The 141,261-nt window shown below is 39.8% G+C and overlaps 1 protein-coding gene across 1 annotated transcript; it reads left to right on the forward strand.

Annotated features, from left to right (window-relative positions):
• Window positions 1-2,217: 2,217 nt before the first annotated feature.
• Window positions 2,218-113,756, forward strand: SCEL (sciellin). Its single transcript, XM_052650034.1, has 33 exons — window positions 2,218-2,260; window positions 2,913-3,030; window positions 8,300-8,359; window positions 14,023-14,091; window positions 22,968-23,036; window positions 23,636-23,674; window positions 24,938-25,018; window positions 28,063-28,128; window positions 42,339-42,419; window positions 45,016-45,081; window positions 47,272-47,331; window positions 51,195-51,239; window positions 52,915-52,974; window positions 53,275-53,334; window positions 55,686-55,745; window positions 56,380-56,439; window positions 56,814-56,873; window positions 58,553-58,612; window positions 64,873-64,932; window positions 65,609-65,668; window positions 67,297-67,356; window positions 72,176-72,226; window positions 73,136-73,198; window positions 77,637-77,696; window positions 77,832-77,891; window positions 78,036-78,092; window positions 88,031-88,093; window positions 99,045-99,137; window positions 100,316-100,387; window positions 102,393-102,467; window positions 107,114-107,222; window positions 110,447-110,549; window positions 113,671-113,756. The coding sequence occupies exons 1-33, from the start codon at window positions 2,218-2,220 to the stop codon at window positions 113,754-113,756; spliced, it is 2,229 nt and encodes a 742-aa protein (XP_052505994.1).
• Window positions 113,757-141,261: the final 27,505 nt, after the last annotated feature.

A 141,261-nucleotide genomic window follows, 5' to 3' on the forward strand; every position in this document is an offset into this window, starting at 1 on the left:
AGTCCATGGGGTCGCAGAGTCGGACATGACTGAGCGACGTCACTCACTCACTCACTCAAATACATGAGACAGGGTCTGCCCTACACCCCTTGCGTGTCCAGCGCCCAGCGGCCCAGGCTGTGCATCTCCTCCCCACTCCCAACCACACCTCCTCTGTGTCTTTGCTTTACACTTTCTGAGGTGATAGAAGCCTGTGTCATCATCTTGATGGACAAATCTGACCCTCAAAACAACCACAGTTCATCTCATTTTACACAGAAGGGAGCTGAACTATAAATATCATCCCCAAAGGGACACAGTAAATAGTAAACCTTAGATGCAGGTCTTTCTAATTCCCTGGTGGCGAGGTGGTAAAGAATCCATCTGCCAAACAGGAGACGTGAGTTGACCCCTGGGTTGGGAAGAACCCCAGGAAAAAGAAATAGCAATCCACTCCAGTATTCTTGCTTGGAGAATCCCATGGATGGAGGAGCCTGGCAGGCCACAGTCCATGGGGTCACAAAAGAGTTGGACACGAGTTAATGACAACTTTTAAATTTCACTGAGACCTTGAGACTCTCTGCGGAGTGAATAGCTGTCAGTCTTATGCTGGTTGTTAGTCTGAGGTTGGGTCCCCTCGAAGCAGTGACTGAGAGGCCCTTGGGTGCCTGTGATTTATGAAGGGTATGTGTCTGAGAGAAGGAGAAAGGGAAGAGGGGGAGGGTTGGGGAGGCAGGGGAATGAGCTGGGCAATGGTGCGCCCCCTGCTGGCCTAACGTCTGCCATGGCGAGGGCGGAAGCACCAGTCGCCTGCAGACGTGGCTCTGCATTCCAGGGTAGTCAAGTTGCTGGCTGCAGGTGTCATGGATGAGGGTGTATAACTGGCAGTCCCACCAGCCAAGGGCAATTTCCCAGAAGAGATGAAGCTGTGAGCCCTTAGTGCCAAGCACTAGGCTGGTAAAGTCACCAGCAGCTTCCACTTCTCACCCACTCTTGGGGCACTGGTTCTAAATGAAGATCCCAGGGAAACGATGCCTTGATCCAGAAAATATATCTTTACCTTTTCAGGTCCTATAGGCCATTATCGTAGGAGATACATTTGAACCAAAGGGTGGGAGATGGGGGCTTTGTAACCCCCACATTATACCTGTAAACTGCTGTCTGACGATGCAACTCGAAGTCCCAACTCATTTTTAGTTTGACAAGGTGATTTTTGTGTACCTTGTTCAGATGATCATCACACCCTTATGAGGCAGGTAGTGGGTTTCGTTAGACTATTTTACAGGGAGATTAAGTGGTTCAGAACTTTGATGTCATGAAGCTGGACCTAGGACTTGATTCTGACTCAAGATGGAGGGCCCCTCCCACATTCCATACACCATCTGGTGGGATGGACTCTGCAAAAAATATAACACCCCACCTAGGGTGACCAAGTCATCGCTATTGGCCCAGGACTTTTCCAGTTTAAAAACTGCTGCTGCTGCTGCTGCTGCTAAGTCGCTTCAGTTGTGTCCGACTCTGTGCGACCCAATAGACAGCCGCCCACCAGGCTCCCCTGTCCCTGGGATTCTCCAGGCAAGAACACTGAAGTGGGTTGTCATTTCCTTCTCCAATGCATGAAAGTGCAAAGTGAAAGTGAAGTCGCTCAGCCGTGTCTGACTCTTAGTGACTCCATGGACTGCAGCCCACCAGGCTCCTCCATCCGTGGGATTTTCCAGGCAAGAGTACTGGAGTAGGGTGTCACTGCCTTCTCTGGTTTAAAAACTGAAGAGTCCCACATTTGTGGAAATTCAGGGCTGACTTCTCTGTTAAGCAGAAAGGCCACACCTGGGACTCACAGTACCTTTAGGGCCCCAGAACAGACACATGTCATATTATCTTTCTTGCCTCCACCTCCTGGTTCAGTGCCAAGCTCTCAATGCATATTTAGTCATTGAGTAAATGAATTAACAGATGGGCTGATTCAGTCAATTGCTTGTCCTGTAACATAGGGGACACTAAATACTCCTGACTTCAGTATCTTCATCTGTAAAATAAATACATTGGAATAGATGAACTCTCATGTTCTCAGGGGACAGTTTATATCATGTATTTGTTATACCAGGTTATGGGACTGTCCATGTCATTGAAAACTGTGTATCATTAGCAATGAACGAGCCCCTTGTTGATTCTTTGTTAAGTCATTGTTGTGTTTTTCCCCATCCCCATTTTTCTTTTAGGTCCTGACTGGAAGGGAGCATGTCCAATTTCACCTTGAGAAGAACATCTCCCACAGGAAATGGTAATGTAGATGCTATTTCCCTTACTCAGAAAATTTAAAAATCTGGGGAAAACAATCCATAGTTCCTAATTTTTTCATGTAGCTATGAAATGCTTAGAAGCATCAGTCTAATTTAATTAACATGGCCAAAGTTAGGCTTAAGATACAAGTCAGGGTGCTGTAGATTTATCTCATCCAATTGCAATTCAAAGATTTCTTTCAAAAATCAAGTATAGGTGACCTTCTGTATTTCTGAGATCAAAGAATCATGTTATTTATAATCAGAAGCACCAGGACTTATTGAGTATTATAAGTACTTCCAAAACAGTCTCATGTGTCCTTCCAAGGCATATTTCTTTTTGAGCAAAGTGGCAGTATTGATTTAGCTGAGGCCTGTGGTTCTACATTCCCAGGTGCAGGGCAGGGCTTCATAACGTGCACAGGTAGTTTCAGTTGGCACCTGAGCGGTCTTATATGTTATGTTATCTTTGATGATAGGTGTGGGATTTGTTCTTTCTTGCCAGTGCATCCTCCTTTGATATAGTACTGGAGGTTCCAGCCTAGAAGATGGAGGCTGGACCATCAGATGTGCCTCTCAAGATTTCCAAGTTAGCAAACACACACTCAACTCCATGGCACTGTATCTCTTGAGGTTTCATTCTTCTGTTGTTAGATATGAGGACTACCACGCAGGGGACCACACTGAGGCAACAGGGTTTCCAGGAGGTCAACAAAAGAAGGACTTTCTTACAGGATAACAGCTGGATAAAGAAACGTCCTGAAGAAGAAAGGTAAGAGGGCGTGGGGAGGGAGGAAGGGGGAGAAGAAAGAGCTAGTCTCCATTTGGGAAACTAATGGCCAACTGGAAAGTGGATGCTTTTTTTTCCTAAAGCACTGTGTTGCTTGGCCTCATTTTTGGTAAGATTTAGTAAGCATACATTGGTTATATCAGATTTTTAACAGTATCTCTACCATCTTAAATATCCATATACCTAAAAGAATATGAGTTGTGAGTGAGAGAAAGCAGGATTTCATCGTTATGAGTAGCGTAGACATTGATAACCTGAAAAAAAAAAAGACATTCCAGTTTCCAAAAAGGTAATATTTAGTCCACAATGGGGATATTCCTGGTATATATTGATCATGTCTGCTGAAACAAATGGAAGTATGACTCCAAGTTTACAAATTCAATAATAATGTATCTGAAATTTCCTTATGAGCAAGTGAAATAGATAAATTCTTGGCTCGTTTTACTTCCCACTGGCTGTATACCTCTAGATCCAGGTAGGTGCCAAATGCAGTGTCACTTCGTGAGTCAAGACATTTACCACCAAGAAAGTATTGTCTGTTTCAAGCATTACATCTATTAGCTGTATGTTTAAAGGTTTGAAGACTATGTCCCTAAACATATTGCCTCATTGCCAGCACAGGTTTATAATAGGTGTTTGTCCAACCCAGATATATTTATTATAAATTGTGTGTGTGTGTGTGTGTGTGTAGGAGGCCGTCTGTGGGGTCGCACTGAGTCGGACATGCCTGAAGCGGCTTAGCAGCAGCATACACACACATACGTGTGTGTGTCCTTAGTCACTCAGTTGTGTCCGATTCTTCGACTCCATGGACTGTAACCTGCCAGGCTCCTCTGTCCATGGGGACTTGCCAGGCAAGAATACTGGAGAGGGTTGCTATGCCCTCCTGCAAGGGATCTTCCCAACCCAGGGATCAAACCCAGGTCTCTCGCATTGCAGGCAGATTCTTTACTGTCTGCATCACCAGGGAAGCCCAAGAATACTGGAGTGGGTAGCCTAGCTCTTCTCCAGGGGAACTTCCTGACCCAGGATTGAACTGGGGTCTCCTGCACTGCAGACAGATTCTTTACCAGCTGAGCTACCAGGGAAGCCCATGTATATATGTATGTGTGTATCTCTATATATAGATACACATATATGCATATGTTCCTTGATTCCCTCTTACATGTCAAGTTAGATGCTAGATACTTTACATATAAAGCTTCACTAAATCTCACAACTATCATCAGTTCAGTTCAGTTCAGTCACTCAGTCATGTCCGACTCTTTGCAACCCCATGAATCGCAGCACGCCAGGCCTCCCTGTCCATCACCAACTCCCAGAGTTCACTCAAACTCATGTCCATTGAGTCAGTGATGCCATCTAGCCATCTCATCCTCTGTCATCCCCTTCTTCTCTTGCCCCCAATTCCTCCCAGCATCAGGGTCTTTTCCAATGAGTCAACTCTTCGCATGAGGTGGCCAAAGTACTGGAGTTTCAGCTTCAACATCAGTCCTTCCAATGAACACCCAGGACTGATCTCCTTTAGGATGGACTGGTTGGATCTCCTTGCAGTCCAAGGTACTCTCAAGAGTCTTCTCCAACACAACAGTTCAAAAGCATCAATTCTTCAGCGCTCAGCCTTCTTCACAGTCCAACTCTCACATCCATACATGATCACTGGAAAAACCATAGCCTTGACTAGATCGATCTTTGTTCACAAAGTAATATTTCTACTTTTGAATATGCTATCTAGGTTAGTCATAACTTTCCTTCCAAGGAGTAAGTGTCTTTTAATTTCATGGCTGCAATCACCATCTGCAGTGATTTTGGAGCCCCCCAAAATAAAGTCTGACACTGTTTCCACTGTTTCCCCATCTATTTGCCATGAAGTGATGGGCCCAGATGCCAAGATCTTCGTTTTCTGAATGTTGAGCTTTAAGCCAACTTTTTCACTCTCCTCTTTCACTTTCATCAAGAGGCTTTTTAGTTCCTCTTCACTTTCTGCCATTAGGGTGGTGTCATCTGCATACCTGAGGTTGTTGATATTTCTCCCGGCAATCTTGATTCCAGCTTGTGCTTCTTCCAGCCCAGCGTTTCTCATGATGTACTCTGCATATAAGTTAAATAAGCACAGTGACAATATATAGCCTTGTCATACTCCTTTTCCTATTTGGAACCAGTCTGTTGTTCCATGTCCAGTTCTAACTGTTGCTTCCTGACCTGCATACAGGTTTCTCAAGAGGCAGGTCAGCTGGTCTGGTATTCCCATCTCTTTCAGAATTTTCCACAGTTTCTTGTGATTTACACAGTCAAAGGCTTTGCCATAGTCAATAAAGCAGAAATAGATATTTTTCTGGAACTCTCTTGCTTTTTCGATGATCCAGCAGATGTTGGCAATTTGATCTCTGGTTCCTCTGTCTTTTCTAAAACCAGCTTGAACATCTGGAAGTTCATGGTTCACATACTGCTGAAGCCTGGCTTGCAGAATTTTGAGCATTAGTTTGCTAGCATGTGATATGAGTGCAATTGTGCAGTAGTTTGAGCATTCTTTGGCATTGCCTTTCTTTGGGATTGGAATGGAAACTGACCTTTTCCAGTCCTGTGGCCACTGCTGAGTTTTCCAAATTTGCTGGCTTATTGAGTGCAGCACTTTCACAGCATCATCTTTCAGGATTTGAAAGAGCTCAACTGGAATTCCATCACCTCCACTAGCTTTGTTCGTAGTGATGCTTTCTAAGGCCCACTTGACTTCACATTCCAAGATGTCTGGCTCTAGGTGAGTGATCACACCATCGTGATTATCTGGATGGTGAAGATCTTTTTTGTACAGTTCTTCTGTGTTATTCTTGCCACCTCTTCTTAATATCTTCTGCTTCTGTTAGGTCCATAGCATTTCTGTCCTTTATTGAACCCATCTTTGCATGAAATATTCCCTTGGTATGTCTAATTTTCTTGAAGCGATCATACAAGGTAGGTATTACATTCTCATTTTACAGAAAGAGGAGTCTGAGGCTCAGAGAAGTTAGGTAACTTGCCCAAGAGCACACAGCTATTACATAGTAGAGCTGAGAGTAACATGACCCATTGTCTTTCCGTTACACCAGTGGTTCTCAGTCAGGGACAATTTTGCTCCCAGGGGATGTTTGACAAGGTCAGGAGACATTAATAGATGTTAAAACTAGGGGTGGGGTGCTCCTGGCATCTAGTCAGTAGAGACTAGGAATGCCACTAAATAACCTATTAATACAATGCGCAGGACACTCCTCACAACAAATAATGATCAAACCCATAATGTCAAGAGCACTGAAGATGGGAAGCGCTGCATTACAGGATACTTACTCCAAGCTTTCTACTAAACTATCCATGAGTGGTTGTTTGAGGAGCATACTTGTAATTGGTGAACAAAAATGTCTCTTAAAATCTGTTGTTAAATTCTACTGTTTTAAGGAACCATAGGGGTATTTGGAGATAGACTAAGTTTTGGAGATAACACTCTTAGACGACAATCAATTCCACACACTAAGTTTTGGAGTTAACACTCTTGGACTACAGTCATTTCCTTCTATAAAGCAACATTTACTGCTTCTCTTGAAACCTATTATGACATTTCTATTTTTCCAAAGTGACAGAGGGAGATCAAAGGTAAATTTGGCACTGCAAGTATTTGCACAGATGTGGGGAGATAGAGATGTCTGAGACAGTTTACAGTCGGTAGGAGTGATGGTTTTATGCCAGACACACTTCCTTAAAAAGGCCTAGGGAAGCTTGGACGGTGTGACAGCTTCTCAGTGAAGGGGAAATTGGCTCTGATGCCTCCCCCACACTCGCTGGCCCAGTGCTGGGCTCCTCGTTAGAATTTTTCTTTAGGCAAAAACTGCGTCTGTCATCTGCTGCTCTCCCCCAAGTGTAGGGAGGGGATACTGGGAATCTGGAGGGTTCTCTTGGGATCTCTGAGGGTGTATATTTGCTGGAATTGTTTCAGTTTCACTGTTCGTCTTTCTTTTCAATTATCTACTGTAGTTCTTTTATAGCTTTATTGTCAGTGGTTCCAGAGTGTTGAGTAACATTAGTGGAGCAGAACGAGGAGAAATGTGATATTTCAGGTTTGGCTGGGTTCACATTGAAAGGTTCAGATACTTACTCTCTGCCTTGGCTCAAGACCAAAGTCTTTACTACATGTTTTGACATTTCCTAACGTTGCCTGTGGGCTTCCCAGGTGGTAAAGAAGCTGCCTGCCAATGCTGGAGATATAAGAGATGCAGGTTCAGTCCCTGGGTTTAGAAGATCCCCTGGATGAGGGCATGGCAACCCACTCCAGTATTCTTGCCTGGAGAATCCCATGAACAGAGGAACCTGGCGGGCTACAGTCCCTTGGAAGATGGCATGGCAACACATTCCAGTATTCTTTCCTGGAGAATCCTATGGAGAGAGAAACCTGGCGGGCTACAGTCTGTAGGGTTGCAAAGAGTCAGACATGACTGAGGCAACCTAGCACATACACATACAACATTGCCTGTATTTTCAGGTCCACTGTACAAAATAAGAAATATTTAACTTTAGGATTTTATGTATGAAGTCCTATTGCATGATTGACCAGTAGGAAAAGCAAAAGTTTGGAATATAGAGATCTGGGACCTAAACCTACCCTTGTCAATTGCTAATCTTTAGCTTTAGGAAAGCCACAGACTCCTTGAGCAATTTTCTCATCTGTGAATTGGATATGAGTGTCTCCCTTGCCTAATATATAGGGTATTTTAAGGACCAAACAGAGCACACTATATGATCTCATGGGTCAGAAATAGGCTAAATCTGTGAACAATCAACCTTCTTAACTACAAATACTGGTATGTATTTTCCTACACTTTGTCAAGGAAAACTATCAAGGTCATCAACGGGAAAAATTTCAGACATAACAGGCTTAATTAAATTTAAAACATGTTTGAAGAAAAGTTTGCCTTCCTGCAGAAAAGCATGCTTCTAATATATACAAAGTAGTTGGCTGAGCATTCCCACACTCTGATGAAAGAAACCAAAACCAAAAAGCAAACACTGATTCTGTTGTGGAATCACCTGGAAATCTCATGGGATAAATCAGAATAATGGTCGTTTGTACTCCCAAACTTGTTTCTTTTCACCGTGTTCTTTCAAGTGGTGACTGGTTGAATTAACTTTGCCAAGCATTGCGAGCTCTTTCCTGCCTGCCTTATTTAATGCTTACTAAAGACTGTGATAACTTTTCATGTGACTTAATTTTGTTCTTTCTCTGCAGAGATGAAAATTACGGTAGGGCGGTGCTCCACAGACATAATTCCCACGATGCCTTGGACAGGTAGGTGTTTTAGACAAGTTACATCATTAGCAGAAACACAAAGACAGTTGTTTTTGAGAGTAGACTTGTTCAAGGCTGAATATTGGTGCCTAGCCACAGGCTTTCCCTGATGTTCTGGGCACGTGAAGGAGAATCTGACAACATTAGGGATTTTCACAAAGCAAACTATGCTTCTCCAGCTTTCTGCTCCCCAAATACAGTTTGAAGGTATAGAATCATCAATCCACTGCTCACCCTACCACGGTGGCCTTCCTGACGGGAAAGAGCAAGGGCTCCCACAAAAACATGATGAGATAAGATATTTCCAAGCCTTAGAGAAAGGAACTCTAAAACAGAAATAACAGCTGAGTTCACTTGCTTTATGGGACAGTACGTTTCTTTTCTGCGGACGGTGACTGCAGCCATGAAATTAAAAGACACTTGCTACTTGGAAGGAAAGCTGTGACAAACCTACACAGCATATTAAAAAGTAGAGACATCACTTTGCCAACTAGGTCCATAGAGGCAAAGCTGTAATTTTCCAGTAGTCATGCATGGATATGAGAGTTGGACCATAAAGAAGGCTGAGCACCGAAGAATCGATGCTTTTGAATTGTGGTGTTGGAGAAGACCCTTGAGAGTCCCTCGACAGCAAGGAGACCAATCCAGTCAATCCTAAAGGAAATCAACCCTGAATATTCATTGGAAGGACTGATGCTGAAGCTGAAATTCCAATACTCTGGCCACCTGATACGAAGAACTGACTCAAGGGAAAAAATACCTGATGCTGGGAAAGATTGAGGGCAGGAAGAGAAGGAGGCAATAGAGGATGAGTTGGTTGGATGGCATCACCGACTCAATGGACATGAGTCTGAGCAAACTCCAGGAGATAGTGAAGGACAGAGAAGCCCAGTGTGTTGCAGTCTATAGGGTCTCAAAGAGTTGGACACGATTTAGCGACTGAAAACATTTCTTTTCAGAAACTCCTAGGCATGTGGAAAATCGCTAAATGATACTCAGTGGCCAGTGGCCAGACAAATGCAAATTAGTAGGAAAATTTAAGCAAAACTCATAGTCACAATGATGTAAATACTCTAAGACTGATAAAATGAATAGACAATATTCTTACTAAAGCACATTGACACTAACACACAAACAAACAGCCACACCCAGCAGAAGAACCTAGTTATTTCTCAGACAAAAGTTTTATCCAATTCCATGGGCAGAGTCTACAACCAAGACATACTTAGTGAAGGACTATGATTGTTTTTCATGGTGGGGCTTTAAAGAGATAAGTAGACATTGTAAAGTAACTGTTGTTGTTTAGTTGCTAAGTTGGACACAACTATTTTGTGACCCCCATAGACTGTAGTCCACCAGGCTCTTCTGTCCGTGAGATTCTCTGGACTGAGTTGCTATTTCATTCTCCAGCGGATCTTCCTGACCCCCAGGGACCAAACCCATGTCACCTACATTGGCAAGTGGATTCTTTACTACTGAACCACCTGGGAAGCCCTGAAGTAACTATACCCAAATAAAAATTAAAAAAACATTAAGTGGACACTTTGAATATATCTATTTTGGAGTTATTATATGTGGATTTTTCTAAACCATTTAAAAAGTGTTCAGAATTTTGACGTGTTCTAAGGAACTAAAAAGCCCCTTGATGAAAGTGAAAGAGGAGAGTGAAACAGTTGGCTTAAAGCTCAACATTCAGAAAATGAAGATCATGGCATCTGGTCCCATCACTTCATGGGAAATAGATGGGGAAACAGTGGAAACAGTGTCAGATTTTATTTTGGGGGGCTCCAAAATCACTGCAAATGGTGATTGCAGCCATGAAATTAAAAGACACTTACTCCTTGGAAGGAAATTTATGACCAACCTAGATAACATATTAAAAAGCAGAGACATTATTTTGCAAACAAAGGTCCGTCTAGTCAAGGCTATGGTTTTTCCAGTGGTCATGTATGGATGTGAGAGTTGGACTGTGAAGAGAGCTGAGCACCGTAGAATTGATGCTTTTGAACTGTTGTGTTGGAGAAGACTCTTGAGAATCCCTTAGACTGCAAGGAGATCCAACCAGTCCATTCTAAAGGAGATCAGTCCTGGGTGTTCATTGGAAGGACTGATGCTGAAGCTGAAACTCCAATACTTTGGCCACCTCATGTGAAAAGTTGACTCATTGGAAAAGACCCTGATGCTGCGAGGGATTTGGGGGCAGGAGGAGAAGGGGATGACGGAGGATGAGATGGTTAGATGGCATCACCGACTCCATGGACATGAGTTTGAGTGGAATTCGGGAGTTGGTGATGGACAGGGGGGCCTGCCATGCTGCACTTCATGGGGTCACAAAGAGTCGGACATGACTGAGTGACTGAACTGAACTAAACTGAAGGGTCCTGAGTTTACCCCCCTCTACATGACATATCCCATTGGATACCAGCCTTAGTTCTTCTGTTTGACTGTTCTGTGATTTAGCTGACTGTCCTGTGGCTTGTCCTGGGTCTTCATGGTTTTGAAGCTTATGTTCGTGTTCTCTGTTGGCCCTCTCTTACCGAATAAGGGGAACCTGATAACTTGAATCCAGGCACCAGTGGAAAACACACCCTCCATTGTATTTGCCTTTGTCTGGAACTATTAAAGAACATACTTGTTGTGAAGCATGACCAGAAAAACTAAGATTCATGTTCTTAATGTTTCAAGATATGTGTGTGTGCTTAGTTGCTCAGTCATGTCTGACTCTTTGTGACCATGGACAGTAGCCCACCAGGCTCCTCTGTCCATGGGATTCTCCAGGCAAGAATACTGGAGTGGGTTGCCATGCCCTCCTCCAGGGGATCTCCCCAACCCAGGGATCAATCCCAGGTCTCCCACATTACAGGCGGATTCTTTACCATCTGAGCTACCAGGGAAGCCATGTTTCAAGATAATGTAATCGTAATGCCTTCTATGGTAATTTTATGTATTTAAAATTATATCAGTTACCTGAACCCTTCATGTTGCTGGACAGCATTCTGGCTAAAGCAGCACACTGAGCTGTTTTATCTTCACAAATAAAAATCTATACGCCTGAGACATTTCCCCCTGGACTCCTTGGCGAGTATCTCAAGTGACATCTTTATAAAAAGTAGTGTAGGTTACTTTTCTCCTTGCATTTGCACAAACAGACGTCCGTGTGATACTTTTCCATCCTTCTGCAGAGGCTGTGTCCACTTTGGTGTTCACCCAACACCACTTTGGAGCACCTACTGTGTGCTGACACTGTGCCAGGTGCTGGGAATACAAAGATGCATCAGACGCCAGCTGTGATCTTAAGACGCTCTCACATTTCATGGAAAAAGATGGATCCATAGACACAAATACTCAGATTTACCATGCAAAGTGCTTGTAGAAGTGTGGGCCATGCTATGGGAAGAAGCAGAGGGTAACTCTGACTGTAAGAGTGGAAGCCCGCCCTGAGGAAGTGCTCATTGGTGTTGCTGCTTGAAGGATGGAAGCTGTTTCCAAGTAGGAAAGGGTAGCTGGTGAGCAAGGGGCCAGGAAAGAGGCACTTCCAGCAGAAGTGATAACATGCCCAAGAGTTCCACGTGAGCAGAGACTGAAAATAAAGGAGAATAAATAATTGTCTCGTCATGCTAGAAGACAAGCTTCATAGGATGCACAAAAAACAGGACATTTTACTATGTCCTTTCTCTGCGAGATCATTAACACATGTCAAAGGAGGCAGAAAGCACAACAAATAGTACCAGTGGAGATGCCCTTCGGAGCCAGACAATATTTTGCAGTCTGGGAACAAAACGAAACCCTTGCTTCCATAAAACTTCAAGTGATTCAAGTCAAAGTCACTCAGTCATGTCCAACTCTTTGTGACCCCATGGAGTCCATGGAATTCTCCAAACCAGAATACTGGAGTGGGTAGCCTTTCCATTCTCCAGGGAATCTTCCAAACCCAGGGATCAAACCCAGGTCTCCCGCATTGTGGGTGGATTCTTTACAAGCTGAGCCACCAGAGAAATCCAAGAATACTGGAGTGGGTAGCCTATCCCTTCTCCAGTGGATCTTCCTGACCCAGGAATCGAACCAGGGTCTCCTGAATTGCAGGCGGATTCTTTACCGACTGAGCTATCAGGGAAGCTTCCTGGTTAAAGGTAGAGGAGGGAGAGATTGAATGTAAATGAACACAGTATGCTATGTCCCGTGGTGATAAGTACCTGAAAGAATGAAGCAGCTAATGAGACAAAGCAATGGCGTCTATGAGGAGCTATTTCCTGGATGGGGGTCAGTTCCATCTGCACCCATGCATTATACCTGCTAATGAGTCTCACCATAACCTCACTCTTAGTTTCCTTAAAAACACAAGAGATTGCATTAGTTATTTTTTTTATAAACATTATTCTTTCCTTAACAAACACTATTCCCTCTATCTCTGTTCATTCATGTCTGTTTATCCTTCAAGTCCCAGCTCAACTTGTATCTCATCCAGGAAGACTTCTCTGATCCCCACGTCTCCAAACAAGCTTTCTCAGCTTCAAACTCCCTTGTACTTGACCTGAACCTCTTTTCTGATACTGACCGCTTTCTATGCTTGGACATACATGTCTTACTTGTCCCTCTAGCTCTGTGTGTGCAGGGTCTATAGTTAAATCGTAACTCATTCCTCAGCTGATGATATACTGCTGATGATATACTGTCATTAATACAGTATATGGTTTATACCTGCAAATATTTGCTTAATAAAGATACACTACATCAAGTTAAAAATTGCATCTTAAATAGTATACTGTTTTGGTACATTTTCTGATTCAGTGCCTTTGATCTGTTAGCTTCAAATGATGCTTTGAAATGCAAATACAGTCAATCATGATAGAATTCTCCAAAGAGCTTACTTTCCCTGTATCACAGGGTTAAGACGTTGAATAGGCTTTTCTTGCTGATTAATCAGTCTGATCAAGCTATCTCCAGTGCTTTGATGATCATGGTTCCTTCTCTAACTTTCTTGTCTTCTCTCTGCTCCCTCTTTTTCAAATTATCTGTCTCAGCTCTCTGCCACTGTCTCTCCTCCCCTACGTCTCCCAGGCTCCCCTCTCTTCTCTTCTTCCCATCCATCCTTTCTCTCTTCTACCACTTTCCTCTGTTCATTTTCTTCCTGTTTCCTGTTTCTCTCTTTTCTTCTCTCTTGCTCCCTCTTTCTTCCAGCAAGGCCTCTGCTTTCAACCCTGTCCACGGTGCTGAACTCCTAATAGACTGATTTGTATGTAGCCATTGTGCTGGCATAAGGCTCTGATAAAACTGTAAACACAACAGAGCTGATGATAAGGGACTGAGTTCCTATTACATAAAAATCAACAACAACCCTGAAAGCGGTACATATTAGTAATCAACGCTTTTGCATGTTGTGTTGCTTGTTTCACATATCCTTATCCTCAATTTGAATATGTTACATTGTGATTAGATTAATTGGACCTAAAGAAGAATTCTTTTATTAGCATGGGAAATTGGGTTTGCTAGTTTATCCTAGTCAGGTCAAAGCCTGGGACAATTTTGGTACTCCAAATATGTCTTTTCTTGGTAACATATATATCTCCTACCCTAATAGGCCAAGACTTTACTAAATCTGTGGAAGTTGTATAAACTATTTTTTATAATTTATTTGATCTTCCTGTAATTATTTTTTGCTACAGGAAAACAAATGAGAGGGAAGAGCCAAAGGCCACAATCAGTCGGTACAGATCTGATGACACTTTGGACAGGTAAGGTGTTTTGAACCAGCAAGTGGAATGTATAAGATATGTTAAATCCCATTTCTTATAAGGCATGAGGCAGCTAAATGTTTACCAAAGTGAGCTTCAAACTATATTTTATCCCCAGGAACAGAGGGCTATAAAGATGGAATTATCTTCTTCAAAACTCACAAAATCTTGACGTGCTATGCTATTTTCCTAAAATCTTGCTAATAGTACATCAAAAGGAAAAATTCTAAAGGAGCTGGTTTGAGTATAGATGGGATGGGCGCTGCATGTTATCTGCTTAATTTTAAAAGGAGAATATAGTTTTTTTGTGTGCGAGTCACCAATTCTTGTTCTAACTTCTGTTTTTCCATTCCGGAGGCAGAGAAACAGCAGTTTTCATTTTAACTGTCTTATGGAGAGACTATATATTTTAATAACACAGTAATTTTGATTCACTCTAGGATAAAGACATTGGCTCTTTACTCTAGAAAGTAAAACTGCTCTTTCGGCCACGGAGTCACCACATGGCTATACATGAGTCATTGTGTTGTGCCTGTTGTTGGCTCACTCCTAGATGGAAGGAAAGGAAGGGCTCATAAACAGAAAACCAAGGAATATCTATTCAGGTTGAAGTGTAAATGCTACAAGCCACGTTTAAATTTTATATCTGGTAGAGGTGCTTCCCAGGTGGCTCAGTGGTAAAGAATCTGCCTGCCAATATAGGAGACACAGGAGACTTGGGTGCAATGCCCGGGTGGGGAAGATCACCTGCAGGAGGTCATGGCAACCCACGCCAGCATTCTTGCCTAGAGAATTCCGGGGACATGAGACTGGTGGGCTACAGTCTATGGGGTCGCATGGAGTCAGACACAACTTAGCAGCTGAGTACAGAAGTGGTTATTAAGCATAGATAAAGAACAAAGTTCATATCTTCATTTGGAGTCTAGACACGGTGAATGCCCGAGGCCATCAAGAGTCAAAGCCACACCCCATAAGCTAAAGATGTGCTGTCTTTGGAAACAAACGTGCAACCTGCTGCCCTTGCAGCACATACACTGAAACTGATGGCATCTAATAGATTCCATGTTCAGACCAGGCCAACGTCAGTTAAAACAGCAAATGCATGCGCTTCTGCACTCTTTATAGGCTTTTAAGTCAATCTCCCTAATAGTGAACTAAGGAGGTGACATCTCTCTTGTAATTAACAACCTTGACAAGAATAAGTTTGTGAAAGTGTCTACCCAGGATCTCATCTCCACAGCCCTGAGTGAGAGAGGAGTCACAGTGCTTCCATTTGTTCATCCTGGCCTTGCGGGCTGTCCTAGAGCTCTGTTAATTGAAGCAGGAAACCCTACTTCTAGGGATGAATTTACAAGTGAGGTAATTTATCTCTAGAAAGGTAAATACGGGAGACCTAAGCCTTTAACAGGCTGAATGTTTGTGTCTGAGTGTTTATATCAGTCCAGTCAAGATGGAACCTTAGAACATCAGCAGTGAACTAGACCAGACCTCACAGTCAAGCCAGTTAGTCATTCTCAACCTCAGCAGCAGATTAGAATCACCTAGAAAGTGAAGGTGTCCGTCTCTCAGTCTTGTCTCTTTACTACCAGACTCCTCTGTCCCTGGGGTTCTTTAGGCAAGAATATTGGAGTAGGTAGCCATTCCTTTCTCCACGGTATCTTTCCAACCCAGGGATTGAACCCAGGTCTCCAGCACTGCAGGCAGATTCTTTACCATCTGAGCCACCAGGGAAGCCCAAATCACATAGAGAGCTTTTCGACTGCACTGATAATTTGGTTCCAACAGCTCTTATTCCTTAAATCCTAGTCTAATTAGTCTGAGGGGGCCTTGGGCATCTTTTAAAGTTTATGACATGATTCTGATGAGCAGCCAAAATTCCAAACCACCACACCAGCCCAAACCCTTCATTTTAAAAACTAGAAAATGAAGCCAGAGATTTCTTGCTTTATCTACACAGAGGATTAGCAGTGCATATTTGGAAGATGAGCTTCCCCAGGCAGTCCTATCCCCAGCTCACCCCCAACAGTGAACTACATTCATCCCTGTAAGTGTGGGCACAGGTGTGAGGGAGAGAACAGAGAGGTCAAGAAAGGCAAGCCCTGCTAGCAGGAGTCAGACCCCATCATGCAGGGCACTCCAAGTGTAAGACGCGAAGTAATGTTAGAAGGAAGATGGTCAAATATATTAGGAGTGTGCATGCATGTGCCATTTTAGTACTTTGTGTGTAATAAATAAATATGAGAAAAGTACTGAGTTACCTTTAAAGAGTTCCCTTTTAAAATATAAATCTGTTGGTAAAAATGTGAAGTGTTCTAAAGAAACATAGGTAATCAATAGTATACCGTAGCGTTTAATATGGCTCAAATCCTGAAGATTGTTTCATATCTAATTTTGAAAAACCGCGGTTAGGGAGACCTCTAGTGTTCTGTTGTGGAAGTGTAACTTTTCTTTTGGTTCTTTTGATCATGTTGCTGATTATGTTTAAGTATTTCCTGTCTCCAAGACTGACTCCTATTAAAACAATCTATCTCATATCACAAGTTGATAGAAACTTCATAAGGGAAGTACCAAGTTAATCTCCCTAAGAAATGAGAAATTGATGAACACATTGGGATGATGGTTAAATTGACGAATACATTGGAATGATGGTTCTGTCCATTATGATTTATATTATTTATATTTATATAAATTATTATCTACATTATACACAATTATTTATATGTTATTTATAGACTTATCCCCCTAGTGTTGTGAAAGAGATAGTGGAGGTGAAAAATAATAACTGAAGAAAGACATGTTGCTCATCCATGTTGCAACAATTAGACTACAGAACCAGGTGTACGACAGTGGGCCCTACTGGAAAGACTTTGGAGACAGACTGCTTCCTGGTTGTATGGCCAAGAGAAAGCTACTCACTTTTTTTGAGACTCTATTTCTTCATCTATAAAATGAAAATAATTACATTTACCTTCTAGAGATGTTCTGAAGATTGCAAAGTAGTAGGTAGCTATTTTGATTATTCCATGCTATATTGCCCACAAAGACAAACACTGTAGAATTTTGATTAATTTCATTTAATTTTAACATCACAATCCTCCTTTATTTAAACCTTGAAGATGTTTGAAATTAAGGTTCTGTTTTCTTTAGACAGATTGTTATTTTCAGGGTACCAGAGTAGCAATTTCCCAGGATTATTTTTATCTTCTATGAAGATCTCATAGATGGCTCTAAAGTCTGAGTAGTTTGCAAGGAACATTTAAGTTTTACGATTTAGGATTATATGACATCATGTTTGTGATATTCACCATGATTTACTGCAGAGCCCTTTAAATATAAACATATCAGAGCCTCAGTAGCAATTAGTGCAGAGAATATACTTGTAGTCTTTGGTCTAATGAGCACCTGAGTGATCTTCATGAGTTTTTTTTTTTTTTTTCATGTCTGTGCAAATCCTTTCTTAAAGCAACAGCCAAAATACAGGAGGCTCACATTATTATTATTATTTTTTTTGCTTTTTTCACTGCTATATCAACTTAAATACTAATCATTTGTTTATACCTTTAAATTATTTTTTAAAAGTATACATTTATAATTTACAAATCAACAGAGTGACATTTCCATCCAGATACATTTTTCCATCTTATTTCCTGCTCTCAACAAAGGATATCTAGAACCAGAGGGACAGCACATCAAAAGTAAGTGCCAGCACCTTCTGTGAGCAGCAAGCTAGAGTGTCTAAGAGACACACTGAAGGTTTACATTCCTCATTAACTAAAAATAATTTATACCAGAATAGTTCCAAACCTATTTGCTTTCTGTTTTTACATTCTCTATGAGCTTTAATTTCAATGGTGGTATTCTGAGCATTAGACCCCTTACATATGACATCTCTAAAAAAATTTTCAATTACAGATCATTATCACCATCATATAATATTTTCTCATATAACAGACACTCAATCCTTCAGGAAGCTTAACAAGTGATTCTGTTTTATTCCATTTCCCCCACACACACTAATTTCAAACCTTGTTCAGTCAGTCAGTTCAGTCGCTCAGTCGTGTCCGACTCTTTGCAACCCCATGAATCGCAGTACGCCAGGCCTCCCTGTCCATCACCAGCTCCCGGAGTTCACTCAGACTTACGTCCATCGAGTCCATGATGCCATCCAGCCATCTCATCCTTGGTCATCCCCTTTTCCTCCTGCCCTCAATCCCTCCCAGCATCAGAGTCTTTTCCAATGAGTCACCTCTTCGCATGAGGTGGCCAAAGTATTGGAGTTTCAGCTTCAGCATCAGTCCTTCCAAAGAAATCCCAGGGTTGATTTCCTTCAGAATGGACTGGTTAGACCTCCCTGCAGTCCAAGGGACTCTCAAGAGTCTTCTCCAACACCACAGTTCAAAAGCATCAATTCTTTGGCGCTCAGCCTTCTTCACAGTCCAACTCTCACATCCATACATGACCACAGGAAAAACCATAGCTTTGACTAGACGGACCTTTATTGGCAAAGTAATGTCTCTGCTTTTGAATATACTATCTAGGTTGGTCATAACTTTTCTTCCAAGGAGTAAGCGTCTTTTAACTTCATGGCTGCAGTCACCATCTGCAGTGATTTTGGAGCCCCCAAAAATAAAGTCTGACGCTGTTTCCACTGTTTCCCCATCTATTTGCCATGAAGTGATGGGACCGGATGCCATGATCTTTGTTTTCTGAGTGTTGAGCTTTAGGCCAACTTTTTTGCTCTCCTCTTTCACTTTCATCAAGAGGCTTTTTAGCTCCTCTTCACTTTCTGCCATAAGGGTGGTGTCATCTGCATATCTGAGGTGATTGATATTTCTCCCGCCAACCTTGATTCCAGCTTGTGTTTCTTCCAGTCCAGCGTTTCTCATGATGTACTCTGCATAGAAGTTAAATAAAGCAGGGTGACAATATACAGCCTTGACGTACTCCTTTTCCTATTTGGAACCAGTCTGTTGTCCCATGTCCAGTTCTAACTGTTGCTTCCTGACCTGCATACAGATTTCTCAAGAGGCAGGTTAGGTGGTCTGGTATTCCCATCTCTTTCAGAATTTTCCACAGTTGATTGTGATCCACACAGTCAAAGGCTTTGGCATAGTCAATAAAGCAGAAATAGATATTTTTCTGGAATTCTCTTGCTTTTTCTATGATCCAGTGGATGTTGGCAATTTGATCTCTGGTTCCTCTGCCTTTTGTAAAACCAGCTTGAACATCAGGGAGTTCACGGTTCACGTATTGCTGAAGCCTGGCTTGGAGAATTTTGAGCATATCTTTACTAGCGTGTGAGATGAGTGCAATTGTGTGGTAGTCTGAGCATTCTTTTGCATTGCCTTTCTTTGGAATTGGAATGAAAACTGACCTTTTCCAGTCCTGTGGCCACTGCTGAGTTTTCCAAATTTGCTGGCTTATTGAGTGCAGCACTTTCACAGCATCATCTTTCAGGATTTGAAAGAGCTCCACTGGAATTCCATCACCTCCACTAGCTTTGTTCATAGTGATGCTTTCTAAGGCCCACTTGACTTCACATTCCAAGATGTCTGGCTCTAGATTAGTGATCACATCATCAGGATTATCTGGGTCATGAAGATCTTTTTTGTACAGTTCTTCCGTGTATTCTTGCCACCTCTTCTTAATATCTTCTGCTTCTGTTAGGTCCATACCATTTCTCTCCGTTATCAAGCCCATCCTTGCATGAAATGTTCCCTTGGTATCTCTAATTTCCTTGAAGAGATCTCTAGTCTTTCCCATTCTGTTGTTTTCCTCTCTTTCTTTGCATTGATCATTGAAGAAGGCTTTCTTATCTCTTCTTGCTATTCTTTGGAACTCTGCATTCAGACACTTAAATCTTTCCTTTTCTCCTTTGCTTTTCACCTCTCTTCTTTTCACAGCTATTTGTAAGGCCTCCCCAGACAGCCATTTTGCTTTTTTGCATTTCTTTTCCATGGGGATGGTCTTCATCCCTGTCTCCTGTACAATGTCACAAACCTCAGTCCATAGTTCATCAGGCACTCTATCTATTAGATCTAGGCCCTTAAATCTATTTCTCACTTCCACTGTATAATCATGAAAGATTTGATTTAGGTCACACCTGAATGGTCTAGCGGTTTTCCCTACTTTCTTCAATTTGAGTCTGAATTTGGTAATAAGGAGTTCATGATCTGAGCCACAGTCAGCTCCTTGTCTTGTTTTTGTTGACTGTATAGAGCTTCTCCATCTTTGGCTGCATAGAATACCATCAATCTGATTTTGGTGTTGACCTTCTGGTGATGTCCATGTGTAGAGTCTTCTCTTGTGTTGTTGGAAGAGGGTGTTTACTATCACCAGTGCATTTTCTTGGCAAAACTCTATTAGTCTTTGCCCTGCTTCATTCCGCATTCCAAGGCCAAATTTGCCTGTTATTCCAGGTGTTTCTTGACTTCTTACTTTTGCATTCCAGTCCCCTATAATGAAAAGGATATATTTTTTGGGTGTTAGTTCTAAAGTGTCTTGTAGGTCTTCATAAAACCGTTCAACTTCAGCTTCTTCAGCATTACTGGTTGGGGCATAGACTTGGATAACTGTGATATTGAACAAACCTTGTTAATCACTGTAGAAACCCTACAAGTCATTAGGAAGATGAACTTTGTTATCTACTAGAGGATTTTTAAACGAACAAGTGAATGTAAAAGTGATTAATACCTTGAGGATGGTGGTGGTTTAGTTGCTAAGTTGTGTCCGACTCTCTGTAATCCCATGGACTGTAGCCTGCCAGGCTCCTCTGTCCATGGGATTTCCCAGACAAGAATACTGGAGTGGGTTGCCATTTCCTTTTCCACATCATGAGTTTTAAATGTGGATTCATTCTGTACAAGTTAATACCTGGATTGTAAACAGTCAGTTGAGAATATGGAGCTCTGGATGATTCAGTGTTCCTCCCTTTTTGCATGCAAGAGTTACCAGTTTGCGTTCAAGGTATCATCATTATGCACCATAAACAGAAACTGTGTGGGGTTGACTTGGGGAATTTCATGTATTAGAATTATTTATCAAATGTTTTAATTACACATGTCACAATGACATCTAGGAATTGAAATCATTTTAAAGCTGGGACAAATAAGCCATATTTTTCCATCATGAGCTTCTTTTAGAGCAAGGCGAGGTTATCGTCCATCTTCCCAGGAACAGTTTATATAAAGCCCTGTAGTAAAGTGGATGGTGGGACTTCCCTGGTGGTCCAGTGCTTAAGAATCCACCTTGCAGTCTGCGGGTTTGATTTGTGATCAGGGACCTAAGGTCCCATATGTGGGGTCGCAGCCAAGTCTGCTCACGGAAACTACTAAGCCCACCCACTGCAAGGAAAAATCTCGTTTAACACAAGAAAGATCCTGTGTACTGCAACTCAGACCCAATGCAGCCTAAATAAATATATAAATATCTTTAAAAAAGAAACAGATGCTATGTGCTCACTACCATAGCTTATTTTTTTTTAATAACATGAATGATAAAGATAACAGTTTAGAGAAAATTATATTAATAATAGACCCATAGTATGAGATCAGCAGAAGAGTCTTGCTGACCTTTTGTTTTCCAGAACCTAATTTTTCCCCATCCTAGTTTTGTGCAACGTGGGGAAGGGAATGACAACCCACTCCAGTATTCTTGCCTGGGGAATCCCATGTACAGAGGAGCCTGGTGGGCTGCAGTCTATGGGGCTGCAGTTTTGTGCAAACCTGCAGAATCCAGAAGGCAGCCTCACATCTCAGGAAGAGCTTTCCTTTCTGATGTGCTTTTCTAGGGGTTGCAGTTGTGAGATCCCACCACTGGCATGCAGGCTACAGGATTCCTAGTTTGTCTTCTGACCCAAAAGACAGACAAACACACCTTTCCCAGACCTACTCTCCTATGGAGACCCAAGTTTAGAGTGTTTTAAACCTCTGATGGTCCCCAGGACCTATTAACACAATGTGTTAGTCAATGTAAACAAATTTGCCAGGGTAGAGCAATTCTTGTGACGAGTTCTCTCCCCTGCCTCAAATCTCCATGGTTTAGCCCAATAGAAGATTATTGCTTGCTCTGAGCAGAGTTCAAAGTGATATCCTAGAAAATTAGGGGAAATCTCTGCTCCATAAAATGACTCTTTCCATGTTTTAATTCTTCCATCTTCAACCCATGAGCACCAAAGCTGCAGTAGAAGAGGAGAAAAGAGCATGGAGGATCATGCAAGAGGTTTCGTGATGGTTTTGGGAGTCATGAATAATATTTCTGTCCATATTCTTTAGAATTCAATCACATGATCCCAATATACGTGTACTAAAGATTGGGATATGCAGTCTTCCTGTGTGCTCAGAAGGAAAACAAAGAGATTGACAAAAATATAGCATTGTCTATACCATAGCGAACTCTGAGAGTTGGTGATGGACAGGGAGGCCTGGCGTGCTGTGATTCACGCGGTCGCAAAGAGTCAGACATGACTGAATGACTGAACTGAACTGAACTGATACCATAGAACATTTTTTTAAATTGCTTAAGTCTTCCATTGATTCCTTTTAGTGACATAGAAAGTACTGTCATTGGGTCAATTATTAAACAACAATGAAAAGGAAATAGTTAATGAATTAAATGCTCAATGAGTCAGAAAGGCTAGCTAAAAAGCATAAACTTTAAAAGTTACAAACTGTATCAAAATGGCCTAATAAATAGATTTTGTGGTGAGTATAACAGTTTTTTTTAATTGTAAAATTTTATAAAATGTGATACCTGAAAAGCAATTGTTTTCACTAGAGAAACGTTATGTTGTGAAGTGATTCTAGCATGAAAGAGGTCTAAGAGGAGTTTAAAAACCTAAATGTTGATCCAGACTTTTGTCTTATTTCTTTATAAAGGATTTCAAACAGAAATGATGCTGCTAAAACATATAAGGCCAATACCCTGGATAACCGACTAACCAATAGGTACCAGTATCTACTAACTTGGGGAAAGGTTCAAGTACAATATTTTTCTAAGCATTACTTACTTACATACAGTTCTTCAGTCCTACTTATTATCTTTCTGTAAACGCTTATCCTGTATTTTTTAAACAGAAATAATTCTGGCATAAAAACTTGGCTCCTGCTCATGGTTAAAGAGAAATAAACTCTTATTCCTGGCTTCAAAATGAAGAGAATTCATTGCTTCAGGCCATCATTCTACCCCATTTATGTGTCTGTTTAAATTATCCTGGTGGCAACAGGAAGTATTACAAAATACATGTAAATGTAAAGTTTACATTCCTATGGTACAAAAATTATTGAACCCATCAAAGAAAAACACTGGGCTTAAAAGATGAAATCTCTAAAGAAAAACACCTTTATCTGGAATCTAATACACAAAAGGTGAAAAACCATGAGATCAACTTTTCAAATGTATTCAACTACTGATACTTGCTTTTTCTTTCTCACAACTAATGTTAACTTTTAATTGTAATAACTCTAAATTCATGGACAACTGCAAATTGATGTAAGAATTTATTCTTTGCTGCTGCTCAAACTTTGCCTTCTCATTTTCTTACCAGAAATATGTCCACGTTTCAACCACCAGAAGTGACAAAGACGTATGTACTTCTCTAACTGGTCTTACATTTTAAGAATAAAGTGTATTTCTTCCTATATGTCCAAGAAAAAATCAAGATATATTGTCTTCAGGCCAAAGTCTCATTGTAACACAGCCATCCCCTGCCCCCACCCCCAGCTTTGACAGGTTGAATAGTATTGATAGAAATACTGAAGTGGTCAGCAAAACCTAAAGTACTTTCTATGTGGACTTTAACACAAGAAGTTTGCCAACCTCTGCTCTAATCAAACACCAAAGCTTGAGTCATTCTTTATTTCTTTTCTTTTTAAAAGTCTAGATTTTTTACTTTTTTGCCCATAGAACTTTAAAATTTTTTCCTAGTCCTATGGCAACTCTTTCTTCTTGTACATTTCATTTGCCTCCCAAAATACCCATCACATCTACAGCTCAGCTGAGTCTTAAAATCATGGTTTTGCTAACAATCTGTATAGACAAAATGCATTTTCCCTGGAATGTACTAATGGTGGTTATAAACAAGCAAAGTAGATATATTTTTGAAAACTTGGTTGATTTTTAAATTTGTATTTTCAAAAAAAGTAATTTTCACCCTGGACTGCCCTCCAATAGTTGAAACAGGCCTGAGTCACTTCAGTTTTTTGAGGGTCTGCATGTATTAACAAATGCTAAATAGAGATTTGGCTTCCCTAGCGGCTCAGACAGTAAAGAACCTGCCTGCAATGCAGGAGACCTGGGTTTGACCCCTGGGTTAGGAAGATCCCCTGGAGAAGGGAATGACAACCCACTCCAGTAGTCTTGCTTGGAGGATTCCATGGACAGAGAAGCTTAGCGGGCTTCCATAATCAGACACGACTGAGCAACTAACACACACAGAGATTTAAAACAGTGTGATTTTTAAATGTTTTCTTAAACGAGCTAATGTATTTAATAAAAAAAATTGTAATACAATTCTGTGAGTCACAGCATAGACAGGATTTTAAAATATTTGTTGGAATCCTTTGATGTGGAATCAAGCACATCGGAATCAATTGGTCTGGGTTTCAGACACAGAATGTCATATAATGAATGACTTTTCCACTCAACTCCTTCTGTTTTAATTATCTGAGTGAAAGCCAGGTGACTTGTATAATGGGTAAACTAAGGAAGAGCTTTTCCTGTTGTTGTCCTTTCATCCTCAAGTGAAACATTTTGTGGTGGGATTAGGAGCAGATTGCAAGTCCTTTCAAAGGTGAGATAAAATGAAGTGTCAGCAATGTGCTCACTGCTTGTTCTTGTGACAAAACAGGCAACCTGGAGGTTTGTCCGGTGCAAACGCCACCAACACCCCAGCTTCCACCTCCACTACTACTCCTGTGAAGAAAAAGAGGTAGGATGGGCTTGTTGGGAGCCCCTCTTCCTGCTGTTCTCTCACAGACTGATCTTTATTAACGTCTGCACCGAATCATCCAAGGCCCCCGGGCCGCATCTAGAGTTTGCTCTCCGCCCTTCCTCCTCCTTCCCTCCTCCCCTTCCCAGGGATCTGGTGCCTACTGTCTTCACACTTCAGTCCTTTCCTCCCCAATCTCCTTTTCAAAAATGCTATCTTTTCCTCCAATTTTATTGAGAAATAATTAACATATATCGCTGTGTAAGCTTGAGGTGTATAGTGTGATTTACACATATGGTGAGGTGATCACCCAATATGTTCAATTAACATCCATCATATCTTCCCAGGTGGCGCTAGTGGTAAAGATCCCTCCCGCCAATGCAGGAGACATAAGAGACACGGGTTCGATCCCTGGGTGGGGAAGATCCCCTGAAGAAGGGCATGGCAACCCACTCCAGTATCTTGTCTGGAGAATCCCATGGGCAGAGGAGCCTGGCAGGCTGCAGTCCATCGGGTCACCAAGAGTTGGACACGATTGAAGCAACTTAGCATGCACAACATTCATCATCTCACAGATCATCCATTATGTCAATAGAAACATTTCTCCTTTGGATGAGAACTCTTAAGATCTACTCTCTTAACTACTTTTCTATGTATCATGAAATGATATGAAAGTGAAGTCGCTCACTCGTGTCTGACTCTTTGCAACCCCATGGACTATAACCTGGCAGGCTCCTCTGTCCATGGGATTTTCCAGGCAAGAATACTGGAGTGGGTTGCCATTTCCTTCTCCAGGGGATCTTCCTGACCCAGGGATTGAACCCAGGTCTCCCACATTGCAGGCAGACGCTTTACCATCTGACTCTTTACCATCATAGGGACTACTATGTATAATACAATCATGGTAACTGTAGTCATCATGTCATATATTACAACCCTAGAACTTATAACATCTTTGTCTTTTGTTGGATGATATTTCAAATGTTTATAAAATAAGTTGGTCTAAAGGACAAAAAAATGTAAGTTTTTACCTTTTAGCCACTGTCCTCCAATCTCCCTCAATCCCCCTGCCTCTGATAACCACAAATCTGATCTTATTTTCATATGTGCTATCTTAGGGTCTTGAACAGCTGGGTAATGTTTTGATGCAAGAGCTCAGATAGTAAAGCTACTTCAGGTAACGCATGTTAAGAGTCCTACTACAAGGAACTATCCTGCACAACGTCTGCAGTGTAGCCAAGTGTCACTAGACTCCAGAAACCAGTCTGCATCTTGGAGGCCGCCTCTGCTCTGTAGATCAGGCTTCCTCCACGTTCAGGGTCAAGGGTCCTATCTGGAGGCGTCAGTCTCTGTTTGCGTGCTTATTATCTCTTCCTTCAACTTCCCCTGCACGGCCTTCCACTTTCGCCTGTGCTAACTTCCATTTATCTAGTAGGCATGAAGGAAGAGGCAGATCTTCAGTGGTGGCATCTTCTTCATGTGACAGAATGGGATGGTGGAAGTGATTTTTGCATGTTGAAGAGAACATAGTGCCAGTGAATCATGACATGAATGGAAAACAAGCATTCGTGAACCTCAGTGCTTTTCAAATTTTCTTATTTTCTTTGCTTGCTCCTCTGACCATGCTTGGGCTTCCCAGGTGGTGCTAGAGGTAAAGAACCTGCCTGCCAATGCATGAGACGTAAAAGACATGGGCTCCTCTCTGGGTCGGGAAGATCCCCTGGAGAAGGGCATGGCAACCCACTCCAGTATTCTTGCCTGGGACAATCCCCATGGACAGAGGAGTCTGGTGGACTACAGTCTATGTGGTTGCAAAGAGTCAGAAACGACTGAAGCGACTCCGCACGCACACACAGGACGATGCCTGGTGTAGGGCAGGTGTTCAGTGCTTGCTGATGAGCTGGCTGACTGCCGCGCTGCTCCTGCAGTCCTCCTGGAGGGAAATGACTGATTCTATTTTCTCCTACAGATGAAATTTTGATTGTGTCTACAGAGTCTCAGGAAATAAGATTATCCTTCTCTCGGATCCAAATTTCACATTTCCCCTGATCCTTTCTTGTCTGTTAGAAGAAACCGAAAGGGAAATTTAAGGTCCGTTAGTTCAGTCTCCTACCCAGGGCAAGAATCTTTCCTCTGATAGGGTAGGCATCATTCAGGAACATTGCAGCCAGAAGCATGACTCTCTTTTGTGACGTGCCTTGACTAAGCTCTTGGGGGTTGCACTGAGCTGAAATTGGCTTTGCTTTACTCCCATCCCATCTTAGCGCAGTCCTGCAATCTCAGAGAATAGACCAGCTTCGAGAATTTAAATGACTCTCCTGTCCTTATACTTCATCTTCCTTTTCCAGGCTATCTTACTCTCCTCTGAACATCATTTTTGATCTGTAACTTAGTCTTTTTGACAAAGTCCTCAGCTATCTCTACCAACTACAATGATGTCTTAATAATGGGAAGGCATCTTTCTAATTGGATATACATGTGTGTGTATATATATGTACATGTATGTATAAATGTGTGTGCTTAGTTGCTCATATGCAGCTATATAAAATTGAGCTTGGCGTTGCTGTGGCATTCATTTATATTTTCAATATTCTTACTTTCAGCATTTCCTGTCATACAGATTTTTTAAAACCATATTTTGAGTAGAACATAAGAGTGTTGTTATTTTTATTATGAAATGTTTCAGAAACGCAGAAAAACAGAGAGGTGTGTTGATAATGAGCACCCATGAACCTACCATATAGATTTAACATTATTATTTTCCAGATTTCCTGCAGATTTCTTTGTAAAAAAGTGTCTACATTGTTTAGTGTCAAAGGAAATGGGCAAAAGGATTTATTTGGGAGAGCAGATTGCCTGCAATATAGGCCGTTACTTCCTATGGTAGGAACTAAATAGTTTTCATTTTATCTCTAAGACCTTGTACGAAAGTCATCTCATTGCCTTTTTACCTGTCAATTTATTTTCAGCTTTCCCTGGAAGACATGCGGGTGGGGTCAAGTCTTTCGAGCACAATGTTTATAACTGATGTCATTTCTTAACAGACAGTCCTGGTTTCCACCACCCCCTCCAGGTTACAACACCACCCCAAACACAGGAGCAAGCAGAAGGTAAGAGAAAGATGTCAGAGGTAATTGCTATGTAACATGATGGAAGAATGTGTTAGATATTGACAACATATAATTGTGGATGCTTTGGAATAAAGCGGAGGCAATTTTGTGAACTCTGAGCTCTGAATAAGATAGTGCCCAGTGAAAGTGAGGTCAGGGTACAAGTTGTGCCTGGTAGGAAATCTGACATGCTTTGAGAAGTAAATGACTGTATTTTTAGTTTGCTAAGGGTTGCTGTAGCAAAGTACCGTAAAGGTGGGTGGTGTGAGAGAAATGTATTGTCTCACAGTTCCAGAGGCTGGAAGCCCAAGATCAAGGTGTTGACGGGGTTCCTTCTGAGGGTTCTGAGAGGGGATCTATTCCACCCTTTTTCCTGGCTTCCAGTGTTTTCCCACCAATCTCTGGTGTTCCTTAGTTTGTATAAGGGCTTCCCTGGAGGCTCAGATGGTAAAGAATCTGCCCTCAATGCAGGAGACCCAGGTTTGATCCCTTGGTCAGGAAGGTCCCCTTTAGAAGGGAATGGCTACCCACTCCAGTTTTCTTGCCTGGAGAATTCCATGGACAGAGGAGCCTGGCAGGCTACAGTCCATGGGGTCGCACCATTTCAATCTCCACCTTCACCTTTACATGGTGTTTACCCTGTGTGCCTGTCTGTGTCCAAATTTCTCCCTCTTATAACGACACCAGTCCTATTGAATGGGGCTCGTCCAACGCTGGTATGCTCTCACCCCAACTCAGCTACTTATGTCCATGACTCCTGCCTTACCTACTTGTGTCTACTAATGTCCCTATTTCCAAACAAATTTGGAGAGGACGTCATTCGATCCATAAGCGGGGCAGGGGAGAGAACAGGGGCCATCACTAGGTTGGGGCCCCAGTGTGGGCTCTGGTGCACAGTCATTGTTGCTCTGATGACCCCAGATGTCAGGATGGGAACGTGTATGGCAAGTTCTTGGTAAACTTAAAGTGACAGATGAGTAGTGTTTGCTCTTGCTTTTTTGTTGCTGTTGAGAGCAATAATTATCACTAAATTAGAGCCCATGTGGAGAACACCTGGTTCTACAAGTTCCATACTGGGAATGTCAACAACTATTTAACTGAATAAATATTTAATAATAACTGATTACTGTATGCCAGATACTGTTCTAGGATCTTGGGAGATATCAGTGAACAAAACACGGAGCCTACACTCAAGCCTTCAGTGAAACAGACACAGTCTAGGCCTCTCATAATCTATGCTGTCATTAGCACTTGAAGAAAAATAGGTCTCCAAGTTGGTTTTGGTTTTAGGTATCCAAAATTAATTCCATGTCATCAGCCCCTAGAATATCTTCACCCAATATTTCCATGTTTAAATGGGATTCATTTTCCCAATCCAACACTTGGAAAAAGGGTATGAAGCAGTGCCCTTGTTTCATATGGGACTGTTTTATTTCCAAAAGTTTTCAGCTGTTGCACAGGCTTTTAATGTGTCTTCTATTTCCAAATAATAGGTATATTTGGAAGTGTCTTATAATTTAAGTTGAATCTATAAGGACATAAATAACTTTAGTTGACTAATAGACAAAAAGAACTCAAACTGTCTTTCATACCCTTGGCTTCATCTATATGTGTGTGTGTGTGTGTGTACGTATGTATTATATGTGTATAACATATGTATAAAACGATTGGACATGTTGAATAATCACAGCTTGGAATTATACCAACCTTCTCTTAAAATATTTTCTTTTTAAACCTGTTCATCTTTTTAAACCTGTGGGTGGTTTCCAATTATGTGAACTGCCAAATATGGATTATGTCTCTAATTTATAACCTCCTTTCTCCTCAGGCTGTGTTTAGATATTTCTCCACGAGTGGTACCTTTCATGGAACTACCCAAGTTATTATTGTAAGATACCACTGTATATTCCATCCAATTTTGTCTTGATAGACAGTAACTGATACTTAGAAACATTTATTACTAATTTCCCAAATAACTTATTTTTATCTTTTATCTGTTATTCCATTGTTCATGTAAATTACCATCATAATAAGCAACTGTTATATAACTGTGTAAAGATACGGAAGGGCTATTCATGCACTCCCATCATATGAGCTCAGCGCACATTCAGCCATGGATCTCTGAACAGAACTGATACTGCCTGGCTATATGCCCTTACAATTTATGCATAGCTGGATGTGATTTACATGGAAGATAAAATAAGTTACAATGCTGCTATTTCTGATTTCTGGATCAGATGCCTAGCACCAGATTTAAGGCAGAGAGATTATTGGATAAGGTTGATGAATTTAAATATCCACTCCTTTCTTAAAGTCACAGATTATTAATAGAATGGCTAGACCAAAAGACTTTGAGTTCTTTCAGGATCAGAGCTAATGTTATCCAAAGCTTTCAGGGAAAAGAGAGAATAATAGTAATATAGCAATGCCTTTGATTCCTAAGTGCTTTTTGTTGGAACAGCTCGAAGTACTGCTTCTGTTTCTCACCTTTAGTACCAGTGCATTCTCGGGGCTGAGAAGTAGTAGCCTTTTCAGCAGAAGCCGAAAACTAGAAGCAATTATTAAATGATGAAAGGAATCAAAGGTTTCAAAAAGAGATCTTTGTCCCCAGAAGAACAAAAAGAAGATAGGAAATAGGTCAAGAACGATAAAAATGGAGAACTGTGATGTTTAATACTAGCTAATAGCCCATGCTAACTTTATTTCCCTTTGACCTTTACTTATTCACCAGTCTCCATCTCCCTTTCTCCCCTTTCTCCTCTTCTACAAAAGAATTTCCCGTTAATTCCAACATTCACTCTCATTTCTGTTCTTCATTTTGTGAACCTTCATTTTTCCATCACCTAATCTTTCCCAGAGATTTCATTTTCTCCCACACACCCATTCCCAGTTATTACAAGGAGAGATCATTTTCCTGAATGTTTTTTCCCCCAACCAAACTACCACACAATTGCACTCATCTCACATGCTAGTAAAGAAATGCTCAAAATTCTCCAAGCTAGGCTTCAGCAATACGTGAACCGTGAATTCCCTGATGTTCAAGCTGGTTTTACAAAAGGCAGAGGAACCAGAGATCAAATTGCCAACATCCGCTGGATCATGGAAAAAGCAGGAGAGTTCCAGAAAAACATCTATTTCTGCTTTATTGACTATGCCAAAGCCTTTGACTGTGTGGATCACAATCAACTGTGGAAAATTCTGAAAGAGATGGGAATACCAGACCACCTAACCTGCCTCTTGAGAAATCTGTATGCAGGAAGCAACAGTTAGAGTTGGACATGGAACAACAGACTGGTTCCAAATAGGAAAAGGAGTACGTCAAGGCTGTATATTGTCACCCTGCTTATTTAACTTCTATGCAGAGTACATCATGAGAAACGCTGGACTGGAAGAAACACAAGCTGGAATCAAGGTTGCCGGGAGAAATATCAATCACCTCAGATATGCAGATGACACCACCCTTATGGCAGAAAGTGAAGAGGAGCTAAAAAGCCTCTTGATGAAAGTGAAAGAGGAGAGCAAAAAAGTTGGCCTAAAGCTCAACATTCAGAAAACGAAGATCATGGCATCTGGTCCCATCACTTCATGGCAAATAGATGGGGAAACGGTGGAAACAGTGTCAGACTTTATTTTTGGGGGCTCCAAAATCACTGCAGATGGTGACTGCAGCCATGAAATTAAAAGACGCTTACTCCTTGGAAGAAAAGTTATGACCAACCTAGATAGCATATTCAAAAGCAGAGACATTTACTTTGCCGACTAAGGTCCGTCTAGTCAAGGCTATGATTTTTCCTGTGGTCATGTAGGGATGTGAGAGTTGGACTGTGAAGAAGGCTGAGCGCCAAAGAATTGATGCTTTTGAACTATGGTGTTGGAGAAGACTCTTGAGAGTCCCTTGGACTGCAGGGAGATCCAACTAATCCATTCTGAAGGAGATCAGCCCTGGTATTTCTTTGGAAGGAATGATGCTAAAGCTGAAGCTTCAGTACTTTGGCCACCTCATGCGAAGAGGTGACTCATTGGAAAAGACTCTGATGCTGAGAGGGATTGGGGGCAGGAGGAGAAGGGGACGACCAAGGATGAGATGGCTGGATGGCATCACGGACTCGATGGACGTGAGTCTGAGTGAACTCCGGGAGCTGGTGATGGACAGGGAGGCCTGGCGTGCTGCGATTCATGGGGTTGCAAAGAGTCGGACATGACTGAGCGACGGAACTGAACTGAACCTCTCTGTGATCTTTAACCCCATGGACTACCCCATTCCTCAGTTTTCCCTTTCTTGACTTACGTAGTGTGGAAGAACCAAACTTAGTCATGTTTGGATTGACAACTTGTATTGGTGTTGTGTTTGGATTAAAATCTGTTACAGGTATGATGTAAGCTGCACCCAAAGGGTCTTAAGCTTTTTTTTTCAATCAATAGAAGAACCCATGATATCACACTTTTCTCTATATTTATATGTATATCTGTACCTATCACTCTAGTCTATGCTTATGTCTACAGCCATTGATATTTCTATAGCTACATCTAGAAATATATCTACATCTCATTCTGTCTATATAATTAACATGAGGCTGGTGAATTCAGTTCAGTTCAGTCACTCAGTTGTGTCCAGCTCTTTGCAACCCCATGGACTGCAGCACTCCAGGCTTCCCTGTCCATCGCCAACTCCTGGAGCCTACTCAAACTCATGTCTATCACATCGGTGAATTCAACTAGATTTTAAATGAGCAAGTTAAAGTTTCTAATATAACTATATAGTAGAGCTAAAGAAAAAAAGCAATTTCTTAAGACAAGTGTCATTTTATGTATGACACACAGTAGTCTTGCAATGAGAAGGTTAAGATCTGCTGATCAAACAACATTTTGGAATGAATTAAGAGTCAAATATCTCTGAAAGTCTCTTGCCCTCTTTCTGATAAAACAAGTAGAGAAAGAAGCTGTAATTCATGGTAGTAAGACACAGCAGGTAAAGTTCTGAACTTAAATAAAACTCTTTCTAGCTGCTTTCTAATGCAACTCCTTGGTCCTTGGATATAAATGTTCTCTGATCTCTTTCTTCTCTTGTTCAGAAAGGAAAACTCTAGCACAGGGTTTGAGAGACCAACCTGTATGCACTGTGTGTGCCGTGCTTAGTCCCTCAGTCATGTCCAACTCTTTGCAACCCCATGGACGGTAGCCCATCGCTGTCACAGGACAGGCTCCTCTGTCCATGGGGATTCCCCAGGCAAGAATACTGGCTGGAGCAGGTTGCCGAGCTGTCCTCAAGGGGATCTTCCCAATCCAGAGACTGTACCCAGGTCTCTTGCATTCAGACAGATTCTTTACCATTTGATCCACGAGAAGCCATGAATACTGAGTGGATAGCCTATGCCTTCTCCAGGGGATCTTCCCAACCCAGAAATCAAACTGGGGTCTCCTGCACTACGGGTGGACTCTCTACCAGCTGAGCTACCAGGGAAGCCTGTCAACCTGGGTCAACAAGATTATTTCCTCTGAAATCCTCTTTTCAACTGCCGTCAGAACCTATAGTTTCTTTCCATTTTAATCAGGACTGAATCAAATTTTACCTCTACAACTTTTGTTCCTCATTGCAGTGATCTGTCTCTCCTTCCTCTGTGATCACGGGTTCACCCCCTTTCCTGTGTTCAAATCCCTTTCATTATTTCAGAATATTGCTTCTGTTTTAATGTTTTGGTGTAATGTAATTTGAGCTCTATGTATTCAAGATTCTGAAATACATATAAAAGAAATACATGTGTCATCAATATGGAAAATTATTAGAAGGTCAGAGCCAGTGAAAGTTTTTCCTTTTCCACTTGTTTCATTTAAAGATTTATCAGAAAGCATGACGCAAAGCAATTTGTCAGCAATCACTTGTGTCTATCTTACTTTCTAAGCTCTTAAACTTTTTCTTTTCTTTGAGTCTTTAAAAGAGTGATAACATATGCCAGGACTTGAGCCAATGGTGTGGATAATAGGTGCCATTCGTGAGAAGTGCTCAGTCAAATCGCAATAAAATACAGATGCAGCATTTCTAGGAAGTTAATATTAAAGTTGCTTCTGATTTTAGAACCCACCTTTAACTCTTGGTATTCTGTTTACGGTAAATTTAAGTACATATGCCTTTGTATTTAGGTGATGCAGAGATACAGTGCTTTGATGGCATATGAAGCTCATTTAAGAAACTCGTGGAAGCCAGATTTAGGTAGCAGTTGCTTAAACAATATGAATGTTTACAGTGTTACCCATTGTAGTGATTCTGGAGAAACAATGAAGCAAACCACCAGCACCATCAAAAAAAAAAAAAAAAAAAAAACCAATGTGTTTTTTTCTGCAATCATTTCCAAAGTCAGAAAATAAATTGTATAATATCTGGTAAAATTAAAGTAGTGGAAACACATGCAGGAAATCACCATATTGTGAAATGCTTGTTACGTACTTTCATAATTTCTCGTCCATATTTGTTTCAATCTCTTCTCTTTCAGTGGTTTCCACTTCCACTTAGCTGATTGGTAGATATGGAGGAGAAAAAAAATTCTGATTGAGAAGTGGGTTGCTATGGCAACTTTGCACTACAGTTATATTTTCCCATCTGTAACTATAAATGGTAAAATGTAGCTTTTCTAATTATGCTGCAACATTTTTAACTCTATTGGTACCAAGCCTTCTACGAAGTTTGCTGTCACCCTAAATTAAATCAGTATATTTAATTTTTATCACAACAAACATCTTCTTGTATTAACTAGAAGCCATTTTGCAAAAACTAAGTCTAAAATGCTCAGTAAAATGTCAAAGTATAGTGATTTTAAAATTGTATCTGAATGCCTAGAATACCAATTATATTTATTCAAAATAATTAAAACATAAACCTGAGTCAGGATATGTTATTTTTTTGAAGTATTTTAATAGAATGAGGAGAAAGTTAATTCAGAATGTGCTGCTATGAATTCAGCAATACTTGAAAATTTCTATCCCTCTGTGTCTATTAGAAGCTAAAGTTTATTTGTGTTCTTATATTAAATTATGCCATTTAAATTTTATTAACCACAACTGAATAGTCATACATTTAGAAAGTACAGTATATGAATATTCAGGGTACTTAGTGCATAGCAAGTAGTATTCACGACTACTGTGGAATTGAAGATTCCTTGCAATATTCTGCCTTCTCATGATCATGTCGTGGTTTGCCAGCCACAGATCTGAGCCAATCTCATCCTTTTATAAATGAAGAAGCAGATTCTTCAGAAAGGGTCAGTGTTCTTTCCATGATCAAACTGGAAGTCAGTGGCAAAACTAGTCTAAAACCTAGGTCTCTGAAATTTTTGTTCAATGCATGCTCTTTGTTGTGGTGTGGTTCATTGAAATGGCCCCTGGCCACTGAAAGTAAGACACTGTTAGAGCAATCATGCTTTTGAACAAATAATCGAAAGATTATTTTCTGGAATCTTTAGAATGCCTTGCATTCTGCAAGCTCTTTGAGACCATGGACCACATCACACCTTTCCTAGTCTTGAATGCCCAACTTTGCTTGTTATATGTCCTAACATAATAACTAGGGCAGTTGTGGAATAAGTGCTTTTGAACTGACACCTTTGGGCAAGCAAATAATGCAGGATCTCTTATTGTTATTAGATTTTCATTGGAAATACCTAGAAGAATAATGATTTAATACAGTACAATAGAGCGCAGCAGTCCCCAACATTTTTGCACCAGGTTTTGTGGAAGATAATCTTTCCGTGGACTAGGGAGGGGGGAAGGTTTCAGGATGATTCAAGTGCATTAAGTCTATTATGTCTCTGCTGATCTGACAGGAGGTGAAGCTCAGGCAGTAACGCGAGTGGTGGGGAGCAGCTGTAAATACAGATGAAGCTTCAGTCACTAGCCCACCACTCACCTCCTGCTCTGCAGCCCAGTTCCTAACAGGCCACAGACCAAGGGGATGCCTGGTATAGAGGAGAAAGCATGGAATTAGACACGAGTAAGACTGGGTTAGAACCTTGGCTGAGTCACTTACTACCAGTGTGACCCAGGGCAAATTGCTTACCTTTTTTGAGACTCAGTGAAAAAAATAAATTGTATATATAATGTATGTATATAAATACACACACACACACACACACACACACATACACACATTCCACAGGACAGATATAGACTAAATAAAAAAAAGTATGTGAGAAGTATCTCAACTTGGACAAGTTGACATGTTACTGAAGCTCAAAAAAATGTTAAGTTCCATTTCCTTCGCCATTGTTGGAATAAGAATTCTACTGGCAGACTACAACAGCTAAGCATGCTGCTAAGCTGCTAAGTCACTTCATGAAGTAAAACAAAACTCACCATCAGTTTTTAAGAGTCAATATTCTTTCAACCCTGACCTGTGTTGAGTCATAGAAAGGTTCTTCACAAAGTCATTCTGGAACACGAGTCACAGAGCCAAGCATGTTTTCCAAAAAGCCATAATACAAAGAGGTGACCTTTGCAGGAGCTTATGGAAATGAGGGAACATAAACAGGTTGACAGTGTTATTTCTATTAGCTCTGGCCTTCGGGCTACAATCTGCAGGTTTTCAAATGTTGCCCAGGAAAGCTGCCTTTTGATCCCTGGAAGTTATTTTTTTACAATTATAGCAGCTAGTGTGGCGTCATCAACCCCGCGGAAGGTCTTATAGGCTGGAGGGAAAGACAGGGGAGAACCAGGGTCAACTGATCCAAGCTTAAACGCGCATCTCACAGTGGTATTCAGACAAGATCATTTCACAGGAATGTTTCTTGTTTTTGTCTCTTCGAAACATTCCAGGCCACAGCTTCCTGTCTCGCTCTCACATTCTAAAGCCCCTGCTTGGCGTGGCCTCAAGCTCCTGGCTCAGCTTGAATGACGCCTCTCATTGCCCCCAGGGCCGGGGTTCTGTCATCTGTGACTGTCACTGCGGAGATGCAAAAAGCTCCTCTGAGAAGGACTGAAGTCAGCGTGACCTTGCCCTGGCCCAGCCCAGTAGGGGTGTAAATGCATTACTCTCGCGTCTCTGCTTTTCTTGGCCTTCACAAATGCACACCTGACTTTTATTTCCCCAAACCATCTCCTTCCTGTACACCCAGATCTTCTTCTCTACTCATCTCTGCCCCTCAGACACACCCAGGCAATCTTTTCTGGCCTATTTGAGGGCTTAGTGGCTTCCCAGGTGGGGCTAGTGGTAAAGAGCTCACCTGTCAATGCAGGAGACATGAGAGACAAGGGTACGATCTCTGGTTTGGGAAGATCCCCTGGGGGGGAAAATGGCAACCCACTCCAGTATTCTAGCCTGGAGAATCCCATGGACAGAGGAGCCTGGTGGGCTACAGTCCAGGGGTTATAAAAGTGTCAGACACGACTGAAGTAACTCAGCACCACTTTACATGGAAGAAACTTAGCTTTGTATCACTGTGATTCTGGCATAAGCAAAGTTGGGCACCATCCCTTGTCTCCCTTTTTGTAAGCCTCCTTTCCATCTTGTTACTACTTTCCTGCCTGTTTTTAGATATCCAGTGCTCTGTGTAGACTCATTAATATCTGGGGCCAACCAACTTCTTATCCTTTCCTCTGTCCCTGGAAGAGATACATATAACCAGCTCATCCACACAGATGCATGAAAGACACATTATCATTTGAGTGACATTACACTGTTGCAACACAGGGATATGTTTTGAGAAGAGAAGATGATGACAATCAATACAAATAAAAGAACATCTAATTGTAAGATCTAACATTAGGTCAGAAGGGGGAGAGTGTTTTCCTGTAAATTACTTTTTGCAGGCATATCATATTACACAATAACTCATCTGAGCACCCAGTGCTCACCAGATACTCAGTGAAAGTGAAAGTCACTCAGTTGTGTCTGATTCTTTGCGACCCTGTTGACTATACAGTCCAGTTCTTCAGGTCAGAATATTGGAGTGGGTAGCCTTTCACTTCTCCCGGGGATCTTCCCAACCCAGGGGTCAAACCCAGGTGTCCCGCATTGCAGGCAGGTTCTTTTACCAGCTGAGCCACAAGGAAAGCCCAAGAATAGTGGAATGGGTAGCCTATCCCTTCTCCAGCGGATTTTCCCGACCCAGAGATTGAACCCAGGTCTCCCGCATTGCAGGCAGATTCTTTACCAGCTGAGCTACCAGGTACTTGGTAGTGGAGTCAACAATGGACAATGGACTTCTATGGGACAGGTAACCTTGAACAGATTTTCAAAGCTTTAGACTCCTGTTCAGTACCCATTTTTCTTCTTACCAAATAAAAATTCAGCCAATCACTCCCCTTTCCAACACATCTTTATCGGGCAACAACATCGTGTACAATCCTAGTACTTCGTAGTGTATAACTATCCTTTTAGGGACTTTGGGTCCAGCCAGGGTGGAGACAGAAAATTATGTGCAATTCAGACCAGCACGGTATGTGTTGTGAAGAAGGTGCGCTACTCTGGGAGACATAGAAGAGTGTTCACCAGAGCACTGGGTACCACTCCACCCAGTAACCCCCTCAACCAGAGGCTGAAGGGCAAGGAGGGCTCTCCAGGTGGAAGGTAGCAGGAGGTCCGCCCCAGAGGAGAGAGACCGTGGTGTGGGGTGGGATGGGGTTAGGAAGTGCTGGTGGTTTGGTTCCGTTACAGCACTGGGATCACTTGGCATGAAAACAACAGCAGCCACAACCCTTACACTAAGCCAGGCGGTGCTCTAAAGCCTTGCATTGCCCTCTTGCTGGCTTCAAAGCCACCATCAACACAAGGACCAGAAGACCCACTGTGCTCTGTGTCCACTCCTCCACTGTCTCTCACCCAAGGACTCACTGCCACACTCGGCCAGAAAAGCTTCCGGACTAATTCTGTCATGTCCCCCACCCCTGTGGCCATGGATCCCTATGGGAACCCCAGTCAGATCACTTCTTATCACCTGGACCATCCTTGCAGAGCTCTGTGCATCACTGAACCTGACCCAGCCCTGCTGCTCCTGCTGCTAAGTCGCTTCAGTGTCCGACTCTGTGCGACCCCATAGATGGCAGCCCACCAGGCTCCCCCATCCCTGGGATTCTCCAGGCAAGAACCCTGGAGTGGGTTGCCATTTCCTTCTCCAGTGCATGAAAGGGAAAAGTGAAAGTGAAGTCGCTCAGTCATGTCCGATTCTTAGCGACCCCATGGACTGCCGCCTACCAGGCTCCTCCGTCCATGAGATTTTCCAGGCAAGAGTACTGGAGGATTCTTTACCAGCTGAGCCACAAGGGAAGCCCAAGAATACTGGAGTGGGTAGCCTATCCCTTCTCCAGTGGATCTTCCTGACCCAGGAACCAAACTGGCATCTCCTGCATTGCAGGTGGATTCTTTACCAACTGAGCTATCAGGGAAGCCCTCATAATGCCTGGTGATTCCCAAATTTGTGTAATGGATCCTTCCCATCCTGGACTTTCACTTTCTTGATCTCCTCTCCAATGATCTTGTCCATTGCCCTACTCCAGCCACCCACAGATTTTTCCCTTGTAAGAAACCATATACACTACAAAACTTCAAAGCTTTCCCTCTTCTGGCTTCCATTTTCCATCTACCCACCTTCTGTCTACACTTTCTGGTTCAATCCCTCCAGTCCTCTGATGCCAGAAGTTTCCCAGTCCCACAACCCCCAGTCCATTGATTCTACCATCTTTCCACAGCCCTTCTGCCCTCACATCCTCGCTTCCCTCCATGTCCATCTCAGCTCCCACAGCCCTTCACTGTAATCACCTCCTCACACATCCCCTTCTCCTCCCTGTCATCAGTCTTTATTGCACTCTCTTGGCTGAATTAGAAGCTTCCTTAAATCCACTCTCTGTTCAATCTGTTCCTGCCCCTGAAGAACTGAGTATGGCAAAAGAAATCAATGGGTATTGGCCTTATTGTAGTTCCATGAGCATTGACTTCAGTGGAGCCATTGGTGTTGCTCAAAGAATCCTTATGAGAGACAGCATCATGGGGGATGCTTTATGGAGCCAGACTTCTTGGTTTGGGTTTTGCACTCTGCCCCTTACCAGCTGTATCATCACAGGCTATTTATTTTCACTTTCTGTGCCTGCATCTTTTCATCTATAAAGTAGGAAGAAGTACAATACTTATCTCTGGGACTGAAGAGAGGATTCAATGAGCTCGCTCTCTGTGCTTCCAAGACCAGCCATCCTGCATGTGTTCTCAGTCTTCTTGCTTCCCATGTCTAAGCATTTTCTGCTCACTCTCCTGAACCATCAAATTTGCCATCTTCCCTGGATCATTCCATTGGCATATCTGCATACTCTTGTACCTTTCATTGACCTACCAATCTTCAGGTAGCTTCCCAATTTTCTCTTCCCTCTTCACTGCAAATTGCCTCAAAAGATATCTCTACATCTATCCCTCTGCCTCCCATTTTCTTTGAGATCCACTCCTAGAAGATTTTTTTTTTCACTACTGCTCCATCAAAACTGCCTTCATCAGGTTTATCAATGACCCCTATATTGCCAACAATATTATTATATTACCACAGTAACTCTTCACTCCAGTTTTATCTGATCTGTCAAATGTCTTGCATTTGGCAAGGCTAGTTACTCCTTCCGGAAACACTTGTCTCCCTTGACTTCCTGGCACCACACCCCTGTATTTCTCTTCTTTTCTCTTTGTCTGCTTCTCTTCAGATCCCTTTGCTGTTTCCTCCCCATATTCTTGATGTCTAAATGTTGCTGGGATCTGGGGTTCCAGCCTTGGCCCTCTTCCTTCTCTGCCTAGGCTGACTTCCTGGGCGGTCTCATCCAGTTGCAAGTGTCAGATGCCATCGCAAAGCTGATGATGCTCTTTCTCCGAAATCCTCCTGGCTCAGTTGATCACTTCCTGCAGGTCCTGGCTTATGTTTCACCTCACACACAGGTGTTCCCACACCATCACCATATTCTCTCACTGCTTTATTGTCTTCTTAGTACTTTTCTTCATCTGCCATTTATTTATTTGTGTATTGAAAACCTTCTGGAAACAGGGAAATTATCTACTTTGTAGAGTGCCTCATGCATAGAAAGCTACCAATAAATGTGTTAAATAAAAGCATGATTTCATTCAGTCCCGACAGCACCCCCACAGTGCTGTTGGAAGGGTTACTACAAATGAGGAAATGGAATAATTTAGGCCCTTATCACACAGCTGGCAATTCAGGCAGCCCAACTCCAGAGCCTACATGCTCCCTAGTGCAACGCAGAAGCCAGAGAGGTACAGAGTCGAGATCACAGGGTATTTCTATGGAATGTACTCGAGGATTATGGGGCACTACTGGGGTGGGAGTTCGGGGGTAGGGAAGTGACATGCCCTAGGTAAAGTGCTATGTGTGTGCATGATAAATCACCTCAGTTGTGTCTGACTCTTTGTGACCCTATGGACTGCAGTCTGCCAGGCTCCTCTGTGGGACATGGGATTCTCCAGGCAAGAATACGGGAGTGGATAACCATGCCCTCTTCCAAGGGATTTTCCCAACCCAGGGGTCAAACCCATGTCTCCTGCATCTCCTGCACTATACGTGGATTCTTTACCACTGAGCCACCAGGGAAACCCGGATAAAGAGCTGACTCTACCCCAAATATGCCCATAATCACCTGTTTCAGTTCCTGGGTGATTAAATCTTGCCATTTCAGAGGCTGTCTTGGTGCTTTGTTGGAAAGTTTAGGCTGACAGTGTTTATAAGCTCTGCCAGCATCAAACTGGCCTGTGCTGTCAATGTTTAAGGTGGATTTAGTTAAGAGCTTCAAATCGACTTCTTCTTAAGGTCTATGGAATTGAAAACCTTTCTTGCTGTTTCCATAGCAGCTTGATAGGTGACATAATTCCTAAAGAAGCTTATATGTTAATTTAGTCCAGGAACCATTTACTCTGTTCATGTGCTGCTGACCCAAAATATCACAACTTGAGTGAGATATTCTAGTAAATTACTAAGCTGTTTAAAGTACATATAATGTTTCAAGCTATAGCCGGGGAGGACAGGGTTTCCAAAAATCTGATTAAATGAATTCTCCTGTAATTTACAGATTTGACTTCTTTAAAGTTCAGGACTCCAAACGTCCTGGCCTTTCCAATAGCTCATGCACGGGGGTTGTAAGACGCATGAGATATTTCCACATAGACAATAAACGCATTTGGTGAATAGAAGCCAAAATTTACCTGGTTTCCATGGTGAAATAAACTGCTGTTTTCTGTTCTAAAGGGAACCAACTGTTCACCCTCCGATACCTCCAAAGCCCAGTTCCGCTGTTTCATCTCCTAACCAGCTGAAGCAGGATAATAGGTAAGATCTAGCATTCCAGAATTTCTTGCAAAATGAAGTTTAAAGGAAATGACACCATATGAATTGTGACTTGTGCAAAGCATGGGTATGTTTTTTGTGCAGATTCACTGCAGAACCCGGGTCTCCCACACTGCAGGCAGACACTTTACCCTCTGAGCCACCCTGTGTCGGGAAGATCCCCTGGAGAAGGAAATGGCAACCCACTCCAGTACTCTTGCCTGGAAAATTGCATGGACAGAGGAGCCTGGTAGGATATAGTCCATGGGGTCGCGAAGAGTCGGACACAATTGAGCAACTTCACTTTCACTGCAGAAGCACTTGGAAAGCTGCTCGAATTCCATTTGCCCACACAAACGTGTATTTATGTTTGTCCCTGGAGACTTATGGCCGGTAGCTGTCTTATGGAAACAGACTTTCAAGATAGAAACTGAGCAATAGCCAGCCCAGGAGATGTTCATACTCAGGTTTCCTCTCCTTTATGTATTGGGAACCAATATGTAAGGAACCCCTCTCTCCCTGTATATAAATATATATGTATACATGTGTGGCAGTGGTGATAGTCACTCAGTTGTGTCCAACTCTCTGTGACCCCAAGGCTAGTAACCCGCCAGTCTCCTCTGTCCATGGGATTTCCCAGGCAAGAAAACTGTGCAGGTTGCCATTTCCTTCCCCAGAGGATCTTTCTGACCCAGGGATCAAATCCATGTCTCCTGCATTGAAGGTGGATTCTTTATCACTAAGCCACCAATGAAGCCCGTTTATTGATATGCATATATATTGCTTATATATTGATATGTATATATATTGCAAAGAGTTGGATATGACTTAACTACTGAACAACAGCAACAAAAACAAATATGTGTGTGTGTATATATATTTATACACAAACACACACACATATATATATCTTAACTAGTTAAGATTCCCATTAAGAGCTACATTTTCTAACAAAAGATATTCTTAAAACTTTGTGTTATTATTCAAACCCTCCCTTATGTTGGAAAATACCTTTGGGTAGTTCTTTAGTCTTATTGAGACATTCATAACTTATTTAAAAGCTATAACAAATTTTGAAAAATATTATAATTACCTTGCCTCCAAATCAACAAAAAAAAAAGACAGACTTGCTTTTCCATTTTGAAACTCCAGTGCTCTCTAATTAATACTTAGAAACAAATACTTAGAGACTAATTTGGAGATCTGAGCACCTCCTCATGTGTTGCTGTTAAACAGTTTACTAATCTCAAGCTATTTTCCAAAATCTACATAGCACATTTCCATTATTGTTGAGAGATTTTTTAAATGGTGTCTCAATGAAGACTGAATGCATTAGATTTGCTTGATGGCCTGCCTTTGATTCTTTTGTATTTTAACTTTTTGATGGTGATTTTTTTGACAACATGTAGGGCTATTGGAAAACTATTCTTCATTAAGGGGATAACTTTGACAAGAAAATGCTAATTGCGTGACAGGGCTATGTAACTTTAGGCATTCAACCTAATGTGTTAAAAACTCAGGTCTGAATTTCTATTCACTGAAATGTCACAGGATCTTTGAAATTTTGTCCTTAGGAGGACAGGATAATTTTTTTTTAATGTTAAAAAAATTCTTCTTCCTTAAATTAATGAAAAATATAGGCCAGATTTATGACTTCTAATCTGCGCAATGGTTATACACTTGAAAATAACTTTTCAGGCTTTTTATCTTATATTATTTTTCCTTTTACTTTGACAGTATTGAGCAATTTAATATTAATGTGAATAGGATTTTTTAGAGGGCTAAAAAAAGTTGGTGTTAGTACGTCCTGAATTCAAAACATTAGATTTTAGAGCGGTGAATTGAACAGATTCAAAAGAAGCTAAATTTCATCAGAACTGGTCTAATCTGTTTTTACTACTCTAATTTATTTCTTCCACAAATGATCTTAAATATAAAAGGAGGACAACTTGCATGTTTTAAACCCTGATTACTTTAATCACAGCAAGATGATTTTAATGAAAGAATATGAAAGGGAAGTGTTTCCTATGTAATTAACATATGTCCTCAGGAGTACAAAAAATAGTCGAATTTAGTTTCTTGAGAACAAGCAAGAATGTGTAAGTAGGTCAATTAGATACTTAGAAAAAAAGCCGAGAAAAGCCTTATACCACAAATTGTTACAGAACCTAACATTGTAAAATTTAATTCTAACAGCTCAGTGTGGTCATTCCCAATGTAGTGGGTGTGCTGGAAAAATGAAAGTGTTTACCATATTATCTGAGCAAACATATTTTTGGATAGTATTCAAATGGGATGAGTCTTTGAGAAAAAGATGTTCCTCTGACACCTAACAAAACATGATTTTTACTATTTAAAAACATTTTATCATTATCTAATTGAGAGAAGTGTTTTTATCTAATAAAGATAATTGCTTTATTGATGACTGAAAACTAAAATAAATGAACATGAACATATTTAGAAGTTCATTTCCATAGAGCTATTATTCCAGCAAGCACACTTTCATCTCTTTGAATGTAAATGTTTTCACATAAATTTAAATTTAACAGAGAAGTGTTTTCTTACCTAACAGACATTATCTTTAATTTGAAAAATATAGGCAGATATATCCAGCTAAACCAAGTGTATATACAGAAGCCAACAGATCTGCTGAAAGAAGTATAAGGTACAATGATCTCTCCTGATATCTCTATATTTATATTTATTTGATTGTATAAATGATAAAGTATGCTTTATTAGAACACTGAAACATACATGAAATTAATAAAACGGACAAAATCAGTTTTCCAGCTGACTTCAATAGTGGGTAATAAATAATTGTATATGTACTTAGAGAATTTTATTCCTTTTATTGCTATTTCTCAGTATTAAATTAAGAACAACCAAAATTCCCTGAATATGATAACAGAATAAGATCAAACCCCTTAAGACAGGAAAATCTCTCTTTATTCCTAACACTTGTCCCAGAGTCTATGACATAGCTGGTGTTGATGTGTAAGGGAATAGGTGGAAATACAGTCATCTGATTGAACGTCTACAAAACCTTTGCTTGGAATTGGCTGTATGATAAGGTCACTGAGCTTCTCCTGCACCATCAGTAAAAGGCTTACAAATTGTACTGATGCTTTTGAGTAAGATTTCCCCATGACAGTCCTGATTTACACCTATTGTCTTAAACATCCCATCTAGTTTAGTATTTGCTTTAGATGTATCTTTATTTATTTATTTGAAAAAATACTATTTTTGAGATTAGTTTTTGAACAATGTTATTTTATAACTCAACCAATATGATAAACCAGTTTTTTTCTTTATGGTAAAAAACACAGCAGTAATTTACCATCTTGTGCATGTGGGATAAGTTGCTTCAGTTGTGTCTGACTGTTTGCGACCCCATGGACTGTAGCCCTCCAGGTTCCTCTGTCCATGGGTTTCTCCAGGCAAGAATACTGGAGTGGGTTGCCATTCCCTTCTCCAGGGGATGTTCCCAATTCAGGAATCAAACCCGTGTCTCTTATGTCTAGCTGCATTGGCAGGCAAGTTCTTTACCACTAGAGCCACCTGGGAAGCCCAGCTTAATTTACCATCTTAACCATTATAATAAATCTTTATTTTAAACAATTTTTAAAATTGAAAACATTTTTCAAAGTGCAAAGCTTTATGTATTTTTTTTTCTTTATTATCCCCCATGACGCTTAGACTTATGTCACGCAGATACCTTACCTTTGGGGGGAATGCCTTGTACCTACTGGCTTAAGGTACAGCATGTTCTACAGTATGTCCCATGTGCCGCAAGATATCAATGAATGTTCTGGGAAAGAGACGCTTAAAGGACAACACATTTAGGAAACAGAGGAGAATAGGGTTCTCCATCATGAATTTCCAGAGCCTTCAGTGTGCGTGTATGTGCAGTCCAAATCTCTAAAAGTCAGTTATGTTTCCTCAGTTTACTTGACTACAAAATTCTTTCTTCATGGAACTCTGTTAACTTTCTATACAGTATTGATTATGAAACATAGGTCTCAATTCAGGTAAACCTAAAATTATTCCTTTTCATGACCTGGCGATTTAAGTCCATTACATGTCAGGTGATTCCACATACCCTACAGTATTAAATGTGCTTTCTTTCCCTTTGGAAGCCTAAGAAGACAGATACTTTCACTTCATATAAGGGGTTGATTGATCTTCTGAATATGTTGCTCAATGTTCCTTGAAAACTGAAACTGTTAGTCGCTCAGTCGTGTCCAGCTCTTTGTGCCCCCATGAGTGGTAGTCTGCCACGCTCTTCTGTGCATGGGATTCTCCAGGCAAGAATACTGGAGCGGGTTGCCATTCCCTTCTCCAGGGGATCTTCCCGACCCAGGGATTGAATCCAGGTCTCCCATATTGGCATGTGGATTCTTTACCATCTAAGCCACCAGGGAAGCCCAAGGATGTATACTCAGTGTCATTATAATGTTATGTATAACGTATGCTCAATGACATTATAATGTTCTATGGTTGATAGAAAAACTTCTGAACATACTTTGTGTTTACTTGTGCAGTTAATTCAATTTTTCCCCTGTATCCTTTTTAAGTATGTAACTTGCACATAGCCGATACACGTCTTTAGGAGAAACTGTAATTGTTTCAGTGAGCACTAGGTGGCAGAGGCAATGCCTGGGTGGAGTGACCAGCGTGCACGTGTGCGCGTGTGTGAGTGCTGTGAGCTGATGGGATAGGCTGTTGTTATTCAGATAAAGTCAGTAATTTCTGATAACTTATGGACTTCTGCTTTCTTCACTGAACACAGATACTTTAGTTCCTTTAAGCATAGCTCAGTTGTCATTGACATGAGTTTATTTTTCATTGTTTGAAGGAGTCAGGATCTGGAGAACATTGTCAAAGTGGCCACTTCGCTTCAGAAAACTAACAAGGGGTGAGTGCTCAAGAGGTTTTGAACTTGCATTTTTCTTCTCTCTCTGTTTCAAAAATGCTTAGCCAGTACCTTTAAATCTTCCAAATATGAACGAAATCCTGATGCTGCTTATTATATATAATTTGAAGGAAGAAAGAGTCAGTCTCTAGATTAGAGTTCCTGAGAAATGGGTAATACTGACACTGATGGACACTCTTCTCTCTCCGCTTTCTCTTCTGTGGAGTGATGCTTATGGTGGTGACCTTGCTCCAAACCCCCATCCTGTATTTATATTCTGACCCAGATCTGTGCTTACCCATCTCCCAAGCACCCCCATATAGAATGCCCTAGGTTATTGTCAACTTCCTCCCCAAATGTGGTATTTCCTATCTTCTCTGCGTTCTTTCATTCAGGCAAGCTCACCTTTCTGGAATCATTTTTGATTCTTCCATCTTGACCCCTCTATGTAGTATCAGGCATGTATGGATTAAATGTCTAAAGTGCCCTGCACACCCCCCATGGTCTCACCCAGTTCAAACCCTCATTGGTTCCATCACAGGTTATCAGAGTAGCTATTCAGATTGACTGACACTCCTCCAGTCTCTTTTTCCACTAGACCATTACTACCCATCACTGCTGGAGTTTTCTTTCTATGATTCTGCTTGAAAAATCACTCCACTTGGCTTCCCACGGCCTAGTCAATTGCATATAACTTCATGCAATGCCCTTGTTAACCTGGCTCTGACCTAACATTCCTTAGCAATTTCGGACTTCACCAGTTCCATTTATCCTACGTTCAATACCAAATTAAACCGCTTCCTTTCTGAAGTTTCCAGAGCCTCTGCCTTTTTTTATACCATTCTATTCATGAGGGCTTTTCCAGCCTCAAGGCCACCATATCAATACATTCAAGTTCTACCCATTTTTCAAGATCCAGATCAGATACCAACACCTCTGTGAGGTCTTTTCCAAATGAGTGACCCAGTGAGATGTGACTTTTGCCTCCTTAAGTGATTAGAATCCTATTATTCATGTTACATAGCAGCTAATCATATTTAGTATTGTTTTATGGTATTTATGTAAATGTCTCATCTTCTTTGTTATCTCTTTAATCTCCTAGAGCAGATATTTTGTCTTTCTCACCATCTGTCATCTACAAAGGCTAACACAATGCTTTGTGCAAAGCAGAAGTGTTTATATAGTGGATAATGGTAAGACAATGGTGAGCAGTGAGAAAACCTTGGGTATAAACATTCCGTGGTTTAATCCTGTGCCTACAGAATTTTTTCCTTGTTCAGTGGAAGTTAGCAGTGCTAAGAGGGTTGTTAGGATTGACAGCTCAAAGACCTGAAGAGAAGTCACAGAAGTGACGGTGAGCTCTTCTCTGCAACTCATGGACACAGTCTAAATTTGGAAAGAGACAGTGGAAAGTATCCTAAATTTTTCATTTTCATTTCTTCCGTTGTCTAAGTATCTAGATTTCCCATTTTATTTATTTATTTTTGTTTGAGGTAATATTTTTATGGGGATTGAACAGTTTTTTGGACTGGATAATTTTTTGACAGCTGTTTAAGGGAGAGATAGGTGAGTGATGCCGAAGGGCAATTACGGTTTGGCACCAGTCAAACAAAAACAGTGAGAGCTTCAGTTGGATTAGCTTTCCTGTCCCTTCTTCCTCACCAGGATATACAAATTCCATAGCCAGACACGTTCTTTACAGGGAGAAGCTGCTACTTTGATGGGAACCAGGGGAAATGTCTGATGCTCTGGGCTATATGTAGGGACTCAATATAGCTTTTATTTTTATCTGAGTTGCTTTGTAATACTCCTTTGGGAAATGGACTATTACTCCTATCTGACTAAGAGCATTTAATTTATTGCAAATGCAGTGGTGAAACTTAATATCCAAGCTTTCATCAACTGGATGCCATTTTTAAAGCTCAGCTTCTTCATTCACAATGCAGTCCCCATTTTACTTAATTTCCCACAGAGTGTCTTTTCATGATCTATGCTGATTTTCTTGTGGAACCTCAAATTCTGATAATCTCATCATTGTGACTCACCAGTCAGAAAAGTTTGGAGCGGAAATGTATAGAGCTTGCTCTTTCCCTAGGGGACGTAGAACAGATTTGTAGCCTCAGAGCTGGAAGGTAGAATTTCAAATAGGAGATGACAATATAGCGTTGCGTTAGGGTCTCGGTAACATTTGTCCCATGCAAGGATAGAGCATTAATCCATTTTTTGTCAGGATCAGCAACTTTCACATTTCTATATTTATTCTCAGCCTTTGACTCTACCATTGAATATGCAATATTACTTGAAAGGATTCATCTCTGTGATGGCCGTTGATTGAATAAGTTTTTCAGGCCCCTGAGAGGACCATTCCAGTAACTATTCTGGTGATCTGCTGTACCAGGCATCTCCAAGCACATTAGTCACTCAGTGACTATACCTCTCTAGAGCTGAGCCAAAGTCTTGGTGCCTCTAAATTCAGTTTAAAAAATAAATATAGTGAGCATTTTAAAAGTGAAAACATTAATATTGACTGGGAACTGTTTACTATAATTGCCAAAATTAATTGAGAGTTTATGACATGCTAGGTATCACGCTAATCACTTTCTATTCATTAACTTATTGGTTCTTTTCTGAGGTGGGGACAATTAGTATTCTTACTTTGTAACTGAAAAATTGAGGGAGCAAGAGGTTAGACAACTCACCCAGAGTCACCAAGTAATAAGCAGTAAAGCCTGGATTGGAAGCCAAGTATCCCTGACTTGGGAACCTGAATGTCTAACTACCTACTTACTTGGCCTCCCGGTCTACACCAGTGATGACTGAAGAAGAAAGAGGAACATTGAGGAAGTGTGGAAAATGTGTGATTCTAGAGCAGGAAGAAGAGAGAACCAAGATTTATGAACTGGAAAACTGGATGAGGAAGGCAAGAGAAATGAGGATAAAACAGGTGGATAGAAGGGATGAGGGGAGGAGGTTCTGTGAGGAGTAAATAGGAAGGAAAAACCACTCCGGCCGTCTTCTTGGGGGAGAGGGCTGAGCTAAGGAATATTCCAGAACCCAGGGGTTTGGCTTAAACAGGTAGCTCCTGAAGAAGCAGCCAATAGACTTCACAGTTCTCAAATACAAAAACAGGAGTGCAAATCTAGCTGATCTGGAATGAGGGAGAGTAGAATTCAAGACAGAGACCAGACTTACTGATAAACAAGTGTTTTCCAAAATTTTCTCTGTGTAAGCACATTATGCAAAGATAGAATCTATAATAAGTCAACATATCTGTATTTTTTGATGCAATTTGACCTTGTATTAAGCATCTACTGTGTGAAAAACTCCAGATTAAACACTGAAGAGGATCCAATATAAAACTGATCTAAATTTTAAGTGGTGTGGGAATGTGTGTAGAGTCTGTGTTTCTCTCTATGTACACTCACACTCATATATGTAGAAGCAAGGATTCAATTGTGTGATTATTATTGGGTTGGGCAAAACAAAAAGTTTGGTTAGTAAATATGTTATTCAATAAAATTCTTGGTGAATCTGAAAAACACGTCTTATTTTTACTTAAAATTAAGCAAACTTTTTGGCCAATCTAATACATTACAAAGTACAGCAAGGTAAGTACCATAAGGAGATATAAAAACCCCAAACACTGCAAGGCTTCCAAAAATGTAGTGATCTCTATTCACTTAAAGGACTGGGAAAGATTTGTTGCAGAAAGGTCTGTCTGAGGAGAGCTTTGGCAGGTAGACATGTTTTTCATGGATGATGAAGGTGGGATGTTTGTTGAACTTCAGAAAACTCAGAAATAGTTGTTTTAAGCTGAATCTGTCCCTGACTTTTACTGATGGGAGATATTCTTTCTTTTCCCAAAGTGAAGAATTGGATAATCTCATCAAAATGAACAAAAGTTTGAATAGGTAAGTACTGAATTTACTTTTCAGTAGTTTTGAGCACGAGGACCCATATACTGGGCTAGTCAAAAGTGTCCTACAAATCTTGAACAAAAAGCTTGCGGAAATCTTCATTTCATCATTGTTACAAATGGTTATTACAATTTAAAGGTACTAATATTAAAGTGTCATTGATTTTCATACACCATTGTTTAGTAAAGCAGTTATAAAAATAAACACATTTATCTTCCTGAAATTCTATTATATTAGTATGTAAATAGTTTCGTTTGGTCACTGAATGCTTTTAGTTTAATTATTACAAAACCCACTTTTCTTAGTTAATATTACCTGCTTATTTTGAATCATTTGTAACTGCATAATTTAAAGATCTTATTAATTGAAGCTTGAAGTGCAATTTTAGTTCTCTCTCTGTTACTTGGCCCACTAACGCACGAAATAAGTAGGTACCAGAGTGAAGGAGAAACAAAGCAAGTGTCAAATGAGTTCACAGATCTGATGATAAAGAGATGTGATTTTTCATGCCCTGTGTTGACAAAAATGATCTATTAATAAATGACTACCAACGACTCCCTTGGAAAGAAAGTTATGACCAACCTAGACAGCATATTAAAAAGCAGAGACATTACTTTGTCAACAAAGGTCTGTCTAGTCAGGCTATGGTTTTTCTAATGGTCATGTATGGATGTGAGAGTTGGACTATAAAGAAAGCTGAGCGCTGAAGAATTGATGCTTTTGAACTGTGGTGTTGGAGAAGACTCTTGAGAGTCCCTTGGACTGCAAGGAGATCCAACCAGTCCATCCTAAAGGAGATCAGTCCTGGGTGTTCATCGGAAGGACTGATATTGAAGCTGAAACTCCAATACTTTGGACACATGATGCGAAGAGCTGACTCATTGGAAAAGACCTTGATGCTGGGAAAGATTGGGGGCAGGAGGAGAAGGGGACGACAGAAGATGAGATGGTTGGATGGCATCACCGACTCGATGGACATGGGTTTGGGTGGACTCCGGGAGTTGGTGATGGACAGGGAGGCCTGGCGTGCTGTGGTTCATGGGGTTGCAAAGAGTCAGACACGACTGAGCGACGGAAATGAACTGAACCAACGACTCACTACGATTTGCTGCTTTTCAGTTTTTTTTTTAAATTTTAATTTACAGAGGAAGTATTAGATCAGGAATCAGACTCCACAGTCTGATGAGGCCAGGTGAGTAGAGATGCATGAAGGGAGCTGGCTGTGAAACATGGAGGGAGTGCTGGTCCCGGCTGCCTGGCTGTTTCTCAGCTACAGTTGCAATGTGAGAATTTGAGCCCAGAGTTGCAGGACACTTTCAGGAGATCCTGAAACTCCAGGCATCCACGTGTCATGGCCAGCTTTGTAAATATTGGCTCATATTAAAAAAGAATAACACTTCTTGAATGCAAACAATGCAAACAATGGACTTATTACATCTTGAGGCTCCCCAGTATGTATCTTCTTTTCTTCTCTCCAAGGTCCACTGCAATTTAATATTTGAGTCTAGGAAAAAAAAATCTATTTGGAATAAAGTGATTTCAGGAATCGTGGCTCATCTTTTCCCAAACAACTTCTATTTCCTGTCTCAGCTATAAACTGATCTTTGCTTAGATGAGTTAAGTATCCATCATTAATAGTGACAAGGTTTTTTACTCAATTCTTTTAAAGAAATCAAGGTCTCGATGGTCTCTTCAGAGCAAATCTTAAGTCAGAATTAACGGAGAAAAGGTAAGTGCATCTGTCTCTAACCTGAAAATATTATCTCCCAGATTGCTTGTTTTATTCTTTCAGACATTAGCTGGAAGGGAGTTATCTTCCCTGGCATAAAAATGTGCTAACAGATGGGGCGGTGCACTCAGTATTGTACATTTAGTTCAGACATAATTGCCCAGAAGGATTTCTGCTGCTCTATTCAGTAAGAGTAAATGAGCAATTCATGAAAATTTTATACCGTATCTGACCTTTCAAGATAACACATAATTTTTTTCAATATGCAGTCTCTTATTTTAATTTCTTTGTATTTTTTAGAGCCAAAAGCCTTGAAAATCTCATGTTTGTGAATACCCGGACAGATAAAGATGGCAAAGGGTAAGATCTGATTGAGACTCTTACAGCCTTTTTTGATTGATTTGTGAACTGTGTGCCATTTCCTGGGGGAGACCTTCTGCTCAAGACAAGAGTCAGACAGGCTGGTGGAACAGACCCTTGATCGGGGTCAGGAGACGGAGGGGAGAGTGTCTTGGTGCTACTCTGTCACTAGGATCAACCAGGCTGACCCTGGACCAGTGGCCTCTGTTTCCTCAGTCCATAAAATGAAGGGTGTGATCTAAATAGATGGTCTCCAAGTTCCCTTTTACATCTAAAAGTGAAAGAAGTCAAACAGATCACTAGAAGCAGTGGACAATAGGCTAGTTTATGGACCAAACATATTCACTATAAGACATTTTGATGCCAGTAGTATAGCCCCTCACCCCTGAAGTCTTTACCAGGGACTAAAGCATTTTTCAGTTGGAATGTTCATTTGTCTATCACTCAGATGCACTTGTAAACATCTCAAAGTCAAAAGCCATGCTTTTATTGACTTTGTATCATAAAAAGTGTTAATTAATGGTCAGTAACTGAACATTTAAAGAAGTTGACTTACAGTTCTAGACTGACACTGATATACGAGGAAATAAATTACTACTGATATTATTTTTCATATTGAAAAATATCAAACTTCTGACAGTTTCATTAAAGAAAATTCCCAGAACAATCAAGAATTGCATAAGGCTAAAGGTATATGAGGTCTCCACTGCTTTTTCTCCAGATTGGCTATTTTTACCTTGTGTTCGGTTAGTCATTAGATTTGCCTTTCTAACATGACGATTTCTATTGTCCTGGTTATCTTTAAAAACCATTCATCTGTGCCACTCTGTGCACAGGCAGATATTCTAGCTTTCCTGGTCAAGCTTGGCAGTATGCCTTCTTAACCCTCTCTAATGTAGAACACTTAACAAAGTCTATATAGTAAAAAGTGTTGATAATCACCACCTTCATTCAGACATCAAATACTTATTAACAACTTATTAGTATAGTATGAGGAGAAGGCAATGGCACCCCACTCCAGTACTCTTGCCTGGAAATTCCCATGGGAGGAGCCTGGTAGGCTGCAGTCTACAGGATCGCTAAGAGTCGGACACGACTGAACGGCTTCACTTTCACTTTTCACTTTCATGCACTGGAGAAAGAAATGACAACCCACTCCAGTGTTCTAGTCTGGAGAATCCCAGGGATGAGGGAGCCTGGTGGGCTGCCGTCTATGGGATCGCACAGTCAGACACGACTGAAGTGACTTAGCAGAGTATAGTATGGATGTGCACTCTAATGTGCATGGGGCTTCTAATGTGATGGGGCTCCCTTTTTTCATGTTAGCTTTTTACACCTCATTAGAAATCGAGTGTTATGGTTTCCTCTGTCACAGATGAGGAATGTGTGCATACTCTATTTCATTTTTTTTCAAATAGAGAACAGATGAAGTAAGAAAGCAGTCAATTCTCTATAAGCGGTTATATGAGTTTTAGAGGAGAAGATGAGATTTCAGATTTTTTAAGAAATGAAATTTGGAAAGTTCCAGTAAAGTGGTGGAAATCAGGAAACAGAAGATGAGTATCACAAGTCAATCATTGTATGGGCTAGGGAAGAGGAAAAAAGGGAATGATTTATGATCTGGGATAACTTGATGGTGACTGGGCTTTGATGCAGAAAAGACAGCTCTCAATGGTGTAGTAGGGGGCAGGCATAGTTCCTTTTTCTTCTTCCCTCCTTCTTCTTTATACAGAAAGAAAACCTCGGATGTCAACAGTCCTATCACAGTGAAAGACAGAGACAGATGAAAATAACATTGAACAATCGGGGGATTTAGAGAGATTAGCTTTCATTTTCCCTGTTTTAAGCTATCAGCCTGTGAAAGTTTTATTGGTTGTGACCAACTTATATAAAGTACTGAAGTCATCATAGAGTTATTTCTGCTTTTCCAAGGTTTCTTTTTATTAAAGATGACTTTTCTAAATCTTCAAAGTGTTTAGATTCAAAATGTTGATCCTCTGATTTCCACCCTTGATATGAATGATTTTAAGGCAGACAGTATCTCAACACACGTATTAAAGTTAGCTTCCCACCAACCCACCTTCGAAGGATAAAGAAAGCAAAAGTTGAAATGTGGAAAGAACTTTTAAATTGAGTTAATCATGACTGAGTCATGGTTAGGTCCTCACTATAGGATAGTTAGCATATCAGCATTTGGCATGAGAAGAGCCGCTTGAATTAAATATTTCTAAAGACTTCTGATGTTTTAGGTACTGATAATATCTTACTCCTATTGTGAGAAATCTGCTGTTGAATTTCTCTCTTTCTCTCTCCACTGCTCCACTCTCTCCACCCCCTCCAATGTTGTAAAGAAACCAAGGCCTTGGAAGTCTTATTAAAGTTAATCAAAGGGCTGACAAAATCGAGAAAGGGTAAGTAAAGCTTCTAATGTGATGGGGCTCCCTTTTTCCATGTTAGCTTTTTACACCTCATTAAAAATGGAGTGTTATGGTTTCCTCTGTCACAGATGAGCTGTTGTACTTTGGGGTCTGTCAGAGAGAGGAAGTAAGGAATATGATGAATCCTGTTTCCATAAGACCACATGCTTGAGTTGCACTAATGTGCAGAAAAGCCTGTTATTCTATATTTTCTTAAATAACTTAAAAATGAGACAGATTTTCTATTTAAGTTGAGAAATATAAAGGACAAAAAAGCAAAGTGAGAAATGTATTGGTAAAGTTTTTTTTTTTTTTTTTTAATTTATTTGGTTGTCTTGGGTCTTAGCTGCGGCATGAGAGATCTAGTTCCTAGACCAGGGATTGAACCTGGGTCTCCTGCATTAGGAGTGCAGAATCTTAACCACCGGACCACCAGGGACGTCCTGGTGAAGATTTTTAAACTGTGGAAATTAATAAAGATAAGCTAAGGAAAAATTACATTGCAATTTCTCCAGTCAGTTGGCCCTGGAAACATCTGACACCCTTTCAGGGATGTTCTTGTTTATACGGTTTTCAGGGAAAACTGAATGCAACCTAACTGATACAGGTTTTCATGTTTTTCCCAAAGAAGCCAAGATCTCAAAGAGGTTATTAAAGCAAATGCCACGACAGATCAGACAAGCAGAGGGTGAGATCAGCTTTTATGTTTCTGAATCTTGGTTATTTTCTCCTGGGTTAGCTGTGTGATTTTCTCAGCCCGTTGAAGGGGGACATAGCTTTGAGTCTGGCTCCTCTCCTCTGTGTCTGAACCCTACTGCGCCAAGCTTTACCTTGGAGAGTCTCTAGTACGTTCTATCTTAATTTAAATTTATGTAGCCCTATAGAATCCTAGAGATTAAGTTAACTTTTTATTGATAGGTAAGTTTTGTAACAAAAATGAATTTAATACTAGTATAATAATTTTCTCCAAAAGCTTGAATTAATCATCAATAATGTGGAGTGTGTATATTAAAAAATACTATGGGAATACTTTGAAACTGATCTAATTTTCTTTTTTTTAAGAAGTAAAGACCTTGATAGCATTATCAAAGTGAATCCCAAAGAAAGTGCAAACACCACTGGGTAAGACATACTAGTGTCTTTAAATCTGATTTCTGTAAGTGACAATAAGATAAAATGAGTTGGCATTTTAATTTCAGAAACGTGTTTTACTAACATGGAATTGGATAATAATGAGGGGCTACATGACCTTTCACTGTCTGACTCTTTGTGACCCCATGGACTGTAGCCTGCCAGGCTCCTCTGTCCATGGGATTCTCCAGGGAAGAATACTGGAGTGGGTTGCCATTTCCTTCTCCAGGGGATCTTCCCAACTCAGAGAGTGAACCTGGGTCTCCTGCACTGCAGGAAGATTCTTTACCATCTGAGCCACAGGGAAGCACAAAGATAAAATGATTTAGCACTTAAATTTCAGAAACATGTTTTACTAGCATGGAATTGGGTAAGAATGATGGGTCACATGACCTTTCCTCCTTGCTCCCCATAAAATTGCTTATTTTTGAAGAATTGTCCCAATGTTTGATAGGAAATTGCCTTTTCTCCCAGATTTTGGTTTGGCTTTAGAGGTGAATTATTGAATTGAATTCCTTTGTGTCTAAAGAAAATACAATCTTGACATTTTAAAAGTGAGTTTTTAAAATGGCAAAGGTAACCAAGAGTGAGGCTTGACTAAAACTCATGACATCAACTTCTCTAAGGATGGTGTCTCAGAAGGCAGTCTAAGGGAGGCGCTGGGCAGGTGCACACACTGTGAGTAAGAGCCTTTCATCCTGGCCTTGCTCAGAGCTGGGTCCACAAGGCAGCAGGACCCAGTCACAGTACTTCTGCCATCTCCTACTGCCTCCTTTGAATTCGGGCTATGCCCTTTCTGATATTTCTCAGTGCCTTTTAATGGAGGAAACATGCATCTCCCCAAGAAGTGAGTCATTTATTTTCCTACCATGTTAAGGCCTTTTCTTGCTCTTATAATTTACCATAATCTAATTATGGGCTTCCCTGTTGGCTCAGAAGGTAAAGAATCTGCCTGCAATGCAGGAGACTTGGTTTTGATCCCTGGATTTGGAAGATCCCCTGGAAAAGGGAATGGCTACCCACTCCAGTATTCTTGCCTGGAGAATCCCACGGACAGAAGAGTCTGTTGGGCTACAGTCCATGGGGCTACAAAGAGTTGGACGTGGCTGAGCAACCAACACACACACACAATCTAATTATATTCTAAAAGGCTTGATTTGGGGGAGTGGTTGCATTTATATGAAGACATCTATTTTTCTTATTATTTTTAATACTGTAAAACTATTATTTATGTTATTACTGTCATCTAAAAATAGAACAGGCAATTATATCTGATTTATTAGATGGAAATTTACATTATGTCTGGATCCAGTATAGAACTTTATCTATTAATAGCTTACATTACTTTGGTGCCATCCATCTGGGATATTCAAACAAGATGTATCTGAGGGCAAAGTTGATTTTGTTAAATAGCAAGTCATTTAATGTATACACACACATTTTGAGAATAAAACAGAAATATGCTAAGTTTCTTGTTGATAAATTAAGAAATTTAAATGGTTTTTAGCTCAGGATGTGAGAGAAGAGTTTTAATTTGCATTTAGAGCTTTAAAAATTACATTGTTAGAGAATGTGTATATTTTATCACTTCTTAATTTTTCCAATCATTGTTCACTTGATTAGTGTTTTATTTTAATGACATTCATTAAAACTCATTTCCTTACTCAAAGGAAGCAAGACCTCAATGGGCTTATTAAAGTAAATCCTGAAACAAATAAAAATATTAAGAGGTAAGTAATTTAAAGCTTTTCATTTCTCCTTTGACATTTATAAACTCACTGGAATTCTGAGTACTTGTATTCAGGAGAGCAAATTGGAATTCAAACCACACTAAACTATTTTTTCCCAAATACACCATATTAAGCAATTCTATATGACTGATACACAGAAGTGACCTTTTGCAATTTATTCTCAGGTGACATCTGCTATAAGGTAGATTTTGAGAAATTTAATGGGAACTTGACTACCTTTATCTAGTATTTATTTCTTTGTATGTATGTGTGTGTGTGTGTGTGAGCACGTATGTGTATGTACAGTGTAAATAGTAATGTCATGTATACACACTCTATATTTAGAATGGATAATCATCAAGGGCCTACTGTATACCACAGGGAACTCTGCTCCATGTTATGTGGCAGCCTGGATGGGAGAGAAGGTTGAGCAAGAGGGGATACATGTATCTGTATGTCGACTCCTTTTGCTGTCTACCTCAAACTATCACAACACTGTTAATTGGCTATATTCCAATATACAATAAGTCAAAAGTTTTAAAATATATACTTTAAGTGAATTCTATTTATTAAAGATATAAGAAGTGTGTTATGTATAAATGTACGTATGTATATATAAGTGTGTTGATATGTGTATGAGTGTGTATTAATCAGGATTCTCCAAAGAACCAAAACAGTAGAATATACAGTAGAAATACAGTCGGATATACAGGTAGAAAGAGAGACTTATTATAAGGAATTAGCACATACCCCTATGGGTGCTGAGAGTTCCCAAGATCTACTGTTGGCAAGCTGGAGACCCAACCGGTTGTGTAGTTCCAGTTCCAGTTTGAAGGCCTTAGACCAGGAGAGCCCATGTTTAAGCTTCAGTTCAAGGGCAAGAGAAGAGCAACGTTTTAGGTCAAGCACTCAGGCAGGCAAAGTCTCCTCTTACCTCAGCCTTTTTGTTCTATTCAGTCTTTCAACTGAATCGCCATGGCCCACCCATGCTGGGGATGGTCATCTGCTTTACTCAGTCTACAGATTCGGATGTTAAGCTCATCCCCAAACTCCCTCACAGCACACCTGGAATAATACTTGACCAAATATCTGGGCACCCTGTGGCCCGGTCAAGCTGACATGTGAAATTAACCATCACTGTGTGGATATAATAGCCAGGACATGGAAACAACCTAGATGTCCATCAGCAGATGAATGGATAAGAAAGCTGTGGTACATATACACAATGGAGTATTACTCAGCTGTTAAAAAGAATACATTTGAATCAGTTCTGATGAGATGGATAAAACTGGAGCCGATTATACAGAGTGAAGTAAGCCAGAAAGAAAAACACCAATACAGTATACTAACACATATATATGGAATTTAGAAAGATGGCAATGATGACCCTGTATGCAAGACAGCAAAAAAGACACAGATGTGTATAGCGGACTTCTGGACTCAGAGGGAGAGGGAGAGGGTGGGATGATTTGGGAGAATGGCATTGAAACATGTATACTATCATGTAAGAATCAAATCACCAGTCTATGTCCAATGCAGGATACAGCATGCTTGGGGCTGGTGCATGGGGATGACCCAGAGGGATGTTGTTGGGAGGGAGGTGGGAGGGGGGTTCATGTTTGGGATCGCATGTACACCCGTGGTAGATTCATGTCAATGTATGGCAAAACCAATACAGTATTGTAAAGTAAAATAAAGTAAAAATAAAAATATTTAAAAAAAAAAAAAGAAAAGAAAGTGAAAGTGTTAGTTGCTCAGCCATGTGACTCTCTGCAATCCCATGGACTGCGGCCCACCAGATTACTCTGTCCTTGGAATTCTCCAGGCAAGAATACTGGGGTGGATACCATTCCCTTCTCCTGGAGAATCTTCCCAACCTAGGGATCAAACCCAGGTCTCCTGCATTGAAGGCAGATTATTTACCATCTGAACCACCAGGAAAGCCCATCACAATGTGTATATATATATAAATGTATATGTGTGTATATAAGTAGTGTGTGTATATAAGTGTACGTGTATAGCATATATAAATAAGTGTATTCTGTGGGTGTGTAAGTAGTGTGTGTGAATGTGTTTGTGTACAGATTGTGTGTGCATGTATACTATATTTGTGTGCAGTGTGTATATATGTATGTTTTGTAATGTATGTTTAAAGATGAAGAGGTTAACAAAGCGTACTTTGTAAAAGACTTGCCCTACCCATGAATTGCCAAGGAAATCTGGAAAGCTTATGTCCTCTTGCTTTTTTTTTTTTTTTTTAAAGACAGATGGATCATATCTGAAACTGAGCTTGTTGTCATGTTGCTGAGAAGCGTACCAAGTAATTCCATGTGGTTTCTTTTGAACCTCTTTCCATTCCATTCACTCAGTACATGATATTATGAGTTGATTCTAAAATGTGGCACTAATGCCTGCAGGCCCCATCAGAGCCAGGGCCCAGCTGGCTGAAAGCTGGTATGCATCGTCAGGCCGTCCTGTTCTCAGCAATGCTGGTGTGGTTGCAGACCCAGTGACCCGTTGTGTTACAGACATGCAGTTTTTTGCAGCCAATAAACTGAGAAGAAAGCACTGATTTCCCTGGTTACCTAGGTGTTTCTGGGAGGGAGCTTGAGGCAGTGAAAGGGAGCAGGGAGTCTAAAGGATCAGGGTTCAAATTCTGACTGTGTCACTTGCCCCATGCTTCAGTTTAGAGATCATAATACTATCACACTTGGCACATCGGAGATACAAATAATTAAGAGCAATAACAAAGATTCACACGAATTATGTTTTCTTAATGATTTATATGGGGCTTCCCTGGTGGCTCAGCGGTAAAAAATTTGCCTGCCAGTGCAGGAGATGTAGGTTTGATCTCTGGGTCGGAAATATCCACCAGAGAAGGAAATGGCAATCCACTCCAGTTTTCTTGCCTGGAGAATTCCAGGGACAGAGGACTCTGGTAGACTACAGTCCATGGGGTAGCAAAGAGTTGGACATGACTTAGTGACTAAATGACAACAATAATTTAGATACTTTCAAATACTTAATTTACTTTGACTCTACAAGAAAAATTTATGTTTTACCTTTCTAATTTTTATTAAAGAGAGTATTTCAAATCATTACCTATTGTTTTCCATAGGTTGTGGGGTGTGTGTGTGTGTGTATGCCTACGTGTACACATGCACACACACACAAATGTATGCATTCACATGTGTATACTTGTGTGTGCATATGTGTGTGTCTACATGTGTGAATGGATATGAGTGTACTCATGTATGTGCAGACATATGTGTGATTGTATACATCTGCACAAATGCTTGTGTGTGCCTGAATATATGTGTGAGTATATCCATGTGCTTTTGTATGTATATGAATACCTATGTGCACGATTGTGTATGTGTGTGTACTTGTGTGTATGTGTGTAAGAGTGTTGCAGTCTTTTTGTCTATTTGTGTATTTGTATGTGTGTGCTTCCTGGGAGCTTTAGGGGCAGTAGTCTTCTTTTTTCCTTTCACCAAGCATCATTAAACTCTGTGGCTGTCTTAAAGATAAAATAAGATTGTCTCCCTCCCTTATCAAAAAACTTTTAAAGTTCTCTTAATTCAGGTAGAATTAAGTTCTAAACTTGAGCAATGGCCTTTCATATGTTCAGTAAAGTCCAGCCAAACTTACCTCTTTTCTATCCAGCCTCACTCCTGCCTTAACACTTCTGTGACTGCTATTCCCACTTTGGGTAACTCTATTTCCAAATTGTTACCTTCTCAAAGAGACTGTTTCTAACCATTGAATACAATTACATCACCACGCCCTTCTCCAAACCTAGCATCACAGGCACCAGGCACTGATTTTTAATACCATATGTTATTATCTAGAATTGTAGCATTCATTTATAGGTTTGATTGCATATAGCCTGCCTCTCGCCAAGTTAGAATGGAAGCTTCTTTTTAAAATTTATTTATTTTAATTTATGATTTTTGACTGCACTGGGGCTTTGCTGCTGCACGTGAGCTTTCTCTAGCTGCAGTGAGTGGGGACTGCCCTCCAGTTGCAGTGCATGGGTTTCTCTTTGTGGTGGCTTCTCTTGTTGTGGAGCATGGGCTGTAGGGCATGTGGGCTTTAGTTCTTGTGGCTTGTGGGCTCTAGAGTGCCAAACTCTAGTAATTGTGGTGCCCTTAGTTGCCTGTAGCATGTAGGATCTTCCCAGACCAGGGATGGAAATAGAGTCCCCTGCATTGGCAGGTGGATTCTTAACCACTGGACCACCGGGAAGTCCTGGAATGGGCGTTTCTTTAGGGTTAAGCCTGTCTGTATTGGTCACAGCTATCCCAGCACTTGGGGCCATGGTAGGCTTTCTGTAACTGTTTGTGGATTGAAAGACTGCATAAGTATTGAAGAGATATACACTATGAGGCACTGCTTCCCACCCACCCACTGCTTCCCACTAGCACATTCTTCTTTATTGAGTTTATGAACCTTAAAATTTAGACAACCCTCTGTGTGCTTTATTCAAAATAAAGAGATCAAGGTCTCCAACAGAACCAACACAGATACTACAAGGGAGGAGTTGCAATGCTTAATGCTGTGGGATTTCTTCTTGAGTACTCCAATGAGTACTACTGTTTCTAGTACTCAAAGTACTAGAAACAGAATCCTGGGAATATTTTTTTCTCAGCCACTAGCATTCAAATCGGAGAAGGTGATGGCACCCCACTCCAGTACTCTTGCCTGGAAAATCCCATGGATGGAGGAGCCTGGTGGGCTGCAGTCCATGGGGTTGCGAAGAGTCGGACACGACTGAGCGACTTTCCTTTCACTTTTCACCTTCATGCATTGGAGAAGGAAATGGCTTAGCAGCCGCAGCAGCATTCAAATTCCACATATTTTGTTTAGGCAACAAAGGGTTAAAAAAATCAACATAGGATATTCTGGGATAGAATAGTTGTTTTTTTCGGGGTTAACAATTTCATTATTTGCATGAAAAACGTTCAAACTTTTTATTGCCGCTTTTAGCATGGATGTGCACATTCTCAGACATCTGGAAATAAGGAAGAACTTGAGTCAGCATCTAGCTAGCTGCTTCCAGATATCTGTATCTTTTGATGTTGCATTGACACCACCTTGGAGACTTTATGATCTGATCTTAGCAGGGGCATGGGGCATGGGGATACAGGGTATAAATGTGCCTTCTGTGGATGTTCTTTACCCATATGGTATCCTCTGTAGATCAGAGGCACATTGGCTGGCACTGGGAATGTGGAAAACATATGTAGAAGCAATAGGGAAAAGAAAAATTCCATTAAGATCAGAAGCACATATCCTAAAGGGTAACTGTAAAATATTGAGTCATTCTCAGTGACTACATGGTGTTCTACATTACAGTTTTACATTATAACTTACATTTCAAAAGTTGATGGATTTTCATCTTACTGTTTATTGCCAACACAACCAGTCAAAATTTGTAGTTTTAATACACAGTATGTATGAGCAAGAGATAACAGATTGTATATTATAGACTTTAGCAAATTGCTTCTTGTTACTGTTGTTCGGTTGCTGAGTTATGCATGTCTGACTCTTTGCGACCCCAGTGGACTGCAGCACGCCAGGCTTCCCTGTCCTTCACCATCTCCCGGAGCTTGCTCAAACTCATGTCCATTGAGCTGGTGATACCATCCAACCATCTCATCCTCTGTCGTCCCCTTCTCCTCCTGCCTTCATTCTTTCCCAGCATCAGGGTCTTTTCCAATGAGTTGTCTCTTCATATCATGTGGCCAAAGAATTGGAGCTTCAGCTTCAGCAGCAGTCCTTCAAATGAATATTAAGGGTACACTTATCTAAATCCAGTGTTTAAACAGAAAATCTGCTAACAGCTGACAATTTTACAAAAGAAGGGTTCTCCAAAGTTCAAAATTTCCACAGCATGTTGGAAGCTGATGGGTGGAGTTGTGCCTTGTGGAATGTTCCAGGAATGTGTACACAGACAATTACAGAATATGTTTAGTGCACCTGGAAAAGGCTAAGGGCATAGCATTCAATGAATCAAGGTAGAGGGCTATCTCAGTATTTGCTAGTGCCTGATGGCTCCAAGATTAAAGTATTGTCTCTCTGAGTCTCAGTAAGTTTCAGAGATATATAAATCCCTACATACTTCTGTGTGCTTTTAACAATCTTCAGCTCTTTGGCATGATTTCGGTTGTTTACACTGTTTCTGAGTTTTAATGAATAGTTTTATCAACTTAGTTGTAATCTGTTATTAACCTTACCACTTTTTCTATGTTTTAAAGGGGCCAGAGTCTTGACAATCTCATCCAAGTGACCCCTGAAGTTAACAGAAGTAACCCAAGGTGAGGATTATACCTTATCTTTCTTCCTTCCCATCAATTTGTGCATCAAGTTCTGAATCAGTTTGTGGCTCTCATTAGAGAAGCTGTGTTTAAAAGTGGTTTGGAGTCAAAATATCTGAATTCCACTACTTATCAGCTGGGTATCTTTGAGCAAGTCCCTTGAATACCAAGCTGAGACTTCTTTAGTTATAAAATGAAGATCATAATGTCTGTTCCACTTTTGTTGTTTGATTATTATAAAGATCATGTGAAATAATGAATATAGAATCCCTTTAAAGGAAAATGTGTTTAAATACAAAAGTGTTTAAATTTCCATTTAAATCCCTTTAAATGGAAATTATTAACAAAACACAGTTTAATTATAGCTATTGCATCAGGTAGAATACCAAATGGGGCTGACAAGGTAAGATTTTTTGGGCAAATAGTTCCAGAGATGATCTTTTAAACTCAATCTTGCCCTAGTTTTATTGTTTTATTTTGAGAGTATATAGGAAACTGATAGCAATGAAAGTAAAAAATTTTACTCTTTTAAGTGAAACATATAGACTGGTATTGATTTCTCTCAAAACTTAATTGTCAAATTCATCTTGAGCACATATATCCTTTAAAGTAATTAGCTTGATTAATTAGTTGATATAATTTCATTTTTACTTACTATGTTTCTTTTTGTTTAAAGTTCCAAAAACCTGGATAACCTCATCAAAGTGAACCCAAGAACTGGGAAAAGTGTGCAAGGGTAAGATTTAGTACATTCCTCTTTTTTGTTTCATGTTAACCAATGTTTAAAAACATACTTAAATCATTTCAGCAGACTGACACTGCTATAGTATCAATGTATCAATGATAGTTCAAGAAAAACCATGTAACCTGCACCACCTCATATGTAAGCTGTTAAAGATTTTGGTCAGCCAATTTCTAATATAATGTAGGTATTTTGATTCATGAGGTGCAGTGTTTTCCCAGGATGGACAAGTCACCTTTTTTTTTTTCACAATTATATATCATTTATCTGAAATATCCAGAATGGCAAATCCATTGGCAACCAAGAAAACAAAGTGTTTGGTTGTCAAGGGCTGAGGGAAATGATGGTTTACTGGGTAGAGTCTTTTATAGGCAATTATTTTACTTATTTCTTTTTTAAAAACTTTTTGTTTCATTTTGGGGTATAGCTGATTAACAATGTTGTGATAGTTTCAGGTGGACAGCAAAGGGACTCACCCATTCATATACATGTATCCATTCTCCCTCAAACTCCCATCCAGGCTATCACATAACAGAGCAGAGTTCCCTGTTCCAAACAGTAGTGGTCAGGACACTTTTATTGGTTGGTTTGTTTATTTTCCTTAAGCAGAGGGATGGCACAAGAGAGAGGAAAGAGCATCAGACCAGAACCCAGAGATGTGGGTCTGGGCATGACTCTGCCCTCACTAACAGTGAGAAATGGGCCTGATCACACTCCTGTTTGGACTTTGGTTTTCTAATCCTCACAGTGAGGAAAGCGGGCCAGATGTTCCCTCGTCACTTCCAATGTCAATTCAGTTAATAATTTCCAATAAGATGGTTGGTGTTACGACAAGTGTGCACACTCTGGGGTTAATTACATAGCTTTCCATTCCAGCCTTGCCACTACAGGCCATGTGGGAAAAACTTCATCTTTGTGGGTCTCAGTTTTTCCTTTTGTGAAATGGAGATGATGATACTTCCTATTGTTGACCTGAAACAAATAGATTGTCAGGTATTTCTCCAGCCAAGACGGATTTGCTCAGATCATCAGAGAATTGTAGTCTGGGGTCTGCAACCATGGGGAGCCACATCCAAGTCCCTGAAGGGGAAGGAAGGACACTTTTATAGAGGGGAGGGAGGAACAGAGATTGGGAGGACTAAAGTAAACAGAGTTCACAGCTTTTCAATTGGCTGAGTCCTTGCCAGGCAAGGAGAACAGTCTTTCCTCTTCCTGCTGGCTTCTGCTATTGTCACAGGGCAGGAGAGAGCCCCCATTCTGGTCTCCCAACTCTATTTCATTGAGGTTTCTGTTTATTAATATTTTTATACTATTTCATAGGGTTGATATGAGCACTGAATCATATAAATCACATAAATCACTTAGCACAGTGCTTGGCACATCATGAATTTTCTGAAACCACTAATTATTGTTCATTACTTCTATGTGATTATAGTTAGGTCCAAATATATATTTTCAGAGTCAACAATGAAAACCTCCAATCCCTTGAGATGATCTCTATTTTAGTAAATATTTTCTAGTAAAATATTTTTGTAATAAAAGCACTTTTCCATTTTAGTAAATATTTTCAACCACTGATGTAATCTGTCATATGATCTCATCCCTTTTTCCATGTCTTAAAGCGACCAAAGTCTTGACAACGTCATCAAAGTGACTCCGGAAACAAACAAAACTAACCAAGGGTGAGGATTCTGAAACTCTTCTATTTCTCCATTTTATTCTGTTCAACTTAGAAAATATGATAAAACTGATTGTTCCATCAAAGAAACCACCAATAAGGGGACCCAAAACAACAGCTCTGTGTCAGAAAACTAGTGTTCAATTCCTTTATTTGGGGCTCCCTGGCTGTGAATATTTGTGGAGGAACTCCTTAAAATATGAGAATAATCTCTTATCCATGTGGGATTTGTTTTCCATGCTTGGAATTTCCTCAAAATAAATCGAGATTCCTCCTGGGATGAAGTATCTTCCCCAAACAATCTCCTAGAGATACGCAGCCTAAGAGAAGGTCTTCATGTGAAGAAAATCTCCTTCATTCATCATGTTTTTCCTCTCCTCTTCCATTTACACTCCAATAATTCCTGAAGTTGGGAGGTCATTTAAAAAATTATAGTTAGTTCATTGAAATAATAAAAATAACAAAAAAGAATTTTCTTTAAGGTACACTGTATTGAGTAAACAAAGGGATATAGCCAAACCATGAACCTATAAACACATACTGTTATGCTAGTTTGAATGTGAGTTAAATACAAAAGAGACCAAAGCACACATCTTCTCTCTCACAGAGTTTTCTATCTTACTTTGCTTCTAGGAATTCTATTTTTACAGTAGATAGTTATCATATAAAGTTTACTAGACTAGATCAGGAGTCAGACTTCTGCTTAAAGGGCTAGGGAGTAAAAGTTCAGGAATAGGGGCCCCAAACAGTCTTTATTTAAACTAGCAAGTATTAATAACACATTGTAAAGGAATGGGAATGACTATGTTCCAATAAAACTTTACTTGTAAAACTAGCCTTCAGGCTGGATTTAGCTTGAGGACCATAGACTGCTGATTCCTAGGCAGTATTTCATGTGGGTAGGTGAAGAAGATCAACCTTGCATGTACTTGGAACAGCTTCCAAAACACAGCCTCCATTGCATATATTGCTTCATTCACCTTATGGTTAGAGCGAAGAATTTATCATTCTTTCATTTGAATACTGAGTTCTAAATTGTCCTTATATTTTGTTCACTAAATAAAAGTATAATGTATAGTCACTGTGTGAGGGTCAGATACCAAATCCAGAGACCACGTTAATACTTTATGTTACAGATTAAGATTCTATGAAAGACAGTTATCCCTTGTCCCTCTTCCAAGATGACTTAGTTTGTAAAGTGAAGAAAGCCTTAGTAATATGACCTTTCCCATGCGATCTATGTGAGCCTTGTTTCGGCACCCATCCTCTGCCATGCCTTGCATTATGTCATGTGTTCATCTCTTCCACTCGGTAGTAACATTTTTTAGTTTAGAGAATATCTGTTAGCTGTATAGCCTTGGACAAATCATTTCACCTCCTTGAATTCTCAGCTTCCTTATCTGTAAAGTGGGGATTGTAAGAATTACCTTCTTTGTGAATTACCAGAAAAATTAGCTTATGAAGCATTTATTCCCCAAGTACTTATTAAACATTATCTATTGCTATTATTGGGGAAGGCGATGGCACCCCACTCCAGTACTCTTGCTGGAAAATCCCATGGATGGAGGAGCCTGGTAGGCTGCGGCCCATGGGGTCGCAAAGAGTCGGACACGACTGAGCGACTTCACTTTCACTTTTCACTTTCATCCATTGGAGAAGGAAATGGCAACCCACTCCAGTGTTCTTGCCTGGAGAATCCCAGGGACGGGGGAGCCTGGTGGGCTGCCATCTATGGGGTTGCACAGTCGGACACGACTGAAGTGACATAGCAGCAGCAGCAGCATTGCTGTTACTATTACTGCTGCTGTTTTTCTTCATTGCTGAGTCCCCATTGCACCAATCAATGCTTAGTTCAAAGAAGAGACCTAAGAAGTTATCTATTAGGTTGAATCTTATGAAATTGTTGACATTCAACAATTTTTGACCCACAAGATGACAACTTCAAATAATTCAATATAACAGATTGCAATAATTTACATGGAAGGATATGAACACAATAAAATTCACTTATAGATTAATCCTAAAGATTAGTTAGGTGATAGAAGCCTTTCTAGTCTCTTTTCTTTTCAGGATATATAATAAACTGTCCAATAATAATGTATATCAAGATATATATCTTGTTTAGGCCTTTTGGTGTTAGAGTTGATATGCAAGCCCAGTACAAAAACAGAAATGTCTTTTTAGAGATTGTTGTTGTTTAGTCACTAGGTCATGTCTGACTCTTTTGCGACCCCATGAACTGTATGTAGCCTGCCAGGGTCCCCTGTCCATGGGATTCTCCTGGCAAGAATCTGTAGTGGGTTGCTATTTCCTTCTCCAGGGCATCTTCTCGACCCAGGGATCAAACCTGTCTCCTGCATTGGCAGGCGGGTTCTTTATCACTGAGCCACAAGGGAAGCCCCCTTTTAGAGCTATTATTGCCTCAGTTCAGTTCAGTTCAGTTGCTCAGTCATGTCCGACTCTTTGCGACCCCATGAACCACAGCACGCCAGGCTTCCCTGTCCATCACCAACTCCTGGAGCTCACTCAGACTCACGTCCATCGAGTCAGTGATGCCATCCAGCCATCTCATCCTCTGTCGTCCCCTTCTCCTCCTGCCCCCAATCCCTCCCAGCATCGGAGTCTTTTCCAATGAGTCAACTCTTTGCATGAGGTGGCCAAGTGTTGGAGTTTCAGCTTCAGCATCAGTCCTTCCAATGAACACCCAGGACTGAGCTCCTTTAGGATGGACTGGTTGGATCTCCTTGTAGTCCAAGGGACTCTCAAGAGTCTTCTCCAACACCACAGTTCAAAAGCATCCATTCTTCAGCGCTCAGCTTTCTTCATAGTCCAACTCTCACATCCATACATGACCACAGGAAAAACCATAGCCTTGACTAGACGGACCTTTGTTGCCAAAGTAATGTCTCTGCTTTTTAATATGCTGTCTAGATTGATCATAACTTTCCTTCCAAGGAGTAAGAGTCTTTTAATTTCATGGCTGCAATCACCATCTGCAGTGATTTTGGAGCCCAAAAAAATGAAGTCAGCCACTTTTTCCACTGTTTCCCCATCTATTTGCCATGAAGTGATGGGACCGGATGCCATGATCTTCGTTTTCTGAATGTTGAGCTTTAAGTCAACTTTTTCACTCTCCTCTTTCACTTTCATCAGGAGGCTCTTTTGTTCGTCTTCACTTTCTGCCATAAGGATGGTGTCGTCTGCATATCTGAGGTGATTGATATTTCTCCCGGCAATCTTGATTCCAGCTTGTGCTTCTTCCAGCCCAGCATTTCTCATGATGTACTCTGCACAGAAGTTAAATAAGCAGGGTGACAATATACAGCCTTGATGTACTCCTTTTCCTATTTGGAACCAGTCTGTTGTTCCATGTCCAGTTCTAACTGTTGCTTCCTGACCTGCATACATGTTTCTCAAGAGGCTGGTCAGGTGGTCTGGTAGTCCCATCTCTTTCAGAATTTTCCTCAGCTTATTGTGATCCACACAGTCAAAGGCTTTGGCATAGTCAATAAAGCAGAAATAGATGTTTTTCTGGAACGCTCTTGCTTTTTCAATGATCCAGTGGATGTTGGCAATTTGATCTCTGGTTCCTCTGCCTTTTCTAAAACCAGCTTGAACATCTGGAAGTTCATAGTTCATGTATTGCTGAAGCCTGGCTTGGAGACTTTTGAGCATTACTTTACTAGCATGTGAGATGAGTGCAATTGTGCGGTAGTTTGAGCATTCTTTGGCATTGCCTTTCTTTGGGATTGGAATGAAAACTGACCTTTTCCAGTCCTGCGGCCACTGCTGAGTTTTCCAAATTTGCTGGCATATTGAGTGCAGCACTTTCACAGCATCATCTTTCAGCATTTGAAATAGGTCAACTGGAATTCCATTACCTCCACTAGCTTTGTTCATAGTGATGCTTCCTAAGGCTCACTTGACTTCACATTCCAGGATGGCTGGCTCTAGGTGAGTGATCACACCATCGTGATTATCTGAGTGGTGAAGATCTTTTTTGTACAGTTCTTTTGTGTATTCTTGCCACTTGTTCTTAATATCGTCTGCTTCTATTAGGTCCCTACTATTTCTGTCCTTTATTGAGCCCTTTATTGAGTCTTTGCATAACATGTTCCCTTGGTATCTCTAATTTTCTTGAAGAGATCTCTAGTCTTTCCCATTCTATTGTTTTCCTCTATTTATTTTATAAAAAATAAATATAAGAAATGTATTTATTATAAAGAAAATAAATATATTGCCTTTTTGAGTACAAAAGCAAATCTTATTGTCAGAAGTTGTCTTTGTTCTGATATAGATCATGCATGAAGCATGATTCTGAATTGTTTAGTATCTTGGAGTTGCCTCAATATTACATATTCATATTATTTATATTACATCCATAGGTTAGAATCAGGAAATACACTCTTTTTAAAAAAGTTCCAGGTTTTTGTTTTGTTTTATTCTGAGGAGAGGGAAGCAAGGAATGCATTGAAACGATGTACAATTCAAATTTTTATCTTGTTCATTATAATCTTGAAACAAATTCTAAATGCTGATTCTAGTACCAAATACAATACAGGAAATAAGAAATTTAAGAGCAACTTAAATTGAGTTTGTCTTGAAAGGAATAAGAATAAAAATAAATTTTCATATATATGTAGTTGTGTAAGAAATGAATTTATATTAGCTCTCTGGTTTCACAGAGAACTAAAAAGAATATTCAATAAAGTGAAGTTTTGAATTAGCAACAATCATTTTATTCAATATTACGATTGAAAAAATATACAAATTATAACTGATTTTATTTGATTTTACCAGTTATTAAAATTTACATTTTTTAGGAGCCAAGACCTGGACAGTCTTATTAAAGTGACTCCCTCAGCAAAGAAAAAGTAAGTTTATTAGTATTGTTGAAGACTCATGAGCAAGTCTTCAATTTATGCCCCAGAATAAAGTTAATTATTTGGCTAAGGATGTTGAAAGGGATATTAAAAAAAAAGAAAGAGAGAGAAATTGATTTGCTGACATGTAACAATGCTGGATAGGTTTTTATATTGCTTCAATTTGTTACATAATAATATTGTTCAAATTGTAATATTGAAGCTAATTCTGTATAATGACTACCTGAGAAATTCATTTAATGCAATTATAGCTTAACTAGATTATTACTGCAAATTTAGTTAATAAATTATAAGTTCATAAAACTGAATAAACCAAAGAATATTGGCTTTATTCTCTTTCATAAACCTGAGGATTAATTTTTAAATGACTCTTCAGAAATTTGGTGACATAACCTTCCAATACTTGATTATAATATTTCTGCAAGAGTTTGAATATGCTCCGGTCTTCTTAAGAAGTTAAGACTCATTGTCCACTGGAGCAAAAGTTAAGAAAAGCATGAGAGAATCACTCCAAGCTGCCTCTCAAAATTATTTTGATAATAATGTTGGTGAAAAGCCTTGTGCAGTTGTAAGGAATTACTGAGAACAGAGAGAGGAAGAATGTGGACAGGAGGCAACGTGTGGCTACCTAATTCACTGTCAGTTATTTCCTATACTTGGCCTAAAGAAGGCCTTAACTTTCATGTAACTCAATTTATTTATAAAAAGAGAATGGTGATATTTAATTCAGTTCCTTTGAGGATTTAAAAAAGATAACTATTTAAGACAAAGTAGAAACTCAGTATATTTATCACTTTTTGTCTAGGATCCCATCAAATGATCTACAAGTGTCAAAAGAAAAAACACCAGTCATAAAATTTTCTAATTTCCAACTGCATTTGACCATTTATTTTGTTTTAGCAGTGAACAAGGTCTTGATGAACTTATTAACGTAAGCCCCAAAGCTGTCAAAAACACGGCTAGGTAAGACAAAGATGTTATTTACTTGCTTTGGTTTGTTTCTCCTTAACTAAGCATAATATGAATATAAATGACTTGTAATCATTCCATGGGCAAACTGAATGTAAATCTTGAAAAGTCATCATGAATTTTATATATCCCTGATAAATAAGATATGTATTTGCTAATAGAAAGAAAGACAACTCAGATAAAGCAAGCGAAGGGAGTGACTGGGCTAGAAACATAATTAGTCCATGCCCTGTTTATGGTTTGTAGTATTGATGGCAATACCTTTGTTTCTGGGTTTGATTAAAATTTGTTAATGCTTGTTAATTTTTGGAAAAGAGCTGGACACCTCATTAGATTCATTATAAGCAAATTTATTCATCTCATTTTTGGAAAGTGTTTGATAGTTGGTGGAAATTTTATGAGGTTCATTATTTTTTAGATGATTTGCTGCTCCTAGCAAAGTAATGGACCTAAAATGATAATTCTTTAAGTAGTATCTGTGATGATGAAAAATGAAATTCAATTTTTGCCTCTGGTTTATGGAGATTTTTATATCATTATACACTATTATAGATATATGTATATATTTAGATTATATATTTATATGTAATATTGTATATATTTAGATTTTTATATCATTATACACCACTATTATAGATATATATATTTGTATATATTTTTAAATGTTTTTATGATTTCACTTTTTTGAGTTTATCTGGTACATAGAAAAATCACAAATTTTGGAGATGGAAAGGAGGAACCTTAGAGAACTCATAGCCCAGTTAGTTTGAACAATTTCGCAAACCACTATTCCAGTTAAAGCAGGGCCTGGTGGCTCAGATGGTAAAGAATCTGCCTGCAGTGCAGGAGACCTGGGTTCAATCCCTGGGTTGGAAAGATTCCCCCCTGGAGAAGGGAATGGCTACCCACTCCAGTATTCTTGCCTGGAGAATCCCCATGGACAGAGGAACCTGGCAGGCTACAGTCCATGGAGTCTGCAAAGAGTCGGACACGACTGAGCAACTTTCACTTTTCACATTCCAGTCAAACATATTCAATTTACAGAAGAGGAAATTAAGACTCAGAAAGGTTAAGTGATTTGGCCAGGGTCACGGAGAAAACTAGTGGAAGATGAATAGTGGTTCTGTGATCTGTTAGGCAGTGAATAATTACTGAACACCTACTGGGTTTGAAGCTTACAACTAGGTATCATTAGGTGCACATTAGGTATAATTATAGGCCGTGGGTGCCAAAAAAGAGAATTCAGTAGATATATTCAATCTTATTAACAGCAGGCAATTATCATAGATTAAAGCTAATTATGTACTAGGGGCACAGAGATGGGACTCCAAGGCAATAATAGGTTGTCAATTTAATATATGTACTGCTTGCTGAATATAGAATGTATTGTCAGTGAGTTGCATTTGGAAAGAAAAGGAGAAATAAAATTGCTAATTCAATAAATATGACAACCAGTAAAATTTATATTCATAGATTCCTAGGAGTAGAAGATGTTAAAGATGGGCAGAGGATTAGACCAATCCAGTCTTCTCATTTCACAGATGAGAAGACAGAGGCCAGGGGTGAATATCTCATAGCCTTCCGTGAGTTCTTCCAACCCCCAGCCCAACTCCTGGTCTTTAAATCACAGTCCACAGACTTTGATCTCAAAATAAATGAAAGTTGATCTAGCACCTCAGGAAAGAGTGGAAATTACAAAGCTAGGCCTTTTGCTCTTGCCATGGGACAGCTAGAGGATGTTCTCCACTGCTTTCACAGGGTCATGTGAAACGTTACTTCTGTCTTTGAAGTGACTATGGCGCAAATTTATGCCAATGACCGCAAAACACCTTATAACTTTTGAACTACATGCAAGTGGGTGCATGCTAAATCACTTTAGTCATGTCCGACTGTTTGCTACCCTATGGACCATAGCCCGCCAGGCTCCTCTGTCCATGGGATTCTCCAGGCAAGAATACTAGACTGTGTTGCCATGCCCTCCTCCAGGGGATCTTCCCCACCCAGGGATCAAACCCACATCGTTTATATCTCCTGCATTGGCAGGTGGGTTCTTCACCACTACACCACCTGGGAGACCTACATGAAAGTAATGATAGCTAAATGTGCTGATGTATTCCCCTATATCCTTAAAGCAAAATAAATGAAAGCAGTAAGTTGAATAGGAAAAACATAACATTGTTTCCCAGATAAAATTTAGATATCAGATTCCTGTGTTTTTTAAAGAATCCAGGGCCTGAAAAAAGTGTCTATAAGTTTTCAATTCATTAAAATATGTAGCATGATACTATCAATCAAGGCAATTCAGGATTTGCTTTATTAACACAGGTGTTATCATTTTAGGAGAAGTAGTAAATCATAGCATGTGTTTATATGTTTTCTAAGCTAGTGATTCTCAAATTGTAGACGAAAAGCCATTAAATGGTCTTGTAATTAATTTAGTGACTGGCAGTCAGCATTTCCCCCCCAATTAACTAAAGTGAAAAAGAACAGAAAATGAGAGTTCTTCTTACATTGGGAAGTCTTACTTTGTGAAGTTTATATTTTATTATGTGTGTATGTCTGCCTGACTGACTGACAAAAAGGTAAAGTATTGAGCTATGATGTAAAATGTATTTTTTAATGACTTCTATGATTGTAGTACTCCTAGAACTATGATACCGTTCTATGATATAGCACAGTTCTAAGTTTTGCAATGAACCAAGTTTTCTGTCCTGAGCAGAACAGTAAAAAAGGAATTTCTCATGTTCATGTTTGCTTTTTTATACAATTTACTCTTAATTATGCTGGTAGGTGAAAATTATATGTAATTACACAAAAATATTGAGATTGATCTTATGTATTAAAAGGTTGAGGCCTTTGAACATATTATTTCCTCTACAAAATTTTATTCTTTTTAGTTTTTTTTCTTTTAATGTATGAATAATCAACATTTTAAAGATTGTCTTTCAGGCACAATTTAATTTTACACAGATTTTGTAACCAGTTTATACAAGAACATTATATTTTGGCTAATTCTCATATGTTTGTCATTTCTTTGATACTGTTTGTAGACACCAGTTGATTATCTTTAATTGAGAATATTATTACTGAAGATAATTCAAAACAGTGAAAATTTGTTTTAAGGGCTTTTTGTCTACCATGGAGATCTGAGGACAAGGATAAGAGCTGAAACTCAGTGAAGACATGAGCTGGGAAGCAAATTCTATGGAAATGCTTAGGGGTTGGGGAGGGAAATGCACACCATTTCCTCAGATTAAAAAAAAATTTATTGGAATATAGTTGGTTTAAAATGCTGTGTTAGTTTCAGGTTATACGTATACCACTCTTTTTTAGATTCTTTTCCCATGTAGGTTTTCTCAGACTTTTTGATGACTAACCTCCAAGTGGTTCTCCTTTAGTTCTTAATCTCCCATCAGACTTTTGAAGAGTAAACTATATTTTTATTTAAGGCAAGAGGACTTTGGAGGGGGAAAGAGATACAGGCAGGTAACTGTCTAAAACTGACTGGAAGCAGCTGTTATCAATCCCAAGATTTCTTGCTACTGTGGGCTATTCTATTTCTTTGGATAAATATGATAAAGTGGTTTAGAGGAACACTTTGAAAAATCACTAATTTCCAGCCCTTAAAAACAAAATATTATATGGATGCAATGAGTGATAGCAAACCATGTTCTCTAACTGAGGAAAGAAAGTGATAGCATTTCAACTGGGAAGTGGACAGTTATCAGAGCATGTCCCTAATCTGACCATGATTTCAGCTTTTTAAGTCATCATAGAGGAAAGAGAAGTCACAATTTTGATGGATTTCTGGAACTCTCTTTGCCAAGCCTTATGTTAAGTATAATCCCAGTTTTGGAGCTTATTAATTTTTTATAAAATGATATCACTTGTTGATGAATATGATTTTTAAAATATCAAGGACCTTGTAATCATTTGTATCTTCGTATTGTTAAAGCATTGTAGAGTAAAAGTGATAAATCACAAGATGTTTGCTGTGGACTCTGAGTCAGCGTGTGCTGGTAGATGGGCTCTGAACACAAACTGTGTAAAGTCAGAGTAGTTTTTCTCGTGATCCTACATAATGTATCCTCCCTGGATTGGTTGAAATGTATCTCAGATCTGTTCTATGCCAAACCAATAGGTGTCACAGATGAGTTTCCCTGTTGGCTCAGTGGTAAAGAATCCTCCTGCCAATGCTCAATCCTGGGGTTGGGAAGATCATCTGGAGAAGGGAATGGCAACCTGCTCCAGTATCCCTGCCTGGGAAATCCCATCGACAGAGAAGCCTAGCAGGCTACAGTCCATGGGGTAGCAAAAGAGTCTGACAACAACAACAACCAATGATAAAATAGCCAATCCCTTCTTCCAGTTCCAACCAACTTAAACCTGGATTATCTCTAACAAAACTGCTTTAATTTTTTTGCACTTAAAGAAATCAAGATCTTGATAAGCTCATCAAAGTGAATCCTGAAATTCTCCTCAACAATCAAAGGTAATAGAACTGTATTAATTTTTGTACTTTGGGTAGGAAGGATGTTCTGTTTTACTGTTAGTTCAAGCAGATTTATAACCTTAGTGAGCTTACCAAAAGAATTTATAATTAACCTTTTTATTTTTCTATTTAAAGAAACCAGGATCTCGATAACCTCATCAAAGTGAATCCTGCAGTCATCAGAAGCAATCAAAGGTAATCAAATAAAAGTAGTCATTTCATAGCTCTCCTGTCTGTTGCTCCTGAGTGGAGCAGATTTATAATATTGGTTTATAGACCTAGCACAAGCAAAAAAACCCTATTACTAATCAGAGTGTGTATTTTTTCTCTTTTTAACAGCCAAGCTTTAGACAATCTCATTCAAGTGAAACCTTCAGCACTCAGAAATACTAAGCGGTAAATGACTTTGCCTAACTATCTTGACATGTACCCAACGTTCTTTCTTTCTTTTCTTTTTAAAAAAGAAGCCTTTTGTTTTTCTTGTGTTCACATGAGCACACATTTATAACCCCTGTGTTTCCTGTCAGCAAAGAACATGCTGTACTCTTCTGGAATCAACTGCACTCTTTCACATGCAGTTGTGTATTTCTTTTTTGCACAAAGCAAATATTTGTTTGTTATCCATAGGAAATAGTGTATCAGGCCTGAAATGAAAAATGTGTGAAATAAATTAAGAGTAAAACACATTTTGGAAAAGCGGGACCAAACCAGTGATTTACATAGATGCTTACAGAGGACCAGAGTATTGGAAAGGATATTGAGTCTTCAGAATTACAGCTCCACAGCAAATCCAGCAGATTTTACCCTTGAACTCCCATTTTGAGTTTTGTAAATCTCTTACAGTTCACTATCTTTATGCCATACATGTTTAGTTGCTAAGTTGTGTCCAACTCTTTGCAACCCCATGAACCATAGCCCACAGACTCCTCTGTCCATGGGATTTCCCAGCTGAGAATACAGGAATGGGTTGCTATTTCTTTCTCCAGGGGTCTTTATGTCTTATCTTTATGTTGTATCTTTCACCAAAAGAGCTTATTCATTGATAATGTCCAGAGTGCATTGTATCAGAAGTCTACATTGTTCTGCTGACCTGAAATTTTGTTGTAATAAATATATAGCTGGGAATTATAGTCTCACTATTCTAGTCTCACTAGTCTGTAGGAATTAATGGAGTAGCTAACCAAGATCAACGAACAAGTTCAGTCTTTATGAACATCCATATGCTCTAGAATTAACTACCGAACTCCCAGTGAAAAGTGTCAGGATAAAAAAGGCACGAAAAGTTAATCAGATCTTAGTGATAATGGCTCATTATTCATTGACTATCATCCTTATTTCTAATAGGATTTGTTGCATACCATTCCTGAAATGTCTGTCTTAGAAGTACAGTTACAATGGAAGGATTTAATTCATGATAAAGATCAGTATATGTTGAAAACATGTAGTTCAGTTTGTTTCAGATTAATTTTTTCAGGAAAAATTGTTTTAGAAGTTCAAGGAAGCCATAGTTATAACTGAATAATATTATAGTTTTATTATTGTGATTTATATATTCTTTCTAAAAAATATGTTGATCCTTTATTTCCCAAAGAGATGGAGGCCTCAATGATAACCATATTTACAAAACCCATGTCTTAAAACAAGGCTTACTTACCAGGCATAACTGAATGTAGAAAGCCCTTTTTCAACACTGTATGCAAATTAGTTAGGTTTTTGCATGTATATTTAAGACTATACTACAACTGATAGTGTTTGTATCTTCAGCGTGTGTACTTTAATCAGGTGGTGAATTATTATTTCAGTCTTTGGTAGTAACTGGAAGTTGTCTTATGCTTTTGGTATTGCTTTGTAAAAGATGTTCATTTCAGAGAGGAGTGTTCGCCTTTACCATTTAGCATAGTGATTTAAGTATTGATCATTCCATTCAAGGAGAGTCATAATTTTTAATGGTAAATAGTGAGGTTTTGGTGGCTCAGACGGTAAAGCATCTGCCTACAATGCGAGAAACCCAGGGTCGATCCCTGGGTCAGGAACATCCCCCTGGAGAAGGAAATAGCAACTCACTCCAGTACTCTTGCCTGGAAATCCCATGGATGGAGAAGCCTGGTCGGCTACAGTCCATGGGGTCACAAAGAGTCGGACACGACTGAGCGACTTCCTTTCCCATTCTGGGATGAAGAAAGCAAATAACATACAGAAAATTGCTTTGAAGCCACAGGCAGCAACAGGACAGTGTGACATGCTTATCAGCCTGGTTCTTATGTCTTTTAGTTTGTTTTCTACATTAGTGTTTTCATTTGCCCTTTCTATTTGTGTGGGTTTTTTTTCCTTTTCTTTTTAAAATTTGTACAGTGTTGTGTTGGTTTCTACCATACAACAATGCAAATCAACCACAGTGAAAGTGAAAGTGAAGTCGCTCAGTCGTGTCCGACTCTTCACCACCCCCTGGACTGTAGCCCACCAGGCTCCTCTGTCCATGGGATTCTCCAGGCAAGAATACTGGAGTGGGTTGCCATTTCCTTCTCCAGGGGATCTTCCCAACCCAGGGATCGAACCCGGGTCTCCTGCATTGCAGGCAGACGCTTTATCCTCTGAGCCACCAGGGAAGCCCAAATTACATGTATATTGCCTCCCCACACCCACCCCCAGTCCTCCTCTCCACCTCTACCTCCAGCCTCCCTTCCCTCCCCCTATTCCACCCACCTAGGTCATCACAGAGCACCTGACTAAGCTCCTTGTGTTATACAGCAACTTCTCATAGCTATCCACTTTACACGATAGTGTATATATATTCATGCTGTGCTTCATCACTCAGTCATGTCCGACTCTTTGCAACCCCATGAACTATAGCCTGCCAGGCACCTCTGTCCTTGGGGATTTTCCAGGCAAGAATACTTGAGTGGGTTGCCATGCCCTCCTCCAGAGGATCTTTCCAACCTAGGGATTGAACTCAGGTCTCCCCATTGCAAGTGGATTCTATACTGCCTGAGCCACCAGGGAAGCCCTGGAATTCTCCAGGCCAGAATACTGGAGTGGGTAGCCTTTCCCTTCTCCAGGGGATCTTCCCAACCCACGGGCCAAACCCAGGTCTCCCACATTGCAGACGGATTCTTTACCAGCTGAGCTACAAGGAGGCGGGTGGGGTGGGGGGCGCTGATTTGATGATAATCAGCCAGGATATTCAAGAATCATCTCAGAATAAACAGGGAAGACTGAGCTGCCTATTTGAAAAAAGGGAGTTCATTCACTGTGTTCAGTCACCTGTATCTACAGTGTATCTCTGTGGCCCATTGATTTTAATGGGTAAAGAGAGGGGGCATTTTAACATGCCTCCCTGTAGAAATAATAGCCACAAAGCACTTTTACATCCAATTCAATGTGACAGGAGCACTGATTATTTAATAGTATAACAGCAGTGAATCAGAGTTGCTTTTGTGTGACTTTGCTGACATTTCCAGCAGCTGTATATTTAATTCACAGTTAGGGGGCGGAATAAACTTCAGTCATCAATCAGAATGTGAGCAGGTGTCCCTGAGCTCTTCTAGGAACCCAACAATGTGAACAAATGCAGATGTGCACAGAATTTTCATTTACTCAGGGAAAAACCGTGTGACTTTTAGCAGTGAGTTTCACATTTTTATGAACCAACATTAAAGAAAGATAAATATTTCTCAGTTATCTGTAGCCTGTAAGCAGCTGCTCCCATATGAAGGCTGAAACACATCCAGTGATACAAGTCTTTACTGTTAGAAGGGCATCGTTCATCTAAAGTAGAAAAAGTATTCTGAACTATTTGTAGAATTACGCACTGTGTGCGTGCTAAGTGGCTTCAGTCGTGTCTGACTCTTTCTGACCCTATGAAGGTAGCCTGCCAGGCTCCTCTGTCCATGGGAGTTTTCAGGCAAGAATACTGGAGTGGGTTGCCATGTCCTCCTCCAGGGGATCTTCCCAGCCCAGAGATCGAACCCACGTCTCTTATGTCTCCTGCATTGGCAGGCAAGTTCTTTACCGCTAGCGCCACCTGGGAAGCTCTTGTAGTATTATACTTCCTTCTTTATAAAGGGTGTCCTATTTGCTGAGACATGTCTTGCTAGTATTTCAATGAGACAAGAATTCTTTCCTATCTCCCTATTGCGTCTTTCTCATATTTCTGCCCAAGACAGAAAGCCGGAGGTGGGAGGCCACCTTGACCCTTTCTGTTGCTTCATTCCCTGGAATCAACAGGTCACTTTGAATGCTTCTCCTAATTATCCCAGGAACTGAGACACTTCATCATCCCCACTTGCTACTATAGCCCAGCTTACTGTGAGGCCTCCTGACTAGTCCATCTGCTGTCAGTGATACCTTCTGTCCTTCAGTCCATCTGCCACACTGTCGAATGATCTTCCTAAAACATAAATCTGATCCTGTCCTTCCTCTGATGAAATCCTTCAGTGTCTTGTCATTGCCACTGGATAACGTGTACCCCTTACCCTGGTTTCCAAAGCCTAGCATGATGTTGCCGCCACAGGTTTTCCACCCCCATTCCCTGCTAGGCTCCACCCACAAGCAAAGTCCAGCCACTCACTTTCTGACCTGCCCATACCTTGCTCCTCCGCCATCATTCTTGCATGGGTAACGGCTATTTATACTTCAAATGTGAGCTTAGATGTATTTTACTCAGGCTCTGAGAAGCCCACCCTGACCCATCACTTCTGTATCAGGTCCTTCTAGATGTTCTCAAGCTATTATTCTGTTCTGCAGAATGTTTGCCTCTTATAGGGAATTATTATTTAATAATCTGTCTTCAACTACTGGGTTTTTAAGAGCAAATATTGGGTCTGTCTTGTTCACTTCTTTATCTGCAGTGCATACCACAATGTGTGGCACATATTAGGTGCTTAATAAATATTCTCTGAGTTACATGCTAAATCTCAAAATAAATGAAGGCCTGTAATCACCTAGCTAGATAAAACCTATAGTGCCTCATAACTGTAACACTCTGAGCTCTCAGGAGTAAAACCAGACTGGAGGGATCTGTTATCCTATGACTGGCTTCCTTGCTTAAACCAATGACTCTATTTTAAACCACAATCTCAATGAACCAGAGTGAATTAGAGCCACTGAAATTCTCGATCATATCTTATATTTAAAATATCTAAGTTGATCATTTTCTCTATGGACCTGTTAATTTCTTTAATATAAAATCTTTAAGATTCCCTCATTAAAGCTAATTATAAAAATATGTAATGCTGGGCCCATTTTGCGAAGTCAATAGAGTTGAAGCGTTATAGCAGTTATCTCACTGTGTCCTATACTTCTTTCAGAGAGATAAATATTCCTTTTGAACTAAAGCTTAAAGCCTAAGATTTAGTTCTTGGCATAAAAGAAGGACCATAGTGAATTTTTTATATGGAGGCTTTTAATTTGGCAAATGTGTTTGATACTCTGCAAAAACAATTTAAGTAAGCTGTAGAGAGAGAAACATATTGCCGCTTTTAATAAACACCTCCCACATCCTCATAAGAGAGGAAGAGCAGTTGGGAGTGATCTGTTAACTTCCATGTAGAGCATATCTTATGAAAACCTGTATTATACGAGACATAATGATAGCTTGGTCCCTGGAATCTTTCTCTCTCTCTCTCTCTCTTTTTTTTTGGGGGGGGGGCGCTTAATCTGCTCTCTTAAGAAGTGTTATATTCCTTAATGGGGCTGTAGAAAATAAATTACATGATTATAACAGATAAATACCTACATTCAAAATGTATGCTATGATTCTACATAACAGATAACTCATATTTGTCCCTAAATTTTTGAAATCTACATAAAGAAAAACATTTTTAGTTACTATGGTTAACAAAATTTCTTTATAGCACTTCTTGCTGGATTCACAGAGAATTGGTGGTCTTTCTTAAAGTTGATTCCGACTGCTCATAAAATTACAAAATTACCAGGTCATCCTTCTATCGAACTGCCACAGAAAGGGTTTGGAATCAAGCGTTTGTTTGACCCAGCAGCATTTGGCTGGGCTTCTATAAAAATCTATTTTTCACACTTTGACTCACAGCTTTTCATCTTCTACCATGGTGTAAAAGACATGACATGATAGATGTGGTCTTAATTAAAAAATGAAAATTTATTTTCACATTCTTCAGCTTGGGAAGTTTATGGGTATTCTGAACTTTTTTAATTGTATTTCCAAACCTAACTGATGACACCAATCAGGGTGAATAGCCATAGCAAATCCACATTTTGTACTTTTCATAACCTGGAACTTTTAATTTTGCTTTAAATATTAGTATAGAGGATTCAGAATAAAATCTTATAGCCCACTCTAGCAAACTTGATATGTGGCACTATTTAATAAAAACAGCAAAATTTCTATAACTCTAATAACATGGCTTATTTGATGATTCACAGTTATATCCCTTTGGGAGTGTGCTTCTTTGAAGGCAAGTACAGGTTCCAATTTTGAATTATCTACCTGGAGTGGTTGGATTTGTGAGCTTCTGGTGTCTCCTCCTTGCTTAGGTCTAAATCCACTTCTGCCCTCCTTCACCATAGCTAGGATCCAAAAGATTGGGTCCTGGGGGTGGGGGTGGAGAATGGAAGTATAGACAGATCAAAGATGCAGTATCTGTAGCAACTGGGAGTGAAAAGTGCCAAGCAGGTAAGGGTAGCCAGCATCAGGCCGAGGACCTGTACATAATAGTATCTGTCGTGAGGGCAGAAGTGAATTTGTTCGCTGGGACTGCCATAACTAGGACCATAGTCTGAGTGGGTTAAAACAGAAATTTGTTTTCTCATCATTCTGGAGTCTAGAAGTCTAAGATCAAGAAGTCAGTAGGGCTGGCTCCTTCTGAAGGCCTAGATGGAAGGATCTATTCCAGGCCGCCCTTCTTGGCTGGTAGAGGGCTGTCTTCACCATTTGTCTTCACGTTGTCTTCCATCTGTGTGTATCCAAGCCTAAATTCCTTCTTCTAATAAAGATGCCATTCATATTGGATTAGGACCCACACTGATGACCTCCTTTGAACTTGAGGATCTCTGTAAAGACCCCCGTCTCCAAATAAAGGCACATTTTGACATGCTGGTGTTAGGACTTCAGCATATAAATTTGGTGGAAGGGCAATATTCGACCCCATAAGGAAGAGTTCCAAAATAAGGAAACAAAGCCAGGGTTGGGAGCTGAGTGAAAAAAAGGAAAGAAATATGTGCAATTCAGGGGTGAGGTAAGGCAGGCTCTGGGTGACTGATGCAAATGGAGGTGAAATGTCCATCACCATCTCTTGTGAGCTGTTTCTCTGTGGTCCTGGTGTATACTCTGTACCTAGACGTGTGCGGAGCTGGCTACCTTAAAGGTTCAGGGTCTAACATCTTTCCCCTGGCGTCCTTTTCATGTCTTTTCCCAGAGCTGGGTAAGGTAGCAATAAATTTCCACCAGAGAAGGAGAAAAGAGAATTTAAATACATTGAAGGCCATAAGTATTTTTGGAGCAGCTACTGCGTGCAAGGCCGTGTTAAGTCACAGTAATGTGATTTTATTCTTAAGTCATAATGAAAAACACCAGCTTCCTTTAAAAATGCCACTCAGTTCATCCAAGGTTAGCTTTGGAGGGAGAATCACTTCCTGGGATAGAATTCTCCTTCCCTAAGATTCACATTTCTCTCTCAGTGTTTGCCTCTGCCAACCATCCCAGTTTGACATTGCTGGGAAACCGGATTATGGAAGACCATGATCCTTTAAAGTTAAGTTAAATACTAAATTTTTAATCCATTATTCACAAGTGTTTGGTGAAGTATTATTTTTAAATGTTAAGGGGGAGGATAATTTAATACCCTGGCTGTCAAAATACTATGGTGAGTCCTGAGGTCAAGAGGTGCTTCTAGTAATTAAGGAAGGACCATCAAGGACTATAATGAAAGCTGCGTGCCACAGAATTGATGCTTTTGAACTGTGGTGTTGGAGAAAACTCTTGAGAGTCCCTTGGACAGCAAGGAGATCCAACCTGTCAATCCTAAGGGAAATCAGTCCTGCATATTCATTGGAAAGACTGATGATGAAGCTGAAACTCCAATACTTTGGCCATCTGATGCGAAGAACCAACTCATTGGAAAAGACCCTGATGCTGGGAAAGATTGAAGGTGGGAGGAGAAGGGGACGACAGAGGATGAGATGGTTGGATGGCATCACCGACTTGATGGACATGAGTTTGAGTAGGCTCTGGGAGTTGGTGATGGACAGGGAAGCCTGGCATCCTGAAGTCCATGGGGTCGCAAATAGTCAGATACGACTGAGTGTCTGAACTGAATTGATCAAGGGTTACAAAGGAAAAGCCTGCTGTCTCTGTTTCTAAATTCAAAAGATGAGATCTGGGAGGTCTCCTCATACAGTTCTAGCAGCTATGCTGGAGAAGTCAGTTTTGAATTTTATATTATTCAGACTGTAGCATCAAATGATTTTCATACTTCCAAGCTACTTCTGAAATCCTTTACTTTTTACATATATTAAATTGGCATATTTTCTACTATAACTCACATTAAAAATTAATTTAATTAATTTCTATATTTTCAAAGATATGTAGCTAGTATTTTAAATGTGAACTTTAAGTATAGCTATGGAATGCTGCCCAATTAGCATATTTATCAATTATTGATGGCTTGGATGTTATATAAAAAGAGTAGTAAGTCTCACTCCACATAAATACAAAGACTTTTATATTATTTTTTATCCTTATAAATATCAATTTGAGTCTATACACTGATTCCACATAAAAGAACCTTACTTGAAATCTACCATTCAGGACCAGAGAAGGGAGATTTATGAAAACTGGAGTTAATGCTAAAGATGTGAAAAGTTACAGCGGAAATGAAAATACAGTCCCTCAACATTTTGGAATTCATAGTGCCCACTGCAGTGTCACTACACTTCTATTAATTATCACTTATTTATTCTTACTCAGTTCAGGCATAACTATAGACATTGTGCCTATAAATTTTATTTACACTAACTCATTTATTCTCACTGAAACCTTATGAACTTAGATATTATCCTAGTTTACAAAAGGAAGCTTAGAAAGGTTGACTAACTGGCCCATAAAAGTAGGGGAAGAAATGCTACTGCTGCTGCTGCTAAGTCACTTCAGTTGCGTCTGACTCTGTGCGACTCCAGAGATGGCAGCCCACCAGGCTCCCCCGTCCCTGGGATTCTCCAGGCAAGAACACTGGAGTGGGTTGCCATTGCCTTCTCCAATGCATGAAAAGAAATGGCCTCACTCTTACTCCTAAACCATCCTGCAAACCAGTAGAGTTGGTGACAAAGCTTTTCCAAACTTATGGAAAAAAACTGAGAACTACCAGTATAATAGAAAAAATATATAAGCAGCTAATATTTACATAACACACCAGAGAACACTGTATCTCATGAAAGTGTGACAAATCATTGTAGCCCAAGATTTAAAAATCTAATTATCCCATTCATCCTCCACATTGTGGACTGTTGATTCAAATTTTGGGTTGACTTCTCATGTCTCTGTCATGCAAAAATCTGGAATGAAGGCTCTAATTAAATATTGAAGAATTGATTTCAGATGAGCAGGTAGCTCAGCTTCAAGCCTTGACTCTTTTACAAATTAGTTAATTGACCTTGGAAAATTCACTTAGAGTTGCTGAGCTTTGTATGCTGTCCTGCAAGGTTCCGTGAGGTCTAAATGAGATAATCCACATGGAAATACACAAGTTAGTCCTTTGTGATGTGAAGTAAGTATTCACTCAACTGATAGACATCAATCAGTTGTTTCTTTTCAGACTGAATTTCTCAAACCTCCAAAAAACTTAGTTTACTTCTCTCTCATAATGTAAAGGAGAAGGCAATGGCACCCCACTCCAGTACTCTTGCCTGGAAAATCCCATGGGCAGAGGAGCCTGCTAGGCTGCAGTCCATGGGATCGTGAAGAGTCGGACACGACTGAGCGACTTAGCTTTTACTTTTCCCTTTCATGCATTGGAGAAGGAAATGGCAACCCACTCCAGTGTTCTTGCCTGGAGAATCCCAGGGATGGGGGAACCTGTTGGGCTGCCGTCTATGGGGTGGCACAGAGTCGGACACAACTGAAGTGACTTAGCAGCAGCAGCAGCAGCATAATGTAATTTGTGCTCTACTTGAGTTGTATAGATCTAATAATTCAATGTCAGATTTTCAGTGTCCCATATTCTTTACAACCACAAATGCCTATGTTTAAAATTATGTACTGGTTTAAAATGTTTTATTCTAATGCTTTATTTCTTAAAATCATATGTAACTAAATCACATATACATATATATATTTAAATATTTGCTTATGTTTTTTCCTGTAGAGACCAGAACCTAGAAAATTTAATTGATATAAATTACAATGTGTCTAAGAATAAGAATGAAAGGTAAGACTTATTCGAATTTACGTTTTTCTTATGAATTCTATATGAACCTTCACAAATTATGTAACCCTGGACGATTTTCTGAGAGGTTGAACTGTACTGTGATGTTTAAATATAAATACTATCTGAATTTAAAGAAAAATGTACAGGGTACTTGGTTTCCCTGGTGGCTCAGTGGTAAAGAATCTGCCTGCCACTGCAAGAGACTTGGATTCAATCTCTGGGTTGGGAAGATCCCCTGGAGAAGGAAATGGCAACCCAGTTCAGTAATCTTGCCTGGGAAACCCCATGGACAGAGGAACCTGGCAGGCTACAGGCCACGGGGTTGCAAAGAGTCGGACACAACTGAGCAACTAAACAACTGAGCAACTAAGCAACACCACCCACAGGGTGCTTAATAGCTGATCTGAAAAAAGGTAACAAAATTTGAATTCTGTTAGAATTTCTGAGTAAAGGCCTGCTGTTCAATGGCTTAGTGTAAAAGGCATGACGGAAATTGAGTGCTCTGCACTTGGGCTGTGAAGATTTATTTTTACTTACTGTTGCTTGGTAGGTTTTCAGCGGTGCAGAAAGCGCTTTGAGATTCTCTGCCTTGGATACCTAGTGCTAAAAGAACGCACAGATTTGTCAGAGCCAGGAAACGGGACCTAATTTTGGAATTTCTTTACACCTCAGAGGATCCTGGCTTTGAAACTGTTGCACTTTTTGTTTCTTTTACAAGGAAGGTTAGGATGGAAGCTATGCTTCACTGTTGTTACAGATTGTTTAAATTAGGAAACAATTTTCAAAGTTCTGGATGTTTAACTGTTCTTCCCCCCCACATGTGGGAGGGCCCTAAAAGCAATAGGTTTCTGTTTTTAACCTTCCCCTCTTGCCTGGAAAATCCCATGGACAGAGGAGCCTGGTAGGCTGCAGTCCATGGGGTGGCTTAGGGTGGGACACAACTGAGCGACCTCACTTTCACTTTTCACTTTCATGCATTGGAGAAGGCAATGGCAACCCACTCCAGTGTTCTCGCCTGGAGAATCCCAGGGATGGGGGAGCCTACCGGCCTGCTGTCTACGGGGTTGCACAGAGTCAGACACGACTGAAGCGACTTAGCAGCAGCAGCAGCAAGGTGCAGCTGCCTTTTCTGTTTAAAAATTTTTTGTTATGTGAATAAGTGATATTGTTGGTTCATGCAGAGGACAGAAAAGTAGAGGAGCTGGCTCACTGCTTGGTTTGTTTGGTTTTCCTGTCTGTTAAAGGCTCTTTCCTGTGCGAGGTACATAGTTTCTTTCTGTCCCCTTCATTCCCTAAATCATCTTCTGCTTTCTCTTTCCGTGATCTCAAGCAAGCCTTTGAGAGAACAAGGGAGGATACATTGTCAGAAGGATCCACCATTTTGGGAATAGTACTGGGCTTACAATTAACCAATCTCTTTCAAGTATTATTTGGAAATGATCAAGATTTTAAAACTGACCATAAACGATGAAGTATCATGAAAGAACTTTTCCCTGAATGCGATTTGAGAGGTGTTTCAGTTTAAGTTGGGCTTATTCATGAAACAGGGTCTTACTAGAAAGATTAATGAGGAAACGGAAATTCAGGGGGCAGGAACTGCAGCCTGCCAGGCTCCTCTGTCCATGGGATTCTCCAGGCAAGAATGCTGGAGTGAGTAGCCATTCACTTCCCCAGGGCATCTTCCCGGCCCAGGGGTGGAACCTGTGTCTGGTATCCTGAATTGCCAGGAGACTCCTTTATCACTAGCGCCACCTGGGAAGCACATGGAAAGATTAATGAGGAAATGGAAATTCCAGGGCAGAAGCGTTAGGCTGGCCAGGCTTTACCGAGGCCTTCCCTGGAAGATTGCTCGTCCTTGGCCAGAGGGCGTTCCATCAGGAGTCCCCAGACATTAACCCTAGGGCTTCATCATTATTGTCGCTCAGCCATTCCTGAGTGTTGGCCTCTGCCCATTTTTCTCCTCTTCTTCCCTCTACTTATTATGTCCTTATTCTCTACCAGGGCTTCCCTATGGCTCAGACAGTAAAGAATCTGCCTGCAATGTAGGAGACCTGGGTTTGATCCCTGGGTCGGGAAGATCCCCTGCAGAAGGAAATGGCTACCTCCAGTTTACTTGCCTGGAGAATTTCATGGACAGCGGAGCCTGGCGGGCTATAGTCCCTGGGGTCACAGAGAGTGAGACATGACTGAGTGACTAACACCTTCATTCTCTACTCTATAGCTGTTTGGTAACCAAGGACTTTAGCCACTTCCCAGTTTCTCCTTCCTCATAACTTCTTCCTCTAGCTTTCTGAGGCTGTCTGGTCTCCTTCAACAAGGTGGGGTCGTGGCCGTCTGTGTAGAAGAGGTGTGTGATGGAAACACCGTGGCTGCCAGTAACGTATGCATGCTCTCCTTTGCTTTCCTACAATTTCATCTGTGCCTCCTGCCTAACATAACCCAGCAACCCCAGGTACATTCACAAATGCTCCCCTCTCCCAGTGGGGTTGTGATCATCACAGTCAGTTATGCCCAGAGGCCTTAACCACTGCTACAGAATCTTTCGCTCATCCCTGAGTTCTGTGTCTAGATATCATTCATCCTTCTTCAGTTCTATCACAGTCTTGTACAGGATCTAGCTACAAATTAAATGTAAAATGTAGCACTGCCCCAGCCATGACAGAACAACTATGATAAAAATTTTCACTTGAAAAAAAAAAAGTTTAAAAGAAATCCCTGGGCCCAATTTTTGTGCCCATCTATTCTGTTTACAGGCTTCTCTGGTAGCTCACAGAGATGCTTGTAAACAGGCTTGCAATGCTGGAGACCCAGGTTCCCCTGGGTCAGAAAGATCCGCTGGAGAAGGGAGTGGCTCCTTACTCCAGTGTTCTTGCCTGGAGAATTCCATGGACAGAGGATCCTGGCGGGCTACAGTCCATGGGGTCACTAAGAGTCAAACACAACTGAGAGACTAACATGTCACTTCATTCTGTTTACAGAATAGAAAGTTTCCTTTGACTCTCAAAACGGGTAAAGATTTCACTGAAAGAAAATTGAGAATCAGGGGATTAAGAGATTTGATCAGGTAGAGAAAATTAGTAAATTAAAGTAGTGTTCTGGTCTCAAGTTTTCTATTTCTCCAAAATAGAATACTTCCTTGTTTTAATTTTATTTCTTACTGAAGTTTAATTGATGTGCAATGTTGTGTTAGTTTCAAGTGTACAACAAAGGGATTCAGTTATACATATACATAATATATATTCTTCCTCAGATTCTTTTCCATTATAGATTATCACAATATATTGAGTATAGTCCCCTGTGCTATACAATGGGTCCTTGTTGTTTACTGATTTTTTATATTTAGTAGTATTCATGTTAACTCCAAACTCCTAATTTATCTCTGCTCCCCACCACTGCTATCCTCTTTGGTTATCATAAGAATAGTTATTTTTATATACTTAAAATCTGTAAGTTTTACAAGAACTCAAAACCTTGATAGTTTTGTGGAAGTCAATCCTAATACACAAAACAATTCAAAATGGTAAGCTCTTAGTAAACTGGCTTTGCTAGTGGCTCAGCAGTAAAAAAAAAAAACTTGCCTGCAATGCAGGAGACATGAATTCAGTCCCTTGGTTGGGAAGATTCCCTGGAGAAGGGCATGGCAACTGACTCCAGTGTTCTTGCCTGGAGAATCCCATGGAAAGAGGAGCTTGGTGGGCTACAGTCTATAGGGCCACAAAGACTTGGACACAACTGAACAACTGCATACAGCATGGCAGAAGCTCTCAGTAAACTTTTGTTCTTTATGCAAAAGAGGTTTATAAAGTTTGCAGTGACTTGAGTATTTATCAGCTGAAATTATTTTGTGCTATTTAAAGTCAAGTTGCCACTCAGCCATAAAAAGGAATGGAACTGTGCCATTTGCAGAGACGTGAATGTCACACAGAGTGAAGAAAGAAAGAGAAAAGCAAATATTGTGTATTACTTATATGTGGAAACTAGAAAAATGATACAGATGTACCTATTTGCAGAGCAGAAATAGATACAGATGTAGAGAGCAAACAAGCGTATGGATATCAAGGAGTGAAGGGGAGGTGGGATGAATTGAGGGATCGACATATACACTCAGTTCCGTTCAGTCCAGTTGCTCAGTCGTGTCCGCCTCTTTGTGACCCCATGAACTTCAGCACGCCAGGCTTCCATGTCCATCACCAACTCCCAGAGCCTACTCAAACTCACGTCCATTGAGTCAGTGATGCCATCCAACCATCTCATCCTCTGTCGTCCCCTTCTCTTCCCACCTTCAATCATTCCAGTATCAGGATCTTTTCAAATAAGTTAGTCCTTTGCATCAGGTGGCCCAAATATTGGCGTTTTAGCTTCAACATCAGTCATTCCAATGAATACTCAGGGCTGGTTTTCTTTAGGATGGATCTGGTTGGAGATCTGGTTGGATCTCCTTGCAATCCAAGGGACTTTCAAGAGTCTTCTCCAACACCACAGTTCAAAAGCATCCATTCTTTGGCACTCAGCCTTCTTTATAGTCCAATTCTCACATCCATACATGACTACTAGAAAAACCGAAGCTTTGGCTAGAGGGGCCTTTGTTGGTAAAGTAATGTCTCTGCTTTTTAATATGCTGTCTAGGTTGGTCATAACTTTTCTTCCAAGGAGCAAGCGTCTTTTAATTTCATGGCTGCAGTCACCATCTGCAGGGATTTTGAAACCCCCTCAAAATAGCATCTGTCGCTGTTTCCATTGTTTCCTCATCTATTTGTCATGAGGTGATGGGGCCAGATGACATGATCTTAGTTTTCTGAATATTGAGCTTGAAGCCAACTTTTTCACTCTCCTCTTTCACTTTCATCAAGCGCCTCTTTAGTTCTTCACTTTCTGCCATAAGTGTGGTGTTATCTGTATATCTGAGGTTATTGATATTTCTCCCGGCAATCTTGATTCTAGCTTGTGCTTCACCCAGTCCAGCATTTCTCATGATGCACTCTGCATATATGTTAAATAAGCAGGGTGATGATACACAGCCTTGACATACTCCTTTTCCAATTGGGAACCAGTCTGTTGTTCCATATACACTACTATGTGTGAAACAGATGACTAATGAGAACAGTATAGCAGTGGAGAAGGAAATGGCAACCCACTCCAGTATTCTTGCTTGGAGTATCCCCTGGATGGAGGAGCCTGGTGGGCTACAGTCCATGGGGTTGCAAAGAGTTGGATATGACTGAGTGATTAAGCACCCTGACACTGTATAGCTCAGGGAACTGTCCTCCGTGCTCTGTGGCGACCTAAATGAGAAGGAAATCCAAAAAAGAGGGAAATATGTATATGCATAATGGATTCACTTTGCTCTTCAGTGGAAACTAACACACAATATAAAGCAACTATACCCTCATGAAAATTAATTAAAAAAAAGAAAAAGAAATTGGAGTCAGGTTGCCAAAGTTAAGTCAAACAGGACAATGGAAATCTAAATAAATCTGTTAAACTGAGACTTATTCTATTTTATGAATGTATTTACTCTGTATAGTAATTGGATATCCACAAATATATATGCAATCTGATTAGTATATTCAGATTTGTAGACTATCACCACTATCACTTTTAGAACCTTTTTATCAACTCAGAAAGAAACAACATGCCCATTAGCAGTCATGTATCATTTTCCCCCAGCCCTTAGCTCTGGACAACTACTAAGCTACTTTCTGTCTTTTTCAATTTCTGATTCTGGACATTTCATATAAATGGAATCATAAAATATGTGGTCCTTTGTGACTGACTGTTTTCACATGGCATGTTTTCAAAATTCACCAATGTTGTAACATGTCTCAGTATTTCTTTTTAATGCCAAATTTCACATATTCCATTATGTGAATAGACAGAATTTTATCTATTCATCAGCTGATGGGCTTTTGTGTTGTTTCCACTATCAGATTGTAATTCACCATTATGAACAATGCTGTGATCAGCATTCATATAAAAGTTTTGTATAGTTTTTTCATTTCTCTTGGTAGGGTATATACTTCAGTTCAGTTCATTTCAGTTCAGTTCAGTCACTCAGTCGTGTCTGATTCTTTGTGACCCAATGGACTGCAGCATGCCAGGCCTCCCTGTCCATCACCAATTCTTGGAATTTACCCAAACTCATGTCCATTGACTCAGTGATGCCATCCAAACATCTCATCCTCTGTCATCCCCTTCTCCTCCCGCCTTCAATCTTTCCCAGCATCAGGGTCTTTTCAAATGAGTCAGTTCTTCGCATCAGGTGGCCAAAGTATTGGAGTTTCAGCTTCAACATCAGTCCTTCCAATGAACATTCAGGACTGATTTCCTCTAGGATGGACTTAGGGAGGGTATATACTTAGGGAGTGGAATTATTGGATCCTATAGTAACTCCATTTGAGGAACTACCAGTTTTCTTAAATCAGCAGTACCATTTGATGTTCTCACATCAAATGTCTGTGTATAAAAGTTCTAGATAGCTACAGTTTCAAGGTAAACTTCCACTGCAGAAAACATTTTCTCAAGTGAAATTCCATTCGGAATTTTGTAAATTCCAACACAATATTCAGTTTATAGTTTATGAAGCTATTTAATTTAGAAATGAAACTGTAACCATTGATTCTAAGTTACAATTCAGCAATTTATTTCAGTGAAGGATTACTTAATAATAAAGCTATCCAGCAAAAAACACTGTGAGCCATAAGCTCTTTTTTATGAACATTATTCAAGGCGTTTAAGAGGAATACTTTGGTGGAGAGTTCTCCTTTGCAATGGTATCAGAATCACCAGCTGATCCAGGGACCACACTTTAATCAGTGCTCTTTTGGATAAAATGTCACATTGCCTCTAAGGCAGTGGTTCTCAACCTTGTCTTACATGTGAGACTCACTGGAGAGATTTAAAAGAATCCAAGTACTCAAGTCATGTGCCTGTTAAGTTGCCCCAGTTTTGTCTGACTCTTTGCAACACTATGGACTGTAGCCCACCAGGCTCCCCTCTGTCCATGGGATTCTCCAGGCAAGAATACTGGAGTAGGTTGCCATGCCCTCCTCCAGGGGAATCTTCCTGACCCAGGGACTGAACCCCAGTCTCTTATGTCTCCTGCATTGGCAGTCGAGTTCTTTACCACTGGCGCCACCTGGGAAGCCCTACACTAAACCAATTAAGTCAGAATATCTGATGTGGGGACCCAGTAACATTTTAAATTTAATTTTTTAATTGGTGGAAAATTGCTTTACAATGTTGTGTTGGTTTCTGTCGTACAACAAGGTGAGTCAGACATAATAATTATATATATATCTCTCCTCTCCCTCTTGAGCCTCCCTCCCCTCCCCCATCCCTCTCCTCTAGGTCGTCACGCAGCACCAGGAATTTACACAGCAACTTCCTACCAGCTATCTGTTTTACACATGATGGTGTATATACATCAATGCCACTTTCTCCATTCATCCCACCCTCACCTTTCCCCACTGTGTCCACAACTCTGTTCTCTACTAGGTTCATCAAGATCACTTTTCTAAATCCCCTATATATATTCCAATACTTGCTTTTCTCTTTCTGACTTCCTTCACTCTGTGTAACAGGTTCTAGTTTCATCTACCTCACTACAACTGATTCAAATCCATTCCATATATGTAATATTCCATCACATATATGTACCATATCTTTAACCATTCACCTGTCAACGGACATCTAGGTTGCTCCCATGTCCTGGCTATTGTAAATATTGGTGCAATGAACACTGGGTTACATATGTCTCTTAAAATTGTGGTTTTCTTAGGGTATATGCCAAGTACTGGAATTGTTGTGTCATATGGTAGATTTTCCCTAGTAATTTAAGGAATCTCCATATTGTTTTCCATAATGGCTGTATCAGTTTACATTCCCACTGAGAGTGCAGGAGGGTTCCCTTTTCTCCATAACTTCTCCAACATTGTTTTTTTTTGTAGATTTTTGGATGATGGTCATTCTGAATGGTGTGAGGTGATACCTCATTTTAGTTTTGATCTGTGTTTCCCTAATAATGAGAAATATTGAGCATCTTTTCTTGTGTTTATTTGAAATTTGTATGCCTTTGGAGAAATGTCCGTTTAGGTTTTCTGCCCACTTTTTGATTGGATTGTTTGTTTTTCTGATATTGAACTGTATGAGCTGCTTATATATTTTGGAGAGTAATCCTTTTTAAAAGCACTTTTAAAAGCACTACAGATTATTTAATTGGTTTCCAAAGAATTGTTTCTCTAACTATTTCTATGATTCTAAATAATTTTAAAAATTAGTGTTACCGCTTACTGGCATCAAGATAGAATTTCCTTAGTAAAATCTATCACCATCTTATGAAAGATAAAGAAAGGCTTGTCAACTATCACAGACCCTAAGACATAGTGATTATGTGGAAGTAGTATCCTGATTTGGATCTGAAATTGAGAGAGGAGATCATTGAAAAAAATGGTAAAATAGAAATAAGTCTGTAGTTTTGCTAATGACATTGTACCAACGGTAATTATTTAGTTTTGACAAATGGATCATGGTTGTGTGAGATGTTAAAATTAAGAGAAGCTGGGTGAAGAGTATACTGGAATTCTCTGAACTATCATTGCCATTATTCTATACCTTTAAAATGATCCAAAATAAAAGATTTCTTTTTTAAAAAGTGTATTATCCTCCCAGATTACAAGAGGAACAAATCCAAGAAAGAATTTGCTGTTCCACATTCCACATTTATTTACTAACATCTGGTTTTTATTGACGATTATAAAGTATTGTCATTAGTCTCACTGTAAACACAACCAGGAAATGCTACTTGTGTCAGTCTGCTCAGGCTGCCATGACAAAATACCACAGACCAGGCGTTAAAAGACAGAATTTATTTTCTCACTCTTTTGGAGACTAAAATTCTAGATCAAGATACTGTTGAAACAGGAGGAAGGGCACGGGGTAAAACCTTAAAAAGAATGACATGGCCATAGGACATGAAAAAACTGGTTAAAACCAACTAGGTCCAAGATGGCTGAAGATTCAACTCCCAGTAGACCTTGAGCCTCATTATATGCTCATTGTAATACATTCAGTTCAGTTCAGTTCAGTTGCTCAGTTGTGTCCGACTCTGCGACCCCATGAAACGCAGCACGCCAGGCCTCCCTGTCCATCACCAACTCCCAGAGTTTACTCAGACTCACGTCCGTCGAGTCAGTGATGCCATCCAGCCATCTCATCCTCTGTTGTCCCCTTCTCCTCCTGCCTCCAGTCCCTCCCAGCATCAGAGTCTTTTCCAATGAGTCAACTTTCACATGAGGAGGCCAAATACATTGGCATATGGTAAATGACACACCCACCAGCGTCATGACAGTTCTGAGGCCAGCCATAAAGGGTCAAAATGTGGGCAGTGGCCCAGTTCCTAGAAATCTCCACTCCTTCCCCCAAATAATTGAAGTAATCTTTCCACTCACTAGCCTCTGAAATTACCCAGCCTACAAAAACTAACCGTACCACATTTTGAGCCTCTCTCTTCTTTCCTTCTGAGATGGCCACACTCTGTCTGTGCTCTTCTCTAAAAAAATCTACTTCTTACCTATCTCTGAATTCTTTCACGATATAGCAAGAACATCAAATTCATGAGGACCAATGTCAGGATTGGTTTCTGATGAGAACTCTCTTCTTGGTTTGCATACGACTGTGTCTGACTATGTCCTCACATGGCCTTTCCTCTGTGTGTCCTCAGAGAGAGAGCAAGCTCTAGTCCTTATAAGCTTCCTCTTATAAGGACACCCTGTCCTATGGGATTAAAGCCCCACCCTTATGATTTCACCTAACCTTTATTTCCTTTTTATAGGCCCTGTCTCCACATCACACTGGGGTGTAGGGCTTCAATATAAGAATTTTTGGCAGGACACAATTCAATCCTTATCAGAACTGTTTGCAAAGTATTTCCCATTCCTACTACAGGTTTCACAAACTGGTAATGTGTGATTTTACCTTTCTGAGGCAGTACAAACACATTTCACACTCATTGACAACCGTTGTCCTTTCAAACTATTTGCTGAAATTGGGTTTTGTATTATTTATTATATGATATGAATATTTCCAAATAGTTCCTAGTTAGGTCTATTGTTCTGAAATGACATAAATGATCACATTTGAGAATCTTCTAATAATATTCATTCTACTTTCTCATTGCCAAGTGTCTTTTGAAACATCTGTCTTAAAACTAGAAGATGGTTTTCCACATGCCAGAGAGGATAATATGTGAACAATTGTTTTTCTCTTCTTTAAAAGCTACCTGGAAATGGAAGGAACAGGCCAGTCAAGAATGATAAATCGTGATTGAGATCTAAATTCTCTTGATTTTTATGTCTTGCCTCTGTCAGAGTTTTCTAACATGAGGAAAGAAAAAGAGCTAAAGCTTTCACTATGCCTGCATTAATTTTCCACTGTTTCATAGGAAAAAGCAAATATGCCTACACTTTGTTGAGCATAGTGACATTTTTAGATTAGCAGAAATCTAGGTCAAAGTTCTTTAGCAATCTTCAAAGTACTGCTTTTCTGTTAAAACGGAAACCGGAATTTCTCAAAGCAACCCCCAGATAATTTTCATTAAATAGATAAACTCCCAGATATGTTATACATGAAAAACTTTCAAAAATGGCATTGGTGCTGTGAGAATGTTACTGCAGCCAGGTTCATATGGTTCCTGCCCTTGGTTAAAAAAGTATTCTGTCCTACTGTTAGGTAATGTGACACGTGCCTATAGATTATTCATAATGGGAAGACAGTTGTGTCTATGGAAGAGTAAAATAGTACATGTATTCTGTCTCTGTTTATGTGCAGAAACCAGGCAAACAGAAACAGCTTTACTGTATGTTTAAAAAAAATGTTTGAGCAGAATCTTAATAAAACAAAAATCCTCTAAGTGGCCTTGATTTTAAGTGCCAAGTATTTGCATTTGCTTTCTCAGGCAAGATGGCCAGGTCACTGGATCTACTGAGAATTTAATCAGCCCATCCTCTAGAACAGCTGCCTATGCTTATGAAGCCAGGAAGATACTCAGGTACTGTGGTCAATTATAGAATAAATGACAGGACCATTCTCCTTCTGGCTTTTTTATATCCTGTCTTTTTTTTTTTTTAAAGTAAACATCCACATGCCACCTGATCCTTCCTTTGAAATACAGAAAATTTTTGAATTTTGCTGTTGTTTTTGTGCATTTTTTTGTGTTCCAATAAAAATTTCTAATTTTAAATTTATTTATTTTTAATTGAAGGGTAATGCTTTACTATATTGTGTTTGTTTCTGCCATGTATCAACATGAATCAGCCATAGGCACACATATGACCTCTCCCTCTTGAACCTCCCTCCCGTCTCCCTCCCCATCCCACCCCTCTAGGTTGTTACAGAGTCCCAGTTTAAGTTTCCTGAGTCATACAGCAAATTCCCTTTGGATATCTATTTTATATATGTTAGTCATATGTTTCCATGCGACTCTCTCCATTCATCCTACCCTCTCCTTCCTCCCCCCTTACCCATGTCCATAATAAGTCTGTTGTCTTTGCTTCCCTGCAAATAAGTTCATCAGTATCATCTTTCTAGATTCTATATATATGCATTAATATATGATATTTGTTTGAAATGCAGAAATTTTTAATTTTAACCAGTGGCTTTATAGGCTTGTACAAAGATGTTGAGTAAACATCTTGGTCATTGGTAAGCTGTCAGTTATGAATAAGTGTAGATGCGATTTTTCCTTAAAAGTCTGTAATTTTTTAAAAAACATGATTGTGACATTGAACTGACTTCCTTAGATAGATTTAAAGGTTTCACTGAATCAGGTGTTATCATGTTGGTTAATTAAGGTCCACTTTTTGCCTGAGATTTGTGGGAAAAGCAATGGTTTGGAAGTATGAATGAGACATTAGGGTAATAGACACTGAAACATAGTACACAAATATTCAAAGTAATCATTATGGTCTACAATAGACTTCCCGAGCGACCGATTTTCATAGTAGTATTCTGGAAATAGGCCAAGACAGTAGAAGTTAAGACAAAATGGGAAACATAAATAAATTTTTCAGAAATGGATTAATACCAATTTAACATTTATATTTCAAAGGTTATACTTTAGAAGGCATATGTGAGCATTATTTTTTCATTGGATTGGATAATTGCCTTGTTGATTTGATTATCCTATAAACAAACTTTAAACATAAAGTCAAATGGTTTGTATTGCAGCTCCAATGCTGAAACCAGGCATGCAGGATCAAAGGATACAGTTGTGTACACAAGGACGTACGTGGAGAATAGGTACTGGAAATTTATTTGAAGTATTTTATAATTTTGAAATAATCTGTGTTTAAGAAGAAATGTCATTTTTTAAGGTATGGTTATTTTTTTCAAATAACAGACCATTTAAAAGAGTACTGAGTTCTAGATATATATTAATAATTCTTTATAATCTTTCCATTATTATCAGTAGTAGTGTTAGTCTCTCAGTCGTGTCCAACTCTGCAACCCCATAGACTGTAGCCTACCAGGGTCCTCTATCCACAGGATTCTCCAGGCAAGAGTACTGGAGTGGGTCACCATTCCCTTCTCCAGAGGATCTTCCCAACTCAGGGATCAAACCCAGGTCTCCTGTGTTGCAGGCAGATTCTTTACCATCTGAGCTACAGGGAAGTCATATTTTTAAGTAGTTGTCAAATAATCATACAAAGTCATAGGACAAACTAAATAATATTTTAATATAACACATGTATACATCATAGGATAGTTATTTGAAAGTAGTCAAATAAACATACATGCCCATAACGAACCTAATAAAATCACACAAGTATTCCTGTGTTAATTTGGAGTCACACTTTAATTGTTTCTATTGTTCACCTCTAATCTGAAACAAGGGGTATAACTTTTTAGTAAATATGCTCAAGCCCAGAAACTCTGCTGCCTGATGTGATGGATGTCGAGGAAAATGTCCACCAAGATCAGGGATTCACAAGTTATTCAGTTTTTCAGGGTCTATAAAAAAGAATTAGCCTAATTGTGGATAGGGTAACAGTGGGGCATTTAAATATGGATGAACTATAGGTTGTATACGTGTTGATCATCACCCAGTTCAAAGAGACCAGAGAGCAGTGTACGGGGTGGGTGTGGAGCCGCCATAAATTCAAGGTGTGTCCGGATTTGAGCAGCCTTCCCCCTCAAAAGGATTTTTCAAACTCAAGAATAAATTTCCTTGTGAAATGCAACCTCAACCTTGATTTTCCTGCTTAATCCAATTCTCCCTAAAATCGACAGTGATTTAGAATCAAATCTGAGTTTGTCATTTACTGACCATGTGGCCTCAGCAAAGCCACTTGACTTCAATTTCCTGTCTCAATTCAAGTCTCAATTTTCTGACCCATAAAATGGGAATGTCTGTATACGTGTCATGCGTCAATATGCACAAACTCATTTAGCACTGTGGGCTCTGTGTTCCATAAAGCAGTTTCTCTTTCTGACTGCAAATGCCTGCAGGTTGTTTGGAGGGAGAGAGAAATTTCTCATTAAAAAATCCCAGGTGAGGCATGTGGAGTTACCCCTCACTGTATGAAATAATAGGAACACATTGCTTCTGGTCCTCATATGTTCCTAGGTAGCATACTTACCAGGGAGGCAATTACAGGCAGCCAGCCGGTTAGCGCAACACACTCTTCATTTGTCTCCAGGAGCGAATGACATTTACAAACTGGAGCGGAAAAGGAACAAAGAGGACTTTCGAAAGTTAAAATATTTTTTGCTTTATTCTAAAAAATTCTTGGATGTTTTCATGTAGAAATAAAAGCTTCCAAAGTTTCCCCTAAAAGTTCAAGAGTATTTCTCTATGTGAATGATGTCTGTCTATATTTGCTTGCAATGAGTATAGTCATACTTTGTGTATATTCTTTATGTTAGAACAACAGTTAGCTTTCTTTTAGTAAAAATAAAGGAGATGCAAGTACAAATTTCATGAAAAACAATAACTACTTTTCCTGCTTACACTTGTGCTTGCGCTCTCCTTGCCTCATTCTTTATTTAGGTGTATATGTCAACTTATGTCACCTTGGAGGTAACTTGCATATCAATACTTCTCCAGGTTAAAAAAAAAGGGTTAGTACATTGTCCTGACATATAACATCACAAAGAATAACAATAATGAGTGTGTGTGTGTGTGTGTGTGTGTGTGTGTGTGTACGCGCGCTTCCTTGCCTACATAGGGGTATTAATATACATCAATACTTCAACACTAGGGAAATAGCCCAGTTCTCACATGTCCGTATGTGCTTGTTTCTAGCAAATCACCAAAGGATGGATATCAGGAGACTGTCTCTGGAAAATACATACAAACTGTTTATTCGACTTCAGATAGGTGAGTATATTTGTACTTCCGTTCATACAAGTATATATATACCCATATCCACACATATATTAATAAACATATATATTCTTGGGCTTCCTTGGTGGCTCAGATGGTAAAGAATCTGCCTGTGCATGCAGGAAATCCAGGTTCGATCCCTGAGTCAGGAAGATCCCTTGGAGGAGGGCATGGTAACCCACTCCAGAATTTTTGCCTGGAGAAATCCATGGACTGAGGAGCCTGGTGGGTTACATATATATGTGTATATTTACTTTTATAAATAATATGTTTTTATTAGATATGTATACATGTACTCACTTATAATATATATTTAATATTTTTAGTGTATATATATACACTAAGGTATTACAAGTATATATATACTAAAGTATTATAAGTATATATATATACACTATATATATACTAAAGTATTACAAGTGTTTTATATATATACTAAAGTATTACAAGTATTTTATATATATATATATATATATATATATATATATATATATATATAGCGTTCTTATTGTCCATTGAACTTGAAGATGTCCCTCCTGAGAGTGACTGTTCTACTGCTGATTGTATGAGTGGAAGGAAGTACAACCACCTCTGCATCCAGGAGTTTGTTGCTTGGCTTCCTGGCTGTCATTCTCTGATTTTGATGTACTTCGTTCCAGTAGAGCTTTCTGTGTTTACAGCTAGCTCCCAGGCAAGTGTCTCTGCTGTGATCCCTGGGGTCCCCATTGCCCCCACATTATTAGCCTCTAGGCTTCACTGCATCCCTAGATCGTGTCCTCAGCCCTCTCTCCTTGTGGTCTTCTAGAGCCAGCTCACCTTACAAACAGCTGCGTGGATGCACTGCTACGACCCACTCCGAGCATGGGCTCAGTGCCCAGGAGGGAGGGTTAGAGTGAGCATCAATTTAATGCCGGTGAACTGACCCCAGAATTCTGCTCTTGATTACTCTCTTTCAGCATGTAATGCTCAGTGGGGCAAATGGGTGACACTCATGTGGCACGAGTCTGCAGACTTCCAGCAGAGAAAAAGAAAATAAATGATTCATGTTGCAACCCAAACACTGGAAACCAGCTGTAATGCAAATGTCCGATATTCTGTTGACGGTGTTTCTCTATCGCTGGTGCTGAAATAAGGCTCACTGAGGGTCAGGACATATTTTTATGCACAGCCTCAGCTTGGAACACAGTCCTTGGCACCTCATGGATACTCAATAAATGACTCCAGGAAAAAAACAAAACAAAACACCTATGTCCCATTTGCTGAGGGAAACACAGATGAACCAGGCATCAAAATTATATCCTCTTTTGGTCACTTTTGTGAGATCTTGTATTACCAAGGGTCTCATGAGTGTCTTGCCTTTAAGTCGTAGCTCTTTGATGTGACTACGTGAGCACCACAAATACTGTCTAGATAAGCAAAAAAAAAAAAAAAAAAAAGCAGAACTAGATTTTTCAAAATACTCTGAAAAGATCTTTGACTAACAGTATGACCTTAGTAAGAGCATCAGCAACTTCAGAGTTTGGTGGGCTCATATTTTAACGGTTAGCTTAAGTGAAGGAAAACATTCTTCACTAAAGTATTGCTCTTCATATGAAGAATTTCACTCCTGTTCCCCAAGTGGTCCTTGAAATTTTTTCAGTCACCAGAGCAAAAGTCAATTCTCTGTTGACAGTCAGGTAACATTTTCTGTTGATTATTGTGAGAAATTAGCTGTTTCCCCACACTTCTTATCTAATCATGTCAATCCCATTTAAAGTCAAGTCATTAATGCAGTTGGAGAAAGCAATGGCAACCCACTCCAGTTCTCTTGCCGGGAGAATTCCATGACAGAGGAGCCTGGTAGGCAGCAGTCCATGGGGTCGCTAAGAGTCAGACACGACTGAGCGCCTTCACTTTCCCTTTTCACTTTCATGCATTGGAGAAGGAAATGGCAACCCACTCCAGTGTTCTTTCCTGGAAAATCTCAGGGACAGGAAAGCCTGGTGGGCTGCCGTCTATGGGGTCGCAGAGAGTCGGACACGACTGAAGCAGTAGCAGCAGCAGCATTAATGCAGTCATAAAAAAAGAACAAAATAATGCCATCTGCAGCAACATGGATGGACCTATAGATTATCAACTGAGTGAACTAAGTCAGAGACAGACAAATATATGGTGTCTGTCATATGGGGAATCAGAAAGGGTACAAATGAACTTATTCACAAAATAGAGATAGAGTCACAGATGTAGAAAACAAATTCATAGTTACCAAGGGATGGGGGAGGGAAGGGATAAATTGGGAGGCTGGGACTGACATATATATACTACTATATATATAATAAGAGATTCCCAGGTGGCTCAGTGATAAAAATATCTGCCTGCCTATGCAAGAGATACAGGAGACATGGGTTTGATCTCTGAGTCAAACAGATCTCCTGGAGAAGGAAATGGCAACCCACTTCAGTATTCTTGTGTGAAAAATCCCATGGACAGATGAGCCTGGTGGGCTACAGTCCATGGGGTCACAAAGAGTCAGATACAACTGAGTGACTGAGCATGCACACACATTAAATTATTAGGGTATGAAAATTTATGACTGAGAGACCCAGTACTAGGGCAAACACTAAATTTAGTATGTTTTCTTCCTAATTGTACCCAAGAACTAAACATTGCTTCAGTTTATGATCACAATTTAAATTCTTAATAAATTAGAGTTTTAAGTCGTTATTTGTACTTTTGTCACTTTAAGTGGTTTCAAATCATTTTCTGCATATTAAGCTTATAATAATGATTGTATTGGAAAACGCATTAAAAGTGCTGTGGTCTAAGCTCACACACACAGTAAATTGGCCAGTGCTGCTTTATTGAATAAAGAGCAAATCCTCTGCACAGGATTTATGGGCCTTCAGCACCTTGTCCTGCTGAATAGGGACTAAAGTTCAACCACTCCAGCCACCCTCATTGTGTCTCACCTTGGCACGTTCTGTTCACTCTGCTTAGAACCCTTCCATCATGCCCCTCCCCACCTCACCTTGAGAGCTCCTTCACCTTCAAGCTTTAACTCACCTGGCATTTATGCTGACAAGCCTTTCCTACTTCACCCCAGAGATTAGCTGTTCATCTGGCTGTGCTCTCCTAACTCTTCACATGTCCGTAATACATGGTGATCATCCAGCCACCTGGCTACCCTAGTGGAAAGCAACTTCTCCCTGAAGGAGACCTTCTCGCTCTTCTTTATATTCCCAGCTCCTCTCTCAGTGTCTCTGGAATGCAAGGATGCCAGAGAGTGCCTGCTTTCTACTCTTGAAGAGTTTACAGTCTAAATGGGAAATTTAAGCGTGTGTGTACATATGTATGGGCTTCCCAGTGACTCAGTTGGTAAGGAATCTGCCTGCAGTGTGGGAGACCAGGGTTCAATTCCTGCCTCAGGAAGCTCCCCGGAGAAGGGAATGGCTACCCACTCCAGGATTCTTGTCTGGAGAATTCCGTGGAGAGAGGAGCCTCTCTTACCCCCTCTTCCCATCCTCTTTCCCTCCTCTGTGCTTTGAGTCCTGGTCCTGATGATAGGATTGATCATGGTTTCTGGGCATAACCAGTTTCTTATCATCTAGTGAGCCCAGTCAACGGGCAGGCCCAGAGGCAGCCTAGGGCTCTGTGGCCACTCTGCTTTCATTCACATCCTGCCTCTGCCCCTCACTGGCTGCATGACTTACCCTTCTATGCCTCAGCTTCCTCTTGTGTACAATAATGATAAAAATAAGAGTAACCTGCTTCTCAGAGCTGTTATGAAGAATAGACAGGTTTATATATGCAAAGTGCATGGAAAATGTGCTGCACAGGTTAAGCATATTAGCACTATAAGTATTAGCTATTTTATTTCACTACCCCAGTACTTTGGAAATTTTAGGCTTTTATGCTAACACCCTGAGACTAGTAAACTCTGCCCAAGGTGCTATTTAAGACTATCTAAGACCTTCCAAAAGGATAAGAATCACATAGTTATTGACCCTTTATTAAGGCTCTAATGTGACTTGAGGGCTTTAGAGCTTGCTTATCATTTATTTACTATTGAACATTATTTTTCCAAAGTAAATAGCAAAGAATTTTTGTCACTAAAGTCACCCTAATATTCTGAGTCTTGCAATGACACCAAGAGAATCAGCAAGGGAGAATTTGGTGATTCTCGACTCTGTAGTCCAGGGTATCCATCATTTGTGAATTTACCAACATGTTCTTGAATGGATTTCTATTTTTGTACTACTGAATGTTTGAGAGTTAAATTTTTATATTAATCTTCAACATAATTTTTCTATGATATATGTACATTAATAATTTAAAACCCTCTTCTAGCTTCAAGGGGGTACTTATGACCTAGTTCAATTAGGAAACTGTGAACATCTTTAACCTGCTCAGATGCACTTTTGATTGCTAATGAATTAATAATTTGAAACTGTCTTTTATGTTAATTCTTTGATATCATTCTGAAATAACTAGAAGAATCCAGTCTATTACTAGGATAAGTAAGTCCTCAACTTTCCATGATTTTTACACAGTTTACTGAAGTATCAATAAAATTAACATGTTATTGCCATATGACTTTATGGGGAATACATCTGTCTTTTTCATGATGACAAATTTATTTTTAACTGCTTACATCTCTATAGGTCTGTCATTGAGAGAGACATGTGCACTTACTGTCGAAAACCCTTGGGCACAGAAACCAAGATGATTTTAGATGAATTACAAATTTGCTGCCATTCGACTTGCTTCAAGGTATGGCTATGTTTCTTGCATTTAATCCTCATACAAAATTGCAAAATGACTAGAATAAAAATAATTATCTAGTGGAATATATGAGATGAAGTTAAAACTTTCAGAAACACTGTCATACACATTAATAATGCACTGTTAAAATATTTTTTTGACTTCTCAGCCTGAAACTCCAAGGTTTATAATTACTCTCTTGACTTTAGGCTTAGAGTTGATTACTGACACGTTGATAACTCTTATTCTACATATTTAAATCTATAAAAAGATAAACACTTGTTCTCTTTAGAAAAGTTTTTGCAGCATTTTCATAAATCATGCTGCTGCTGCTGCTGCTGCTGCTAAGTCGCTTCAGTCGTGTCTGACTCTGTGCGACTCCAGAGACAGCAGCCCACCAGGCTCCTCCGTCCATGGGAGTTTCCAGGCAAGAGTACTGGAGTGGGGTGCCATTGCCTTCTCCACATGGCATTAAATATATAATGAAATCCAAAAAGGAAAAGAAATTTTTGAGAAGAAAATTACTGGCTTCTTACATCATAAAATTAAGATCGATGGGCTTAACAATAGTTAAAACTCAGTCTGCCTTTGAGAGCATGATTAATTATAATTAAATATGGCTTAGTAGAATGAGCCAGAGAAGGCAATGGCACCCCACTCCAGTACTCTTGCCTGGAAAATCCCACGGACGGAGGAGCCTGGTAGGCTGCAGTCCATGGGTCACTGAGTCAGACACGACTGAGCGACTTCACTTTCACTTTTCACTTGCATGCATTGGAGAATGAAATGGCAACCCACTCCAGTGTTCTTGCCTGGAGAATCCCAGGGACGGGGGAGCCTGGTGGGCTGCCGTCTCTGGGGTCGCACAGAGTTGGACACAACTGAAGAGACTTAGCAGCAGCAGCAGCAGCAGCGGTAGTGGAATAAGCTTCCCTGGTGGCTCAGCTGTTAAAGAATCCGCCCGCAATGCAGCAGACCTGGGTTCGATCCCTGGATTTGGAAGATCGTCTGAAGACGGGAAAAGCTACCCACTCCAGTATTCCGGTCTGGAGAATTCTGTGGATTGTATAGTCCGTGGGATTGCAAAGAATCAGACATGACTGAGTGACTTTCACTTCCTTCTCCTCCTTCATAAAATTCTTTTGGGATTCCCTCGTAGCTCAGACGGTAAAGCATCTGCCTACAATGCGGGAGACTGGGGTTCGATCCCTGGGTCAGGAAGATCCCCTGGAGAAGGAAATGGCAACCCACTCCAGTACTCTTGCCTGGAAAATCCCATGGACAGAGGAGCCTGGTAGGCTACAGTCCATAGGGTTGCAAAGAGTCGGACACGGCTGAGCAACTTGTCAATGTCAGTGTCTTGGTAGAATAATAATAATAATGCTAAAGTGTACATAGTAGAATGCTTCACAATTTGTGCCTTCATATGCCATTTCTTTTAATTTTCACAAAGTATTAAGTAGGTCAACAATATAGTGTTTGGCATAACTAGGTGAGCACTTAACTAGGAACCTGAAGACCTGAGTTTGAGTTCTAACTGACACTAATTGTGGCCGTGTGTCTTTGGACAATCACCTAAATTAGCTTAGCCTAAGTTTCTTCATCTGTAAAATGACATAGCTGATCAGACCAGTGGTTTTCAAGCCAGGATGAACATTATAATCATTTGGGGAGATGATGAGAAAAATAAAATGCTTGGGACCAGCCCCAATTACATCATGAATCTTAGAGATGATTTCTGGGCATTGGTGTTTTTAAAGTGTTCTTAGATAGATCTAAGACTTCTTACATAGATCTTAGACTTCCCTGGAAACTCAGACGGTAAAGCGTCTGTTTACAATGCGGGAGACCTGGGTTCGATCCCTAGGTCGGGAAGATCCCCTGGAGAAGGAAATGGCAATCCACTCCAGTACTATTGCCTGGAAAATCCCATGGACAGAGGAGCCTGGTAGGCTATAGACCATGGGGTCGCAAAGAGTCCGATACCACTGAGCGCCTTCACTTTCACTTTAGATAGATCTGACAGGCAGCCAGTTTGAGAACCACAGCCTGAATCTGTGGGTCCTTTCTAGTGCTGATAGATTCTATGATTGATGAAAATTATCTGATTCAGTCAGGTAGATGTAATACTAGGCTGGCCAAAAAAGTCTGTTTGGGTTTTCCAATAAGATGTTATGAACTTTTTGGCCAGCCCAATACTTTGACACTTGATTGCTTCTCTTGCAATTAGCTTCAGGCAATGACACAAAGTAATAACAAATTCAATGCCTCATTTTGAGGCAACAAAATCCAAATTTAGGCCATCATATATAGAATTCTATATAAAGTAAGACATGAAAATTTCATAATTATTTCATTATAAGGCAGTAAAATTTCCTTGAAGTTATTAAAATTTATTCAGTGGAACAAAAATTAGTCTAAGGCTCTGTATTTTAAATTATCATGCACAAAACTTTTTAAGGAAGAAAATTCTCCTGATTATTGCCTTTGGTCAATAGGAATAATTTCCATTTTGTTATATTTTAGATGATTTATTTCCATTGTCATTTTAATCATAAAATACTATTGAGAATAAAAATACCCCTACACTCCTAAGAAAAGACAGATTACTCTATAGCCATAATTATAGAGAATTACCTGAACTGGCTTAAACATGTCTAACTGACCTATGACAATTTGCGTCGATGAACTTGAAAGCCAGCCAGTTGGCAGTAGACTTGCTCCGGTGAGCACAGGTTTAAGGTAGATGTCAAACCTTTTTTGCCTCTTTAACCAGCATAACTTGAAACAAATTTCCCCCTAAATTGTGTCTGGAGTCAGAAGTTTGTTTTGCTCAATGACACTATATCAGGACAGCATAGCTCTCCATTAGTAAGCAAACAATAAATACACTTAGTGTTCTTATTTGCAATATCCAACAGTGATCTTGTCTTTGGCATGACCAATTTTTGAAAATATTTATCTACTCTATTGTGAGTTAGGTAGAAACTTCAGTAGTAGGTATGCCCTGAAATGCACACCTCCATAGCAGAGGGATTTATGAGAGAATTTGTTTAGAAAGTTTGGTGTGTGGATCAGACAAGTATACTCTTACTTTCTCTCATGGTTCTCTTCATCAGAGTGTTGCTATAAAGGATGATACAAAATACAGTAAAAGGTTCTTTTTTTAATCCTGTTCACCAAGAATCTAAACTTCGTATCTAATGTAAACTTTATATATACCTTTCCTTTAGTGTGAAATATGCAAACAACCTTTGGAAAACCTACAAGCAGGTGACAGTATTTGGATTTATAGACAGACAATACATTGTGAATCTTGCTACTCTAAAGTTGTAGGTAAGTGTTGAGCTCTGTGAGAAACTATCACTAACATTAATGAGCTTTAGATACTGTTGAAATATTTCAAGAATGGAAAGTATTTTATTAATTACATTAAAAATTCAGCTGCAGATACAATGGTAGCATTTCATTTATGGTATAAAATAAGTCAAAATTTATGTTTTCTTCTTTCTTAGATACAAATAAGTGTAGGTCATTTATTGTAGGAAATTTTCCATTTTTTGCAAACAAAAATATATCTTCTCTGCTCAGATCATTGTTAGAATTAAAGTGCATTTCTGTGAATGACCTTTTACATTTGCACTGGAATATACTTTTATAATTTAATTTGGTTATTAAACTAAACACCTTTTAATGTTAATTTTAAATGGAAACTTTAAAGTTAATGGTGTATAAAGGGAAAGTTTCCTGCTGGTGGCTAATGGAAAAGGAACATCTGCGGTTGTTACATGGGATCCAAAATATGGAATTTAATGACAAATGTGTGATATTAATGAGGTGCTTGGAGGCTACATCTGGAAAATGCTCTGAAAAATATTCAGAAACCCACGTTCCATCAGGCTGCAGAATCGATGACAAGAACAAAGCTAATTATATTCATACTTGGCTTTCTATTTTCTCATATTCCAGCCATTCTCATATTCCTTTTTCTTCCTCATTGAACAGCCTTATCAGGATCCAGTGTTACATCAGGGGGCCTTGATATGCATGGTGGCAGCTCTAAAACTTTCAGTCCCAAGAGTCCATGGAATGGTTTAGGAGATGTGGTTACCAAAACACTCAGATGTCTTTGTGTCTTCCTCCCTGTCTGTGTGTACTTTTATAGTACATGTAAGTTATCAAGACATGACTCTCAAGCATGTCATAAATATGAATACAGGGCATCAGTGCTTCATATTCACAGTATGACCAAAAGCCTTGCCACAGTGATGACTTCAGTAGGTGGTAAAAGTACATTGCTTAGTCCACCCTCACCCTCACTGATGAATAATTATTTTTAAAACTTTAGTTATAAGCTTATTTTTGTACTGAATTTGTATATATAACTTATTTTCTTTACATTTTTCAGCCAAGTGGATTCAGTAATTCTGGCACATGAAAATCAAGAGGAAAGTATTCACTGAAGAATTAAAATTTTTATTATAAGAACATGTAATCTAAAAAAGCTTTTACACCAATGACTGACTCTTTGTATAACAATTCTGCTATTGCATAAATAATATAATTGCTTATACTAAGGTCACATACATAAAGGGAACCATCTGGTATCTGGTTAGATTTAGAGACAAAAAATTCAAGTGGTCTAGCTACCAACATCAAAGGAAGGATGTTTCTGATGGCAGTGAGCATTGTCAGCCTTGACCAGGTCTATCTCTGCTCAGTATTAGGCTGTGCATCACAATTTCCATTAGAGACCAAGATTCCCAATTTCTCATCTTTGTTTCCCTAGGGATTTGGATCTACAGATGTTACTGACATCTTGACAAAACTGTCAAGGAAGCAAGATATGTACATTTCTTATGTGCAGAAGAAATGTTGACAGAAATTTTGGCAGAAAGATAAAGTCTGGCAGAAAGATGTTAGTGTATAAAGGTGTATGGACCTCAGAAAATCACTTAAACTATTCAGATTTTGGTGCTATTATCTGTAACATGAGGGGAAATGGACAAAATGATTTCTGAGGTGAGGTCACTTTCTGCTCCAAAACTCTCAGATTATAAAGCAAGTTTTGTTTGATCTTTAGAATCATACCTGAATCTGTGTTTGTTAAGCATGTGGAACTAGATAGGATATCTAAACAATTTAATGTTGCTGTCATCCTTTAGTTTATTACAGATGTAAGTTTTATAGAACATGTTTTATAAATACAAACACATGCATTTATTGGCAATGGGTAAAAATCACATGGCATGTATAGTTTACATATTATAATTTGTTACGCTTTCTTTTCAAAATTTGGGTTTGTAAATGATCTATGAGAAATAATGGTAATGGACTACAAAGACATGTTCTTTAGCATGCTATACCTATTCCTACTACATAGCACTTTATATTTACAGATGGCTTATAAAAATAAAACGAACTGTCAGTTACACAGAATCTTCTTGTGCGTCATCTATAAATAGTACTCGACATTGATAGTGTCAATTATAGTGATCATAATTTATTGTATTCTGTGCTATGCTACTTAATTTTTTGTCTGCTCAAGCCATAACATTGGTTTTTAAAGAGCTTTTTCTTAAGGAATTGAAAAGTCAGTAATCTTGTATGAAATTATTATTATTAAAATTGAGACATCACACTTATAAATTATTTTATATGCATATAGGAACTGCTTCTCTAAGGAAAGCATATGGAACATTGAGAGAGGGTGAGATTCTAAGGGAGTTTAAGGCAGTTATAAAAAAACTGACAAACTAAGGAGACCAAAAAGATAATCATGTTATTTTCTAAGTGTTGCTAAATGTAAAGAATGATTCTTTCATATAATGATTTCAAGCATCTGTTCCTGTTAGACACTGGTCTACAAAGTGTTAAACACTAAATACTTAACAAAACACAGCAATGTGTAATCATTGTCCTATGGAGAGGAAGCCAGAAAAAACAATTAATAATAATTCGATATTCATTAATTCATGCTGGATGAGAAGTGGTGGTAATTGAGCCATATGTTTTATTGTTCTCTTATTACATGCTATCAGAATGGATCAAAAGAAATAATTTTCTTAGAGTTGAAATTCGTGGCAGGAAAGGATGAGTAGAATAGTAGCCCTCTCTTTTATAGAAAGTGTATTAACATCTCAATGCCTTTGTAGTAATTAAAAATCATTTGAATACCATTTTTAAAGGACTCTACTGTTGAATGCTTCACTTCAAAAAAAGAAAAAAACCTAAAAGGGGCATGATTCTCACTCTTCTGTAGCTGTTTAATGGACCCTTTCTTCTACAATAATGTATTAAATTAAACCAAAAGCTGTTGTAAAAATAGAGTAGATACAGAGTGAAGTGAAAAGGGCTGCTGATTTTACCAAGTCCGCTCCATTATGTCTGGGATTATTTGCACCATAGGAATGACAGATTTCTGAAACAATTTGTAAGATCTCATTTTTATTTGTAGCGAATTATGTTATGATTGGCATATTTTTCCTGGACACAAGCGCCTACATCTCAGAATACCAGGCCCTGGATTCTATTACTAATTAAAAGATGTCTCTAAAAAATAATTAATTGCTCTGCTATGAGAACATTCTTCAAAAAACAAAATAAAATTTATCTAGTAATCTTGGAGATAGAATCTGTTAAAATCTTTTTTTTTCTTTTACTAAGGCCAAGAAATAAAAATTTATTCAAGAAGTAATCCGTGCATGCCTAATTATTTGATTGCAATCACTCCTATAATTAGATATGAGTGATGAGATGGTCCAGTTCTCACAACTGGGGCACTCTCTGACTTGTTTACTATGATAGAAAATCATGAGCATTTGGAACATTTTCCAGCTCAACTTGATTCAGAGCGCTACCAAAACAAGTGACTGTTTGGTCTACATTGAGGCAAACTAACAATGTTAATGTTATTTTTTGTTGTTGTGATATGTATTTTTTGTTGTTGTGTATACTGAATATACTGGTTATTTGGTATAATGTAAATAAATTATTTTTAGTATTCTACCTATTTCATAGCATTCAACAGTTCCCAGAGACGCTTATTCAGTCGCTAAGTCATGTCTGACTCTTTGCAACCCCATAGACTGCAGCACACCAGGCTTCCTTGTCCATCACCAACTCCCAGAACTTGTTCAAGCTCATGTCCACTGAGTCAGTGATGCCAGCCAACCATCTTATCCCCTGTCACCCCCTTCTTCTCCTGCCCTCAAGATTTCCCAGCATCAGAGTCTTTTCTAATGAGTTGGCTCTTCGCATCAGGTGGCCGAAGTACTGGAGCTTCAGCTTCAGCATCAGTCCTTCCAGTGAATATTCAAGGTTTCCTTTAGAATTGATTGGCTTGATCTCCTTGCTGACCAAGGGATTCTCAAGAGTCTTTTCCAGCACCTCAGTACTAAAGAATCCCTTCTTTGGCACTCAGCTTTCTTTATGGTCCAACTCTCACATGCATACATGACTACTGGAAAACCCATAGCTTTGACTAGACAGACCTGTCTTGGCAAAGTGCTGTCTCTGCTTTTTAATATGCTGTCTAGGTTGGTTATAGCTTTTCTTCCAAAAAGCAAGCATCTTTTAATTTCATGGCTGCAGTCACCATCCTCATGATTTTGGAGCCCAAGAAAATAAAATCTGCCACCATTTCCATTTTCCCCCCATCTATTTGCCATGAAGTGATGGGACCAGATGGCAAGATCATAGTGTTTTGAATGTCGAGTTTTAAGTCAGTCTTTTCACTCATATATAGCTGTATTAATGTGCATTGGCCATTTGTCTCATGAGTCTATTTCCTGCTACTTAAAATGTGAGATTTAAAACATTGATGTGCTGTTGTACCCCTCCAGCCCAAACACTGCATGATCTATAAATCTGCGCTTACCCCCTTCTCAGATAACTCTTTCGTTAGATACCTAAGAGTTGTGGAATGTTTTGTATGTGCTACAGAATTGCTTGTTGACTTTGTCACAGCACAACTGTTGGGCACCATCCTGATTCACGTTTACTGGACCTTTTTGTCCTGCCATTTGAGAAGTATGGCTTCTGATATATTATTGAAATGTTCAGATGCCTCTTGAGTTAGGTAATGGTCTCAATTTATAGAGGAAACTGATTATCAGCATCACTTATAAATACCACCTGGGAAAGATCTTCTAACTTCATTGCCTTTGAAACATTCTCATTCATACATGAAAATCCAATCATTCTAGAGTCTGTAGGAAAAAATGCATGGCTTATAATCTACCGTCATTCATTCATTCATTTGTTCATTTTCCAATAACTTAAAAATCTTCATTTAGAATCTATGTCGCAGATCTCCATGGTAACCAAAATAGCCAAGACTCCTGCCCTCATGGAACTTAAATTCTAAAGAAAGGTTGGAGGAGCAATTTGAAAGACAAAATGTAAATAAACACAATAATTTCTGAAAGCAAATAAGACCATGAAGGAAATAAAATACAGCAACGAGGTCAAGGGGTAGTATTTAAAAGTAATATTGTCAGATGATATTTCAAATAACAGCTGAATGATGAGAAGGAACTAGCCTGGGGAAAAGCACTCCAAGAGGAGATATTTTAGGATTGGCCAAAATCATTCCACTTTCTGGGCTAAATGTGTCCTTGTTTCTCTTAAATATGAGATCCAAATTCATAGATGCCAAGAGACAGAGAACAGTCAAAGGATTTTTAAGCTTCCTCTATTCCGCATGCAAAACAATATTCAGATATTACGTAGATAGCTTTCAGGTCTCTGCCAACGGGTGGGTTACACCAAATGGTTACTCCATCTTGGTCCTCAGGCTGAAGCTGCTCACTGGATAAAGGAGTGAGTGTGTCAGAGGTGGGTCTGAACCAATGCTCACCTGAAGTGGAAGCAATGGGCCAGGTATGACATTTGCTCACCTCATCTGAGGCAGCACTCAGGATCTAATTCCTTTCTGTTTTCCAAAAAGAGACAGTAAACAGTTAAGCAGCATCATTTCAGGTCTAGAAGAGACTTCTCACAGGAATTTTATAAATGTTACATGTTCTATTCCTTTGTGGCAATATGAATAATGTATCTGGTTGAAAGGAACATACAGATCTTGATGTAACTTTCTTGACAGTTACAATTTGTTAATTTCACCTCTTTTCCCAAGAGAAAAGGAAAGATCACCAGCTTCAAGGACCCTTCAGGTCCATAAAAGGCAAATTGGATCAGAAGTCTCCCACAAGAAAGTGTGTAGGCCCTAAGGCAAGTGTGACCTTGGCAATTACAGAAAGATTGCCAGGAGGCTGGAATTAGTGAGCATGAAATGATGAGGTTGAAGAAGCAGACAAGAGATAAGCTGTGGTTGTTTCATAATATATTATTAAAAATGTACATCATCAAATGAATGGTGATATTTCATCGAATTCATTTATGCCTTTTAAATTTGTTTCATTAAGACATTGTTGAATATAATTGGTTTCATGAACAGATTAAAATTATTTTGAGACAAATATAGTTTACTGATTTTTGACAAAAGTACAAAGAGAATTCAATGGAGAAAGAATAGTTTTTTTAAACAGTGCTGAGCTAATTGGACACCCATGTACAGAAAAGAAAAAAGCAGTACCAAGACACAGACTTTACATCTTTTACAAAAATTAGCTCAAAGTGGATCATAGACTTAAATGTAAAATGCAAAACCACAAAATTTCTCAAAGAAAACATAGGAGAAAAACAACATGACCTTAAACTTGCTTAAGAGTTTTTTGATATAACATCAAAAGTGTAATCTATAAAATTAAAAAAAAGGATTTAAGTTCAATTTGTTAAAATTTAAAATGTGTGCTCCATGAAAGACACTGTTAAGATAATGAAAAGATAAGCCACAGATTGGGAGAAAATATTTGCAAAGTACATATCTGATAAAGAACTTGTTCTGCATATCAAAGAACTCTGAAGACTAACCACTAAGGAAACAAACAAACAAAAAAAAACTTTTAAAAATAGCCAAAGATCTGGAGTCACCTAACCAAAGAAGATATACAGATGGAAAATAAACATGAATGACACTCAATGTCACTTTTCATTAGGGAAATGCAAATTAAAATAATGATGAGCCTACTTCCTGACTATTCAAATGGCTAAAAGCTAAAACCTGAGAATGCCAATCGCTGGCAAGGACGCAGAGCAGCAGGAACACGCACTCATTACTGATGCAAGTACAAAATGGCACAGCCACTTGGGAAGACAGTTTGCAGTTTCTTACAAAGCTAAACGTGTTCTTTCACATAAGTCAGTAATTGTGCTCCAAGGTTTCTATCCAACTAATTTGAAAACTTATGTTCATACAGAAAGCTGCGCATAAATGTTTATAGCAGTTCTATTTACAGTCATCAAAAAACTGGAAGAAACTAAGATGTCCTTCAGTAAACAAGTGTCTCAACAAAGCTGTGGTATATCTATACAATGGAATAATATTCAGCAATAAGAAGGGATGAGTTATCAAACCTTCAGAAACAGCTACACTTCTTAAATGCATGTTGCTCAGTGGAAAAAACCCAGTCTGAAAAAGAAACCATATTGTATGGTTCCACTTATGTAATGGGCTTCCTTGGTACCTCACTCAGTAAAGAATCTGCCTGCAGTGCAGGAGACACGGGCTTGATCCCTGGGTCGGGAAGATCCCCTGGAGAAGGAAATGGCAACCCACTCAAATATTCTTGCCTGGAGAATCCCATGGATAGAGGAGCCTGGCAGGTTACAGTACATAGGGTCGCAAGAGTTGGATATGACTTAGTGACTAAACCAAACCACTTATGTAACATTCTAGAAAAGGCAAAACCATAGAGACAAAGCACAAGAAAGAGTAAGTATTAAAGATCAGTGATTTCTGGGGCTTCGGGGGAATGGGGCTGGAGAAATGGAGAGCTGAACAGGTGAAGCATGGGGAAACGTTTAATGCCATCGAACTATCCTGTATACTGTAATGGTGAACACATGACACTGCGCTTGTCAAAACCCAAAGAACTTTGAAGTTCAAAGAATGAACTTTAACAAATGCAAATTTTAAGTCTTATTTAGGTGTTCAGGAGCAAGGGATCCCAGGATGGAATGTGGAATGCAGCAAAAGAATCCAGTAGTATCGCAAATGTGTGAAACAGTCTCAGTAAAGGTGCTGAGAGGAAAATGTGCTGACCTTAGTAACTTTGGAAATGAGTGGAGTGTGTAAGACTAAAGACACAAGTAACTGTGCAAGAACACTATACTCTAGTGGGTCCAGTTGTTTTTCATGGAGTCAAGTTAACAATTCTGAAACCAGTATATATATATACTGGAGTTGATAATTTAGTAAAGAGACAATAGTTGGTGGGAGCCAGATTTCTTACCTTGGGAGTTGGAGATTGCAGATAAGGAGGGGAGGAAACAGGAAGGATCCTTGTGGTAATGAATGAGTTAGAGACATCAATATGATTTCATGTTTACCTTAATATAGACACAGATGATTATATATAGAAATATCTATAGGTATACACATTTATTAATACTTGGGTTAGTATTCATACATTTATTTTCTTGCTCTGTCAGCTGACAGAGCTTAGAGGCAATAAATCCAGATCTTGATTTTTAATACCATTCTCCAATAAAAGGGACAAAGGGTCCTCAGAGAAATGGTTGGTTTTAGGGCTAGGGCAGGATGTAGAGAAGATGCACCCAGAACATCTTGTAGTGTCAGGAAATAAGAAAATGCTTAAACATACACGTGCACATACATAGGTACACAGGAATGATATGGATATGTCCAAGGGACATAGGAGTTGACTGAAAGAGCTCCCAGTGGCCAAAGCTGACATTTGAGCAACTGTATAAATAACATAGTATTGAATCATAACCCAAAGTATAAAATAAAGGTTTGTGAGTCAGTGCTGGTATAAACAGATGATTGAATAAGTAAATAATGGAGGAGACACAAATCTCCTATGCACAATTCCAAATAATTGATGGAGCTACTCCATCCTCAAGGAGGTCGAGCATAACCCTTCACTTTCTATATGTGGGCTGCACAGTACATACCTTCCAGAGCACAGAATGGGACAGGAAGAAAAGCAATTTACAGAGGAGGGATCTGACAAACAAAATATAGGTATCGAAATTTCAGACAGGTATCGAAATTAACATCAACAATAATTGATCACATTACTAGTATGCACTTGATAGGATACGATAAAAATAGCACAGCCTCTCTGAAGCCTTCTTTCCCCCAACATATTGTGTGTGTGTGTGTGTGTGTGTGTGTGTGTGTGTGTGTGTTCAGTCGCTCAGTCATATCAGACTCTTTGAGACTGCATGATCCATAGCCCACCAGTCTCCCCTGTTCATGGGATTTTCCCAGTAAGAATCCTGGAATGGGCTGCCATTTCCTTTTCCAGAGGGGTCTTCCCAACCCAGAGATCAAACCTACTTCTCCAGAGTGTCTCCTGCCTTGCAGGCAGATTCTTTACCACTGAGCCACCAGGGAAAATACACATCTTTATTGAATGGTCCATACTCCTCAAAACTGTCAAAGACATCAAAAATTTAAAAGTCTGAAACACGTTTGCAGCTAGAAAAGAGAGCCTGAGGAGACACGGCAACTAAATGTAATGTGGTTCCTGGATGAGACCCTGAAACAAGAAAGAACCCTTTATTCCCAAAGAATTCAGAATAAAATAGAGGCTCTAGTGTTTCTTTTTTTTTTTTTTTTAAATTTTAAACAAAGCAGACTGCCACATGTAGACTCATTAGGATGTGTCTGGAGTCCTGGAAGCTTGGCTACCCTTCGTTTTTCTACAACTGGACCTTGAGAGCTTGTGTGCAGGTTCTAGCAGGGGAGCATGCGTTTCGTATACCCTCGACCCAAGAATGGTCCTCCTCCATCTGGGAGGGTGGACCAAGTGTGCAGCGTTGGGAGGGACACACAGGGAGTGATGAGACAGGGAGGTCACCTACCTAGTCAGACAGATCAACCGCATCATCCCTGGTGATCAGTACGGTGACAGGTGTTGCAGCCAGATCACCCTCACATCCAAGACTTTAGTTCATAATTGACGCATGAATTGTGGCAAAGCAACCACACTAATGTAGGGCATTCATAATAGATGAACCTCTGTGTGAGGCGTATGGGAACTCTGCGTTACCTTCACTGTAGCTGCTAGTGCTTAGTTGCTCAGTCATGTCCAACTCTTAACAACTCCAAGGACTACAGTCCTCCATGTCTTCTGCCCATGGGATTTTTCAGGCAAGAATACTGGCGTGGGCTGCCGTTTTCTTCCTCCATAATGTTTTCAGTAGTCAAGGCTATGGTTTTTCCTGTGGTCATGTATGGGTGTGAGAGTTGGACTGTGAAGAAGGCTGAGCGCTGAAGAATTGATGCTTTTGAACTGTGGTGTTGGAGAAGACTCTTGAGAGTCCCTTGGACTGCAAGGAGATCCAACCAGTCCATTCTGAAGGAGATCAGCCCTGGGATTTCTTTGGAAGGACTGATGCTAAAGCTGAAACTCCAGTACTTTGGCCACCTTACGTGAAGAGTTGACTCATTGGAAAAGACTCTGATGCTGGGAGGGATTGGGGGCAGGAGGAGAAGGGGACGACCGAGGATGAGATGGCTGGATGACATCACTGACTCGATGGACGTGAGTCTGAGTGAACTCTGGGAGTTAGTGATGGACAGAGAGGCCTGGCGTGCTGCGATTCATGGGGTCGCAAAGAATCGGACACGACTGAGCGACTGAACTGAACTGAACTGTGCTTAGCTCATCCCTCTCCTTCAACTAAATGACCTTTGCAGTTAAGTTGATTCACGTTGTCTGAGGAAGAGTGTTTAATGGAAGGCCTGGTACAGTCTCTGAGAAACATTGCTGTCTTCTGCTCTTTGTCATAAAGTTGCAGTTCGCTTTTCTAGCTTGATTGAATGCTCATTCACTGGGCTTCCCAGGTGATGCTAGTGGTAAAAAAAAAAAAAAAAAAAAAAAAAAAAATCCATCACCAATGCAGGACGAGAGAGATGGGTTCCCTCCCTGGGTCAGGAAGATCCCTTGGAGAAGAGAATGGTAACCCACTCCAGTATTCTTGCCTGGAAAATCCCGTGGCCTGAGGAGCTTGACAGGCTACAGTCTGTGGGGTCACAAAGAGTTGGACACAACTGAGCACCTGAACACACACACACTGAACTCTCAGTCAACTTAGACTGCAGCTCTCAGTGAAGCAGAACTGCAATGCTTAAGTATTTATGCTTGCAGACTGGCTAATGGACACCTTGCTTCATCTCTCTCATGGTATCTTGTTAAATGCAGTAAGGAACAGCAAACATGTACTGACTCTCTGAGCTTTTTTTCAATCTTTTCAGCTAGAACTATGGGCTCCAAAGCTAAAGTAAGCAAGAGTTGTTTAGTCATGTCCGACTCTTTGTGACCCCATGGACTGTACCCCACCAGGCTCCTTTGTCCATGGAATTCTCCAGACAAGAATACTGGAGTGGGTTGCCATTCCCTTCTCCAGGAGATCTTCCCAACCTAGGGATCAAACCCAAGTCTCCCGCAATGCAGGCAAATTCTTTACCATTTGAGCCACCAGGGAAACCCATATTTAAGTATACATCAGTATACTGTCCTCCAAGTTCATCCATCTTGTTGCAAATGGCAAGATTTCCTTGTTGCAAGTCTGCAACCAGGCAGACTTCCCTGGTTGCTCAGATGGTAAAGTAGGCAAGAACTTTGCCAAATGTTTTTCCATGGCATAACGAGGGTCATCAAATTTCCAGCCAGCAACACTTCCTTGCTCCTTATTGCACAAACAGCTGGCCCATACCACTTGTTTCAGGCTTTTATTTGATAGCAGCCTATCTCCAGCACCAGTTTCTAAATAAGTCAGGGCACAACCAACTGGCTATAACAGAGAATCTCTAAAATACAGTGATTCAAACAGGGTGGAATTTTTTTTTCTTTTTCTCATAAAAAAACAGGAGACTCTGTCCACAAAATTGTCTAAAGCGTATTGTTTTGCCATTCCTAGCATCTCATGATCAAAGCTAGCTCTTGTGACTGTGCCCCTGCCTGAAACAAGAGAAAAAGAAAGGATGTGATAAAGAATATGCCCTCACTCCTGTGACTCACATTCAACTGGCCACGCTTAACAGCAGAATCCCTTGGAAAGCAAGGAGATCAAACCAGTCAATCTTAAAGGAAATCAACTCTGAATACTCTTTGGAAGGACTGATGCTGAAGCTGAAGCTCCAATACTTTGGCCCCCTGATTCAAAGAGCTGACTCTTTGGAAAACACCCTGATGATGGGAAAGATTGAAGGCAGCAGGAGAAGAGGGTGACAGAGGACGAGATGGTTGGATGGCATCATCATGCAATGGATATGAATTGGACAAACTCTGGGAGATGGTGAGGAACAGGGAAGCCTGGTGTTCTGCAGTCCATGGGACTGAGCAGAACAACAAAAACAACAGCAGGAAGGTCATGACATGTCTCCTAGCCAAGCAATAGGTGTCAAGGTTTCTGGCACTAAAGGAAGATAGAGAAATGCATTGGGAGAGCAGGTTGTAGTCTTGGCACAGAGCCCAGTGAGCTTGGGCTCTTGATTCATTCCCCTGGAGAGCTTATTGCTGGATGATGGTAACCCAGGGTCTCCTATAAATAAAATATGCTTTCCATACAAAGACATTGTGATTTATACCTCCCAATCCTCATCCCTGTTAATAATGTCTTTTTTTTTTTTTTTAAGAGTTTTTGATGTGGACCATGTTTGAAGTCTTTTTCGAATTTGTTACAACATTGCTTCTGTTTTATGCTTTGGTTTTTTGGCCACGAGGCTCCTGGGACCTTGGCTCTGGGATTGAACCAGCACCCACTGCCTTGGAGGCATGTTGCCTTAACCACTGGACCACCAGGAAAGTCCCAATAATGTCTTTCCTTGATGAACAAAGAATTTTAGATCTGTGTGGCCATTTAAGTATGATTCTGACCCAGTATGCTCATTAACAGGATCCAGAAATGAAGAGGACTGGCGACTTCTGTTCCTGAACAGCTCCATGCTAGAGCCAGTCTGTCAGGGGCAAAGCTAGGATCGGAACCCAACATGCTGAAGTCTCTTTCACGAAATGTGGGGTTTTAAAATGAACGCAATCATCTAAAAATGATCTCACCAGAATAGAACACAGTGATAGACTAAGCTTCACATACCATTCTCTTATTTAGATAATTCAGTATTTTATTAACTTTTGGCATTACAATGACACACTGCTAACTCCTACTTAACTTGTGGTTTTTACGATTCTGGATCAATTTGTGCCATACATTTGCAAACCAAGTTCTGTCCTAGCTTGCATTTGTATACATTTCCTCTTTCATAAGTTATTTTTTGTACTGTGCACGTGTGTCACTATTGAACTTGAGGAAGAGTCCTTTTGGATCTCATTTAACATGAGATGCTTGAAAGAGTCAAACCCTGGCACCAAATAACAATTTTACCAAAGTTGATATGTATTTTATTTGTTATATGCCCCTGATTTACTATATTTATCACTACTCTAAAAAAAGTAAAATTAAGATAAATCCATATTATTTTCTATATCTTGCTATTTTGTATATATATTCTAATATTTCTTCTGGAAGCATAGCTTGTTGTTGTTGTTGTAGTTGCTAAGTCATGTTGGACTCTTTTGTGACCCCATGGACTGTAGCCCTCAGGCTCCTCTGTCCTTGGGATTTCCTAGGCAAAAATACTGCAGTGGGTTGCCATTTCCTTCACCAGGGGATCTTCCTGACCCTCAAACCTGTGTCTCCTGCATTGGCAGGCGGATTCTTTACCACTGAGACACCCAGGAAGTGCAGGATAAATAGCATATTGGTCTATAGTCTTAGGTTCCTTTCTAAAATGCAGTTCTCTTTTTTACTTTTAGCATTTTCCATACATTTTTTTCACTTTACATTTTTGTGTAGAAATAGATTTCACCATGCACTTCTGTAAAGTTTGTGAGCCCCCAAAACTTCTGACACAAACTGAAAGTTCAAGAGGTCTCCAAGACCACTGTCCAGCTCGAGAATTCACTGGAAGGACTTCCAGAAGCTGTCATACTCCTGGTTATGGTTTATTATAGTGAAAGGATACAGATTAATATCAGCCAAAGGAAGAAGCACACAGGACAGGATTTAGGAAATGCGAGGCACGGGTCCTCAGGTGTCTTCTCCAGGCGGATTTGTGTGGCCCATGCCTGTTTCTCCAAGCAATTATGTATGACAATACACACCAAGTTGTGACAACTTGAGGTCATCTCAACTTTGGTGCTGAGATGTTTTTACTGGGGTTCAGTCAGGTAGACTTGGTTGATGGCTCACATCATTGACCTTAGTCTACAGCCCCCTACCTCCACCCCAGATAGGGCTCATACTATGTGGCCCAAAGCCTTCACCACAAATCTCAGAGTTAGAATAGAACATTTGGAGTGGCTCAGGGTGCCCCCACAAATAGAGACACACATAGAAGGCAGGGCATTCCAGGGATCTCCCAGAAGTCAAAGGCAAACTGCTCTCTGGGCAATGCTAATCCTTTACTACACATCTTTCAAGTAAATAGTATTGTAAATCTTGTAAATCCGGAGACACTCAGGGTTCAGTCCCATCACAGTGCTACATTTATTCAAGAAGCATAGTTCAACTCTTGAAATGTAATTAAGAATTCCACCTTTCAGTAGTGACTCTCAAAGGACATTCAAGAGGGCCCAAATACATGCTCCACATCCGTTTTTATTTAAGTCCTCTTTCCCCATCCCCAATCCTATCTCCCCCAACCAGAAACAAAACAAAAAACCTCTTAAACTCATAGCCTACCTAATACCGCCCTCCTCCTTTTCTCTCTCTTCTTTCTCATCACATTGTTTAGACATTAATTTAGGCTTAAATTCAGCGCAAAATTATCCATCCTCTTTAGGAAGTGGGAAGGGATGGCAAGCGGGGCTCACCAATGCAGATATTCTGTAATAGGCAGGGAAATGGGGAAAATCAATGCATATGTCAATATTAATTATTTTTTTCTGACACAGTAACTTTCAGTCACTGGGCATCAACTGTGTTTCATACACTTTACATACATGTGTTTCTGGATCTAATATCTTACCTTTTCAGAGATGTCACAACCTAGGAAAATTTTCAACAATTGTAAGTGGAAGCAAAGTCATTCAAGAAATACTGTAAGAATTGCTGCTGATGTGCTTCATTCCATAATACTTTGATATGGTAAAGGAAATACATACTACAGGGGGGAAGATTACATATGTAAGTATCAAAATATTAAGCTTCAAAAACTCCTTTATTATTATTATTATTTTACTTGTGGTTGTCTTCTAGCTCAATGCTGGATGATTAATTTAAGGAGGAAAAGTGAAAAAAAAAATTAGGGTTCTACCAAATTTTAACAAACACAAAATAGCAAAATGCAGGCACATATGTATTTTAACTCTTTCATTAGGTATTGAGACTTTTATTCTATAAATGGGCTTCCCTGATAGCTCAGCTGGTACAGAATACACTCACAATGCAGAGACCCTGGTTTGAATCCTGGGTTGGGAAGATCCCCTGGAGAAGGGATAGGCTACCCACTCTAGTATCCTTGGGCTTCCATGGCGGCTCAGACAGTAAAGAATCTGTGTGCAATGGGGGAGACCTGGGTTTGATCCCTGGGTTGGGAAGATCCCTTGGAGGAGGGCATGGCAACCCACTCCAATATTCTTGCCTGGAGAATCCCGGTGGACAGGGGAGCCTGGTAGGCAACAGTCCATGGAGTCGCAAAGAGTTGGACACAACTGAGCAACTAAGCACATTTTATAAACTCTAGTATATATGCAGATGATTGAATCTGCCATCAAGTTCCAATACACTTTATTTAGTAGAGGAAAATGGGCTACAGAGAAACTTCGCACTAGGTATGTGCCCTAAGTGTATCATCCATTAATTGTTAAACTGCTCATATACATGGTTCAGGGTGCATTAAAACTGAATTTGAAACACAAGTTATATATTCTTTTGGCAAAAGAAAGAAACAAACTTTCCTTTCCCACCTCCTCCACCCCTCCACTCTTCCATCCCCACTCCCACTTACCTCAGCCTCATGAAAGTGTTTCAATATAGCAATTTACTATGTTTACATTTTTAAAACACTGACACTGTATTATCAGTGCATCTCCCTCCTCCAATGTAATTTTTGAAATCTACTCCAATATCCAGGCAGTGCTCACATGTCTCAATTTATACTATCAATGTTCTCTAAGTTTGTTTGAATCACGATTCCAAAAGCTGTTTTTTGCATTTGATTAATATGCTCTTGGCTCTTAATCTAAAGATTTTCCCCTCCATCTTTTTTTTTTTTTTTCACCGTGCAGTTTTGTCGTTTTGTAGGAGAGGAGGAAATAACGAAGGGGATGGGGAGAAGGAGAAGTTGAGTTGCTTGTCTCAGAAAGTCTCCTACTGTTTACATGTTGATGGCTTTCGACATGTTTTTGGCCCTCGTATTGCTGTCTTGAGATGTGGTTAAGTTTAGGTTTGAGGCTGGTGGTTGTAGTGGTGGTGGTGCTATGTGTGTGTGTCTATATGAAGACTACATAAGTGATATTGGGTACTTTCATCAGAAGCACATACTGTCTTTCATTTGGTGGTATTAACAATTTCATGGCAATTTCAAAATGTGATGTTTTCGTTCTACTTTCCCCTTTTCATTTATTAGCCAGAATACATCTATAAAAAGACACTTTCTCTCATCCACAATTTGGTTACTCTGAATATGTATAGAAAAGGCAGGATAAAGACTTTATCCTTTATTTAAAAGTATTAATCCCTCAGTTGTGTCCAACTTTTTGCAGCCCCATGAACAGTAGCCTACCAGGATACTCTGTCCAAGGGGTTTTCCAGGCAAGAATACTGGAGAGGGTTGCTATTCCCTTCTCCAAGGGGTCTTCCCAACCCAGGGATCGAACCCATGTCTCCTGCATTGTGGGCAGATTCTTTACCATTTGAGCTACCAGGGAAGCCTTTAGTTAACAGTTTCCAAAATAATAACTCAAAGCCCTAGTATTCTCCAAAGATTATCTATGTATTCAAGTATTATTTTGAACCCCAGGATTTAAACATTATTTGATGTGTTTCAATCCGTGTCAGAGACTGTTCCTTGTTGATACTTAAGTTGTCTGATCTTTGAATGGTAGGCGCTTATACAAGTGGGCTCCAGGTCCTTTTCACACAATCCAACTAGACTTTGATAAAACGTTTCAAGCTTATCTAGTATATTTCCTACCTTAGACCTCCTATTAGCCTCTTTTTTCAAGGACCCATATCTCTCTCTGTGGAAAATGGTGTTTAAAGACCAAATTCTAGGCATTAGGGTCACATCGCTATTGGGTTGATCAATATCTCTAGCCCATTTCAGTGGATAGTGCTAAAAATAATTTTTTTAACAAAAAATATACATGAATCTGCACTGTTATTACAATTCAATTCAAGGTTGTAAGGTTAAACTCATTGGTCTTAGTGAATATCTCCTTTCCCCCATAGCCCATATTATGGTGCACACATCACAATCTCCAAATAGCTCTATCAACACCACTATCAGCAAAATATTTCCAGTAATTTCTTCAACAAATAAAAGTAGCTCTAGGAAAGGGATGGAAACTTAACACTGAGAGTATGAATCATTCTTTCTTAGCAAAAACTAATCCACATACCTTAAGCATATTTACTTAGTGTTATTTAAGATCTGTATCAAAATGTTGAAATACTGGGGTATATAGAGAAGTTTCTCTCAGGAAGATAACAAAATTTTCTTTGCAGAATTAGCACCTTGTAATTCAAATGAGTCACCAGAAAGTCTATAACTAATTCTTATCTCTGCTATGCATCAACCAGAAGGCTAACATTTTTGCAAAGGAACCCTCTTGTAATGTGACAAGATTCACAATAAGTTGATCTCCCTTCATGAGAAAGGCCCAGTAGGGGTCAAGCCATACCCAATTATACCACTGTTCAGTCTAGAAGCCCTGAACAGTTACCATAGCCACTTGGAAGCACTGAAGTAACAGATGGTAAATTTAAAAGAACAGCTTTTAAAATTTAAAACAAATCTAAATGTAAACCTTCCTCATCATCTCCATTCCACGCTTTCCCAAAAAAGGGGTGAAAACCATCACAAGTACAATTCTGAGATGTTTATTTAAAAAGTATCCTTTATCCTAGTTTTCAAAATCTACTACAATCCTATTAAACAGTCGTTTGTCCTTGGTGTTTTTTTATTTTTTGGTAAGGTGTGCATGAGTTAAGTTGCTTCAGTAATGTCCAACTCTTTTGCGACCCCATGAACTGTAACCTGGCAGGCTCCTCTGTCTATTGGGATTCTCCAGGCCAGAATACTGAAGTGGGTTGTCATTCCTTTCTCGAGAGGATCTTCCCAACCCAGGGATCGAATCTGTGTCTCTTACATCTTCTGCATTGGCAGGCAGGTTCTTTACCACTAGCGCCACCTGGGAAGCCCAAAGAAAACATTATATAATAATGAAATATACACAAGATAAAAATCATGAACATATATGCTGTGCTTTGCTGGAGCAGCCGGGAAGAGATACCCCACGCCCAAGGTAAGAGAAACCCAAGTAAGATGGTAGGTGTTGCAAGAGGGCATCAGAGGGCAGACACACTGAAACCATACTCACAGAAAACTAGTCAATCTGATGACACTAGGACTACAGCCTTGTCTAAGTCAACGAAACCAAGCCATGCCTGCGGGGCAACCCAAGACGGGCGGGTCATGGTGGAGAGGTCTGACAGAATGTGGTCCATTGGAGAAGGGAATGGCAAGCCACCTCAGTATTCTTGCCTTGAGAAATCCATGAACAGTATGAAAAGGCAAAATGATAGGATACCAAAAGAGGAACTCCCAAGGTCATTAGGTGCCCAATATGCTACTGGAGATCAGTGGAGAAATAACTCCAGGAAGAATGAAGGGATGGAGCCAAAGCAAAAACAATACCCAGCTGTGGATGCGACCGGTGATAGAAGCAAGATCCGATGCTGTAAAGAGCAATATTGCATAGGAACCTGGAATGTCAGGTCCATGAATCAAGGCAAATTGGAAGTGGCCAAACAAGAGATGGCAAGGGTGAACGTTGACATTCTAGGAATCAGCGAACTAAAATGGACTGGAATGGGTGAATCTAACTCAGATGACCATTATATCTACTACTGTAGGCAGGAATCCCTCAGAAGAAATGGAGTAGCCATCATGGTCAACAAAAGAGTCTGAAATGCAGTACTTGGATGCTATCTCAAAAACGACAGAATGATCTCTGTTCATCTCCAAGGCAAACCATTCAATATCACAGTTATCCAAGTCTATGCCCCAACCAGTAACACTGAAGAAACTAACAGTTTAATGAAGACCTACAAGACCTTTTAGAACTAACACCAAGAAAGATGTCTTTTTCATTATAGGGGACTGGAATGCAAAAGTAGGAAGTCAAGAAACACCTGGAGTAACAGGAAATTTGGCCTTGGAGTGTGGAATGAAGCAGGGCAAAGGCTAATAGAGTTTTGCCAAGAGAACACACTGGTCATAACAAACACCCACTTCCAACAACACAAGAGAAGACTCTACACATGGACATCACCAGATGGTCAACACCAAAATCAGATTGATTCTATTCTTTGCAGCCAAAGATGGAAAAGCTCTATACAGTCAACAAAAACAAGACCAGGAGCTGACTGTGGCTCAGATCATGAACTCCTTATTGCCAAATTCAGACTCAAATTGAAGAAAGTAGGGAAAACCGCTAGACCATTCAGGTATGGCCTAAATCAAATCCCTCATGATTATACAGTGGAAGTGAGAAATAGATTTAAGGGCCTAGATCTGATAGATAGAGTGCCTGATGAACTATGGAATGAGGTTCGTGACATTGTACAGGAGACAGGGATCAAGACCATCCTCATGGAAAGAAATGCAAAAAAGCAAAATGGCTGTCTGGGGAGGCCTTACAAATAGCTGTGAAAAGAAGAGAGGCGAAAAGCAAAGGAGAAAAGGAAAGATACAAGCATCTGAATGCAGAGTTCCAAACAAGAGCAAGAAGAGATAACAAAGCCTTCTTCAGTGATCAATGCAAAGAAAGAGAGGAAAACAACAGAATGGGAAAGACTAGAGATCTCTTCAAGAAAATTAGAGATACCAAGGGAACATTTCATGCAAGGATGGGCTCGATAAAGGACAGAAATGGTATGAACCTAACAGAAGCAGAAGATATTAAGAAGAGGTGGCAATACACGGAAGAACTGTACAAAAAAGATCTTCACGACCCAGATAATCATGATGATGTGATCACTAATCGAAAGCCAGACATCTTGGAATGTGAAGTCAAGTGGGCCTTAGAAAGCATCACTACGAACGAAGCTAGTGGAGGTGATGGAATTCCAGTTGAGCTATTTCAAATCCTGAAAGATGATGCTGTGAAAGTGCTGCACTCAATATGCCAGCAAATTTGGAAAACTCAGCAGTGGCCACAGGACTGGAAAAGGTCAGTTTTCATTCCAATTTCAAAGAAAGGCAATGCAAAAGAATGCTCAAACTACCGCACAATTGCACTCATCTCGCATGCTAGTAAAGTAATGCTCAAAATTCTCCAAGCCAGGCTTCCGCAATACGTGAACCGTGAATTCCCTGATGTTCAAGCTGGTTTTAGAAAAGGCAGAGGAAACAGAGATCAAATTGCCAACATCTGCTGGATCATGGAAAAAGCAAGAGAGTTCCAGAAAAACATCAATTTCTGCTTTATTGACTATGCCAAAGCCTTTGACTGTGTGGATCACAATCAACTGTGGAAAATTCTGAAAGAGATGGGAATACCAGACCACCTAACCTGCCTCTTGAGAAATCTGTATGCAGGTCAGGAAGCAACAGTTAGATCTGGACATGGAACAACAGACTGGTTCCAAAAAGGAAAAGGAGTACATCAAGGCTGTATATTGTCAGCCTGCTTATTTAACTTCTATGCAGAGTACATCATGAGAAACACTGGGCTGGAAGAAACACAAGCTGGAATCAAGATTGCCGGGAGAAATATCAATAACCTCAGATATGCAGATGACACTACCCTTATGGCAGAAAGTGAAGAGGAGCTAAAAAGCCTCTTGATGAAAGTGAAAGAGGAGAGTGAAAAAGTTGGCTTAAAGCTCAACATTCAGAAAACAAAGATCATAACATCCGGTCCCATCACTTCATGGGAAATAGATGGGGAAACAATAGAAACAGTGTCAGACTTTATTTTGAGGGGCTCCGAAATCACTGCAGATGGTGACTGCAGCCATGAAATTAAAAGACCCTTACTGCTTGGAAGAAAAGTTATGACCAACCTAGACAGTATATTCAAAAGCAGAGACATTACTTTGCCGACTAAAGTCTGGCTAGTCAAGGCTATGGTTTTTCCTGTGGTCATGTATGGATGTGAGAGTTGGACTGTGAAGAAGGTGAGTGCTGAAGAATTGATGCTTTTGAACTGTGATGTTGGAAAAGACTCTTGAGAGTCCCTTGGACTGCAAGGTGATCCAACCAGTCCATTCTGAAGGAGATCAACCCTGGGATTTCTTTGGAAGGAATGATGCTAAAGCTGAAGCTCCAGTACTTTGGCCACCTTACGCGAAGAGTTGACTCACTGGAAAAGACTCTGATGCTGGGAGGGATTGGGGGCAGGAGAAGAAGGGGACGACTGAGGATGAGATGGCTGGATGGCATCACGGACTTAATGGACATGAGTGAGTGAACTCTGCGAGATGGTGATGGACAGGGAGGCCTGGCGTGCTGTGATTCATGAGGTCGCAAAGAGTCAGACATGACTGAGCAACTGAACTGAACTGAACTGAACTGAAGATATATGCACAAATATACAACACAACGAATATATATGTTCATACATACAATATCAAGATAAGACATTCAAGCATTTTTCAACCAGATAACTGATAATCTAGTAAGACTGTAGAAGATTTGAATAACATTAGTGACTTGATTTCAAATAAATTGATAGAAATTATATATTTCATAAAGACTTTGTTTAGATAAGTATTATATATTTATATGTGTATAAATATATAGTGTATTTGTATCTTGCACCTAACAAATAGAATTACATATATTAGTCAAGCACACTTGGATTATTTTAAAATGCTGGCAGTATCCTGGGATACAAAAGAAGTCTCACCAAATTTCAATGAATCAATTACTCAGACAAGGAGAAATAATGTCTGATCTCACTTACGTATGGAATCTAAAACAAAACACAATAAAACAAAACCAAACAATGAATTCACAGATACAGAGTGCATGGTTTGATGGTAGAGAGGTGGTCAAAAGGTACAAACTTCCAGTTATAAAATAAATAAGTCATGGGGATATAATATTCAGCTTGATGACTACAGATTAAAAATATCATGTTATATATTTGAATGTTGCTAAGGGAGTAGATCTTAAAAGTTCTCATTACAAGAAAAAAATGTAAATACATTAGGATGTTGGCTAGACTTACTGTGGTGGTCATTTCACAACACATATGATTATTGAATCATTATGTTGTACACCTGAAACTAATATAATATTATATGCCAATTATATCTCTATTTAAAGAGTCAGTGAATCTGATTTATATGCCAATGACTTCTAATCACAATGCCATTAAATAAGGAATCATTGAGAAATCTGTGTGCAGGTCAAGAAGCAACAGTTGGAACTGGACATGGAACAACAGACTGATTCCAGATAGGAAAAGGAGTGTGTCAAGGCTTTATATTGTCACCCTGCTTATTTAATTTATATGCAGAGTACATTAGGAGAAATGTTGGGCTGGAGGAAGCACAAGCTGGAATCAAAATTGCTCAGAGAAATATCAATAACCTCAGATATGCAGATGACACCACACTTATGGCAGAAAGTAAAGAGGAAATAAAGAGCCTCTTGATGAAAGTGAAAGAGGAGCGTGCAAAAGTTGGCTTAAAGCTCAACATTGAGAAAACTATGATCACGGCATCAGGTCCCATCACTTCATGGCAAATAGATGGGGAAACAGTGTAAATAATGATAGACTTTATTTTTGGGGGCTCCAAAATCACTGCAGATGGTGTCTGTAGCCATGAAAATTTTAATGCTTATTCCTTGGAAGGAAAGTTATAACCAACCTAGACAACATACTAAAAAGCAGAGACATTACTTTGCCAACAAAGATCTATCTAGTCAAGGCTATGGTTTTTCGAGTAGTCACGTATGGATGTGAAAGTTGGACTATAAAGAAAGCTGAGTGCTGAAGAATTGATGCTTTTGAACTGTGGTGTTGGAGAAAACTCTTGAGAGTCCCTTGGATTACAAGGAGATCCAACCAGTCCATCCTAAATGAAATCAGTCTTGAATATTCATTGGGAGGACTAATGTTGAAGCTGAAACTCCAAGACTTTGGCCACTTGATGCAAAGAACTGACTCACTGGAAAAGACCCTGATGCTGGGAAAGATTGAGGGCAGGAGGAGAAGAGGACAACAGAGGATGAGATGGTTGGATGGCATCACCGAGTCAATGGATATGAGTTTGAGTAAACTCTGAGAGTTGGTAATGGACAGGGAGGCCTGGCGTGCTGCAGTCCATGGGGTCGCAAAGAGTCAAACATGACTGAGAGACTGGACTGAACTGAACTGAGCTGAGTAAAACATAATAAGAAAGTTTAGATGTATATTTAAATGAAAACTATATTTTTAAATTACAAATAAATTCAAGATATAATCACAATAAATTTCTAGCCAGATAACCATAAAAGCAGGAGATTTCAAAATTTTAAATAGTCAGCCAAAATATTTAAGAATAGTCAGCCTTCAATTTATTTAGTAGCAGGAAACATTTACTTAAAATTACATTGTAGTGAGAAGTGCTATGGGCATCGTAGGTGGCTTAGATGGTAAAGAATCTGCCTACAATGATCCCTGGGTCAGGAAGATCCCCTGGAGGAGGAAATGGCAACCCATTCCAGTATTCTTGCCTGACGAATTCCATGAACAGAGAAGCATGGTGGGCTACAGTCTGTGGGGTTGCAAAGAGTCGACTGAGGGACGGACTTAACACTTCCACTTTTCACTTCAGGCAGTGCTGTACACTAAATAGTTCCAGTTCTCCTTCAGGTCACAGGATACCGTTGCCAAAACTCAGCCTCTGGTCACTGGTGCCGATTAGAAACATGGGGATAGCGTTTTGGGTAAAGGAGGAAAGAGTAGCTTTTATTGCTTTGCCCGGCAAAGGGGGCCACAGTGGCCTAATGCCCTCAAAACTGTGCCCTCCAGCACTGGAGAGGGTAGGGAGGAGTTTTATAGTGTTCAAAGAGTGGGGCGTGATTGTGGACAATTCTTGGATTGGTTGGCATCAAGGTGAAGTCTAAAGTGTCATCAACCTTCTGGTTTCCACTAGTCTAGGGTCTATGTTCTTGTGGTCCGCAGTTTTCATCTGGAGAGGGTCTGCTTCCTATAAAAATAACTCAGGAATGCGTGTCCGGCCTTTATCTATATCTTTCAGGGAACTGCCAGTTCAGTGATTCTGCTCTGTGGCAGAATTATAATCTAAATTGTTACTAGTTCCCCAGTCCAACAGCTATTCTTTGTTTCTACTCCTTCGCATTTCCCAGTCATTAACTACTGAGGCAGCATTTTACTTCAAAAAGCAAAAACACAGGGGTTTGTCCACAGTTTCCGATCCATGACATACTCCTGTTGCTTTAAAAGTATATGTAACCCTGTGACTTGCTTTGGGCGATGAAATGTGGATAGAAGGAATTTTTGCCACTTTCAGGCAGTAGCTTTCTGAGCTATCATGCGGGTTGTGCAGGTACTTTATTCTTACCTCGGCAATGATGCATGCTAAGTTGCTTCAGCCTTGTCTGACTTTGCAGCCCTATGGATTGCAGCCCGGCAGGCTCCTCTGTCCATGAAATTCTCCAGGCAAGAATGCTGGAGTGGACTGTCATGGCCTTCTTCAGGGGATCTTCCCAGCCCAGGGATTGAACCCGCATCTCTTACATCTCCTGCATCGGCAGGCAAATTTACCTTTACCTTGGTGAACTAGGTATCACTAGTTTACCACCAGCGCCACCTGGGAAGGCCTTAGCAGTGATAGGTACCTGAGCAAAGACGACCGTCTTCTGAGTCCCACTGTAGCTCTCTCCCTGTGTGTCCACGTGTGCAACGCCGCAGCATCCTAGAGACAGCTTGCTACCATCTCACTTTCAAGTTAGGTTTCCACATTAGACTCTGTGGAAGATGTCTGTCCTCAATGAACGAAATTAATTTAGATCTCTCTTCTTTGAATCTGTATTTGCAATCTGTTGGTCTCATCACCTACTGAGCCTGATCTTTTAAAATTTTATTGTCTGTTGTTTTCTCTGTTTCCAGGTTTTCAGTAGCGCAGGAGAACTTTCAGACACTATTTTCATGAACTAATAGAAAATGCTTACAATTACCATTAAATAAAGCCTACAGTCTGAAAACAGAGGCTTTAAACTGGCTACAAAGCTGGAAATCTGTCTAGTAGTTAACCCCTGCCTGACCCCCTCATCCTGTTTGGTATTCTTTAGTTCTCAGAGTAAATATACCCCAGAGATATTTTGCATTCTCTTTGGATGAAAGGGATCATATCTTTTTATTTATTTATTTTATTTTTTTCACCCGACACTTTTAATTGCATCATTTTCATTTTTTAAACTGAAGTATAGTTGGGGATCATATCTTTTAATAAAGTATTTTCTGGGGCTTTCGGGGTGGTCCAGTGGTTAAGAATCCACCCTTCTAATGCAGGGGGGCACAGGTTCAATCCCTCGTTGAGGAACTAAGATCCCACATGCCACGTGCTGTGGCCCCCCTAAAATTAGTTCATAATAAAGTATTTTCTGTTAATTGACACTTCCTTTCTGAAACTAAACAAACAAAAAATATTCCTGAAGATGAGAAGTAAGAATATATTTGTAATCATGACGACAAAGTCCTTCAGTGACATGATTTTTATAACTGTTGCCTCCATGAAGGATTTGAGATGAGTGAAACAGTGAAACACAGATAACCTGGTTATGGGTATCAATTATTGCATTTTCTGAAAATTCATTATGTGCACTGCCCATGGTTAGGTTTACTTTGAGTAAACTTGCATGAGTAGGTTTACTTTGAGTAAACTTGCATGAGTAGGTTTACTTTGAGTAAACTTGCAGTGACTTCTTTGAGGCTGGCCTATACTGATAATTTCTAGAATGTGATGCTATGCCAAGAGAACACTGCACTGTTTTCTGTATTGAGTTTTGCTTAGATTCCCATAATGTCCTTGCAGCTATGCCAGTAACTTGAAAGAGAACTAAAGGACTCACTATCATAGAAAGACTTCTTGCTCTGCTGTGTCAGACTTTCAAATGATTTCTGACTTTGATTTGTAACACTCCAGTACGATCACAAATTCTTGCAAAGAAGTTTTTTTTTTTTTTAATAAAAGCTCTGGAAATTATCAAAGAAAAAAGGAGCTCTTTTGAATTAAAGAAAGAAAAACTACCACACTGACTTTTATGATGAGAGAAACATTTGAGGAAAACAAGAAATTAGATTGTTCAAAATTCAAACACTTTCAAAAGCTCTAGACATCCAGTGCAATGGTAATATAGAGTACCAATTTTTGCCAGCAAGACTCAAGTTATACCAGATTCATTTTTCTCTTATAAAGTTAAAAAAAATGAAGGAAAAATGAAAAGATGCCTATTTTTCAAGGTTTAAGTAACCTTATATGTTTTCTTTCAAAAAGAACAACTTGTTCAAAAGTGTCTTAGTTTTGAAAGTTTCAGATTTTGAAATGTTTATGAACTTCCAAAAATTATTTTTACATTTTTGAATTTTTAAATACATCCAAAATCATGATGGGATCTGTTCAAACCCAACATAGGCTGTGACTCGGTTTCCTCTGAGTATTCTTAAGAGCGGTTTTGACACGTGAAGAATCCAAATGCCTAGAAATACAGTACAAAGCAGTGACAGTTCATGCTGTTTTGTCATCTGTGCAGAAATAAGCATTGAATGAATAGCCTTTGTACTGTCAGAATTGTTGTACCAGCAGTGGCAACTTTGTTGATTTTGGAAACCTACTGTTTTCTCATCTGTGCTTGGTGACTTTTTAAGTTCCAGTAATATTTGCTTGTTAATGAATCAGACTTTGTTCAAGGCATTCCTGGCTATTGATTTTGCATAAGTCAATAGTTCTTCTTGATAAACCATTAAGAACAGAGTATGGTATTCTGCTGGGATCAGCTTAAGAACAGAAAAGACATACTGCAATTAACAGGCTGGGACTGCCTAGCTTTCAATTCCTGGCTCTGCCACTTTGTAGCTGAGTAACTTTGGGTAGGGGCTTCCCAAGTGCCTTAGTGGTAAACAATCTGCCTACTGATGCAGAAGACACAGGAGACAAGGGTTATATACCTAGGTCAGGAAGATGCCCTGGAGGAGGAAATGGCAACCCACTCCAGTATTCTTGCCTGAAAAATCGCATGGACAGAGAAGCCTGGTGGAATACAGTTCATGGGGTTGACTGAGCGACTGAGCACACTACTTTGGGTAATTTGTTTGACTTCCTGTGCCTCAGTTTCCTCATTTACAAGACTAATTATAGAAAGTACTTCAAAGGGCGTTTGATGATTAAATGAGTTAATACAAGTAAAGGGCTTAGAACATGTGGCATTTAGTAAGACCCCTAGCTACAATGAAGGTAAATATTTAAAGTTTCATTTTAGTGGGCATGGTAGATGTGTGAGTGAGTCATAAAAACAAAACAAATTGACCACAGAGGAAATGATATTGATCAGGAGTTAGAGCTCTGTGCTGTATCCTACTTCTGTTGCTTTGAAATATCCTAGATTCTGTCTGATAAATGAATATCACAGTACTTGACCAATGCCTTGCTTGCTTGCTAAGGAGAATCAAATGAAATAACATATACTTTCTACATGAAGTCTTCCCAAAATTTTAGCCAAAATTAATTGTTCCTTCTTGGGCACTCCTTAAGCTTTTGACTTGTATTTTTATCATGACACATAACACACTAAGTCTTAATCAATTGTTTATATGCTTCTTTCACCAACGCGATAAGGTCTTGGTGGTGGAGACACTGTCTTACTTTTAAAAGGTTATCTAGCATCATGACTTGAACATAATAGATACCTGATAAGTGTTTATTAAAAAGGGCTCTGACAAGGATACCTTGCCAAGTCAACAGAATTATTATTATTACTATTATTGTTATAGTAACTACCACTATATGTAATCTTACAGGGTATAATTACAGGGGTTGTTGGTGTGAATTCTAGTGGTAGAGTTGGGTGGGGTCTGAATGGAGCAACCCATACAGAGATTCATTTACATAAATTCATATATTTTTGTTTTCTCTCTGTGTTATTCCCTTACTCTAAAATCCAGACATTAATGCAGCAAGCATTTTTCTAGCCTTTAATTAGGTCAGACAAGAAATAATTATCATGGAGTCTGCAAAAAGCCTTCTAATCCTCCCATGCTGTTACCATATGACAAATGAGGCTTATAGAAGTAACCGATTAGAGTCTTGTCTAAATTTCAGCTAGAACTTGGGGATTTATTTATTTATTCATCTATTCTTTAAAAAGACACTTCAATGTGTTTTTGCTAAATGCTAGACTTGCTAGGCACTGGACAAGGGTAGTGGGGACCCATATTATTCAGAACTATTTTGCATGGATAAACAGGAATCTCAATTAAAAGAAAAAAAAATAATCAAAGACTGTGGTCTTTCTAAATGAACTTGAAAATGGAGCTGGGGATCTTTAATCTTCAGGTGATTTTCTCAGGTGGCACAGTAGTAAAAGAATCCATCTGCTAATGCAGGAGATGCAAGAGACACGGGTTTGATCCCTGGGTTGGGAAGAGCCCCTGGAGGAGGGCATGGGAACCCACTCCAGTATTCTAGCCTGGAAAATTCCACGGACAGAGAAACCTGGCAGGCTACAGTCCATGGGGTCACAAAGAATTGGACATGATTGAGTACACAACCCTTGGTAAGGTATCAGGTGATTTTTTCTCCTTATGGTATTTGGATTTATCAACCTGAATGAATGTAGTGGTCATATTAGGGTATATCCATTGCACTGATGGAAAATCTGCATTTAAAACATAAGGGGCTTACTCTTAGTAGAATTTCACTCTGAGACAAAGGCACAAAGAGAACGGTGGCTGGGCTACCAGAAACTGTGCCAAGAATTGTTGTCATTTTCAAGACTGCATTGGGCAAGTAATCTAACTTTGTTAGCCCATCTGTGAAACTAGGATAATGGACTGTTCCTAGATTAACATGGAGAATCAGATTTACAGACTCAGGAAGAAACTACGCTGTCTTTGCAATTTTGTGGATGAATCAATTTGATGTCCGTAGATACTATTACAGGTATATGTGAAAAATACAAATCAAAAAAAGTTATTTTCTCTCTTGAATTTCACTAGGGTGACCCAGTGACCACAGTTCTGGAGTGTAAGGAATGGGGAGCACTGGTTCTTTATCTGATTTTGAATGTGCAATAGATGGATAATTCTCATCAATTTATGATGTTTCAAATGTATCCTTAAAGTATAAAGTTTTTAATGAAATATGCACCTTTATTTTCCATATCTTGTTTGTAAATCTCTGCAATCACCCCATGTATTTCATTTAAAACAAAAATATTTTAAAATTGAGAAGCTAGGCATGCAATTTCTTTCAACACACTCAGCTTACAAATTTGCATCAAAATAAAAAAATCAAGACTGCTTAATTGAAACCTTGACACCATCAACCTCTTTAATTACGAGTTAAAGAGACAGGCATCCTGGAGATAAGCAACTTAAAATCAGTGTGCATTTTGAGTGTTTCTGGGTGTGTACATATGTAATTCCCAGAAGGGGAAAAAAAAGGAGGTGATTTATAGGAAAGAAAGAGAAGATTTAAAATTTCTCTAGACCTGAATTTCTTCACAATTAAAAAACAGTTAGGAAGAGGGCAAATTTTTCTTTTTGAAAGAAGAAATGCAGTATAGAAACTTAGGATGGGAATGTTTCATCTCTCCGAGGTCTAAATTTCAAGGAATGCTCTCTTTGGAAACAACCAAGATTTTTAACAATACTAATTGCTACTTAGAAAACAGTTCTCAGGATGGACTACTGGTTGCTTGGATATATTCTATACACCTTACTAAGTATATGGGGGAGGAGCGAGATTTTTTTCTCTCCTTCTCCAGGGTATATAAATTTTGCAGAAAAATGACTCCTTTTCTTTAGGTCTTAATTCTCACTGCCGTCGCTCTTCTGCGCCTATTCCCAATTTCTTTTGCTACTGTGGAACCCAGCAGCTCTTTGTTCTCATTGTATCTGTTGTCTCCCTTTCTTTGTGTTGCAAGGATACTGCTCTCTGCATCTGCCACTGAGCATGCGGAAAATCCTTCCATAGATTCTTTACTTTAGGACTTTCAGTAGAATTACTCCACTTCTCCAGGTTTTAGTGATAACCAGAATATCTAGACGCTAGACTGAAACTTGGAAAGGTGATGGGTGATACAGGTGGTTCCGGTGGTCTAGCAAGCTGGGACGCTTGGTAGGAAGACTCAGGGAACCAATTACACATATTTATCTGATTTACGGAATATCTCACCAAGCAAGTGAAATGGAGATCACGCTCCCTACACACACAAGTTGGAGATATAAATGGGCAACTGACAAGACACAAGTGTTTCTGAGCAGGAAGGCACAGAGCTGTGTCTGTCATAAAACCAACAGAAACAATATGGGAGCAGTTCCAGAGGGATGTGGTACATGGTCACACAGACTGCTATGGAAAAGTCCCAGAGCTTTACTAGATAGTGTATCATCTGAGGATGAGAGCCAGTTGTGCGGAAGTGTCTTATAATAAAGCCCTCAGACTTTTCTCCGTGTTAAACACCCGCAAATGCTACGTCAATATTAAT

This window comes from Budorcas taxicolor, chromosome 12, assembly GCF_023091745.1.
Source record: "Budorcas taxicolor isolate Tak-1 chromosome 12, Takin1.1, whole genome shotgun sequence".
Classification (NCBI taxonomy): Eukaryota; Metazoa; Chordata; class Mammalia; order Artiodactyla; family Bovidae; genus Budorcas; species Budorcas taxicolor.

Coding starts and splice junctions, on each gene's coding strand:
- SCEL (XM_052650034.1), top strand. CDS start 2,218: ATGTCCAATTTCACCTTGAGAAGAACATCTCCCACAGGAAATG. Junction 56,874..58,552: donor GAAAGTGCAAACACCACTGG/GTAAGACATACT, acceptor CCTTACTCAAAG/GAAGCAAGACCTCAATGGGC. Junction 102,468..107,113: donor GTTTATTCGACTTCAGATAG/GTGAGTATATTT, acceptor ACATCTCTATAG/GTCTGTCATTGAGAGAGACA.